General features: G+C 47.7%; 3 protein-coding genes, 5 non-coding genes and 1 pseudogene across 12 annotated transcripts; 4 read left to right on the top strand and 5 right to left on the bottom strand.

Moving 5' to 3' along the window:
- Positions 1-6838: 6838 nt before the first annotated feature.
- ZNF282 (zinc finger protein 282) lies at positions 6839-27540 on the top strand. Of its 3 annotated transcripts, none has more exons than XM_073238265.1 (8): positions 6839-7111; positions 8773-9192; positions 15127-15253; positions 15786-15905; positions 17693-17812; positions 19219-19332; positions 20407-20520; positions 25192-27540. In XM_073238265.1, exons 1-8 carry the CDS (start codon positions 6947-6949, stop codon positions 25944-25946), a joined length of 1935 nt encoding a protein of 644 aa, XP_073094366.1. In that variant the 5' UTR covers positions 6839-6946; the 3' UTR covers positions 25947-27540. The 3 variants fall into 3 exon arrangements, with proteins under 3 accessions (XP_073094366.1, XP_036855159.1, XP_073094365.1); XM_073238264.1 differs by having other exon boundaries at positions 6842-7111; positions 17699-17812; XM_036999264.2 differs by lacking the exon at positions 17693-17812 and having other exon boundaries at positions 6841-7111.
- Positions 27541-35090: 7550 nt separating this feature from the next.
- On the top strand, positions 35091-51262 carry ZNF212 (zinc finger protein 212). Of its 2 annotated transcripts, none has more exons than XM_036999266.2 (5): positions 35091-35321; positions 46731-47120; positions 47250-47376; positions 48437-48526; positions 49293-51262. In XM_036999266.2, the coding sequence occupies exons 1-5, from the start codon at positions 35106-35108 to the stop codon at positions 50150-50152; spliced, it is 1683 nt and encodes a 560-aa protein (XP_036855161.2). In that variant the 5' UTR covers positions 35091-35105; the 3' UTR covers positions 50153-51262. The 2 variants fall into 2 exon arrangements, with proteins under 2 accessions (XP_036855161.2, XP_036855160.2); XM_036999265.2 differs by having other exon boundaries at positions 49290-51262.
- Positions 51263-56294: 5032 nt separating this feature from the next.
- ZNF783 (zinc finger protein 783) lies at positions 56295-72638 on the top strand. 2 transcript variants are annotated; one of them, XM_036999452.2, is made up of 7 exons: positions 56295-56482; positions 59050-59448; positions 59533-59659; positions 59820-59948; positions 65476-65604; positions 66674-66784; positions 67743-72638. In XM_036999452.2, exons 1-7 carry the CDS (start codon positions 56459-56461, stop codon positions 68573-68575), a joined length of 1752 nt encoding a protein of 583 aa, XP_036855347.1. In that variant the 5' UTR covers positions 56295-56458; the 3' UTR covers positions 68576-72638. The 2 variants fall into 2 exon arrangements, with proteins under 2 accessions (XP_036855347.1, XP_073094364.1); XM_073238263.1 differs by lacking the exon at positions 56295-56482 and adding an exon at positions 56639-56989.
- LOC108402028 (HAUS augmin-like complex subunit 8) lies at positions 68839-122148 on the bottom strand (annotated as a pseudogene).
- On the top strand, positions 86435-86506 carry TRNAC-GCA (transfer RNA cysteine (anticodon GCA)). The gene has a single exon. It is a non-coding gene; the product is annotated as a tRNA-Cys (tRNA).
- TRNAC-GCA (transfer RNA cysteine (anticodon GCA)) lies at positions 103553-103624 on the bottom strand. Its single transcript has one exon. It is a non-coding gene; the product is annotated as a tRNA-Cys (tRNA).
- Positions 111329-111400, bottom strand: TRNAC-GCA (transfer RNA cysteine (anticodon GCA)). Its single transcript has one exon. It is a non-coding gene; the product is annotated as a tRNA-Cys (tRNA).
- On the bottom strand, positions 117305-117376 carry TRNAC-GCA (transfer RNA cysteine (anticodon GCA)). The gene has a single exon. It is a non-coding gene; the product is annotated as a tRNA-Cys (tRNA).
- Positions 121862-121934, bottom strand: TRNAC-GCA (transfer RNA cysteine (anticodon GCA)). The gene has a single exon. It is a non-coding gene; the product is annotated as a tRNA-Cys (tRNA).
- Positions 122149-133589: the final 11441 nt, after the last annotated feature.

Raw genomic sequence — 133589 nt, 5'->3', positions numbered from 1 at the left:
AGACTCTTACAGACGAGGAGCTCTGTTATCAGATGTGTGTTTTCTGTGTGCTTGGATGCCTTTGACCCTGTTCCCTTCACTATAAAGAAGCAGTCACTTCTCACAGGTTTTATACACGGAGGACATCTTTTGACTTGGGGAAGGGTCAGCTTTTACAAGCAAAACACCCACAAGTCAGGCCAACCTGGTGGGTGGGGATGGGAGTGCACAGGGCCTTAACATAGGGACACAGGTTAGTACAGCTTGACGGTTTAGGGCATGGACTCTGGGTCAGACAGATTCAAGTCCTGGCATCATTAGGAATAACAACCAATACATTATGTAACCATCATGAGCCTAGTTCGTTATCTGTAAAATAGGGAGAATGTACTTAAGTCTCAGAGGTGTTAGGGCTTAGGGGGAAAGTTGTGTAAAGTGCTTAGCACAGAGCCACCAGGTGTCAATATGGCAGCCATCAGGGAAGATACAGGACCAACCAGGGGGAGGGTCATAAAGCCAGGCTGAACTTGAAGCGGCAAGTGGCAAGAACTGAGGCTGCTGTGCAGAAGTGCACGGTCACTTGAGATCCCAACCTTTGTGTGCCATCGCCGCTTCTAGTCAGCCTGTTCTTCCACTCTGTCTTTTCTGTACTGGCTCCCACATATTTCTGTGTCCATGACACCCCATGGGGTTTCTGATTCTCCTGGTGTTTTCTAGGTTCACATTCTAAGGTGTAGGGTCTTGCCCAGCTCCTCTTTCTACACCTGGCCGAGTTTCCAGCCCACCCTTGGGTTACATGCTCATCTTGGTTCAGCCAGCTAGTCAGGAGGAAAGGGCCTATGGTCCCAGCAATGTGTGAGCCTGGTAGATTCACTCGGGAACAGGCAAGTGGCACAGTTTAACATTCCTAGTAGTACCAGGATAAGAGGAAATCTCTGTTTCGCCTGTATCAGGGTTCCTTAAAAGACTTCTACTTCAGTAGCACTGTGATAGCCCAGAGCTTATTGTTCCTTGCACAAAAATGATCTTGCAAAAGGAGTCGATAGTCACTTTCTAGCACATTGTTCCTCCCTTCCTGGTCCTGCTCCAGTTCCTGTTTAAATGTGTAACTCTGGCCATATTCACACACACACACACACACTGACTTTCATCAACTTGGTCAAATTGCCTCTTCAAAACAAAAAAGTTTTTCACTCCTAAGTCAACCACCCCCTAAAGAAAGCCGATAAATGCAGGCCAATCAGAAGCTGCACAGGCAGTGTGCCACAGTACCCAGAAACGGCCAGCTGGTATTTAAGACATTTGATAGAGCCTCACTGGGCTATATGGCTTTGTGTTCATTTATTAGCAAAGCTGGTATTTACTGTAAAATCTTAAAGCCAGTCTTAAAAATTAAGCTTCTGAGAGCAGAGGCCTTGTCTTATTTTGTTTCCCTCATGGTGCTACATGCTGCCGGGGATATGGATGCTCCATGAATAGTTGTACAGAGGGAAGACCACCTGGGTAGGGGGTTAAAAACAATTCTGGTCTGAGCTTGACATTCACTACCTACTTGTAAGGGAGCAAGCCACTTAATTTGTGTACATTTCATTTTCCTAAATCTAATGTGCAGTTTGGACACCACAGTTAAATGTAAGGTCCCTTTCAACTCTAAAATCATTAAATTTAAGATTTTACATCCAGGTTCCTGTTTTCCTTGCCTGGTTTCCCCCCAGATGCTGCCCTATTGAGTAATTTGACACAGCAAAATAAAACGTTGGGAAGGTATGATGCATTATTGCAGAATAGAGACTCTCATTCTAACCATATTATAATTACTCCAAAGCCACACAAATTGACAAAATTCTAGCAAAACTATAAAATTTGGTTTTAAATACCCAGTATGCATTTTGCATTTTTTAATCATAGGAAAATTAAAAAACACAACAAAATAACAATGGTTGTTCTAGGGTACTGGGATCATTCAGTGGTTATTTTTCCCTGCACATTTTGTATATAGTATTTTTAATGCTTTTATAAGAATTAGGATTATTGTAATGAGAAAGATACCGTATCAGGAGGCCAGAGTTTTAATCTTACTTTGGTTTTCTCATTTGTAGTGTGAGGGTGATAATCGACTTTACCAAGTTTACACTTATGAAGCTCACATGCAGAAAGGTCTTAAAAAGTGTCTTGAAACATATTGCAGGTGTAAGAAGATAATGTTGATATGCTACATACAGGAGAATTACTTGTTGACCAGTGAAAAACTTTCCTGGATTTTGCTGGTGCTTCTCTTCATTCGGGACTGGGCAGTGGTCATTCCTTCACCTCCAGGCTGAAGCCTGTGCTGGGGAGAGGGTGGCCCGAGGCTGCAGTTTGGAGAGCAGGAGAACAGAAGTGTGTGTGGGCAGAGACCGAAGACAAGGTTTGATGCAGAAAACATGAGGTTGCCCCATATGTGTTCGCTTCCACCAGCAACTTATGCAAGATAACCAGTTTTATGTATATGAGGAGTTACAAGAATTAAGAAAGCAGGCACATTACTGGAATGTGCAGGTTAAACAGAATTCCAAATTAAGGAAGTACATAATGCTATGTATATCAAGTCAGTTCTTGGCTCTGAGTTGATAGTTTTTGAAAATTGTGTAAGAAAAACAACATCTACAAGCTAAGCTCAGAGTAAACAGCAGGATAAAAACAATGAGCAAGAATAATTATATCAATATATTTCTCTTGTTTACCAGTACATAATAATTCAGGATGTTCGTTTCCCCAGGGTGGTCTTGTGGGGCTAAGGCAAGGATGTGAGAAATAGCAGGGGGATTCTGTTACCCTGGCTGGTTCTTGACTAAGCATTAGAATAACCTGGGGAACTTAAAAAATATTCCAGGGCCTACCCTGGCGTGATTTCATTTACCTGGGTTGCAGTCCAGGTGTTTTGTTTTTTAGCATTACTCCCAAGTGATTCTAATGTGCCCAAAAGTTTAGAAGATTATATTTAGAAGGAGAAAGTGAATTACTGGACTGGAAATGACCAGTTAGCCTGCATTCCTGGAGCAGGGAGCTGTGGGTTAGAGATTAATACAGGGTTTTTGAATCCACAATGGGAAGGCATAATTTGATTCTTGAGGAAGGGCTCAGAAGGAAGTGAGACTATGGAAATGGTTGTTGGAAAGTTGACTGAGCTCAGTGGTTAAGGCAGAAGCTCCAAAGGTAGCGGCAAAAGCAGCGGTCATTTCAGCAGGGCCACTGCACATTCTGCCCCGAGACCTGGAATATAGAACCCTGGCAGGCACCGGATGAGCACAGGTGGGAACGGTACCAGCACCTGTACTGCAGACCTCTGTAGCCTCTAGCGTGGTGAGATCAGCACCTCCCTGTAAGAGCAGTTTGCTGAAGAACAAAAGGGACCTTGGTGACATCATTACCAGCTCAGATTTGACAATAATACATGGTTTAAACTTATTTGCTGCATTTAGAAAACCCAGCATTATTCGGCATGAACACTCGACTTTATTTTGAATTTGACTATTTTCAGTAATCAGATCTACAGTTACAAGGAGAAGGGTTGCTCACTGAGAAGATTCAGGAGAACACAACTGCAATTATGACCAACATAAAACATGTCTTCTGCATAAAGGGTTTCTGAGCCCTAGGTGCCTGTTGCACTTCAGCTATCGAGTAGCTTGCTCACTTAGTCACCCAAGCAATTGCATATTCATTGAGACTGAAGAAAGTACCATAGAGTCATTAGGAACCGAAGAGAAGCCAATGAACTTCACTTATCTACTGTGCCAAGACTTGTAAGGAAGGTGATGAAATGCCTGTTTGGAGTAGGCTGAGAAAAAACTTGAGGTAAAAGTAGTCTTTTCTCCAAACTTTCTGAAAAGCAGAAATTTTCAGAAATTAGGGCAAGGGAAAATGTGTGTATGTTGGGAGGGGCATTTAAGTCTGAATAAAAATGTTGACAAAAGGAGGATCTGAAAATGGCAAGCAAGTTGAAAACTCAGCAAGAGCAAATTGACGTTAAAACTATAATATTTGTGATCACATCAACACTTTTTGCCTCTTCTAAGAAGTCTTGGAGCTTTATTGCCTTACCCCCAGCAGCCCTGTGCTCCATAAAGCCCTGTGTCTGAATTTTAATCACACTGAGGATGTCAGTGACTTTGAAATCTAAGGAGTTAGCCTTCCTTAGAGATTGGCATAACTGGAGACAGTGTCATAAGGTGAAGATAGGAAGTTGTAGCCATGGACATGCCAGTGAGTGAGGGGAGCTTGAGGGTCTGAGGCTGCCGTTATCCCTGTCTCATTGGTTACATAGCAGTCCCTAAGCCTGCATGTTACATTAGGCATGGCAGACACCAAGATAGAAGTGCAGATCTGGTTACCCTCTTCACTTAGCTAAGAGTAAATCCAGAGGCTTTCTTCTTCAAATAAAACTTGTAGTTGTTGAAAGGACATGGGTACACAGGGCACACCAAGAATTCTGAGGAAAAGGTAGACACATGTATTAGGGTTCTCCAGAGAAACAACCAAAAGGATATATAGAGATAGAGGAGATTTATTAAAGGAAATAGCTCATGCAATTATGGAAGCCAAGAAGTCCCATGATCTGCCATCTGCAAGCTGGAGAGCCAGGAAAGCCAGCGAAGTTCAAAGGCCCACAAACCAGGAGCACCGATGAGGAAGGGCAGGAGGAGATGGGTCCCAGCTCAGGGAAAGAGCAATTTGCCCTTCCTCTGCCTTTTTGTTCTATTCATGCCCTCAATGGGTTGGATGGTGCCCACCCTCTTTAGTAAGGGAAATCTTTAATCAGTCTACTGATTCAAGTGCACATTTTTTTTTCCTGGAAATAACTTCACAGACACACAGAGAAATGTTTTACCTCTGATCAGGACATCCTGTGGCCCAGTCAAGTTGATGCATGAAATCAATCATCACAACATGAAAATGTCCTGGCATTTATGACATCCCTTCCCTTTGGCCTCTCCTAGATCCTTTAGTTCAGCATCTATCATTTCAAATGCCCTGCAAGAGCAGTAGCTATGGAATTCCTAGGTGAGGAGATGAAAAGCAGTCAGTTCCCACCAGAGAGATTGAGGAGCCAGCCCTCGGTCCTTCCAAGAAATGTTTATTAACAATGATACTTGACTTTTATAATCCCGTTTATCCCAGTTGCTCATGCTGCTCTCGGTAAGTTAGCTAAGTGAGTAGCTTTGCTCATTCCATGACAGTGAACTGAAACTTGGCCCTGGGCAGCCACCTTCTGACTGTAAGGGGAGAAAGCGTGGATATGGCTGTGTGAGAATCCACCATCTGTGGAGGAGAATTGGGAATTCTGTGGTGTCTTACTGTGTAAATAGGGAAGTGGTTATTACAACTAGCTTAATGCTTAGGAAAGGATGTAGTTTTAACTGCTTTACCCTGAAAAAATAGCTTAAACTCTTGGGCTAACCTAGCTTTTCTTTTCCACCTCTATGAAAGAGGCAAGATGGTTGACAATACATAGGTCAGAATGTTTGCTCTGAAATGTGTCTTGCTGGTGGAAATGAATTTACATGAAGCTGTTAAGACTCAACTTGCCTGGTTTCTCTAATAATAATGGGCATGACAGTTACAATCAGGAGCAAATTGTGGCCAGAAAATAGAGGCAAGGAGGTCATAGACTTTTGGGAACATAATCTTCGCTAGCCTGTAAGCTCCTTGAGGATAGTACTGGGTCCATGAGATACTCATTCTGTATCCTGAAAGAGTGCCTAACACAGAGGACTTGACAATTGTCCTGAAAATCATGCTCTAAGCCCATGTCTCTCTTGGGCCAATAATATCCTTCATTTTTTTAAGTGCAGTGGAACAAACGTGTCCTAGGCTTTGGTGGTTCTGCTACAGGTCTGCCTTTACACGGGGCTATAATAAATCTTGAGATCTCTGTCTTAAGATAAGGCGTAGATAAGAAGACAAGCAGACACTAGTTTGAGGATTATTGCCTTTTAGGGGTAACTACCTTTGTTGAATGCTACTATGTGCTAAGCACTGTTCTCATCTCATTTGATTTTGCAACTGCAGAGTAGGCATTTTCTCCATTTACATATGTAAAGACCGAGTGAAGCTCAGAGAAGTTCAATAAATTGCTCACAGTCACAGCGTGTGTGTGGTGATTTTGGAATTTAAACTCAGGTATATGCAACTGCAAAGCCCACCCTCTGCCTAAACAGTACCTGTCACATAGTAGGTGCTCAGTAAATATTTGTGAAATAAATTTCCCCTTCCTCCCATATTCTCTATCAGCCTTCCCTGGCTTCTCCCTAGTTCCTGCTCTGACTTGGCCTGATGTTTCAATGTGCCGTTGACCTATATATAAAGGTTTTGGAGGAGGCTGCTGATGATACAGCAGCGCACCTTACCTGGGAGGAAGGACGGGCCCTCCTCCGGCTCATTAGCCCTTATCATTTCTCTCATCATCCAGACCAATGCAAAGGCCTGGCACTGTTCCACGTTAATTTAGATTGAGAGCAGGGAGAGAGTTGGTGAAGTCTGCAAGGGAGTGAGGGAGGTGAAAGGGCAGAAAGAGTCTGGAGACACTCTTGCAAAATTTTCAAAAGGGTCAGGCACCATATTCCTTTGGGATGCCCAATACATATTTGCGGAATTAGCAGAAATCAAGCCCTCGGTTCAAGATCCTGCATTTGGGCTGAAGGGAGCTCACCCCAGACGGAGGGGCCCGAGCGAGCGAACCAGCCCAGGGCCACTTCGGGGCGGCGGTGGCCCGGCCCCGGAGTGGCCCCGCCATCCCCGCAGGCGGGCCGGCACTCGCAGGCCATTGGCTGGCGCGCGGGCTGCGGAGGGGCGGGAGCGCCGCCGAAGGGGACTGTTTGCTCCTACGGGCTGTAGATGGAGCTGTCCGGCCCCGGCGAGGGGGAAGGCGCCTGGAAAACGTTCTTCTTCTCCCTGGCCGGCCCGAGCGGGGAACAGCACTCCCAGGATGCAGTTTGTGTCAACACGGCCGCAGCCTCAGCAGCTGGGCATCCAGGGCCTGGGGCTGGACAGCGGGAGCTGGAGCTGGGCCCAGGCGCTGCCCCCGGAGGAGGTCTGCCACCAGGAGCCGGCGCTGCGCGGGGAAATGGCCGAGGGAATGCCGCCCATGCAGGTGGGTGCAGCCCCCGCCCAGCGCCATGGCCGCGCGGGGCCGTGGGGGCGGGGCGCGGGCCGGGCGGCCGCGACACCGAGGCCCCCGGCGGCCCGGGCGGCGGCCCTGGGCAGGCCCGGCCCCGAGCGGCGCCGGAGGAGGCCCGGCCCGCGCGAGCGGCAGGCCCCCGAGGCCGCGTGCGGGCCGGGCGGAGCCGCGCCCGGGGCCTGCGGGGCGGAGGCCCGGACGCGCCGTCCCGGGACCTGGCGGGGCCTGACCGCGCCTCCAGCCCGGCCCGGGCTCGTCTTCGCGCGGGCCGCCCTCGTGGCCCGGCCGGGGCGTGTGCGCACTGGCGCGCCCCATCGGCTTCCACCGGAGCCACTTTGACGCAACGATGTCTTAAATGTCGCGTTGCCATCTTTCACCAGGTATAGCGAGTCATTCGCTTTTCTCCTGCCCCGGTGTGATGGAGGAAAGGGGCCACTGAGAGGGGACTTTGCCTTCTTTCCTGCGCTTGGCAAACTTGGCTGCACGTTAGACTCACCCGAGCAGCTTATAAGACTCCTGAGGCCCAAGCCCCCTCCCAAACCAGCTAAACCAGCCTCTCTGGGCTTGAGAGTAGGCACCAGTCATTTCTTAAAGCCCCACAAGGATCTCCATGTACAGAGGAACTGGAGAGCCAGTGCTCCAGCATTGTGTGCAAACAGGGGAGGAGGGGGGTGCAGACTGAGGCCTGGATAGCTTTCCCAGGAGGAAAGTGGGAGCTGACGGTGGGCCGGACCCTGCAGAGGCCCCCTCTGCTCCTGGCTTGGTTCTCAGCCACCTGACAAGTCAGCCAGGAGTTGCTGTGTTGTGTTTAATCATTTTTCAGCTTTAGGTCTCAAGATCTGAGAGAAGTAGACCGTGCTCCCTGACTTGATAAACTTGTGTTGGCAGCCCTTGTCCCCTTCTGTGGGCCAGGCAGGGGTGAAGCCTAAATGAGCTCAAGTGGATGGCTTTGCTAGAAATACCACCACCTCCTAGGGCCCTGCTCCCCTTTCTCCCATGTCATTGCGTGATTTCCTGGAAGCTGTGGGTGTTCCCCTGTGGCTCTCACATCTGCCCTGAGTTAGGGAAATTGACATGCCTGTCCCTGGCCTGCCCAGGTCACCTCTAAGAGGCAGGTCTTCACTTTGCCCAGCCTGAGGGCCTCTTCAGCAGCAACAGGGAGAACAGAAAATGACAGCCTCCTCCCATCCCACATGGCAAGGAGAGGCAGGTATCAGCCCTGGGTGCTGGCACAGTATGGGGCCAGTTCCCAAGTCACCAGTGAACTGGGACACCTTCTCTTGTTGGTCATAGGGCTTAGCTCCAACCTGCACCCACAGGGCCTCACCTTCTGAGGGGGACAGCAGAATTGGGAGGTGAAGGGAGGCCATGGAGGCAAGGGCTGGGAGGGCTTCTCTTCCCCTTAAGTAAACTCATGACCAGCCTGACTCCTGCAGGCAGGAAATGGGCTGGTTAGCTGGGCGGTTGCTCAAGCTATTCGCAGGGACGTTAGTGAACACTATAGCCTGAGAGGCGGGGGCTCAGCAGAAGCATAAGAATCTATGGCATCTGATTAGATGTCCCTGCACTTAGGCTGCCCTCGTCCATCATGCAGGGTCTCATCCCAGGCTGTCACTTTCTCCCTCTGCACACAGGCTCAAGAATGGGACATGGAGGCCCGGCGACCGATGCCTTTTCAGTTCCCACCTTTCCCAGACAGGGCACCTGTCTTCCCTGACCGCATGATGAGAGAACCCCAGCTGCCCACAGCCGAGATCTCACTCTGGACCGTGGTGGCCGCCATTCAGGCTGTGGAGAGGAAGGTGGATGCCCAGGCCAGCCAGCTGCTAAATCTGGAGGGGCGGACGGGGACCACGGAGAAGAAGCTGGCCGACTGCGAGAAGTCAGCCGTGGAGTTCGGGAATCACATGGAGAGCAAGTGGGCCGTGCTGGGGACCCTGCTGCAGGAGTACGGGCTGCTGCAGAGGCGGCTGGAGAACATGGAGAACCTGCTGAGGAACAGGAACTTCTGGGTCCTGCGGCTGCCCCCGGGCAGCAAGGGGGAGGTCCCCAAGGTACGTGGTGGTCCCAGGGGCAGGGATGGCGGTGAGGACCAGCACCGTGAAGAAAACTCATGGCTGTCAATCTCTCTCACAAACTTCCCTGGCTCCCCGTTGTCTCCTGTAGTGTTGTGTTGAAGCCTGTCTCCGTTTAAATAACCTGGTTCCTATGTTCTACCCCAGTGAGGCTGGCCTCCACCCCTTCCCCACAGAGTGTGCGTGTTTCTGTCTTTACTCTCACTGTACCCAGCTTGCAGGGTGTCTGCAAATTCCTGCAACTCTTCAGGCTTGGGTTTTTCCCTTGGCACCTGCATTTGTCATTGAATATCAGTGTACATGCTCGTCTGAGCTGGTGGGATACAGACCCCAAATCATGCAGACTGGATTCGCAGGACCTTGTGCGGTTTCCTCCTGTGCCTGCTCTCCCCGCGCTCCACAGTGTGCTCCCAGTTGGTGACCCTGCTTTCTAGTCCACTGAGAGATCGGAGTCAAAAGAGACTTCCACGGGCAGTTGGCACATTCGCCCACCGCCTGCCCCAGGCACTCTGCTTTCCTGTTGCTGTGGGCTCGCCGTCCCGCCTCGTCCCCTGCACCAGCATCCCAGTGGGCCTCCCCTTTCTCTGCTTTATCGTGGACCATCCCCACCAGCATGGAGACATCAGCTGTCTCTAACGCAATCCGGTGACACCGGGTATCTCCCTCCAGTTAGGCCTCGCTCCTCTTTAGAACGAACCCCTTCAGTGAGTCATCTGTGTTTGCTGTCTCCAATTCTTTCTTCCCCTTTTTCCCTCCCTCCCTTTTTTAACCTCTTTATTATAGAAAATTCAGACACATAGCAAAAGAGGCAGAAGACTGTGATAAACCCTCACGAACCCATCCTCCGCCTTCAACAGTTATCAATTCTTGGCCAGTCTTGTTTCATATAAATCCCTACCCATGTCCCCCTTCCATTTTATTTTGAAGTGAATCTTAGCAGTCATTTTATTTGTATTTCAGCAAGTAGCTCGAAAAGGTAAGAGCTCTTTTTAGAAAATGATAATCTTGGTGTTATTACTATTACAACGAAAGCTTCAACCTACTCAATTATTTTATCAGTGTTCAGATGTCCAGTTCTTCCCAAGTGTTATCATTCTTTTTCTATCGGTTGGTTTGAATCTGAACTTAAATAAGATCTGTGTATTGTGATTGATGGGTCTTTTAGGCCTTGTTTTAATCTATAGGTTCCTCTTCCATCTCCTTCATTTTTTCTTGCAATTTTTCTGTGGAAGAAACAAGACCATCCATCCTGTTGAGTTTCTTGCCTTCTGGATTCTGCTGCTTCATCCTTCACGGTCTCACTTAACTTGTACCTCTAGTCTCAGTATTCCAGTAAGTTGATAATTGTATCATTCTCCCTGGCACCCATGCCAGTCAGGCTTTTGCCACCACCTGTCCATCCTACTGGTCTTGCCAAAGGCCTAATGAAGCCAGTTGGGGGCAGGTGGTCGTGGTCTTCATCCTCTCTGCCCCGTCAGCAGCATTTCATGCAGGTCCCCGTCCCCTTGAAAGCCCTTTAGTGGCTTCCAGGGCAGCCCTCTAGCCTCTTCCTACCTCACTAGCTGCTCCTTCTCAGTCATCTCTGCTGGTTTCACCTCCTTTTCCCGACTTCATATCCAGAGTTTGGTGTATCCAGAGCTGGGTCTGTCCTCATGATCTCATCCAGTCTCTGAGTTTTAAATGCAGTCTGTGTGCTGTCAATTCCCAGAGGCAGCTCTTTACTCCCATGTCTCTGTGTACCTTGCCCTGACTTCTCAAATGCCAGATGCCCACTCCTAGCTGTTAATTCAGCATCTCCATCTGGATGTCAGTAAATACTTAAGAGTTAAGATGATCAAACTGAATTCCTGATTGTGCCCCTGAAATCTGTTCTACCCAAAGACATCCTTGTCTCTTTTGAAGATAACGCATCCTAGTTGCTCAAGCCAAAAGCCCTAGGGTCATACTAGCCTCCTCTCTTTCTCAACCCTCCTTCCAGTATATCAGCAAATACCTTTTGATTTTTTGTTCAAAATAATGGCCACAGTCTGACCACTGCTCTCCACCCCCATCGCCCCGCCACCATGCGGTAGGAGCCGCCGTCACCTCTCATCGTACTTGCTCTCCTTATCTCCATCCTCATCCTCCATCCCATACAGTCTGTTCTCAGCAGAGCAGCGGTCATCCTTTTATACCTGTGCTTAAAACCCCCACGTGGCTTCTTCTCTTTTTTAACACGAAAGCCCCCTTCTCCGGCTCCACCTTTCTGCCCCATCTCCCCTGTCCCTTGCTGTCCACTCCTTTCCATCACACTACAGAGGCCCACTGCAGGCACTTTCCTGGCTGAGAAGCTCCTTTCCTGCGTACCTGCCTGGTCCCCCCAATGTCCAGTGGGGTCAGCATGGCCTGCCACAGTGACCCAGTACAAAAGAACCATGTCCCTCTGCCGCCAGCAGGCTCTTTGCCCTGTCCCCACTCCCCATTCCTCCAAAGCACCGTGGCATCAAACATCTTTAATATTTACTTCTCTTTTTGTCTTCCTGGTTGATTTTCCCTAACCAGGCTGTAATCTCTGCTTGGTTCACTGCTGTGTCTCTGTGCCTTTAACAGTGATTGGTTTATAGTTGGTGTGCAAAAAATACTGGCCAATTGACTCTCCAGCTGGAGAGCTCATGTGTCCACGTAAGGAACTGGTCCTATACATCATCCTATCTGCTGAGGCAGCCAACCCAGGGACTGCCCACTCGCCATTGGCCTGTTGAGGCCTCACAGAACCAAGCTGTCATAGAGGCTGTGGATGCCCCCCCAAAACCTTTCCTGCCACCGTAGCCCACAGGCCTGTTCTCAGTACGGCTTGGCATATATTGTTGTTGGCAAAGTCAACATCTCTTGCCCTTTTCCCTTATCTGCTCTGCATGTTTTCACTCCGTGCTGGTGCCTGTGTGGCACCGTTGTGTGTTCCACACACTGGATCAGGCATTTGGAGTCTTGAGTTGCAATGACGGGGTGGTTGTGGGGTCTGGAGTCAGAGGACTAGGGTCTGAATCTTGCCTTTGCCACATACTAGTTCTACTGCTGATCAAGTATGTTCTTTCTCTGAGCCTCCTCAATTCCTCTTTCCAAAGACATAAAGTATAAATAAATAATTTAGTGAGTAAATTCCCAGCTGGTTGCACTGAGTTTATGTTCTCATCTGTAAAATGAGGATGATAATACACTTGCATTGTGGAGTGATGAGGATTAATGGATTTCATCAATGGGACAGCACTATATAGCTCAGCATATTAGCTATCCCTTGCTGTGTAACAAATTACCCCAAAACTTACCAGCCTAAAAAAATAATGTGTGTTAAATGACATACAAACCTTCATCGTGTGGACCTTCCTGCAGGACCACTCGAATGTCCTGATGACACGGCAGCTGGCCTTCCCCCAGAATGAGTCCAGGATGGAAGCTGCAATGTCTTTTGTGACCTAGTTTCAGAAGTTGTACAGCATCACTTCTTTATTTACTTGTTAGAAGAAAATCACTAAATCTAGCCCAAACTCAAAGGGAGGAGAATTAGGCTTTACTTTTTGAAGGGACTACAAAAGAATTTAGAGATTTATTTCAAGCAAGCGCCCCCAGCCATACAGTGCCATGAGAATTAGCTGATGCTGCCTGCATTAGCGACAGCTCACTGTGTACGCTTGGCCACGCTAGCACGCTCTGTGTGCTCTGTGCAGACCCAAGGAAGGTGTTGTCTCTCAGATCCTTTGTGTCTCTTGGATCCCCCTGTGTCTGTTAATTGGTTCGTGGGTAGTCTTTTCCATCCAGCTAGACTGTAGGCTCCCTGCTGTCTAGACCACGGCTCAGACTTCTGCAGTATCCTGGCCCAGGGAAGTTTTTACCAAGTGATGTCTGTTTCCACCTCTGAGAATGTGACCCCAGACTTTTGCCCTTCCACGGATCGTGGAAGTGAAGTGAGGCAGGGGAATCGGTCTGTTGGAGAAGATGATGAACTCAGTTTTGGATACATTTAGTTTGAGGTTCGTGAAGTATGATTAAGAGTTGCCACTCAGAAGGCTGTTAAAATGTGAACTTCTGAGGGAGCAAGGGGAGCTGACAAGTGTCCTCTGCAAAGAGGTAACCATCGAGGCTGTGAACAGGGCGGCATTGCTGAGGGAGACGTGAAGAGAGGCAGGGCAGAGCCCTGGGGCCTGGGGAGCAGGAGGAAGCAGGAAGGACAATGTGGGCTGGGTGGGCAAGAAGCAGCAGAGTCATGGAAACCGAGCAGGAGAAGATTCCAGAAAGGTGGTTGGAAAGGCTGGGAGTTAACAAGAAGCCACAGGTGACTTTCCAGCACGTGGCACCTTCATAGACAGAGTCTTAGGGGCTAAAGGATGTGTACATGGTGAGAAAGGAAGCACAGAGTGTGTCTCAGGGTGTTCCCAGTGAAGATGGAGAGAAGAGTTGCTTGAGGTGGCAGAGTTGAGTGGGGGTGTATCTCGGGCTGGGTGACCCCAAAGGGAAAGCCAACAAGGAGGAGAGACTGGAGATGCCAAAGAGGGAAGAGTTTGGCTTGCGTTCCACCGGCAGGAGGTGGAGAGAAATAAAGGGCACGTAGTGGGGCGTTTGGCTTGGCGGGCAGGAGCTGGGCCAAGGCTAGATGGGAGCAAAGGGGAAGGGCCAGTGAGGGTGGGACAGGGAAGAGTTTGCCACCCAGGGAACGGGGAAGGAGGTGTCAACAAGATCAGCAGGAGGCTCCCACAGCAGCCTTGGGCCCAGTGGTATGAACTGACACTGGATTCACCAGCAGAATTTTGTGACTTGTGTCTATCAGCAGGGAATTAAAATGAAGAAAGTGGTCTGTATCGGTTTTCCCAGGTTGGGGATTTGCCCAAGTCTGGTGGAAGGTCCAGGGAATTGGAGGTTCTATTGTTTCTAAAGATGGGAGGTGGCATATGGGTGTGCATGTTGCATCTGTGCAGGCCGCCCTTGGGGTTCGGATCCCTGACATGAGGGCTGATATTTCTAGTTTATGTAAAGGTGCTGGCACTCAGCTGTGCACGGTGGCCCGACACCCAGAGAGCTGTCTTTCTAATGCACAGGTGCTACATAGGCTAGCTTTGGCCTGTAGGTACAGGCACGAAGGCTGATGGATGGGGACTGAGGCCTGGTGGGCTCTGGGGGTTGGATTTCAGAGTGAGAGTGAAAGGCAACCAGTGGATGTGACAGTAGTAGGAGGTACGGCTGTGTGGTCAGAAAGGGAAGTTCAGTTAATAAAGTCATTTTGAACAGTTCCTCCCAAGGTGAGGCCATCCTGGTGAGTGACTGTAATGAGTATAGACAAACTGAAATAACAGCTTTATCCTGCAGACTAGACCGCCTTGGACAACAAGTGGCCAATGTCGGGCGATGGATGACAGCCGGCAGAGGAATGTCCTAGTCTTGGCACCACTATTAGTCACATTCCACAAGATCTATTGACTCCAAGCTGTGTGCTTCTAGATGCTGGCATGTAGCAGTGAACTAAACACATCAAAATCTGGGCGCTTTGACACATGTGGCTTTAGATTTTACATGTTTAGTGACAAACCTGTAACCGTGTATCTAGAGGTGACTTGACCAGAAATACAGGTTCTGTGACAGGGCTTCGCTGCCCTCGGCTCCCTGATGCCCACTCTGAGAACTCACCCTGAGCGCCAAAAGCAGTACCTGAAATGGGAAATGACAGAGGCTGTGGTTAATGCTTAAAAAGTGGGGGGCAGTGTCAGCCAGCCCTGTTGTAGAAGCACAACAAGATCAGGAATAGAGTGGGTGGAAGCCGTTGAAATGGGCTGGGCTGGGTTTGGAGGCCGAGTCGCTGAGCGGAGCAAAGGCCAGGCCACGGGCGGAAGGGGAGGTGGGGGAAGAGCAGCAGGAGGTGCCAGGCTGACACTCTCGTTGGCCCAGGTCCCCGTGACGTTTGTTGACATTGCCGTTTACTTCTCGGAGGACGAGTGGAAGAACTTGGACGAGTGGCAGAAGGAGCTTTACAACAACCTCGTGAAGGAGAACTACAAAACCCTGATGTCCCTGGGTGAGGACCTGCCCTCCTCCACGGGCCGTCTCCGGAGAGGGGAGCAAAGTGCTCATCAGCCCGCGTCCCCACTCGCGGGGCGAGGCAGTTCATGTTACCTAACGGAAACTCCAGAAACCGTTTGCTTGTAATGCTAGAAAGGTAGGATGATTTATAACAGGGTGCAAATGAAAAGCCCAGGAACAGGCCTGTCACTGTAGAATTGACGGCTTCATCACTTCTGCGTCTGGAATGCAGTCACACGGCATCACTGCACCTCTCTGCACACTGCACCCCGACAGCCGTGCAGGCGCTGCGGTTGCGCACCTCGCGGCTTTCAGAGACCAGCTTTTTCTCCACCAGGACTTGGGGAACCTATTGGCTTGTGTTCAAGGTCCCTCATCCGAGATTACCTGACATATATAACATACACCACCTAGGGGGCCCTCAGGTGGGGAGGGGAGCCAGGATGGGGAGAGCTCTGCCATTGTCCTTGATGGGGACCCACCGGTCAACTTCACCCAGTCCTTCCTTCCCTTCCAACTCATTCCAGACACGGAGGGTCCAGTGCCCAAGCCAGATGCTCCCGCTCAGGTTGAGCCCAGGGAAGAGCCTTGTGTGTGGGAGCAGCGTGACGCGGAAGAGAGAGAAATCCTAATGGATCCTGACACAGGTGATGGCAGCTGAAGGGCCCCAGGTCCAGGGCAGGGCAGGGGTGCAGTCCCACTATTCCTGCATGAATTCGGGAGAGGCTTCCCTTGAGTTGCTCTGGGGACCTGTTCTGCCACTGCTGAGATTGGGCAGTTATTACAGGAAGGGGCTCCAGGCCTGAAAGCAAGGCGTGGGTGTTTGTTGGGTCAGAGACGTGCAGCCCTGGGTAGCCAGGTAAGCTGGGCAGACAGGAGAGGAGGGCAGCTTCCCAGGCTACGGTGCCCACAGGGAGAGACCCAGGGGTGGCCGCAGCCCGGGCCCAGGCCACCGGACGAGGGTGGAGGGTCTGCATGGAGCGGTTTTGCTGTGGCCCGTTGCGTCTTACTTGGCTGTGTGTCAGCGTCCTCGCTGGTTCTCACACTGACCCCAGCATCACAGCAGGCCCACCCTTAACGCTTTCTCCTCACTCAAGGAGGAGCCTCAGTCCTGAGGAAGTCCAGGCCTTAGAGCATTGCACCTCTCAGCTTTCCTGGAGATGGGAGGCGCTGGGCTCTGCCTTGGTCTGTCCCTGGTGCCCCAGCGCTCGGGTGAGACCGGAGCCGGCACTGTGTGCTCTGTCCCACCACACAGACTTTCACATCTGTGCCTCTGTCCTTCCTTCCTTTTAAGCGGGGAGCATGGTCACTGACACTTGCCATAGAAGGTAGCTCCAGGCAGCTGCCTCCTTCTAGCCTCTTCTCTTTATTGAGATATAATTCATGTACCATAAATTCACTATTTGTAAGTGTGTAATCATTCAGTGGTCACAAAGCTGTGCAACCATCACCACCACCTTATTCCAGAACATTTCCATCAGAGGAAACCCTGGGCCTGTTAGAAGTCCCTCCCGTTTCCCCCGTCCCCACAGCCCCTGGCCACCGCGGGCTGGCCCTCTCTGCCTCTGGGTTTGTCCTGGGCCGTTCATCTGTGTGGCTCCTGCCCTGTCCTCAAGCACAAGCAGGTGTCTGAGGTCAGCAGCTGTCACAGCTCTTCATGTTTAAGGGACTGTCACCTCACCAGGTGCCCTGAGTCACCACCCATCACTGTGAGATAGACCAGGGACCACTGTGCTCATTTTAGGGGTGGACCGTGCAGACAGAGGTCAGACAGCTCACCCACAGGGTGGGGACAGAATTGAAACCAGAATCTACATCTTCCAATTTGTCGTCTGATCTCTTCCCTGCTACCCGAGCTGTCTCCTGCCAGGGCTAAGCTTCACACCATAGAACATCATAAGAAAGCACCCTGTTATCACATCTTGGGGTTTACATGGAGGACATGTCATTGTCTTTCATGCATAAGGATGACGTGCATTATCCATTCAAGAATGGGGCTGAGTCGCATCTCTTTGCCCAGCGTAACTTCTTGGTAATCGTGTGCGTGTGTGTCTGGTGTGTCTGGGTGAGTGTGTTTGTATCTGGCCAATACTTTCTGACTGAAAGTGAAAAACAGGGACAAGTGACCTCTGCACAGAGGTCAAATTTATGGCCTAGTCCTGATTGACACCCAACCCAGCACAGGGCTCTTTCTGGAACTCTCCCAGCCGTAATCACACCTCATTCTGTGGTGTGGCCTGCCCCCCTGTCCTGAATGTTGATCACCCTCTGCTCCCAGGACCTGCCCTTCAGGATCCCGTCGTCTCCCGTGGGAACCAGAGACCCCTGTGCTCTTCCCTGGGAAGTGCTGTCAGCAGTGCTCCTGACCCCAGGAACATGTGGGTGGTGATTGTTCAGAAACAAGACTCCAAATGACATGATTCTCTATCCCCAGGAGCAGAGCCCCAGGTACCTGCACAGGAGGCACCCTCTCAGGTGAAGCGGGAGGAAGCCCTGTGTGCCCGAGGTCAGCGGGGCCCGGAAGAAAGAGCCATCCCCACCGAGTCCATCACTGGTGAGGGAGCCGCATAGCCCCGGGAGGGGGAGGAAGGGTCCAGCGCAGCCTGCAGGGCCCCGGTGTTGTCTGTGGTGTGCGCCAGGCCTGAGCTGGAAGTGGAAGAACTGGGATCCAGATTGGGCAGAGGGACAGGATTCCCCTATGGGCACGAACGTGGCACGCAGCCCTGCCAGTCCGCCGCACATCCGGGTTGAGCTGGTCCTGTTTCCTTCCTTCGTGATGTCAGTCTGTAACGACTCCCTCCTCCACCCGGAAATCGTACCAGGGCAGCAGAACCGAGTGCGGGGCGTTGTGCGAAGCTCTGTGCGTGGGGACAGACCGGTCCGTAAGCCCTGCTCCTGACCCGGGGGAGCCGGGATAGTTCCTCTTAGATGGCATTCCTTCCGGCTGGACTGTCGGGGCAGATGTGTCTTAGCCAGTCTCTAGAAAACGTGTGTGTGTGTGTGTGTGTGTGTGTGTGTGTGTGTGTGTGTGTGTGTGTGTGTTTGAGAGACAGAAGACAGACAGGCTGGTTGATTTATTTTAAGGAGCTGGCTTCCACAGTTGTGGAGGCTGACAGGTCTGGAATTTGCGGGGTGGTCCCTCTTCTTCAGGAGAAGTCACTCTTCTAGTAAGGCCTTCAGCTGGCGGGATGAGGCCCATCGGTACGGAGGGCCGTCTGCTTTACTCAGTCTCCTGATTTAAATGTCAATCTCATCTTTAAAAAATACCTTCACACAAACATCTAGAATAATATTTGACCAAATATCTGGGTACTGTGGCCCAGCTATAGAAAACTAACCGTCACAAAATGTATTACCATACTGTAGCTCTTTCCTTATTCATAGACTAGGGTTCCACAAACCTCACCCCCCATTAGTCTAAGCCCCACACCCAGAGGTAAGGAGAACAGCCTCAGGTGGAGGGAAGCCCGTCCCCCTCTCATCAGGCATGTTCCCGAAAGCACCACTGGTACTACTGTCAAAGTGTTCTGTAGAGATAAGAAGGTAAATCAGGGTGGACAGACTTCAGAAGAGAGGTGTACGATACATCTTAGAAAAATCCCATTAAAATGCCCAAGATAAAAGGCTCCATGGAAGTGTCCTCCTGAGGAAGACCGCTTTCCCTAGTGGTGCTCAGTACTTGAGCATGAACTTCCCTGGGAAGATTTAAGTTCCTGAAGCACAAAAAGACGCTGGCTGTCACCGTTAACACTGCTCCCCTATCGTATCCACTTATTTGCAGCAGAAGCTCCATTGATTGGAGCTAAGCTGACTTAGACGTGTAATTTATTAGCATCCTTAAATTATACCTGGTTTTAGGGAAAAGAAATAATCGCATGGAGTGAGAGATCCACTCCGAGCTGAAACCTGTGGGCATTTCCCAGTCCCCTGATGCCTTTGCTGCTCTGTTCCCACAAGCAGACTCGCCAGCCTCTGCCCAGGACCTCTTGTCCCGGATTAAACAGGAGGAGAACCCGTGCGTGTGGGATCAGCAGGATCTGTCCGAGAGAGATATTCCAGCGGACCCCAATTCAGGTGAGCAAAATGCCAGAATGAGCACCAAGAACAAGCAGCCGCTCAGCTGACTTCTGTAACCCCCAGGACAGCAATCTGACGGAAGCACTTTTTGTCAAAGGCCAACCAAAGGCTCAGAGACTAAAATGCAGCCTGTTCCTCAGTTAGCAACTTTGTACAGTTTTTGGAATAATAACCATTAGTCAAGTGGATAGGATTTTCCTAAGGATTCATTAAATCGATCATTTATTGTGTCAGCATAGCTGATACTAAAATCACATCAACAATCACAATTTTTGAACAATAAATATAACCAGAAAGGCTTTTAAAAGTTGAGTATATTTCTGTGACAGAAAGAAAGAAATTTACATTTTCTGAAATTTCTCTCAAGCGAATACTAGTTAGAGATCTTCAAGAAACTTCAGGGGAGAATCCAGGCAGATAGGAAAGGTCCACCCGCCAGGGACGCATGCAGTCCAGGGCTGGCGAAGCCCAACGTCACCTGATCTGGTAGTTATGACCCCAAAGTCTCATTCTACCCCCATACCAGGAGAAGATGATCAGATGTAAAATCTAGCATTCCTTGTAGTTCACTGACTACAGCTTCACCACAGAGAAGCTGAGGGGTCCAGTGTGGGGAGGAAGGCTGGCCCCGACAATCCACGGTCTCCACTACAGTTCTTACAACGACTGTTGCTCACCGCTTCTGCCGTTGCTGACTGTTAAGTCCTGCTGCTCGTCCCTCCATCCTGTGGGCCATCAGCCTGACCGGGCTGCCCCTGGCTGTCCTAGACCCACAGGTTGCTCTGGGACTCAGTGACTAAGTCAGAAGGCCTGGGTGCTAATCTTGCTCTGCTGCTGCCTTTGGGACAGGCCTCCTCCACCCTGGCCAACTCAAAATCCAGTGAGGACAAAGGGCGTCCCCCTTAGGCACTTGAGAAGGGGAGGAAGGCCAGTGAATGAACACGGATAGCGAAACAGGCACACACCCTGTGAGCTGGAGCAGGGGCCTTTGCATGTGATGGCTTTCAAACCTCTGACGGGAGGCTCACCCAAAATGAACAGAATCTAAGACTGCCTTCTTTCTGTGAACAGAGTCTCTGATCTCAGCACATGACATTTTGTCGTGGATCAAGCAGGAGGAGCAGCCATACCCATGGGGCCCACGTGACTCGATGGAAGGAGAGCTCGGATTAGCTTCTGGTCCCAGTGAGTAATGTGCCCCCAGGACCCTGGGTACTTAGTCCAGAGGGTTGGCTGCTCAGCCTCAGTTATCCCTCATTAGGTTTCGAAATGTTTGTGGCAGCCTGTCCACAGTCTGTACCAAAGCAGCACCCCCTTTCCTTCTGGCAGCTGGCAGGTATGCTCACTTCCTGGGGCTGTCTTAACAATGTGCGACAAATTGGGAGGCTTAAAACAACAGCAGTGTATTGTCTAACAGTTCTGGCGGCAGAGTCTGGAGCTGAGGTGTTAGCAGGGCCATGCCCTCTCTGAAAGCTGTAGGGGATCCTTCCTTGCCTCCTCCAGCTTCTGGGGCTTGCTGGCAATCCTTGGCTTGTAAGTGCATCACCCTGATCCCCCATCTTCATGTGGCACTCTGTGCGTCTGTCATGTTCTAAGGACATAAGTCATACTGGATCAGGGCACCCTACTCTAGTTACGACCTCATCTTAACTAATCACATCTGGGAAGAGCCTATTACCAAATAAGATCACATTCTGAGGACCTGGGGGTTAAGATCTCAACATATCTTTTAGCGGGGAATATAATTCAGCCTGTAATAGCAGGGAAATAAGAGTGGTCTGAGCCACTGGTGTCTGAGCAGGAGTGGATGGCTCACATACTAGAAAACGATGGCCAGAGTCCCAAGCCATCCCTGAGCTGACATCCTAGAGTAACTGGTAAAGATCCTGAAGTTCAAAGTAGGGGTAAGGGATCTTTCTCTCCTAACAGGTATAGGACCAAAGGTCTCACCTGACTTGGGTCTCTTGGGTCTTTTTTGAAGCTCCACTTCCTGTTGGTGACTGTAGGCATACATTCATGGTGTCAGGCTAGCTCGCCTTGCTAGACCAGTACAGTCACCTCGCCCAGGGCGGCTGGCTTAGGGTCTTCTGGTTGATTGGAGTGTTGAAGAGACAGCTAAACACCGGCTCCTTGTCCCTACTCCTCTGACACCCTCCAAGGGCTCAAAGTCCCTGTAAGAGCGGAGGACGTAGGTTATTTCTGATCTGAAAAGCCATTTAAAGCCCAGGTACGTGGATCCCACTCTGTGAGACAAATTTGGTTCCATCTGGAAGAGGAGAGTGAGGCTGGAGGAAAGGGCAGAGGATGGGCGTGGAACGGTGTACGCCCTTATTTAAAATAGAATTTAAAGTAGTTCTCTTTCTAATCTGTTGGTGGGGTGGGATGAGACAGGAAAAGCCAGGGGACTGACCTTGGGGACAGGAAGAAATTAGAGCAGTCGGTTCCGCTTCCTTCTCTACAGCAGCCAGTCCACCATTTCTGGCCGTGATGGAATAGGTACCAGTTCATGTCAGGAAATTCTGCCTAAACATTTGTCCCTCAGTGCTGCTTCCAGTTTTGTCAGCTGGGAATGTGTGGGGCTGGAGGAGCCCCTGTTTGGGGTCCTGTGTGGCTGTGGGAATAGGTCTAGGAAAGGCTGTGCAGAAATTAGGCGGCTTTATAAATCAGCGACCTTGTGCTTCTTCAGTTTGGATATACTGAGTCATAGGACAGTTCGCCTCAGGTCATTTTATCTCAGGGAAGCCTTTGAACCTTAGTGTATGGGAGGAAATGCCCAGAATTAGGGAGACAGGGCTCTCTGTCTTTCTCCCAAAGGTAGCCACGTTCCACTTGTTAATGTTGGAATGTGAAATTAGAATCTCACCTGTGATTTCTTTGAGGTTTAAAATCCACCTAGTGTTGTGGTTGCCCAGGATAACCAGATGGACTTTATAAGGCATGGCATCAAATATATGGCTGCTGTTCCTGCCAGCCTCCTTCCCTAGCCCTGGGATATGCAGGAGAGCGAGACCTATGTCCTGTTTGGCTCTCACTTCAGACATGAGCTACACATTTGAGGGTCCCCAGACCACCCTCACTTCTGACCTACAAATCCAGGAGTTCCCATTAACTGCTCAGGTTTAGTAATTCATTAGAACAACTCAGGAAAGCACTATACTTACAATTAGTTTTATGAGAGCAAAGGATTCAAATCAGGACCACCTAAAAGGAGGGGGGCCACAGGACCAGGTCTGGGAGGGTCCTGAACAAGCAGCTTCTGCTGGCTGCTCCCGGTGGGGTCAGGAGCGCCACCCTCCCAGCACAGTGGCAGGACAGTACCGAGTGCTGCTTACTACAGGAGCTCACCCGATCCTCTGTGTCCAGAGTTTTGACTGGGATTTCTTTGCATTTGTATGACGGATTGGATCATGAGGTTGACCTCCTTCTCCAGCCCTTGCCTCCTCTCCAGAGGGGCTCAAAGCCCCAACCCTCTAATCATATGGTTGGTCTTGGTGGCACAGCCTGCTCCCACTCTGCGTCATCTTATTGACTGAAACAATCTCGGGGCCCACCATGAGTCACCTCCTTAGCGCAAACCATTTGCGTTACCATAAATAACAAAGGCACTCCTATCACCTGCTGGGAAATTCCAAGGGTTTAAGGCTCCCTCCAAGGAACCAGGGACTAAGGCCTGCCAAATGACCACACATAGGCTGTTCTAAAGCCAGGAAGTGTATGAGATCTAGGGAGAGTGTAGACAAATATTTAGAGACCCCAGGTCCAAGCCTGGAGGAAACTGAGAGGAGCAGGGTGTCACAGAGCTGGAGAAGAAGCCCTCTCAGATGGAGGGGCTGTGTCGGGCCCGATGAGTGGTTGATATGCAGGACAGGAGAGGCCCTCGGATATGGCAGGCTGGAGGATGCTCGTGACCTTGATGAAGGTTGTTTCAGTGGTGTGCCGGGACACATGCCTGATTATAATAGTCTGAAAGAATGATAGGATTGATAAGTCTGAAAAAGAAAGGTTATGGTTACCCTTAAAGAACATTGCTGTGAAAGGAACAGAGATGAGATGAGCTGGTAGCTGGAGCAGAGAACACACAAGGTCAAGGCAGAGTGTTCTTTTAAGTTGGGAGATACTGGGCCATTGTGTGTGGCAGGCTGCTGTCCTTTGCTTTAGGACCCTGATTCAAACTGCCTGAAAGAATGAAGACATTTATTCTTGTACGTAACTAAGGGGCAATTGAGTTTCACTGTCAGCTGATTCAAGGATGCGTCAAGTTCTCAAGGACCCAGGTTCTTTCCACCTCTTTGTTTGGCCACCTTGGTGTGGCTGGAGCGAGATGTCCACGGCTGTTCCAAGCAATCACATTCAGACCCAGAGGAATATGAGTGAGGAAAGTTTTCCAGAAGCCTCCTGGCAAATTCCTTCTCACATTTAATCAGCTAGAACAAGGTCACATGCTTATATCTGTTACTGCTAATCATTGGCTACTGTCCAGTGAGCTCCAAGCAGAAGTTCTTGCATTCGAGGCTGAGGAGGGGTACGACCTGACCCTTCCAGAGAGGGGAAAAGTAGGATACCCTGAGCAGTGAGGTAGGATGCCAGGCTGTGTGTGGAGGGCCGCTTTGGAGATTCGATTTTCTCCAGCCGCCCTCAGCCACTCGAGTGCAGCTACAGAACTGGGTTCCCCAGGCAAGCATGCTGGAGGGGAGTGGGGCAGAGGTGCAGAGGTGTTAAGGACATACTGGTTAACAGCCGCCGTGCTCACCGCAGGAGCAAGGCTGGTCAGGAAAAGGAGAAGGAGGTGCTGGGAGCCGTGCGATGGGTGTACGTGTGGCAGATGTGGCCTGAGAAGTGGCCTCCAGGGAGCAGATGAGTTCTGAGCCGAGGAGAAAACAGGGTGTGGACAAGCCATGGGGACAGAATGCAAGCTTCACCTTCTTCACTGTTCTTCCACCTAAAGCCTGACCCTAAATAGGGGAGGAGGCTCAGCAGGGATAGAGGACTGTGAACTGGGGCCTGGGGAGCTGATGGAGGGTGAGGAAGGAGACTTGGAAACATAGTCGGCAGTCGGAGTAGTTCCTCAGGCAGACGTGGGAGTCCAGGGCCTAAGATCACTGCTCTGATGCTCAGGGCCTGGACTTTGTGTCCTACTGCCCCCAGGGTAGTGCAGAGCAGTGGGCTTGGCCTGGAGACGTGGAGGTGCAAAGAAAAGGCATCCTTGCAGGAGCAAGGACAGCCCTTCCTGGGGAGGCTGGCTTCACAGCCACTTCCACACTGGTTCCAGGAGCCCTGGTCACAAGTGGTCAGGGTCCAAATGGAGTCAGACGCCAGGGTGGGCCTCACAGCAGCCCCGCTGATCTGCTGCTACAGGAGCATGAAGTCCGCTGCTTGATTAGCGAAGCACAACTGCAGGGTGCCGCCAGGTAGTATGGTCCCAGCTCCTGCACTCCATTCCTGCAGGCCTCTAGACAGGCTTTTCACCTTGGATAAGTTCTGGCAAATTCTTTTTCCCCAGTCAAGAGATTCTGCTTAGATAAACTGGCATTGAACATTACAATACCATTAAGTCATCATTTCCGGGGGTTCTGCCTTCCAGTCAGTTCCACAGAGCATGGCCCTTCCCCAGCCCCAGGTCTGGGTGTTCCCCAAGCGAGCTGCGCCACCCGCCCGGCCGCCCTGCCGCTCCGTGGGCGGCCCGGGGCAGGTCAGAGGCTCTGGGAGACCTAGAGTCGCCTGGAACGAGGCCTGTTCAGTCCCTCATTTTCAGAGAAACGGAGGCCCAGAGCCTGTGGAAAGCCACAGAGGAAATGGGTTAAGGACCCAGGCCCCTGGCAGTGCCTGCGTGTCACCTCTCTGTGTCTCCCCTCCCAGGTGACGGCCTGCTGCTGGTGAAGACCCCGGGGGCGGCCCCGCCGCAGCCCCCGCCGCAGGCGCAGCCCCAGCCGCAGCCCGGCCCGCCCAGCCTGCCCCCGGGGCCGGCGCCCGAGGGCGCAGGGGGGCCGCCGAGCCGCGGGGCCGGGGCCGGGGCCGGGCTGCTGGACGACGGCTTCGCGGGGCTGGCGGCGGAGCGCGGCGCGGGCGAGGGCGGCGGGGGCTGCGGCAGCTGCTGCGCGGGCGGCCTCCGGCGGGGCCTCCTGCTGCACGGCGCGCGCAGCAAGCCCTACTCGTGCCCGGAGTGCGGCAAGAGCTTCGGCGTGCGCAAGAGCCTCATTATCCACCACCGCAGCCACACCAAGGAGCGGCCCTACGAGTGCGCCGAGTGCGAGAAGAGCTTCAACTGCCACTCGGGCCTCATCCGCCACCAGATGACACACCGCGGCGAGCGGCCCTACAAGTGCTCCGAGTGCGAGAAGACCTACAGCCGCAAGGAGCACCTGCAGAACCACCAGCGGCTGCACACGGGCGAGCGGCCCTTCCAGTGCGCGCTCTGCGGCAAGAGCTTCATCCGCAAGCAGAACCTGCTCAAGCACCAGCGCATCCACACGGGCGAGCGGCCCTACACGTGCGGCGAGTGCGGCAAGAGTTTCCGCTACAAGGAGTCGCTCAAGGACCACCTGCGTATACACAGTGGTGGCCCCGGGCTTGGTGCCCCGCGACCCCTGCAGGCGCCTCCAGATCGAGACTAGGGCTGGGCTGGGGGAGGGGAGGCCCCGCGACAGGAGCAGGGGTGGGTGCAGGCCTGGGGCGTCCTGAGGACCCCCGATCCTGCCGGAGGGTCTCGGCGCCTTCCCTCCCTCTCCCCGCCACCTGTAGGAAATCGGGAACAGGAATTGCACTCCAGACAGGGTCCCCTGAGGTTGGGCAGGGGTCCCCTAAACCTGTTGGGCCTGAGTGGACAGCCCAGCTCATCTCATAGGGTGGACCTAGGGGCCACCGAGTGGCTTCCCACAGCAAGATGCCAGAGGGACAGTGATGAGGTGAGAGCTTTCGGGCAGCCCCCTCAGACACCTGGTGTGCCCCTTTGGCCACTGTGGTCACAGATCGTGATCAGGGGAAGCAAGCAGAGAGTCTTGGAAGCCTTCTGAAATAAAGAAATAAGGTCCTAAGGTTAGGAGATGCTGCAAAGGAAGCAAAGGTACATGGATGAGATGAGGGATGTGCTAAGGGTAATAACATCTCTGCGATGACGACACTGCCTCCCGTTTGAATAGCGCTTTATACTTTTTTAAACGTGTTTTCTATCCGTTATCTGTTTTCACCCTTAGCCTATCCTCTGAGGTAGGTGGGGTAGGACTTTCCTGCCGGGGCAGCTGAGGAAAAAGACCTAGGTGAGATGGTTCACCCAAGATCACAGGAGAAGAGAGTGGCAGGGCTGGGCGAGGGCTCCTCATCCTGGGCAGTGTCCCCCACCACGCGCACTGCCTACCTCTGGGGTCTGAGCGACGTCTTTGGCCTGGCCGCTCTTGGTCTCTCTCCTCTCTCCTTCCCCTGACCCACCAAAAAGAACCAGAAGCAACGGGGCTGACTCTCGGAGTTCCTGGGACGAGAGCAGACTGGCTACCAAAGGCCCTGGCTTGGGCGTCCGAAAGGCTCTTCCTACGTGGGGTCCTGGGTGGGTGGCCCAGCCTGTTCTTCCCACCTCCAGTTCCTCAATCAGTGGCAGCCCCTTGTCGCTACACAGAAGTGACCCAGCCCTCTGGAGGCAGCTGGTCGGACCTCAGCCTGACGCTTAATTCCAGCTTCCCCAGGGCAGAGGGCTGAGGGAGAGGCCCGTGCTGCAGGGGCAGCCTTCACACAAGTGGGTCTCCCCCCAGGAGGGCTGGGCAAGTGGGTGCTAAAGGCTGGGAGCCTCTGTCTCTCTCCTGCCCTGAGCCTCCCAACTGGTGCTATCTGTTACCTGACCTTGCTCATGGACATGGACACAGACCCAACCTGCCCTAGACCCTGCAGACGCTTTGGGAGGCACCCTGAGGACTCCCTTGTATTGGTGCATCTGCTCTTTGGTCCCGAGGAGCCACATGTTTTGCATGACCAGGCACTGGTGTGGGGTGCTGTGTCCCAAGACCCTTGTTTGTGTCAAGAATGACTTTTCCTGCTCCTCCCATCACAATCCCGCTTCTCTCCCAGCCAAGGGAGTACAGTGGGCAGCCAGCGCCCACACCACGTTTGTGAGTGGTCTGCTTCAGCCTTCCCCTCATCTGCGCCTCTCTGCTTTCCTCAGACTCCTTTTTGCCGTGCAAAGGGAACTCTTGGAATTAAATAAAAGGTGTCCAGATTGCAGTCTGCATGTTCGCAGGGCCAGAGGGTTCTCCAGCATGGCTTCGTGCAGTAAAGCCTCAGTGAACTGGAATCTGGCTAACGGGGATTTTTTCCTTCATTCTACTTTCTGAAGGAAGCAAATCTTAAGAGGAAGAGAGGTGAGAAATTAATCATAGACAAGTTCAATGGCACTTTGTTAGAGCAGAAGGCAACCCTCTAGTCCAATGGTTTGGTTGGGAGGGGACCATATTCTGCTTTTCAAAAGTGTGTGCAGAATATAAATATTTTCATAATCAAAATCATGGAAAATAAGACCAACATATCTTTTTGGCCATTGAGAGTATAAAGGGGAAGAAATCGCTACTGAGACATGGATTTGAAGCTCCTGAACAGTTAGTCTATCCCTTTATCTTACCCTCAGGGAGCTGATTCCCAAAGAGGTTTAATGTTTGAGCCAGTGTGAGGGGCAGGACTGTCTCGTTCCTGTGTGCTGGTCCGGCGGGTCCCACTGCCCCAAGTGCCCCTCAGCTTTACCACGAGGCACCCCGGCCTCCACAGTGACCATGGGAGTGTCCTACGGTGAGCTCCACCCCCAGAGCTGATCCAAGGTGGTGACCCTCGGGGTGGACCTTCCCCAGGCAGCCGGGACCCTCAGTGTGGACCCTGGAGTCCACCTCCTGAAGCAGGTCAGGGAACAGGGGGCCTGCTTTAGGGGTGGATTTTTATTTTTCTTCTGATTTGTGTTAATTAAAATTAACTAATTTAAAAATAATGCATGTAGTAAAAATTCAAATGGTAAAGACACAATGAAGAGTAGAACTCTTTGCCTCCGTCCACTGCTGTTGCAAGGCATCTACGAGCAAGAGCTGCTCGTGTCCTTCCAGAACTGGAGAAGTCAGGGCTTGAAGGAAGAGTCGGAGGGAGCAGGGGGTGTAGAGCGGGGAGGCAAGGTGCAGTGAGGGTGAAGCGTGGCAGGGAGGCGGGAGGCTGGATTATAAGGCCGGACCCTGGCCGGGCCACAGCCAGGGTATGAAGGAGTTACAGGTGGTCAGTTGCCAGGTGGGTCATGGCCAGGCCGTGGACGGCCTTGAATACCAAGGCTGTTTCACAGGCTGCCAACTTGCTGGGGGTCTGCCGTGCTACAGGCCTCCTCCTAGCGCCCTTAGAAGCCGAGGGTGCGTAGCTCTAAGAGGTCAGAGGGGATGGAAATGAAGTCCTGAGACAAAGAGCTGAAGCTAAACAGCATTGAAGATGAAGAGCCGGTGAATAGAGGCATCTCACAAATAAGGATTAGGGCACCACAGCTGGCCTTCTGAGATCTGGTGCCCGGATATTGGCTGTAGGCAGAGAGCGAGCAGGAAAAGAGGAAACTCCACCCCACGCTCAGGTCAAACCAGCCTGTGCCTTTCTTGTATGGTATTGGTCCATCCGACTTAGCAGAAAAATGTAAAGCAGTGACCCACCAGGCCCTGACAGCAGAACAGTTTGGGGAAGGCCATGGCTGTTATTCCATCTGCCACTAATGGAGGGAGAGCTCTAAAATAGTCATTCTCAAAAAGGGGTTTTGTGTGTGTGTCAGACTCTCACACTCCTCCCTCCCGGTGAGGGTCCTGTCGTGGGTCCCCCGCCACATGGATCTTCTAGTGAGATGATGGCACTGGGTCTCAACAGGTTGAGAAGCCCTGTTCACACTTCTTTAGACCTATTTAAGGCCCATACCATCCTCAGCACAGTGATCTCTATAGGTTCACTGTCTTCTGTTACAGAAGACTGCCTTTTATTTGTCTCCTGTTCAGGATTCAAGGGAGAGCCTGTATCTGGTCTCAGAAGTCCAAGCCAGGGTTGGTTACCTGGCTGTCGCCGTGCCTGCCATCCCTGTGGGATCAATAGCCTGTAGCTGTAAAGTAGCTTGAGTCCCCAGCCTACATAGGGTGCCCTGCCCTGAATCTCAAGGATCCGGGGTTCGTTTTCCTTCGTTGACTCCTGCGTTCTGGAGTCTCAGGATCACATCTCTCTGCCATGGTGCTGGTCTCAGCTCCGTGTTAGCCCCGTGGTGGAGCTCTCCCTTGGCTTTGCCGAAACCAGATAAGATTCTTCTGTGGAGTAGACGTATTTCGAGGTTACAGAGAGCATCTCATCTCTGCCTAGTGCAGTAGAAGACCTGAAGTATTCTGTTCTTCTCACTTCTTTTTTTTAAGTGAGCTCTGTTCTTAAAAGACCTTGAACCGTCCCTTACACCATCAGGAATGTCTCAAAATTCGCCATCTCCTTTCTCCAATTTGTAGCCTCCCCACCTCTCTAAAGAGATGTTTCCTCCCACTTTCTGAGGTCCCTCACTTCCCCCTCCAGGAGGCCCAGGGAAATCCCCAAGTCCTACTTTACTCTGGAGAGCCATTTACTTTTATCTCTGGTTTTCATCTGCCTTCCAAGCCATACCTTGGGGCCTGCTTTTCTGCAATTAAAATGGCCAATAAAACTTTTCCATTAAAACAAGTCCTCTCCCTAAGAGAAATTCTGCACCAGTTTTTTTTTTTATCAATTAAAGGTGTTTTTAAATAGATTCCACATTTAAAGGATGTGCAGTAAAAAATATTGTCGCCAAGTTCCTCTGCCTGACAATGACTGGCAGACCACAGAGAAACAAGGTTCTGAAAGGAACCTGGAATTATTCAGACTCAGGAACAGTTGAACAACCAATCCTGGACAGAGACAAAAATCTCTCACCTCTGCTGTTTGCTGGGGTCATTCTTTTAAACCAAACTTACTCCGAAAAATGGGGCGCAAGACTATTCCTGATTCGTGTATTTAAAGCCTCACCAGAGGGGAAATTAACTTGCTCCAGCTCCTGTTAGAAGAATGCCAGGGAAGAGTTTAGATCATATGCCCATCCCTGGCTCAATTACTGTGGCCAGGAGCTAAGGTGCTGGGGTCGGGCCAGCTTGAGCCAGATGGCTGCCCTTCAGTCACTGTTCCCAATCTGGAATTGTCATGGAACAGCATGGCAGCACCCATTTGAATTACATGGCTAGAGCCCGGGAGGAGCTGGCTGTCCCAACGGGAAGGCGGTGCACATATGCTCAGAGGAAGGGGAAGTGCCTGACTGGCAGAGTTAACAGGTGTTCACTTCACACATATGGGCAGTAGGGTGGGGGCAGCTTGAGCCAAGTCATGTCCATTCTAGGGTTCTCACTGACCTGGAGGCCTCGCAGGGCGGGTCGCTCAGGGAGTTATTTATGTAAGAGAGGGAGCACAAAAGCTGTGGTCCCCACCATCTAGAGACTTGCAGGATAGTGAGGGGAACAGTCTAGAAAGGGTCTCAGCTAAGTGGAATAAAGCCATGGTCTTCAAATTTGCTTGAGTACCAAACAGGCCTACACATACGTAACATGCATATATGTAAAACAGTATCTACAACATGCATGTAACACACTACATGTTAATGTGTATGTTATAAATCACGCAATACAACATTTTTAAGGAGTATTAAGCGTTATTTTTAATTTATATTGTTTGTGATTCAAAATATACTTCTGTTACTTAAAATTAGGGTGTGGTGAGATAATATCTGAGGTCACTGCAGCTCAGCATGCTACGTTCATATTCTATGGATGTACAGGTGACAGGATATAGGTACTAAGAGTATTTTCTTGATTGTTCTAATACCAATGGGAATAATTGTGAGCCACATTTAAAAGTTTATGTAAAGGTGTGTCAGGATTGAGTATCATTAGGAAAGGACAAATGGGTGCCTTTTAAGAAATACTGCAAGGTGGCATTTATCTTGGTGAATTCATTACTGTTTGAGACTTGGGCCTTGCCAAACCAAAATGAAAAGTGGCCTGTTACTGAGGGCTTGCTGTATGCCAGGTATATGCTACATAACTGTCTTGCCAATGGGTTTCAGCCCCTGAGCAAGTCACTATGGATTCAATGTGACCAAAGAAAATGACAGTACAAACATTCTTGGGGTAAAAGGGTTTATTATCCACCTTGTTCTCCCGCCCAGAGCACTGGGCCAACCTCTCTATATAGAGTCAATAGCAGTGTATTGCCCACACGTGTGTAGTGAGCTAGTTGACCAGGGCCAGGTGAGAATCCTGACCACAGGAACTTTAATTTTATCCTCACTCCACCCCTCCAGGATTCTTTCCTCTCAATCTATGTGCCCTCAATCCTCTGCAATGGTCCCTGTGCAAGAAAGCTGGAGCATTGTAACCAAATTTCATAATAACAACAGAGGCTTCGACAATATACAAGTAACAAAAATTACAACAAATTATAATAACCCTCAAACCTGAGGAGATCCATTGCCACCAAGTGGTCATCCGGGCTGTATTCAAATCAGTTCTACTCAAAGGAGTTGACCAAGAGGACCATGGGTGGGCCTTACAGTGCCCACCTTCTCCAGCCTCTCCAGGAGAAAGCCTTGCAGACACACAGGCCGATCTTGTTGCTTTATCTCTGTCTCTGCTTCGTCCTCAGCAGCCGGAACCGCCGCTGTGGTCTCAATTGCCACAGCCCTGTCCAATTTCTGTCTGCTCCTGCCTTTTCAAACCAGCCCACATCTGGGTCCTCGTGACCTTCACGGGGCCCTTTAAATCCTTCCTTTGAGAAGGAGACCATGTTGCCTTTTGTGCTTGAGCCTGAGAGTAGAAGCAGAGCATGGAGCGCTCCACAACCTGAGGAGGGGGCTGCACCTCTACTGAAAGAGCCTGCGGTTGCCAAGTCCTGGCTTTCCACCAGCTTTCAACCAGGTGGGGTCTCAACCAAGGAGGGGCCGAGGCCTCTAGCACCAGCAGGGCCTCCACCCCCACCTGTTCATCACACCTCCGCTCCTCCATTTCTGGGGCTGACGGCTCCACTGCGTTTTTCTCTTGCCCCACAGCACCTGGCAGCCTGCGTGCTCGTGCTGCTTCTATTCGTGCCGCTCCTCCTCGGGCCGCTGCTCCTTCTCAGGCTGCTTCCTCTCAGGCCACAGCACTTGGTAGTGATGCCATTTCAGTCAGCTTTCTCTTGGGGTGGACCCCAGCCCTCCACCCCTTCCCAGGACCACATGTCCACAGGGGACACTTGAATGTCTCCCAGTCCACAAGTGCAGCCTGCTGAAACACTCCTTTCATGAGGACAGCCTGTTCTTTTTCCTTGGTCACCAGTGAATCCTGCCAACTATGCCAATTGTCTTGCCAATGGGTTTTGGCCCCAGGCAAGTTCACTATGGATTCAGTGTGACCAAAGAAAACGGCCATGAAACATTCTTGGGGTGAAGTGTTTATTACCTGGCTTGTTCTCCCGGTGGTAGGTCAAGCACTAGTGTCTCAGCCTCCACCCAGAGCACTGAGCTGAGCTCTCTCGTCAACAGCAACGTATTGCCCACATGTGTGTAGTGACCTAGCCATCCAGGGCCAGGTGGGAATCCTGGGCACAGGAACTTTCATTTTATCCACAATAAGCATTTTACTTACACATGTTATTTTGTCAATCCACCCATGGCCCTAGGTTGTGGTGTCCGTATTCTCTGTGGAAAGACATGGAGGCAGAGTGAGCACAAGCCACACCAGTTAGTAAGTGAAGAAACAAAAAACAGTAGCAACCAGAAGCACTTCTTGAGCTCTTAACTTACGACAGGCACTGTTCTAAACACTTGGCTTGAACCTACTCATTTAACCTGCAACACAGCTCTATGAAATATGGGCTCTTATTATTCCCCACAATGATGAGGAAATGGAGGCGCTGAGAAGTTCACGACTTGCCCGAGGTCCACATCAAGTTAGTGGCAGCGCTGGGCTAGGGACCTGGCTGGTCTTGCTCTTAAGTCCTACTTTCTAAATCACTGTGCCTCACCATCTGCAAGAGCCTGAGCAACTTCAGATCAGCGCCTGGTGCCGGCCCCCTCGCACACTGGACATGGATTTAAATTTGACCTAAATATTTTTCCAGAGCTCCAGGCTCAGAGTCAGGGCTGCTGAATCATACTGCCTCTCAAGAGACTGATGCATAGGCCAGGGGTGGACTGGACATTTGCATCAGCCTGTACCACGTGTTGCCTCCAGCAGCTACATGGGAACCTGCATCATCCGAAGGTTGGCTGAGGAACATGGAAGCAGAATAGAGGGTGTGAAATACTATAACTGAACTGTTTAAGGATCTCAGTACATTGTCTTGATAAATCATCTGCCTCCACTATCTTGAGGCGGTCAGCCCTTGGCCATATCGCCATGGCTGACTAGTTTCCTCAGCCTGGCCCATTCTTTCTTTAGATGTATCAGTGATTTAGTCAAGCCCCTGGTTGCCCTGGACATCATACCTTCTTTTGGGGTTCACTTTTCTTATCCTTATTCATCATTCAATCATCTAAAAATATTTATGAGCACTTCTGTGTGCAAGAATGGAGGATAAAATGGAGAGACATTTTAGTGAAAGAAACATACCATGTAAACTAATGGGAAAATGTGGTTATTTCTCACAGTGATAAATACTATGAAAAATTCTGAGCAAGGTAACAAGATTGAGTGTTGGGATGGAAAAGGATGTTGGAATGCAGACAAGTGGACAGGGAATACCTCTCTAAGGAGGTGAAATCTAAACTGAGCTCTGCATGCTAAGGAGCCAATCATGAACATGATTTTCTTTCGATCTTAAGAGTTTATGTTGGGAAAGCACCTCAGGCCTATTATTCGAGGTGAAAGTTCATTGCCTGTCTCTATGGAGACAACTGGCCCAAATTAGGCAAGTCTGTTTGTAAGTCTGGGGAGAGGAAATCCCGGGGCAAAATACCTCTAAAAACTGAAATCAGTCAAAGGGAGAAATAAAGTTTAAAATCCATTTATTGCTCACAAGCTGCAGTCCTGGGCCGTCTCTCTTTCCTACTCCAGAAGCAAAACCAGCCCTCCCCTCACTTCTCCGGTACAGATAAGCCATCCTTGCCCAGGTAATTACCCATTGATAAGGACATGACTTCTCTCCACCCCTGAGGAATGATGCAAATGCACTAAAGCCACACTTCTTTCCATCTCTGAATGCCTGTTGATATGCAGATATACCAAAGCCATGCGAGATATTCTGGAAATGTTACAATTTTACCCACCCTGTTGCAGCAGTGTTTCCTGCTGACCAAACCATAATGCACCTGCTTTCCAAATCAAAATTCCGAACACAAGGTCTAACAGTAGCATGCAGATTAGATTCAACATTTGAAATCAAGACCACCTCAGATTTTCCAAGTGATTACCATAATTAATAGGCTACAGTGAGTTGGCCTGGACACTTGACCCCACACTGTTGATCTGGGAAGTGTGTTCCTGGTTCCTAAAAAGCCAAATTAACAGGTGAACTTCTGGAATAAAACCACTTGCCATTTGGTAATGGCATATCTCTTTCTCCAACCAAATTACATGTTCTTCCTTCAAAGTCTGAATTTTTAAAATCCCTCAAAGAGTGCTGGGTATGTAGAAGACTGACAAAGGCTAGTGGGTTTGCCTGTAATTCTAGAGCTGCACTCACCTCGAAGGGACTGAGTTGGTCTGCGGTTCCGCCCTCTGGCCTGGAGCACCGAACTGCTGTTCGTCCTCCTGCCATATGGGGGCGCGATGGCAATCCCGCGCGGCGAGGACGAGCGGCTGGAGCCGGTCTTGGCTCGTGAGGGCTGCGTTCCCACAATGCACTTTGTATCAACACCGCTGTGGTGGCGCCTGCGAGGAGGAGCCGGGGACGCCTGGGGACCGGCGCGCAGCCCGCGGGGTATCAGGCGGGGCTTGGGCGGTGAGGGGCGACCGGCAGCCATGGCGGAGTCAGCGCCTGCTCGGGTAAGAGTCCGCCTGGCACGGACTTGGGGGCGTGTTCGGGTGGCGGAGCTCCTGGCCGGGGCGGGGCTTGGAGGTCGGGACTCCGGCGCGGCTGGGGGTCCCGGGGCCGCTGCTGGCGAGCACCGACGTTCCCCCGCGACTCCCGGGCTCTGCCCTAACCGCCTGCGGCCCCTTCCGCGCGGGGTCGGAGCCCCAGCGCCACGCGCCATCGCCGAGCAACTTCTCCGAGGCTTGTTTCGTGTTCTTGGCTTTGCGACCGTCCCCACAAGTTTCGTCGCGCCGAGAGACACCCTCTCCGGGCTGGAGAGGCGGTGCGGTTGGGAAGCCCTGGGTCCCCCGCGTTGCCTGTGAGCTCGCCCAGTGTTCCGGGGAGCCGGGACACGCTGCCTATCCGCAGACAACTCGTAATCTGATGTGTTTTGCTCGTTCTTTCTGCCACACTCTTCTACAGACTAATGTACTGGGGTTGCAGCCACAGGTTGAAGTCAGGCTGGCCTTCCTCTCCTTGGGGACAGATGTTACCTCACGGTGTAGTTGCTGGGTTTTGTTTTGTTTAGATGTCCGGTCTCTCCCCTTCTCTCCCAATCACGGACATCCCCATTCAGAGAGTATCAAGACTGGGGTCTTGGGGTGAAGAAAATCCCGGGCATGGAATCAAGAAACCGGATTTCACCCGTAACTCAGCTCTCGGCCATCCAGTTGAGTGATTTCAGGCAACTATGTTGCCTCCGTTTCTTTAATTGTAAATTGAGTGTTGGATTCTAAGTTTTAAGTTGTTAGATGATCTCTCAGGCTCCTTCCAGCTCTCACATTCTCATATTATTCCGAAGAGGTGGTTAATTTGATAATACAAAAGTATTTGCTACGGGAAGGGCAGATGGCATTGAATGGATTTTTAATGCAGTATTTCTTGGTCAAGAAACACTTGAGAATCCATGTGAGATCTTTGTGCGAGTAGAGGCTGAGGAGATCCTGTGGTGAACACTTTACTCTGAAAAGGGTGCACTTTATTCGATTCTTTTTTTTTTTTTTAAGGAGAGCACGGAGACTTTTATTGAGAGATACAATGAGAAGACAGACAGAGCTTCTGGCTTATGCCAGGAGGGGACAAGAGAGCCCAGGGTGGTGCGTTGTCTAGGGGATTTATAGGCAGTTGAGGATTTTGGGGAATTGAGAACTTGGGGTGTGGACCTGTACCACCTGCCCTGCCCTCAAGGTGGGCTGGGTTGTTGTCTGTTTGCTAGAGCTGTAAGTGAAGTCACTGAGATACACTTCCTTATTTGCGCAACACTCAAACACTCCAGGCCAAGTTGCTCCTGGCCTTTTGATCTTTAACTGATCTCACTGAAGATGTCTAGTATCTTTACCCTAGAGAATTAGTGTGACCTTGACTTTGCATAATGCTGAACACAGAGTTTCATAAGGACTTTACATTGTTACATTGCTTTGACCGTAAATATCTTGCCTTGCTTTTCCCGGAGGCCCTCACCCTAGTCTGTCTAAGCCCATGGTCCCTGTCTCATTCCCCCGCCTACAGATAGAGACCCTAGCTGCTGCTAGGGAAAGGGGGCGACGACTGCTCTGGCTGCTTCATGCTGAGAAGGGGTGCAGTAAAGGGTGCAGTTAGGTCTCCATCAGTGGTCAGTGAGAGGGGCCTCGGAAGATGGGCACTTCTATTCCAGGTTCCATTTCTATTACTATTTGTAGTTTTGTAGCTTGTAGGCAAGATAGAACAAATGGCGTTATTAGGTTAAGTAGCAACATCTGGAGTTGGATTTTCCATTCTGGAAGGACAAACTTGATGAGATTAAGAATGCATGGCTGAATATGAGAACTAGAAATAGTAAAACTTTAATTGAAATGATGGGAGAAAACTAACACATCTGGAAAATCATAGCCAGATATTTTGATCAAACTAGAATTCTGGATCTAGTTTATGTCCCAGTGACTAGTATTAGGATTTAGTATGGATAAGGCTGCATTATTGAAACAATACTTTTCTCTAAAATCACTGTCATTTTTATTAGAAGTAACCAGATTAAGAAAATAATTAACACTTGGCTTGATTATTTGCAAAAGTGTAGCAAGAAGAGCAGTTGATTACATAAGCTCTTTTAAATGTGCTTTGCTGGAACTTTTTATAAGGAATTATAGATTGGACTTTTAAAGACCTCAAGGCCAGAAAGCCAAGCCAGACTTGCCATATCAGGTTTTACCTGCAGTACCTGTAGATTTGGGTGAATTCCTCTCTTCTCAAGGTCCCCAAGACATCCTGAGGTTCCTGCCCCTGCCAGGAAGTGACCTTCCTTACTCACCTGGTAAGGCTGCTGGGAACCTTGTAAGCAAGGTACCAGGCCAGTTCTTCCAAGGGGCTTTGTTGGCTATATAAAGTCAACCTTAGTTCCTTAAAGCTGTTCATGTCTGAGTTTATGCATGTGTCTCTCAGGTATGACATTCCAGTCAAAGCCCTGGTAATATAACCTGTGTTTTTAATTGGTCCTCTTACAAGGAAAGCAGATTCTTACTGAGCTTATGCAAATAAACATACTGACATGAAATATAAAAATAGTCACTGAGAGTTTTTAAATTCTGGAGGGATCAGGTAGAGGGAAAGATAAATGTTTCAATTCTGCTTATGAAGATATAGTCATTTACTATTTAATTCTTGACAGGCAAGAACTAAGAGGGGAAGGATTGGAATAGTTAGAGAACAGTGTTTGCAGTTGCAATTGAATTGTAAAGACAAAACAAAATGTACACAGTATTTACCTCATCTGACTTCTTTAAGCTGATACAGTCAAAGGCTTGGCTTTTCTCAAAATCAAATCAGTATTAAAGTTGGGACAAGTTACTAACTTCCAGACTGGTCAGTGTATAGTTAACCTATGTGTCACCAATAGACCTTGTTAAAAGGAAGCCTTAAAAGTCCCCCAAAATACCAAACTACCCTTTAAATAACTTACCATGTGTCATTGTAGAACATATGTAAATTGTTTTTGAACATATTTTCGTCTATAGATGAGGGTTCTGTACCTTTCTTTTGACCCTATGGCCAGGGAGGTGCCCTAGTGAAAACAACTAAAAATGCATACCTGAAATATATGTTAGTAAAGAGCCCAAAGATGACTTCTGAGGCCAACTTTGAGGGCATTTGCTAAACATTTATCTTTGCTGTTTATGACCTTAAGGGACCTGAAAAATAGAAGACAAAACTCCGATGGGGAGTATAAGAGGCTTTCTACCCCAATCTTATATAGAGTTGAGATTTCCAAAGCCCTACATTCCGGGTGAATTGAAAGTAAGCTCTTACCCCTAGGTGATTGCAAAGAAAATTGTGTCAAACCAGAGATGGGTGCAAGGTACCCCTTGAAATTCATGGTGGTCCTTATGTGGGTTTATTGCCTGAGTTTATACTACCTGGATGGCCCAAAAAACTTCAAGCCAAGAATGCAGTTTGAAGTCGAGCCTGCAACTATCAGAAATAAACACACATCTGTTCTGGAGGAAGCTGCATTTAACTGACTTCAAGTAACTCCCATAGATAAAATTCTAAGAAAAATGACTTCACACACACACACAAAAATGACCAAACAATGAAAAACTATGAGGAAAAGCCAGTAAAAAATCAGACTTTCAAAGATTTCAGAATTTCAGATGTTAAAATACCAGAAGGAAAGGAAAATTCTCTCTCTCTCTCTGTCTCTCTGCACTGGAGGTTGAATTTGATGAATAGCTAAGTGGCTGAAAGTAATGTGGGACTGATGCAAGTGCTAACACATAGAAACCCAGTGGATCCTGAGCAGAATGAAAAAAAGACATCTCTACCTAGGCACGTAATAGTGAAAGTACAGAATAAAAGGCAAAGAGAATTCTTAAAAGCAGCCAGAGAAAAAAGACAGCTTACCATCAAATGAACTGCCACATGACTAATGGGGTCCGGCTTCTCAACAGCAACAGTGGAAGACAAACAACAGTAGAATGCTACTGTCGATGGTCTGAAACAAAGTAACTGTGAAACAAAATAACTGTTTTTATGCTCAGCAAAAATACATTCCAAAAACAATTCTGGTTCTTTAGTAATTTCTAGTTCTTTAGTAGACTTCCAAAAACAAGGGCAAGATAAAAACTTTGCACAAATTAAAACTGACAATTTCCTACTAAAACACTCTCCTCAAAGGAAATTCTAAAAGATATACATCAGGGAAAAGGAAAATTATCTCAACTGGAAAGTCTGAAAATGTAAGAAAGTATACCAACCCATAAAAATGGGTAAATAAAAACAAATAATTGACTGAATGAAATTAGTAATCTTGTGGGGTGAAAAAGGCAGAATTCAAATGCATGGCAGCACCGATGTAGAAGTTAGGAAGAGTTGATCAGAATTCAGGTGTTTAAAGGCCTCTGTAGGTATGCCTCCCATAAGTTGTAGGATAATTACTAAAGAACTAGAAATTGGCTATAAACTTACAAATTAGAAAGAGGAATAATAGAATAAGAAAGAAGTCACCTAAGAGAAAGTAAGAAAGAGGATGAAAAGAAAGATGGGATGAACCAAAAAAAATTAATAAAAATAGATAAACAGTTACAATAAATGTAAATGGACTGAATAATCTAGTTAAAAGGCGGAAATTGTCAGGATGGGGGAAAACCCAACTGTACGTTTTCTAAGAGCTACAGCTAAAAGATAAAGCTATAAAAATGGTTGAATATAAAAGGATAGGGAAACATATACCAGGCTGATACTAATCTAAAGAAAGTTGGCTAAACTATATTAATATTGCTAGAGATAGAAGGCTACTACTACTTTTATAATGGTAAAAGACTCAGTTTCACCAGCTTGGATAATGACATTTCTAATCTTACATGCACCTAATTATATAGCTGCAAAATACACAAAACAAAAATCAACAGAACTACAAGGAAAATTTACTGTTGTAGATCTTAACACAATCTTAATACTTGATCAAGGAGAAAAAATTAGGGTATAGTACGTCAAGTAGAACTTCCTAAGATGATGGAAATACTGTGCTCTGTGCTGTTCAATATAATAGTCACTAGTCACATATGGGTATTAAGCACTTGGAATGTAACTCTTATGACTGAGGACTGAATTTTCAAGGTTAATTAATTTAAACAGCTATGTGTTTCTAGTGGCTATTATGTTGAACAATACAAATATAGAAGATATGATTAAGTTTTTGTTCATATATCTATCAGTATATAATACTGATGTATTATTAATGAAAAAAAGAAGACCAAACAAACCCTACTAGAAATGAAAGTGTGTTTTGTCAGCTGATGCTGACTGTAGGCTGGGACATTAGGTAGGGCTGTTGAACAGAGTATCTCCTAGTGACTTGGGATTTCTCAGTGATTCCAGAGTCTGCTTATGATATGCTTCACTTGATATGGAATAGAGCAGAGACAAACTATCCCTGCCAAACCCTCCTTTAACTCCAGATTCATGAGCAAAATAGACATTGTTGTCTTAAGCCACTAATTTTGGGGGATTATTTGTTATACAGGGATCAGTGATTGGAACAGTTACCTAGGGAATATGTTAAAATATTTAAAGATAGTAAAAGTACCTTTAAAAAGGAGTGGCATACTATATATGCTTTGAAATATTTTATCCTAAAAATGTCATTTCTCACATGTATCTGTGGATTTGACAGAGTTCTAGAAAAAATTTCTAAAGATACTTTTATGAAAACTTTTAAGTTTGTAGAATATCAGTAGGCCAAGTAGAGTCAAGATACTCCTCTGAAACAAGGAGCTGGGACTTGTCTTACTAGATATCATTAATTATAAAAAAGCTATTATCATTAAGACTGTAATATTGGTAAAGTGATAGAAAAATTGACCTGTAGGAAGAATAGAGATGCCAGAAACAGACTGATACATATGAAAAATTGATTTATGATAGAGAGCATTACAGATCAGTGGGTAAATTGATTTTTCATTATATATAATATTAGATCTATTGATTTTCCATATGAAAATTGAGCCTTGCACCATATACAAATATCAATTCTAGTATGAGGTAAATACTTAAGTATGAAAAGAAAAACTATAAAGTATTCATAGGACACTACTGTGGAATAGGGATAAAGATATTTTTTTACACGTAAGAACTTTTTATCAAAAGAGAAAGAAAATTTTAAAATGAAGTAAAAATAAGGAAAAGATACTTGCAACACTGATAAAGATTAGTATCCAGAATTTACGGAGAAATTCTACGAGACAATAAGGAAAAGTGAGATAACCCAAAAGATAAATGGATAAAAGACCTGAGCAGGTAAGGTCACTGAAGGAAATTTGAATGGCCTATAAACATTAAAAAAAGATGCTTACCCTTGTTAGTAATCAAGGAAAATGCAGATGGAAAACATGATGACATCATTTTAGACCTACTAGAGGGACTAAAGTTTTAGTCTGATAATAACAAGTGGTGACATAGTTGTGGGATGTCCAGAATGCTTATCTCCTTCTGACAGGAGTGAAATTGGAACAATCACTTTAAATTTGCCATTATCTACATAAGTTCTGGATGTGTCTATACCCTTTGAGCCAACAATTCCCTTCCTAGGACCATACCCTCAGGGAACTTGCCCATATCTACTAGGAGCCATTTGTAATCCTATTCATTGTAACACTGCTTGTAATGACAAAGTGGGGAAACAGAAGTAGTGCAATGGAAAAATAAATTGTGGTACACCTGCAACTAATACAATGTATGTCAACGGTACTTCAGTTTTTTTTTTTTTTTTTTTTTTTTTTTTCAATAAATATATTGGAAAAAATTTTGGAGATTTGAGACACATTGAAGAAACATTTTCTTTCCTCTAGGTTACTTCATTGTAAGAATACAGTATGAAATATACATAAAATACAAAATATGTATTAACAAACTATTTATGTTACTGTTAAGGCTTCTGGTCAATGGTAGACAATAAATAGTTTAGTTTTGCAGGAGTAAAAAATGATAGGTGGATTTTTTTTTTTTTTTTTTTTTTGAGAGGGCATCTCTCATATTTATTGATCAAATGGTTGTTAACAACAATAAAATTCAGTATAGGGGGGTCAATGCTCAATGTACAATCATTAATCCATCTCAAGCCTAATTCTCGTCAGTCTCCAATCTTCTGAAGCATAACGAACAAGTTCTTACATGGTGAACGAATTCTTACATAGTGAATAAATTCTTACATGGTGAACAGTACAAGGGCAGTCATCACAGAAACTTTCGGTTTTGATCATGCATTATGACCTATAAACAATCAGGTCAAATATGAATATTCGTTTGATTTTTGTACTTGATTTATATGTTGATCCCACATTTCTCCTATTATTATTATTATTTTTATTTTTAATAAAATGCTGAAGTGGTAGGTAGATGCAAGATAAAGGTAGAAAACATAGTTTAGTGCTGTAAGAAGGCAAATGTAGATGATCAGATGATCGGGTGTGTGCCTATGGACTAAGTATTAATCCAGGCTAGACAAGGGCAGCAAGACATCCACGGATGCAGAAGATTTCTCTCAAAGCAGGGGGGGTGAGGTTCTGAGCCTCACCTCTGTTGATCCCCAAATTCTCACCTGATGGCCCCCCTGCGACTGTGCCTGTTTTAGGTTGTTCCTCCCTTGAGGAATCTTACCCGTCTCTGGCTAACCAGTCATCTTCCGGGGCCATACAGGGAAATGTAAAGTTGGTAAGTGAGAGAGAAGCCATATTGTTTGCAAAGGTTAGCTTTTTACTTCTTTGCAGATTTATGCCCTGTGGCTTCTATGCCCAGCACTTGTCTCGAGGTATCTTTACCACCTGGAGGAATTATGATACTCGGTAAATTCGATCTGAGGCACGAATTCTATTTAAGGGTTGTAATTAGGAAGGAAGAAGAAAAGCTATAGATGTAGCATATGAAGGAAACATGGGAGTATTGATTATTTCTTTGACATATCTTCTTGTAGAGTAACTTAAGCATGTATAGGTTTTAAACTACCAACTAATTTGCACACACATATTAACATAATAGGAATACGGTGACATAAACAAAGCAAATCTATAATTACCATCCATCTCCAGTGAAGCCAAGAAAACCATTTAGGCACCCAAGGCATTTGTGAAAATTTATCTATGATATGATGGATATTGTCCAACTGTACTTGAACAGTCTGAGAGAAATCAGACAAATTAAAGCAGCCCATTTCTGGGATCTGTTCACATCCCATATGTTCTTTTAACCATAGATAATCTATAGTCATGAGATTTTGGAGTGCTACAACTTGCACCCCTCCCAACTCCTGGTTGAGTTCCAACAGTACAGATCCGGTCAAATTCGTTGTCTCACTGTATGCACATGCCAGCCTAGACATCTCCCTCCTCATTCCTATGGCAAGTCCAGGAGACGGTGGGCTGGATGCAGCCACAACCGCAGCATCGTCCGGATCCCTGTGGAGGATGCCATTTTTTTTGTAAGATAGGTTCCTATAAGTGGGATCACTAGGTTAGAGGGCTTTTAATGACTTTTATGATATTTTCTTCCCTAAAAGTTTGTAGTATTTTTCATTCTTTCCAGGAGTGTTCAGAAGTGCCAGTTTTACCACATCATAATCAGCTCTGAATGTTCCCAATTGCTCTATTTTCTGTTTGCCAGCATGGTGGGTAAAAAGTGGTTCCACTGGGTATATTTACATTCCTTTCTGTTAATGTGGTTGTCTTTTTCTTTTGCTTATTGACCACCTACATTTCCACTTTCACAAATGATAGTTTGCAGTTTAGTTTCGGTGTTATTTATTGTTTCTTTCTACTCCGTATCCTGTTTACAAATATTCTCTCCTTGTTCATTTTTAGACTGTTTATGGTATCTTTTATAACAGTTATCATTTTCTCCTACCATGACATTCTAAGGCCTGTTTATTAAGATGCAATTACATACAGTAAAATTCACTCTTTAGGCATACAATTCAGTGCATTTTGACAAATGTATAACCATCATATTACCAGGAGATAGAGCTTTTCCATCACTCCAGACAGTGCCCTTTTGTAATCAGTCTCCTTCCCTTACTCCAGTCCCTGGCAACTAGTGATCTGTTTTTTCTTCCTATAGCTTTGACTTTCCCGGAGTGTCCTAGAATGTAGCATTTTGTATTTGGCTTCTTTCACTTAGCATAATGCTTTTGGGATTCATTCATGGCTTTATGTCCATAGCATTACATATATCGACAGTTAGTTTGTTCCTTCTTACTGTTGAGTAGTGTTCTGCTGTGTGTTAGTTCGGTGGTATATTAGTTCCTGCTGTAACAAAGTACCACTAACTGGGAGGTTTAAACAAGAGAAGTTTATTGGCTCATGATTCTGGGGGCTGGAAGTCTGAAATCAAGGTGTCCACAGAATTGGTTCTCTCTGAGGGCTGTAAGGGAGAATCTGTGCTGTGCCTCTCTCAGAGCTTCTGGAGGCCCCAGGCATTTTCTTAGCTCCTGGCAACAGAACTCCAACCTCTGCCTCCATCGTCACACGGTTGTCTTCTCCCCGTGTTTGTCTTCACATCCTCTTCTCTCTGGGCATCTGTCTATGTGGGCAAATTTCCCCTATTTTAATAAGATAAGCAAGTCATATAGGATTAGAACCTGCCTTACTGACCTCATTTTAACTTGATTACCTCTATAAAGGCCTGTCCCCAAATAAGATCACTTTCTGAAGGCCTGGGGTTAGGACTTCAACATATCTTTTTGTGGAGATTTAATTCAACCCCTGACATATAAATGCACTATAGTTCATTTATCCATTCACCAGCTGATGAACGTTTGAATTGTTTCCATGAAAATAGCTAATTCAAAATAGAAGAAAAGAAGAAACTTGGTTTAACTACTCTTTTCTACCTTTTACTGTGTGGAAGGGGAGGGGAGTTATTCTGCTGCTTAGACCCCACTTTCCTGTTTGTAAAAAGTGGTAGCAGACAACAAATTGCTGGGCCTTGGAGAGGAGAGAGACTTCCAAAAGCTGGAGACTCAGAACTCAGAGACTTAAGGTTAAAAGCAGAACATGTGAAGAGATGAGTTTATCCAATAGTCTAATATTTTGTTTTGTTTATTTGTATCTATCTTTTACATTAAACTTCCCTTTAACTTTTTTTTGGGGTGGGGGGTGATGTTTAAGCTTTTGACCGATATCTTGGATAATGAACTGAGTTGAATAACTGGTAGGCCATGGCCAAGTTTAAGTGTTCGGTGCTGTGCCAGTTGATTTCATTTTGTCCTGTGTCTCCAGACCTGCACCCCAGCCCCAGCAGTTCTTTCCAAGGTACTTCCTCTTGGTGTCTTGGTGTCATCCTCGTGATTGGAGAAGCAACCTTGAATAAAATGTGCACCATAGGAAAGAATATGGATCTTTGGGGGCTTAGGACTGACTAACACAAACATGCAGTAGGACAATGGTCGGTAATTTTGAGCGTCAATCACAGTGATTTTCCTTCAGAGACAGATCATACAAATGAGAAGCATAAGGAACATGTCAGTAGAGTTAGTCAAATAATTTCAGTAAACATTTATTAAGGATTTAGTAGGGGTTACCATGCTAGCTGCTTGGGTGCAAGGACGAATGAGCTGAGTCTTGTAGATCCTGCTGAAGAATTTTATCTTTATTATTGGGGGCAGCCAAAAGGTTTTCAGCAGGGCTCGCATGATCACCTGTGAAGTCTGGCAGGAATGTGGAGTCAGGAATAGATGTAAATTACATCATTTATTGTAGTATAAAATATTCCAAATAGTCCAAAATGTCAAATAGAAATTGGTTTAAAAAACATACTGAAAAGAAAGGGGGCATTATGATTAACATGTGTAATGTGGGGTGGGCACGGGGAGGGCTGTGCAACACAGAGAAGACAAGTAGTGATCCGACAGCATCTTACTACGCTGGTGGTCAGTGACTGTAATGGGGTTTGTCGGGGGGACTTGGTGGTGGTGGGGAGCCTAGTAAACATAATGTTCCTCATGTAATTGTAGATTAATGATACCCACCAAAAAAAACCATACTGATAAGGGAAAAGTCTTACAGAATATGCTAAGTGTGAAACACAGGTAACAAAACAGCATGTACAGTGTGACTTCAACTTTGCTGGAAAAGAAATGTTAAAAGATGAGAAAAACTGATAAGAAGTACACCAAAATTCTAACAGCATATTTCTGAATAGTGGTATTTTACATAATTTTTTTCTTTCTCTTTACATTAGTACTTCCTTATTACAATTTACACCTATAATTTGTAGTATCAGAATACAAAATAATATGCTTTTAAAAAAAGTAGGAACTGGGTAGCTCTTAAGTGCTCCTGGACCTACTGGACCCCTTGGTTTCTTTTCTTGATGCTTGGGAGTGACGCTGGCTGACCCTGTGCTCACTCTCCATTCAGCACAGGAGGAAGCGCCGCTCCACACCTTTGTCTGCTTCCGCACTGCCTGCACAAGCAACAGGGAAAAGCTCCTATTTGCAGACTACGGAGATCTCACTCTGGACCGTCGTGGCTGCTATTCAGGCCGTGGAGAAGAAGATGGAGTCCCAGGCTGCCCAGCTACAGAATCTGGAGGGGCGGACGGGGACAGCGGAGAAGAAGCTGGCCGACTGCGAGAAGTCGGCCGTGGAGTTCGGGAACCAGCTGGAGGGCAAGTGGGCCGTGCTGGGGACCCTGCTGCAGGAGTACGGGCTGCTGCAGAGGCGGCTGGAGAACATGGAGAACCTGCTGAGGAACAGGAACTTCTGGGTCCTGCGGCTGCCCCCGGGCAGCAAGGGGGAGGCGCCCAAGGTAGTCTGGAGGATTAAGAGTTAGACGAGATGGGGTGCCTGACCCTTTATTATTTAATATGTTGAATTGCTGGCTTTTCCTTCGTGGCTGTGACTGGAGGCACTCATTGTGTAACGTTTGTACTTGCAGGTGACCAGGTCACTTGAAAATGATGGAGTCTGTTTCTCAGAGCAGGAGTGGGAGAATCTGGAGGACTGGCAGAAGGAGCTGTACAGAAATGTGATGAAGAGCAACTATGAGACTCTGGTCTCTCTGAGTAAGTTCCATTCTTATCCCTAGAATTGTCTCTCAGCCATCCACAATTTCTGGCCAAGTAGCCTGAGACCCAGACTGCCCGTGGGATTCTGGTGGGCCCTGGGGCCTCTGCTGGCCTGTGCTGGGCTGAGAAACAGGAGTCTGCTGGTCCTCAAGACAGAAAGGCTTTTGGAAAGGTCTTGGTGTTGTGCATTTTGTATTTCTTCTCTGTGGTCATGTAGTCAGTTCTAGATAATTTTTACTGATAGCTAAGATGTCATCATTTGCATTATAGTATAATACAGCTGGGGTTCCTCATGCTGTTTTTAATACTTAAGACTGTTTGACAAGAAATCCTTTATACCTGGGATGAGGCAGGCAGCACAGGCTGACTAAAGAATTTTTCTTGGCATTTGGCTGGAAGTATAGCCAGTCTTTGTGGGCTCAGTGTTTATTTTGTATTGACTGGAAGTGTTAATAGATACACATTTTGATATGTAAAATGTTAGCTATTACATAATAAATGCATTTTGTTTGGTAGGCAAAATCTTATAAATTTTGTTCACGGAGGAGTGTCAAGATGGCCAGTGTGACTGGAGTAGAGTGGAGGGAGGAGAGGGAAGGAGCAAAGGGGCTGGAGAGGTGGCTGGGGGACGTGGGTTGGGTCAGTGTCTGTAGTGGCTGTTTCCTCACCTGGCACAGCAGGGGATTATGGTGCCTACCTTCCCTTGCAGTGCTTTAGCACGGATGACACTAGGTTCCCTGAAAGGGGGCACCAGGTGGAGACACATGCCAGTGAGGAAGCGGTGGTGTCGGGCAGAGCACAGCAGGCCTGCAGCCTGCCTGCCTGAGCCCCAGTGACTAGTGAGGAGCGCTGAAGGCAGCCGATAGAACACTCGAACTGGCCATCGTCTCCTAATGGTCCCACACAGCTAGGGGAAAGCGACAAGAACTGTACCCTTGAGTCTTTTAAAGTTTTAATATTGACTGCCTGACACTGGTCACCTTGTTCATTGACAAGTGACCAGTGCATAGTAAGCTCTACACTCTCCTGCGCTCACACTGTGCCGTCTCCAACCCAGAGGTCCTTGGCCAGCCAGAAGAAGAAGCAGAGTTGGGTACAGAGATGCTGGGTGACTTGGAGGACGAAGGCCCTGGTGGTATCCACCCAGGTGAGTCATTCTAGAATATTCCATCCCACTCCCTGAAGCCTGTAGTGAGCTTTCTCACTGCTGCACTGTCAAACGATTATCACTAACCTCATCTGGCATTTACTTATCTAGATTTCTTCATGATTTTCATTAGTTCACCTATTATATGTGTGTCTTAACTTCTTACCACTATGTAGAGTCCTTGAGGTTCATGACCATATTATACTTCATGCTCTACAGAGTAGAGTCCATAATAGGCTTTAGTCAAGACCTGCTGGAGATTGAGAATAGGTTTGGTCAAGTCTTCAGGGGCAAAGCTACCTGGGTGAGAGGCAAGAGAGCATTTATAAGCCAGGTAATTTTGGGAGAATATTCAGGAAGAACAGAGCTGGATACATGAGTTTTTAAATTACTGCCTTGTGTGGTTTTTGTCATTCACATTTACTATTTTAACACTCTTGATGTTATGCTGTATTCTGCCATTTTTCACAGGGATTAAATACAAATTTGTGGACAAGCTTGGAGAACTATCAGTTATAACATTCTTCTGTAAGAATAGTATGTCCACATCACCGATCAGTATGCCTTTACCTGAGCGTAGCTTTAGTTTTTCAGGTCTTGGAACCCAGCCAGTCTCATCCTCCTGCAAATTGTCTTAACTGTCTTGATCCTGGGGTGCTTTGATTTTAGCTGTTTTGAAATGCACAGATGTTTGTTTAGATCCTAAGAAACCGAAGAAGGTACTAGAATGTGATCTTTTTGTTGGTCTTCTTTCTCTTGGCAGCAGAAGGGGTTATGATCAAGCAGGAAATACAGTTCACACAGGGAGGCTCTGTGGATCTTCCTGGAGGGTTCTCTGCCATTGCTGAAGAGCAGACTTTGCTGAGCCCAGAGCCGACTGCACTCTGGGATGGGCAGGGCAGTTCTGCCCTCTTGGAATCGGGTCCCAGAGACACTAATCTGGAGGAGGCCATGGAGGCCAGTAGAGACGCCAGCAGCAGCAGGACTCTGGGCAGCCCCCTGGAGCAGAAGCCTAGTAGGCAGATGCCACTGGCTCAGGGACAGGGGCAGGGCCTGCAGCTGCAGAGGGACTCTTCCAGTCCCTGTGAATGTTCAGAGTGTGAGATCAACTTACGCTGTAAGCAGCAGCTGGCCACGCATCTCCGGATGCACTCGGGGTGGGGGTCTTACACAGCCTCAGAGCCCGAGGTGAGCCTTAGACCCAGGCCACGGCTGAAGCCCCAGTCCAGGAAGGCAAAGCTGCATCAGTGTAACGTGTGCATGAAGAGCTTCGGTTGCAGAGTGAGCCTGGTGACCCACCAGCGCTGCCACTTGCAAGAGGGACCCAGTGCTGGTCATCGTGTCCAGGAGAGGTTCTCGCCAAACAGCCTGGTGGCGCTGCCCGGCCACATCCCTTGGAGGAAGAGCCGGAGTTCCCTCATCTGTGGTTACTGTGGCAAGAGCTTCAGCCACCCATCTGACCTGGTGCGGCACCAGCGCATCCACACGGGCGAGCGACCCTACAGCTGCAGCGAGTGCGAGAAGAGCTTCGTCCAGAAGCAGCACCTCCTACAGCACCAGAAGATCCACCAGCGCGAGCGGGGCGGGCCGGCCCCAGAACCTGCAGGGCCCAGTGGTCTGCTTTAAGGCTGCCAGCCCCTCGCCCGGCCGGGGGGCGGAGGGGGCTGGCATTGGTCCCCCCAGAGAGACACTGTGCAGAGTCAGGGACTGACTGCTTCCCAAGGGGAGTCACTTTGACTTGCCTGGCCCGGGCCAGGCCTCTGCCTGCCGTCTTCACCCTGCTGCTGAGTTGGAGTCTCTTTGGCTCCTTCAGGTCTCGGTTTTCCCATATGTGCTGATAGTTGTTGGCTGGGTTGACTGTCTCCCAGGGCCTGGTGACTGGTTCCAGGGCCTGTCCCAGCACTGCAGGTGTTCTGTGGGGTTGAGTCGAGCCAGAGGCATAAGCAGAGCTCTGGCCCTCCATTCCCTCTCCTTTTTTTAGTCTCTGTTAATAACAAGTGGAAAAAGTAATTTAAGTGGATTGCTTACCCTGCTCTGAAGAACCTTTTTTTGGAATTAGATTTTAGTTGATTTAAAAAATATATATAGTCTGACACTTGTTTTTAAGCTTTCCAGTATTGTAGAAGTTGTTCCAAATGCGGGGACAGGGCCTGCCCTCCAGGAGGGAATTGTTCATGGGGCTCTTTCTGCCCACCTGCACTTGGCTAGGCCAGAGATCAGGGCAGAGCACTGGGCTCCCTCTTGGGGGGTCCTTGGCATTCTTAATTGGGGATAACTGAATGAATGTGGCGTGGGCCCCCCAAAGCCACTGCCGAGGATGAAGGGGCCTGTAGAGTTGCTGAGAGTCCAGTGCTGCTTGGGGAGTTGAGGCCCCTCGCGGTGGTGTCCTCCCCTCCCAGCTCAGTCCTGGCTGGCTTCTGCTGCCTCCCGTGTAGAAAGCTACTTTGTTACTTAAGGTTGTTCATCTTGTACCAGTGGTTGTTTGAGTTTGTTCCTATGGTACCACTTGTTTCTTGAGATTGTTTGGATTACACATTTTCCAATTTAGTTTTGGGTTGACTGTTTCAGAGGTAATGGAGAAAAAGCACAAAGATGCTTGCTTCTCAGGGGTGTTGAATACCTGCCTCACTGTTTGGGGAGATGGGAATGGGCTTCTGGGTCCTATGTAAGTGACCGCTTTGATGATTTGCAGTTGCCTAGAATAAAACTTGTTGCTACTAGCAAAAAAAACAAAAACAAAAATCTCATGGTGTATGTTTTTCTCCACTTGTCAAGAATGTCCTGCTGGGGCCAAGGTGGAAGAGATGGCTGACCTGGAGCCATGACAGAGGCTGACAGCACAATCTAACCTGCATTCTTCCATAAACCTAGGGCAGACAAGAAGAGGGCATGTGTGAGAATGCTCAAGGGGGGCCCCATTTGCAGTGGCCCATGGCTTGCTGACAGTCTGGGTGTCGGTTGTTGGAAAGTGGGAGGTAGAGAGCACAGGTAAAACAGGGTGGGTACACTGGCTATGCCAGGTAGCAGTTCGGAATATTGGCTTAGCTGTTTGCGGGTCCACATGGGTCAATCTTCAAATACAATGCTGAGTGGAAAATAGAAGACACTGAATAACATCTGTAACAAAATACTGTTTATACAAATTAAAAATTACACAAGACATTTTGTTAAGAACACAGAAACCAAAAGTTAAACATAAAAGGCATTACAGTTGCCCATGCCTCTGCTGTGAGTGAGATACGGGGATAAAAAGGAACAAATAGATAAAAGTAAACTCAGGTTGCTGTAAGATAAGGAATTGTCTTAGTGTAGAAACAACATCAGGTAAGTTGTCAGGGCAGGTGCTGAGCTTATACGTACAAAAACTTGGAGCTGCGCTCTTCAATTCCTTCTACAGTCTCTTTTGCCCACAAGTTTTTGCAATATAGATACTCCTGTATCCGTCCTTGATTATTACCTCCCAATTCTGCATTGAGTACTTTAATGTGACAGCTGTTTTTCTCCCCACAGTGCACGGGAGAAAAACAGTACAAGGTAGGGTCCTGGTTCTCCAACAAAACTTTTCCTTGAGGCAGGGAAATAATTGTATTAAGCAATTGGACTGCTATTTATGGAACACTCATGTATGAGGCACTGTTTTTAAACTGAACTTAATCCTCACATGACCCTCTGTAAGGGTATGATTCTTACCCCCATTTTACACGAGATGTGGGAAGAAGCTTCTGAGAAGGGAAGCAGACAGAGGTGGCCGTGAAGCCAGACCATCTTGCTTCAGAGCCCTCACACTTGACTGCTGTTGCTACATACCTCGTGTCCAAGCTGAATTCTAAGTCCTTGTTACCCAAAGTGTGGTCTCTGCACCAGCAGCATTGTATTCCCTGGGAGCTTGGTAGAAATGCAGACCTGAGACCCGCTGACCCAGAATCTGGAGATTTGAACAGAGAGGCACTGTACTAAGAAAAAAAATCAACCTCGCCTGTGTCACCTGTCCAGAGAAGGCCTGCTCTGCTAAGTGCTGAGAAGGAAACAGGAAATGGAATTTGTCTGAAGGACAGGAGGGATGATCAGTTGAAAAGATTTAAATCAACACATAAGAACAAAATGCTAAATATTAGTGACGCTGATCTGTCCTATCTTCTCACCTTCCTGTCCTACAGTTAAGGTCCTGATCATCACCCACCTGAGCTATTCAGTACTGTCACCTACTCCTATCACAGCCTTTTTGCTACCAGACTTACTGTCCTGGAACACAAACTGGACATGGGCTTTCCTCAAAGTCTTGTGGTGCACTCAGCTGGCTACTGATGCAGGACTGATTTTAGTAGAGAACTCAAGACTTTGACAACCCGACCTGCTCCGAGTTTCTCACCGTTCACTTTCTGATTTATCTATCCTGCTGCCACATTGGGCTTCCTGTCATTTAGTAAACAAGCCATACTTTCCCACCTCCACATTCAGCTCATGCTTTCCCTCTTCCAGGAATGCCCTCTGGGAACCAAGCACTACTTATTTTTCACCACTCAGTTTACAAGCCCCCTTCTATGCAAGCTTCCCTCCTCCATTTCTTATATTTGAATATATGTAGAACAGCTGTCATCTTGGCATTTTTATAAAGATACATCACTGTTCAAAACATAAGGTCTTTGCTTTAGTTGAGTTTATCTGCTATCAAAATCTGTCTTCCTGTACTGCGCATTGCACAACCCTTTTCTCAATTAGCACAAGATTCCTTTCTGCCTGAGAGTTTGTTCACTCTGAATACCTGAGGTACCCCCATGTGCAAAGTCTATGGGGGGTACAGGCTAAATCAGACAGACATTGCCCTCGGGCTTGCAGGCTGTTAAGGGAATATAATACAAGACAGAAAATTACATGACCTAAGTTAGGCTAAAGGTCTGTAGGAATTCAGAGAACAAGTACATTTAGTTGTGGGATGTTGAGGAAGGCTTTTTGAGAGGTGACTTTTGAACTGGACCTTTAAGGGTGGGAAGAAGGAAGGACATTCTAAATGGAGCAACACCACCAAAATAGGAGACATTATGGGGCATATACAAATCAACACCGATTCATTCAGTTTGGAGGATGAGGTGTGAGAAGTGGGGTATATGATGCTGGAAAGATAGGTTGGGGTCAGGCTAAGGGGTTTGGATTTTACTGAGTTACTAATGGGGAACCGAGTTTTGAGCAAAAGGGTGTCCTGATTCTGCTGTGATTTAGGAATACTAACCTCATAAAAATTACATTATGCTTTTTTTTTTTTTTTGGTTGGGGTTGGGGGAAATTTAGGTTTTTAAGTGAGACTATGAAGAGCCAGTGAGGACCTGACTGGGTGCACATGCAGTGGGAAGAGAAGGAAAGGTGAACAAGATTGCCAAGGTAGAGTCAACAGGTTGTGAAGCCCTTTGAAGGCAGGGACCATGCCTAATTGTAACCAGACTCCACAGCTCTGAGCACTAGGGCTTCCCACGTAGGTGCTCACTTCCGTTGAATGAAAGGTATAATGGGTGTTCACAGAATAAGGACTCCCCTAGTCTGAACTAGGGGAGGCTTCATGGAGGAAGGGGACTTGGCTGTATATCTGGTCTCCATCTACTAATAATTCCCCTTAACACTTCATAATTTTGTGTAGATCCACTTCCTCATCTAAACCACATGCCTGGCTCACAGGGTGAGGGGGCCACAGGAGTTCTGCTGAGCTGCCCCCATCTCTTGGCTGAGGATGTTGTCATGGGGATGCTTGCACTTATGTTGGCCCCACTTTGAGTGATCCTAGGTGGTGGTCTAGTGTCTTTCAATCTCGGACAACCGCACCTTCTGCAGCAGAGGCTGATGACAGACTGTATCAGAGTGACATGCACCTTGGTGGAGGTACCCCTATTCCTCCAGGGTCTGTGCCTCCACTTTGAAAATCCATTGTTTCACCCACAGGTATTCAGGCACTGGAGGAGGTCTGACCCCAAAAAGAATAAACTCACAAGAAACAGACCATTAATTAGGGATGGAGGTAATTTGAATTTTTGTTAGAGCTCCCCCTGGCCTGATACCTATTCATTCAGCAAACCACGTTATGTTGTAAAGTTTTGGGGCTTTTTCGATATAAAGTCAGAGCATAGGGATGGGAGGCAGCTGTGGAGGCCTGATAAGCAGGCTGTGGTTTTCACAGCATGACCACTAGGCCAGTAGGATCAGCATTATCTGGGAACTGGTTAGAAATGCAAATTCTGGTCCGCCCAACCTGCTGCAGCCTCAGACCTAGAAACTCTGAGGCTGGTGCCCAGCAGCCTAGTTTAACAAGCACTCCAGGTGAGTGTGATACACACTTAAGTTTGAGTATCAGTGACTTACAGAAACTTTTCTAAAAAAAAACAGCTGTCAAAATTTATAGCTGTCTTCCCCAACAGAGCTTGTTCTTTTTTCCTATTTATTTTCTAGACTCTATTTGCATTGGGCATTAACTATTACCTTATAAGATCACAACTTAGCAGTATTCTATAATCCTTAATATGTTCGTCTGACCACCCTGATGAGATCCTAAGGACGCTCTTAATTGGCACACATTTGCAAATTGTTAGGTTGGGTTACTCTAAGGATCTCCACGTGAGCAATGCCATACATTGATTTGATTTCTTGTTATCTTAAAGTTACACTTCCTAACCTTGCCCCAAATTCTAGGGGTGCACCTTACATCAAGAAGATAATACTCTATTTTCTGTACTACATTTAACAGACCACACTTACTTTTGCTTGAGTCAAATAAATAGGTAAATAATTTTCTCCTTTACCCACCAAAAGAAAACAACTCCCCCCCCCCCCAAAAAAAAAAAGGAAAGAAAGAAAAGACACACAAAGAAACACTGCAGAGTAATTTCTAATAGGAAGACTTTGTGGGCTTTTGGACAAAGACTAAACTGAATGGGAAATGCAGAAAGGATAGAAAATAAAGCTTAAACTGCATACAACACATTTTACTTTATGTTCATTGATTGTGGTTTTCCAGAGTAAGACTCTTGGGTTACAGATGAGGAAAGTGGGTCCCAGACTGAGTGGTCGACTCAAGAGGCCTCAGGGCTTCTGGGATGGGTTTACTCCCACTGAAAGCCCCGCCTGGATACCGGGTGCAGGTCCCCACTGGGTGGCTGCTGGGCGCGGAAAGGCTGGGCGGCGCGGAGGGCTCTGCAAAGCCTGCCTGAGCCGGGCGCCTGCTCTGCAAGTAAGCCTGGGGAGGGAGTCCCAGGATTCCCAAGGGGGCTTGCGGAGGGAGGAAGGGCCTTTTTTAAATGGAAGTTTTCCTGAAGTCTTTCTAAAAAAGTAGTTTTGAGACCTTTTTTCCACCCCTGGGCATAAAACATACCCAAACCAATACCATTTTGGGCCCTCGGGGTGTTAAGCCGGTTAGTCTACATACCCTTGGGATGCCCTGCCAATGACCGCCCTTCCCCCCGACACAGGCGAACGCCCAAAGTTTTGGGCCGCCCCACCCAGTTCCCCCGTGTGGGACGCCCACCGAGCTGCCCCAGCGCGTGGCCCGCGGCCGCCCCGGCCAGGCCCGAGGGTCGCGTCCCCAGACGAGGGCCCAGCTGGAGGGGCCCGCAGAGCGTTGGCCCCCGGCGTCGACTCCTGCGGCCCAGGCGAGGGGGGCGGTCGCCTCCCCGCGGGGACCCCGCGGCCGCCGGGGCGCACGCGGAAGGCCGCGGGCCGGGGGCGTGCGGTCCTTCGGGCTGCAGGGGGCGCTATGCGAGCCCTCGCGCCCGGCCGCGGGCGCAGCTCTTGTTTAAAGGGCCGGCGGGGCACGTGGCTCGGACGCAGCTCGCGGCCGCCCGGCAGGAGCTCCGAAGCTGGGCGGCACCGCTCCGCCTCCGCCACCACCCGCGCGCCGCGCCGAGCCCGACAGGCCGGCCCGAGGAGAGCCGCCGAGCGAGGGACGCGGCAGCCATGGCCGAAGCGGCGCCCGCCCCGGTAAGCGCCCCGGCGCGCGGACGCCGGACGGGCCGGGCCGCCGCCGCGTGGGCCCGCGAGGGCTCGGCGCGCAAGGCCACCTGGCGCGGCCTCCCGGCCCGCCGTCCCCGCCCAGCCCCGCGCCCGCCGCCCCGGCCCTGCGGGCGGGCTCTCAGGCCGACGACCGGGCGGCCCAAACGGCAGGCAGGCCGGGCGGCGCGGCGGGCGGCCGACGTCGGGGCCCGGGCCGGGCTTCCCGCTGACGCTGTCGGGCCTCGCCTCCGCGTGGGAGGCCGTTTCCCGGCCATTGTCTCCCTGGAGGCCCGGAGGCCGGCAGGGAGGGCAGGGCCCCAGCCCTGTTCGGTTCTGACAGCCCAGGGGTCGGGGGCTCAGGGAAGGGACCTGGCCAGGGCTGCTCACCTAGTCGGGCCGGAGCCCAGGCTGGAATCACACCGCCCTTAAAAGCGACCCAGAATTCTACTTTTATCTAAGAGAAAGGTATATTGTATGCTGTTTATGAGATGGATGGTAGGTGGATTTTGCTTTTGGTTTTAGAGATTAGCAGATTTTAGAATGTTGGCTGGTAATGTGCATTATGTCCAATTCAGAGAAAATAATCCTTTGGCCGTTTTTGACATCCTGGAAAAACTTAAAGCTCAATGAGTGGTTTCTACCGTTAATGAAGTTTTTGAAACCTTGATTTTTCTGGGTGTTTTTTAAGGAGAAACTTCCTCTCTCGCCTTTAATTGATGAGTTGGGTGTGTGCTTCCTTTAGGGTTCCCTGGATCCAGGGGAGAGAAAAGGGGTGGAATGCTGACATTTATGGCCCTGTGCCTTGTGGGGAGCCCCCTACCCAAGGCCTTCTGTAACTGCACAGGAGACATCCTCAGGTCCCACCTAGCCTGGGGCCCTCCCCCAGCACCCTTTCTCACTGGTCCTGTCCACCACCACGTTTCTGTCTGCTGTCTTGCAGCACTTGAGATGTCAAGCTCTCCAGCAGGACAGATTTGCCCTCAGCTCTTTTTAGCCCATCATATTACACTGTTGTGTATTATAACTATTTCTATACAGACTTTTTGCTTGGAGAAGAGCCACATCATTTTTTCTGCATCCTCATTGTACATTTACAGTGACAAGCGTCCAGTAATTGTTCTTGAACGCATGCTATTTAAGTGTTTAGTCATTCGTTCATTCCGTAGGTAACTTGAGCATCTGCTGTGCGTGAGGCACTTTTTCAGAAGCTGGAAACCCAACGCACCGTCCTGGAGCTTATGACTGTAATACAGGCAGACACACAGAATCATCGCAGATGAGTGCTATGAAGGGAGCACCAGTAAGGCCTATTTTAGGTGTGTCAGTCAGGGAAGGTCTCTATGAGTGGGTGTTTGAACTGGATCCTTAAAGATGGAGGGTGCCAGGCACACGGAGTGGTGTGGGCACAGCAGGTGCAGAGGTGGGGAGGAGGGGGCCTAGGACTCCAAGGAGGCCAGGGTGGTGGGAATGTAGTAAATAAGGCCAGAGAGTTGGGCTGGGGCATGATAAGATGTTTGGATTTCATTCTAATTACACTGGGAAGCTATTAAAGAGCTTTAAGCAGGAGACTAGAATAGTCTGTGTTTTTCAAAGATTACCGACTACCCTGTGAAAAATGTATGGGGGGAGAAGGGTGAACTGGGTGGAACTGCAGGGGCATAGGGGCTTGGATGAGGTGACGGTGGTAGAGAAAGAAAAAAGATGGATTCGAGGTAATTTTGGAAGTTAGACATAGAGGGTTTGATGCTGGTTTGCCCGTGAAGGATGAGTGGAGTGGAGAGGCGAGATGTCTGTTCATCCATCTAACGAGGCTTTTATCGAGATGAACTGGGATGGGGCCGTGACATTCACTCAGGAGAGGCCTGTGCCGGGGTGAGCCGAGGCACTTCAGAAGCTCTTTTCCCAGGAGCCTAGATACAGTGGGATGAACGCGGTGAGAGAAAAGGCCACGTGAACCGTTGTATACTGCGTCCCTGAACCAGGGCCGTCCCAGCACCCTTCTCCTCCTCCACATCTTAGCTGTATCTCGGAGCGGGCTCACGCTTATTATTTACCGCATGCTACGCATCGTGCTGTTTTCTACAAAGATTGTGTCCTTAATTCTCACAGTTCCATTGTGTGGGTACTGTTATTAGCTCCATTTTCTGGATGTGGAAGTGAAATTGGAAAGTGTTTAAAAAACCTTGCCCCAAGGAGACAGCCTGTGAAAGGCGGGGTTGCTAGCTGCAACCAGACTGACTGCGGAGCTCATATTCTTGTCCTCTGTGCTTCAAAGCCTGTCCCTTCACCAAGATGGGATGCCACCTGAGATCACAGATGCCTTCTCTCTTGGCCATGTTTTTCCTCCTGTTTTCCACTTGTTAACATCTTAGACCAGACGGTGTCTCCTGTTCCCGAAGCTGTACCCCACCTGCCTGTCACCCACACGGCTGCCTGACTGGCCCTCAGGGTCCCAGATGGTGCTTTACTGGGGCAGGTGCCATTCTGAGATTTCTTTTTGAGGTGACATTTTTGGTTGTATAATTCTGATAACATCTCTCTCTTCCTGTGGACAGGCTCCAGAGAGGGACAAGCAAACAGGGGATGAAAGGCCTTCAACACCTCCATCGCCCCAGCCAGCTGCTGAGAAGAGCTCATACCTCTACTCCACGGAGATCACACTGTGGACAGTGGTGGCTGCCATCCAGGCCTTGGAGAAGAAGGTGGACTCCTGCCTGGCCCGCTTGCTGACTCTAGAGGGGCGGACGGGGACAGCGGAGAAGAAGCTGGCCGACTGCGAGAAGACGGCCGTGGAGTTTGGGAACCAGCTGGAGGGCAAGTGGGCCGTGCTGGGGACCCTGCTGCAGGAGTACGGGCTGCTGCAGAGGCGGCTGGAGAACATGGAGAACCTACTGAGGAACAGGAACTTCTGGATCCTGAGGCTGCCCCCGGGCAGCAAGGGGGAGGCGCCCAAGGTATCCCGGGGCACCTGGGGTGGGACAGCCTGAGGCGCCGTGCCTGTAAGTGTGTGGGTGAGTGTGTGGGACTTGTGGCTCCAGGTGCCCGTGACCTTCGATGATGTGGCCGTGTATTTCTCTGAGCTGGAGTGGGGCAAGCTGGACGAGTGGCAGAAGGAGCTGTACAAGCACGTGATGAGGGGCAACTACGAGACTCTGGTGTCCCTGGGTAAGGCGGCACAGGAGGGCTCTGGTCCTCTGCCCACTGATCAGCCCCCGGCAGTCAGTCTGTACTTTGGCTTCCGTTCCTCTGTGGGGGTGCGCCTCTGTAGACACCTGGGTGGCAGGTGCCCAGTCCTGACCTAGCTCTCTCTCCATTCTGTACACAGATTATGCCATCTCCAAACCAGACATTCTTAGCCGGATGGAGAGGGGAGAGGAGCCTTGTGCCGAAGACCCCTGGGGCCAGGAGGAGGGGAGTGAGGGAGACACAGCAGGGCCAGGGAGGCCAGGCACTGGTAAGTGGGGCAAGTTGGGGCAGCCACTGGGGCAACCCGAAATGTGGCCCTGCTCTCCCAGACTTTCCAGATGTGCTGTGGGGCCAGGAAGGGAGCACAGACCCTTCACCCCAAGTGGGGTGGCTCTGTGCTGGGCTGTCCTGCCCAGGGGCAAGCGCACAGCTTTTGCCTCATAGCCAAAAGGTATCTGCACCTGAAAGAAGGGGGCAGCAGTACCGGCCTCAGTGGTTGCTCTGAGCACCAAGTGAGACGGCAGACATGAGGCACGCGCCTGCTGCTGAGCACACTGAGTGGGGCTTGTCACTAGTGGCGGTACTGGTAGCAGCAGCAGCATTGCTCCCGCCTCTGGGTCCCCGCCCCACCTCTGCCTCTGGACTGTGAATGCAGCTGTTCAGCCTGTAATGTACTGGCTGCCCTCTGTGGGAACTGGCTCTCTCAGAGGAGGGGCAGGGCAGACTTTGTCCTGCTAGCTGGCATGGCACAGGACAAGGGCTCCAAAGTTGACTGCATACCAGAATCTTCTGGGGGGTGGGGGTGGGCGGGTAGGGTTTAAAATAAAATTTTAAAATAAAAGAAAATACAGAACTTGTACAGTGAGCCTCCAAACGATCATCACCTGGGGTCAGCGATGATCATGAGTTTGCCACATTTACTTTATGCATCTGTTTTTTTTCCTTTTTCTAAACATAACCAAAATACCAACGTCACACCCAACAGATGCACACCTAATACCTCATCTTTGTTTTCCCCAGTTGTCTCAAAAATGTTTTCTTAGGGGTTTGAATTCTGATTCTGATAAGCCAAAGTCTATATACTGATTTATAAGAAGTCCTTAAAAAGCCTGGAAAAGTCCCTCCTCTTTCCTTTTAACAGTTTTAATGAGATACAATTAACATGCCATACAATTCATGGACTAAAGTATACAATTCATTGTTTTTACTCTATGAGAGTTTTGTGGCCATTACCACAACCTAATTTTAGAACTTTCTCATCCCACAAAAAAGAAACGAATAGCCATTAGTGGTAACTCCCTGTTCCCTGTACCTGCTCCCTAGCCCTAGGCAACCACCGATCTGCTTTCTGTCTATAGATTTGCCTCCTCTAGACATCTCATATAAATGAAATCTTACTGTGTGGGACCTTTTGTGTCTGCCTTTGTTTGCTGAGCACGTTTTCCAGGTTTACCCATGTTGCGGTATGTGTCAGTACTGCATTCCTTTTCATGGCTGAATAGTATTCCATTGTATGGTTAGACAATACTTTGATTATCCAGTTGTCAGTTGGTGGATCATCCCCACCTCCCCCTTTTTAATGTAATTTATTTATTGACATTATAGCCTCATTTATCTTTTTAAATGCCATTATTTCCCACATTCAGGATTTGGTGTTATATCACACATTTCTTCTGTTCCTCGCATTTCCTATAAACTGTATATCTAGAGGCGTTTTCAGATGCAGTTGTAGTCTTGTTGGCGAGACTGCTGCAGAGGCGGTGCCATGTACTGCCTGCTGTGTCACATCAGGGCAAAGAGATCTGGTCGCCCGCCTTTTCATGGTCATTTGCCCTATTCTTTTATTATCAAGTTCCCCAGTTGGTTTTCACCTGTTGGTTTGATTAGTCATTGAAGATAATTGTCTGGATTCATTACTTCATTAAGGGTTGGAAAATGGTGAGATTCTGTCGTAACTCCTGTGCTGAATAGGTGAAATTCACTTATAAAGAATAATTTCCCTAAATAAACTCTTAGTTGCCTTGGAATACAGCCTGTACAGGAAACACATGATAGACGCTTAATTCTTTCCCTTCATCAGCTTTCATAATGAAGAGTTGCTGCCTTAGAAACCTTCAAAGGTGACCAACACTTGGGTTTCTAAAAATATTAGTATTATTACTTCATAGATTGTTGAATATTTCATATGTGACAGTCCTTGCAACCATTATTTTCATATTAAATTGTCCCATCTTTAGTTCCTGGGAGCCCCTTCAAGTTGGCACGTAAGTCATTTTGATGTGACTTCTGTGGCTTTCAGACACCATAAGATGTTCTAGAATCATCTTGTGTATTTCCTGCCCCAGACCTAGAATAAAAATTTCTCCAAGGAGTTTTAAGTCCTTTTTGTGAGGAATGATATTTAGAGACTTCAAGATGAGTGCTCGTAGTTGCTAAATTTTTGCAATTACTTCTAGACCTTTTCAGAAAATAGGTATTTTTGAAAAGAAAAAAATCATGAGTTCATAATGATGTTTCTAATTTAAATCTAATGTTCTTTGCTTTTCTACTTGTATATCATATTTGTTTTACACAAAAATCTTAAATTCCTAACTATATCAGCATAATTACGTATTTGTATTACCTAATCCTAATATTTCATTATTCTGTAATATCTTATAATTTTGAGATAATGAATCCTATATTACTACTAACAATTAGACTTTTGATTGAAATCTGAGATTTCTTTGCAGCTCTTTTTGTCCTCAAATGAATCCATTCAGGACTTATAGACAACATAAAGCCTTATAAAGTCACTTGAAATAATTATTTTCTATATGTGGTTATATCACCAACTTGATATGCAGTTGACTTCATTTGTTTTCATTTGTGTTTAGATTTTTACAGATGGCTCACTGCATTTCTTGATTTAACTTAACTTCTTAAGTATGTGAGACATGCTATATTTGCCAAGTCAAAATGACTTAGTAGGATACATTCAGCGAAGTCTTATTTCATCCCTGTCCCCCCCATCTCCCTATAGATAACCATTCTTATTAGTTTCTTATTTATACCTCTAGGTTTTTTTTTTAATATTAGTAACACAGAAATGTGTTTGTATTTCCCCATCCCAGCCTTAATACAGTTTGTCCAAGATATCACTTCATATCGGTATGTAGAGAGCTTCTGCATTTTTTGTGTGGATATGGAATGTTCCTTGTGTCATATACCACAGCTCACTTAACCAGTTCCCACTGATGGACATTTGGGGTGTATCCAGTGTGGGATATTTGGCGTATTTGCTGAAATAAATAATACTGTGAGGAGTACTTTGTTCTTAAGTCAGTTCATATTTTTTGCCAATGTATCTTTGGGATAGAGTCCTATAAGCTGGCCTGTTGGGTCAAAGGTAAATGAGCATGTAATTTTTTGACAGTTTATCATCAAATTCCCCTCCGCGGGGGTTGTGTCATCTGCATTCCATCAGCATTGGCCCTCTTTCCCCGTGACCTTACCAACAGAGAATGTGGTATGAAGTCCAGTTTGTCTATTTTTTCTTTTGTTCCCTCCGTCTTTAGTGTCATATCCAAGAAATCATTGCCAAATCCAATGTCTGATGTTTTTATCCTCTGTTTTAAGAGTTTTATATTTTATTTACATGAATATATATTTAAATATGTATGTTTACATTAAATGATGTAAGTCGTTTAGATAATTTAGATCTTCAACTCCTTTGACTCAGGTTTTGTATATGATGTTAGATAAAGGTACAGGATTCTTTTGCATTTGGATACCCTGTTTTCCTAGCACCCCATTTGTTGAAAAAGACTGCTTTCTGTAGTGCGTGGTCTTGCTACCCTTCTCAAACATTATTTGACCGAATAATTTGTTGTTTGTAGCGTATGATGTTCTGTGTGTATTTCTCTGTGGAGTGCTGCGTTACTGGTGTGTTTGTGGGTGGTCCTGTGTTGGGTGTTGTGTGCTTGGAGTGTGTCTGTGTGTTGGGTGGCGTCTTTTGTGTAGTGTGTTGTGTTCGTGGTCGGGAATGTTACGTGGTCTGTGAGTGGCTTTCTGTTTCATGTTTGGTGTGTGATCACGCGCGTCGCGTGATGTGCAACGTATTGTGTTCTCAGTTGCCTGTGTTTTGTGTGTATTCCTATCTGTTTTGCATATTGTGCTGGTGCGTCATCTGTGAGGGTTTATTTCTTGGTTCTATGTTGTATTTATTTATTCTATTTATGATGGTAACACACTGTTTTGATTCCTGTATCTTTGTAGTGAGTTTTAAAATCAGAAAGTCCTTTGTTCTTTTTCACTATTGTTTTGGCTGTTTGGGGTCCCTTCAGATGCCATATGAATTTAGGATGGGTTTTTCTATTTCTGCAAAAAATGTCATTGAGATTTAGATAGTTTAGGTGGGGATTGCAGTGAACCTGCAGATCACTGGCTAGTACTGACATCTTAACAATAGTAAATCTTCCAGTCCATGAACATGGGATCTGTTTCCATCTATTTGTCTTTAATTTCTTTCAGCAATATTTTATAGTTTTCATTGTAAAAGACTTTCACATCCACAATTATATTTATTGGTAAGCATTTAATTCTTTCTGATACTATTGTAAATGAAATTATTTTTGTAATTTCCTTTTCAACTGATTCATTATTAGTCTATAGAAATACAACTGATTTTTGTAGGTCGACTTTTATCCTGCTAATTTGCTGAATACATGTACTCTAACAATATTTTGTGGAATCTTTATGACTTTATACATACATGATCATATCATCTGCAAACGGATAATTTTACTTCTTTCTTTCCAATTTGGATGCCTTTGTTTATCTTTCTTACCTAATTGCTGTGGCTAGAACTTCTAGTACTTTGTTGAATAGAAATGGTAAAAGTGGACATCCTTGCCTCATTTCTAATCTTAGGGGAAAAGATTTCGGTCTTTCACCATTGAATATGATATTCACTGTGGGTTTTTCATATATGGCTTTTATTTTGTTGAGGTAGTTCTATGCCTCATTTGTTGAGTGGTTTTATAATGAAAGGGTGTTGAATTTTGTCAGATGCTCTTTCTGTACCAGTTGAGATGTGCATGGGTCTTTCCCCTCCATTCTGTTAATGTGGTGTATTCCATCGATCCGGTTTTATATGCTGAACCATCCTTGTATTCAAGGAGTAAACTCCACTTGGTCAGGTTGTTGAATCCTTCTAATATGCTGCTGATTTAGGTTTGCTAGTATTTTGTTGAGGATGCGTCCATGTTCATAAGGGACATTGGTCTGTAATTTCTTGTGGTGTCTGTCTGGCTATGGCAAGTGTAGTTTTAATGGTACCTCTCATTATGAATGTGGTTGAGTATCTTTTTACTTGTTTATGAGCCATTTTAATTTCTTACTCTGCGAACTCTTTGTTCCTCTCTTTTGCCCTAAGAAGCTTTTAAAAAAATGCATCCTTCCTAGGCCCACCCAGAACTACTGATGAGAGCCTTCAGGGGATCATTCTACAGCAGCCTGGGGATTGGGAGCCCTGCTGTGGTGCTCTCGGTCAGGGTTCCTGAAACGCCAGGTCGGGGCCCTGCTGTGTCGTGACCTATTGGGAACCATGAGATAAGTTTGTGTGCTCCACCGTTTCCTTCTGGCCTAGCCTAGAATCTAGTCACTAGCGGTCAGTGAAGTCCACTTAATTATCACATCCTGTGTTTGACCGGAGGCCTCATGTCCCAGTGACTGCACTTAGCCATTCCCCAGAGGCTCCTGGCCCCCTGGGGGCCTCTGTGTTGTCTTCAGTGCCACTGGCTTGTGTTCCCCAGACCTCCCTCTAAATCCAGAGTCCATCTGCAGCCCGGTCAGCCCTGCCCAGGAGGAGCCAAAAGAAGGCCAGGCCCCTGAGCACCAGCAAGACCCAGAAGCAAGAATCACCCTGCCTGCAACAAGCACTGGTGAGTGAGGCCACCGGTGGTGGTGTGAACGGAGTCCCAACAGCCGTACGGGCAGGTGGTCCTGAGGACAGGGCTGAGGCGCGAGGCTGGGAGAGGAGGCTGGGACTGGGCTTGGCTGAGCTGGAACGGGGCCCCTGAGACAGGCCTTAGAGGAAGGGGACATTTTGGCTGCAAACAAAGGGCATTTTCAGCAGGAGAAAATGGTCAGAGTGAAGGTGTGGGTTTGTCAGGCATGTTGGGGGGCTGGGCGCACCAGTCTGGCTGGACTGAGGGGCAGGGTGCACCAGGGCAGGTGTTGGTCCTCTCCACTTCTTACGATGACGTTAACCAGGCAGTACGTCATATGCCCTGCACAGGGCTGGCCTGAGCATTCCGCAGGAGATGTCCTCTTTCTGAAGGCCTAAGAGGGGCTTTTTGGCTTCTGCCACCCCGTCCAATGATCAGTGTCTACTTCTGTTTAAAGGAAATTTCTGTCCATCCTTTCACAAAAATGGAGTGTAACTAGGAGGACATTTAGCATGAGGTGTGGCAGTTAATCCACAGCCTTGTTTTCCATTTCCAGACTGTGTATTTGCTGAGTCGGCCTCTCCTGTCCCCATCCCTCCTTCCTGCTGGCCTGCCTGGCTTTTCAGTTTTTGGGTGGCCTTCTCTCCAGTTATTTCTGTGCATCTTCCCCCAAATATGAGCTCCTGGGGCTGGAGGGGGCACCCATTCCCTTCCCTGCGTCCCTCTTTCCTCACCAGTATGTAAGGAGAGATAGGACCCTCCTGTCATCCCAGGGGCTTGCTGTGCCCCAAGAGCCCCCACTAACTCTCTGTCCTTGTGAGGCACATCAGGGTGACAGATGCCAAGGGACAAGTCATCGGCACTGGTCCGAATGGGATTTTGGGGTGTGGCCTGCCCAGCTCTCCCCTCGCCTCTGAAGGTCCTAGACTCTAGAGCCCTGGAGCTGCCTCCGCCTTGCAGGCCCTGCATGTGGGGGGAAGGAGGGGGGTCCTGCTCAGCGGTGGCTCTGCCCGCTGCAGGAGCCTGGTGTCGGGAGAGGCCCTCACGGGGTTCTCTCTCGCAGGGCCCCCAGCCAGCACCAGCACTTCATCCTCAGTTAAACAGGAGGAGGAATCTTCAGATGGGGAGTCACTGACCTCTGCTCCCAGGGGCATTCTGACCGTCATGGAGCCCGGTGAGTGATGGGAGGAGGCCCCGTGGCCACACACAGCCTCAGGGGAGCTTCTCAGTAATAAGCACAGGGAAAGGTTTGCTGTCCCCTCTGAGCAGACTGTGCGGCCGCTGGGGGCTGGAGGTCAGAGACGAGACACCTAGGGAGACAGGAGGTGACCAGCTGTTGAGGGATTGGGAAGCACGTGGTGCTCGAGGCAGGGCAGGGCGGCAGGCCCTCCCTCCCCGGCATCAGGGTCCCGCGTGCTGCGGCTGAGACCCCTGTCACTGCCCCAGCCCCGCCTCGGCTTCTTTGCCTCAGTTCCACCTCAAAGTCAAGTGTGACCCACACTGAACCAGCCCAGAAGCCCAGGCCTTGGGCCTCCCGTCTGTCACCCAGGAGCAAAGTGCGGGCGGGTGGTAGACGCTCAGTGTGGATATGTTGCGCGGATGTCAGCTCGGAGCATGGGGAAGCCACCCGCCTCCTCCCTGCCTGCAGCCTCTTCCTTGTTTGGAAGCAGGCAGGGCCCGCAGGGCTCACTGTCATTCACAGTTCAGGACTAAGGTCATCAGAACCCTCAGGGCTCCTGCATGGCCTGTGTATCTCAGGGTCCAGGTCTCTGCCTCTCTTTGTCTGCCATTCACTTTCCCATGCACCCGCCTCCCACTCCACCTGACCCCTGACCTCCTGCTCCCGGGCTTCTGGTGTTGCAGCTTTGTTCTTTCCTGATGTCCTTAGCTTGGCCACCAGGAACGGGCCGCCAGAGCCTCTGAGCCACACGATGGCAAACAGACTAGATGGCCTAGGTGCAGGGCCTGCTTAGCAGGCGAGTGAGCAGCACCCTGCCCCATGCTGTGAGCATCTGGAGGGGAAAGGACTCAGTGAAGGCGGGTGCTGGGCCAGGATGCCGCGACTGGGTTGCGTAGCCCCTTGAGGCCGGGGCGGCCTGCTTGAGGTCGTCAGTGGAGGTTCCTTTTGCCAGGTGGCGGTGGTGTGGTCATCAAGACGGAAGCACGGTCTGAGGATGAGGTGATGCCCGAGAGGCTCTTCCTGGGGGAGCCGCCAAGCCAGACGGTGCGTGGGATCCCCAGAGGACCCCGGAGGAGGACTGGGGGCCCCAGCCGGCTTCACGTCCCGGGGGCGCCCAGGGTTCGAGCTGGGGACCCGCGGCCACCAGGGGGGGAGCCGCCCCGCGTCCTCCCTCGCCGGCAGGAGCGCACCTTCCCCTGCCCCGACTGCGGGCAGAGCTTCCGCTTGAAGATCAACCTGACCATCCACCAGCGGACCCACATGGAGGAGGAGCACCGGGAGGCCCAGGGCAGCGCGGCCTCTGCATGGGGGGAGGCCCACTCCACTCTGGAGCCGGGGGAGGTGGTCGTGCCAGGCCCTGTCATCCGCTGGCTCCCTGAGGAGCCCGTGGGCCACCGCTCCCTGCCAGGTCGTTCCTTCATGGGGCGGAGGCCAGCGGCCACCAAGGTGTACCACTGCAGCGAGTGCCTGCGCTTCTTCCAGCAGCGCAAGAGCCTGCTGCTGCACCAGCGCCTGCACACGGGCAGCGGCCAGGGCTGGCCTGCGTGTCCCTACTGCGGCAAGGCCTTCCGCCGGCCCTCAGACCTCTTCCGGCACCAGCGCATCCACACGGGCGAGCGGCCCTACCAGTGCCCCCAGTGTGGCCGGGCCTTCAACCGGAACCACCACCTGGCTGTGCACATGCAGACTCATGCCCGTGGCCAGGCGGGCCCCCACTTTCCCACTCCCTCTGCCCGCCTGGGGACTCTGGCTCTGCCGCGGTCCAGCCACACTGAGGAGGGCTGAGCAGGCAGGAGCCTGCGGGGCACCTCCAGCCTCCCTGGGGCACCCCTGGCAAGACCTTCTCTCCACCTGTGGGGCCTTTCCCCTTGGGCCTGACGCTGGCTCCTCGTGCTGGGATGGCTTCAGAGATGATTTTCTCTCATTTAAATGGGAAGCAGCGGCCTTTTTGGTGAGAGTGTATGTGCAACCAGATGCCTCAATTTCCTGTTTCCTAAGTTTGTCGCTCTTTGCTGCCTTTTCTACATTCCTGACTTTGAAAGGATTCTTTAAGGCCTACGGGATGCCAAGTTTTGGTGGGGGCCTTGGGCAGGCACCATGGACAGGCAGGACGAGCAGACATCCTGGTCCTTCCAGTACAAGGTGAGAGGGCCGCTGAGGGCATGAAAGTCTTCACCTGCTGTCGGCATGAGAAGCAGCAGAGTGGATGGAGACAGCCTGAAAAAGAGGCTCTGGAAATCCGAGTTTTCTATTTTAGTTTGAGATTTTGTTTCCTTACGGAGTTTTGTAAGTGTTGTATGTGGTTGTAAAGGGGACCAAGAGCTCCTGGGGAGCAGGAATTACCTGCCACCTCCTTGTGTGGGGGAGGCAGAAGGACTGTGCCACTCAGCCCGGCTGTTGATAGAGATGCTTTGGCTGCTGCCCTGGAAGCCAGGTGTCTTCCCAGGTGTGTGTTTCCAGGCCCAGAGTGATGTCCTTCCCCCGGTGGGGATTCACACCTGTGATGGACTGTGGTCATCAGTTGTGGGGGGAGCCGAATCTCAGAGTGGATGACACGTCCCCCAAGGTCTGTGTTCGTGGGTGTGCACGCCTCATGGACTGGACCCCAGTGACACCTGGAGGTGGGTGGTGGGCCGTGTGCAGAGAGAGCCCGGGAAGCTCCTCCCCCAGAACAAGATCCTGGTCTGGGTGGGGCTGGCCAGCTAAGCTGCTCCCCTGAGGCGACTGGGTCTGATTTGCCCCCAAGAACGTGGGACTCAGGCAAGGCCAGGCCAGGAGATCTGGGTGAGTCTGTTAACCACCTCCAGCCTCAGGTTCCTTGTTTGCCAAAGGGACTGATTCCCCAGTGCACCCTACTCACCCCAGGCTGTCAGGGCCGTTGTAGATTCAGAGGCAGCAAGACAATAGGAAGCCTGCCTTTGCCCTTTCAAGCTCAGGGCCCCCTTTCTCGTTCATGTCCATCTCCGGCTCTTTCCCCTGTCAAGAATCCTTGAGGAAGGACCTTTACTTTCTGGAGTGAGTGGAAGATCCCTGGTGCAGAGTGAGGCAAGACCTTCACGTTGGGCTGTATCCCCCAGGAGCCCTTTGTGTTTCAATGGAACAAATTAGTACCCAAGTGGTGGGGTTAAAAACCCATTTGAAGTTCGGCAATGGCATCAGGCCTCATGGAGAAGTCTTGATGGCAGCTAGCATCTTGTGCCTCTTCAGTCACACCCCTGTGGGTGCTACCTATGGGACAGCCCTCGGTTTGGGTGATTTTGAAGCTGGAGTGTTGGGTCCTCAGCTATTTTGATTGTTGTCTTATTGTTAGGCACTGTGTGGAGTGGCCAGCATTCAGGCCTTCTTCCAGATGCCTGGGTCTCTGGTTGTGCCACTTCCTGTTGTCCCTCAACCCTCACACCTCCCCTGAAGTTATGAACAGAGATGCGAGCAGGTGGGAACATTGCCAACCCCTCTGGGGTGAGAGTGAGTGACAGGTCAGTGACTGCTCAGCCAAGCTCCGCTGGGCTTGGAAGAAGAGATGCCAGCCTCTGCTGCTGTGCATTCTACCTGTCTGTGCTGGCACCCCCAGTCCTCACCAGGGGCCCAGAGTCAGGGCCGGACTGTTAGCAAGTGCCCAGACAGGATGTGGTGCAAGTGTAGCTGCTCAGAGCTCCCCCCCAGCTGCCGGAGCTAGGCGCGTGTTTCCTGGGGATGCCGCAGGGCCCAGTTCCGAGGTCTCTCTAATGGTAAATGTCCTTTGTAAATACAGGCATTCGAACAAGCACAATCCCCGAGTAATCTCAAGGTACAGGCATGCTTTCTTTCCAACCATTTAACCCCGGCTAGGCCTTGTGGGTTTACCTGGCACTTAACAAGTGTTCAAAGAACGTTCTTTTTTTTTTTTAACTGTCAGTTTTATTTTTTAAGTATCAAGTGAGATTATCATACACAAATAGCTATGCTGCTAAACTGAGTGTCTGAAGTGCTTGAGTTTCCAGAATCTGACATACACACACGATGGCACACTGGTGCCCTGAAGAGGGGCAAAGGATGTGTCTTCTTCCGTGGTTTGCAGGAAGCTCCCCACTTGGGTTGGGGGGACACAGCCTGCACGTGGATTCGTGGTGCATGTGGCTCCTCGGTGCAGGAGGGAAGTGGGCCTCCAGCCTCTCCTGAAGCTTCCCTGCCACACCTTGATTGAAATACCACTGGCTGGGAAATGTAGGGCCCTGGGCCTCTGCCCAGACCTCCTGGTGGATTAAGGCTGCCTCTTTACTTGCCTCGGCGGAGAGTTCCAACACCTGGCAGAGCACCTTTGGAGCTCCAGATCCTTCTTTTGGGCCGCTTCCAGCAGGTCTAGGGCTTTCCTGTTTTCTTCTGAGCTGCTGATCCTAGTTGCCCAGCAGATGGCGTGTGGTTGTCAGTAGCCGCTGCAAATCGTGTAAGAACTGCGGCCCGTCTCCACCCGGGTGGACTGATCTCACAGGAAGTTTGTGCCTTGTGGTGTCCAGGGCCATTGCACATGTCCTGTCCTGCTCCTTAAAGGGTTCAGCCACGGCCTCGTAGGGCGAGAGCATCTCAATCTGTGAGTCCAGGACGCCCGCCAGGTCCCGCGTCCTCCGACAGAGGAGAAGTCCGTGCTTCCGCTTGTGGGCCTTTCTCTGCGGCTTCTCCCTTCACATCATTCATAAGTCCCTTTCTGCCTTTTTGAAGAAGCCAGGCCATTCTCCATCTTCACAGTGAGCAGAGTCAGGAGCAACGTTTGGGATTCTGTCATTTCCATTGATTCAGACAGATCTGGGCTCCTTTTGCAGGAGGCAGAAAGTGACGATGACGACTGTTTTCTTTGACATCCTTTTTTCTAATTGTGGAGGCTTTCTGACCGTGCTTTTGTCATTAATGGCTGAGAGGTCCAGGTCAGGCGGAGCAGTGCCATGCCCTTCCAGCAGCGTCGACTGCAGGACGCCTCTGCCGGCTCCACTGCTATCAGTGCTCTTCTCAAGCAGGCTGGCTTTCCTTCCAACTTCAGGCACCTTCCCACAGGTCTCCAACGCGTCTGTCGCAGGAAATTTGAGGCACAGGATAAACTTAAGGAGTTCTGACAGGGAATCGTGTCTATACAGGATGAACTAATTTTGCCAAAAAGGATACCCTTACATGCCTGTAGCTCATGACTCAGACATCACTACTGTTAACATGTTGGTATTTCCCTCCTTTCTTTTCATGTACATGAAATTGAAAGATGATCTTCCTTTTAAAAACTCTTATGTTATCTATTTAATCAGCCCCTCAGATGTGGGCAATGCTGGACTGAGGCCGGCTTTCTCACATGGGTACCTGGTGTTGCCCGTTCAACCAACAGGAGCCCCTTTCAGCCAGCAGGGGATTGATTGTCTTCTGTCCCACACCACTAGATTTTCAAAGCTGTTTAATTTACCAGCTTCACAGAGTGTAATCTAGGGCTTCCACACTGCAGCAAATGGGTTTTGCTTTCTCGCTTTTTTGCCTGTGGAAGTTGGGATACAAGAAAGCAATATACCAGCAGCCTTAAAATGAATCAGGCATGGCGATGAAAATCAGTGAGTGCCCCCAAGGGCTTCGGTCTCTCAAATTCCCCCTGATCTCTTCCCCCTCTGTGCTCCCTCAAAGAACGTTCTTAATGCCGAAACAACTCAATGGAGGCCGCGTGTCTTCGGAGTGGAGCGGAACGGTGCTCCGGAGCCTGGGAAGCAGGAGCGTGGTCTGGCCCTTAGTCTCACCCTCTTTTGTAAAACAAAGGTGGGGCCCTGGTGTTGAAGGCACCAAAGAACTCTGACGGCGGCGGCTCCCTTCCCTCATCGGTGCTCAATAAATATGTGGGACTCCGTGCGTGCGTGAGACCTGGTTCCTGCCACGCGGGCTGCTGGGCACATGCCCACAGCCCGGGGCGCTCCCACCGGCCCTCCCGGGATGGCCGCCCCCTCCTGGCGCTCTGGCCGAGTCCACCCCCCCACCCCCCGTGCCCGGAGCAAGGCTGCCCGAGACCCGGGGACAGACTGCGGAGAGGCCGGGGTGGGGCATCCCTCCCGGAGGCTGCCCTGGCCCCGCTGGGGTGGGTCGGCTCAGCCTGGTGGAGGCACGAGGGCGGGAGGCGCTAGGGGAGCTGCCAGAGGTCAGCGATAAAGTCACTTCTCCTTTCTTGGCCTGTTCGCTGTCCGTGGACGTAACCGCAAGACTTCCGGGCTCCCGCCAGCCCGACGCCGGCTGGACCGGGCTCTGTGGTCTGTTCGTGGAGGGCGAGTGGTGAACGGCCTCGCCCCAGAGACACCCCAGGGCTCCCGTTCCTGGACGCGTCCTCGAGCCCAGCCCCCGACCTGGCCGTCCGCTGGAGACTGTCACCCCACTGCCACCTGTTTTCCAGGCGAAGACCAGTGCTCTTGTCTGGGGGAGGTTATTTTCACTCCAGCCCGGGTCCGGGCTTCCTGTTGTGAAGCAATCGCACCCTTGGCTGGGAGGGTCCCCAAAAACCTCTAGACCAGAAAACTCTGGCTCCTGTCAGGACGCGTTTGGGTACCTGTTCGCTTCTTTCCCAAATCCCCCTGAAAGTTCCCACTGCTGCCGGGAGGGATTCTGCCTCATAGAGAACTTTGGGTTAGGCTCAGATTTGACCGTCAAGATGAGGTTTCCTGTGTCTCTGAAGGTCGAGTTGTCACCTGGTAGAAATAGCTTTGAAATGGTTTTAGATACATTCCGGATGTCAGACTTGTGACAGGGCATGGCAGGGAGATAAAACCTAAGTTCACCCCTACTCTGAAGTTCAGGCCCTTCTCCAGGCCACACCTTACACTGGTCAGAGGCTAGACCCAGAGACCGGTGAGCTATGCTGGGGGAGAAGGAAGCAGGGGCAGCTGTGTGATGACCAGTACCTAGTGTGTGGGGCACTTTGCTAAGGGCTTTTCTGGGGGACGTGTGGGGGGCTCGGCTGCACAGAATTGGAGTAATCACAGTCTGTGGTTCATACCCCATGCCGAGCATTGGCCCACGGCCTTTGTGGTGGTTACGTGATTCAGCCTGTGCCACTGTGGTGCCCGGCGCTTTTCCACAGCTGCAGGGCCCTTCATCCTCGCCACTGCCCCAAAGCGCACAGACTCAGCACGGGACGGGCACTGGGCCACGTTCTGGTGGAGTTCCCTTCCTGGGAGTGTTGCCATCAGACCTCAGCTGCTCCACTGAGGCATTCCTGAATTTCTTATTTCTTTACTTCTAGTACTATATGATACATTCTCCCCATCCTGGGGAGGATATTCTTTGAAATATTTCCTTTTTCTGATTTCTCTGAAATGCTAGCTTTCAACTTTCTCTGGTTCCGTTTCCTGTCAGCTAGGACCTGGCCTCCTTGTGGGGAGGCCACCCTGGGGGCCATCAACAAAGCACCTGGGGACCGGGCCCTGGCTTCTCAGGCGGGCCAGGTCACATGCCAGTGAATGTTGGGGTGGAAGGGCCTAGAAGGCCACCAAAAGCCAGATCAACAGGGCCTGCTTGGAAGGGCCCTCAGCTTCATAGCAGAGGGAGGCCGCATGGCTGCCGGAGCCTGACCTCTCGGCTCCTCCTGTGGGTCACGAGACCTGTCAGAACAAAGTGTGACACAGCAGAGGTGTCTGCTGTGGCAGAGGAAGCAGGGTGGTTGGGAGGGGCATGGCTGTGCCTGCTGCTCCAGAATGACCTCTGAGGGTGAGGACTGGCTCAAGCAGGGGAAATCATAGAAGATATGTGTGTACCTAGGAGAGGGAACGAGAACCCAGCAACCCGAATCCCGAATCTTTGTAGCCCCTGGCCCCTGCCTTTACCTGAAGGGGTTGCTTGGAGATGAGCTGGAATTTGCCCAGTGGTTTGGCCAGCAACGCCCCTGGTTTGGGGGTGGGGGCAGAAGAGACAGGAGCTGGTTTTTGCTGTTCTCTGAAATGGCTTTGATGGTGGCGCAGGTGACCTATGTTCCATGTGACCACCACTCCTGAAGATGTGGCCATGCATTTCTCAGGGCAGGGGAGGGGCAGCCTGGAAGATTGGCAGAAGGAGATCTGCAGGCACCCTGAGAGGAGACCCATGAGACACGAGCTCCCTGGGTAAGAGGCTGGCCCTGGGGGCTTCCAGGCCCTACGTCCTCGGTTTTATTCCCTTACTGAATCACATGAGCCTCCTGGACCTGAGAGCCGGAAGCACTTGGAGGTCATTTGATCAGCTCTCTGTCTTCAGGCAGGTAGAAGGTAGCCTTAGTTGCCATTTTTAGGTATTAGGAAATGAAGTCCAGGGAGGTTGAATGACCTGCCTGGGGTCTCATAGAGACCGATATGAATTGGCATCAGCCACTCTGTACTGCCCTTTGTGGTGTGGCACCAAATGCAACTCTTATGCTCACATCTTCTCTAATTTGCCAGCCCATTTATTTCTGGTGGGCTGGGGCCTCCCCTAATTTATATTTGTATCCCCAGAACTCACTGAGGTGTATTCTGCACACTTAAAAAACTCACTGAATGAAGGATTTATTGTGGTCATACTTTTAAGGGTGCGCCAGGTTCAGAAAATGAGGTCCAGTCCCAGAATGTGAAGTTCTTCGGGCTGCGGATAAAGAGCAAGTGTGTGCACGCATGTGTGCTGTGTAAGATGTGATTTTTAGATGTCGGTTTTTGTAGCCACCCTACTCCCATTCCATCCCAGCTTGAGCACCTGAATTCTCCCCAAGCTTTGAGCAGGTAAGCAGTTGGCTTTTTGTCCACTCTCCTCTCAGCAGCCTGAGACCAGAACAAAGCATCTTACTTCCCTTCGGACACAAAGGGTCCTCCTCTAGAAGAGGATCCCAGGGTGGTGCGCCTCAGGGGAGGCAGGGGAGCACACGGGAGGGCGGGCAGCAGGAGGCATGTGCTGCAGAGTGGACAAAGCCCCCATCTGAGAGCTGACTTCCAGGGGTGGCTGACTCGCCCTCCTGGGCCCCAGTTTCTCCATCTGTCAAATGAGATGGCTGGACTAGATGACTTTGGGCCCCTCCTGTCTCTCTTGGATTCCACCTCTTTCCCTGTGAGAGCACCTGGGCAGGAGCCTTCCTCCGGCCTTGTCACCCACCCTGCAGCCTGGGGAGCATGGGAGGCGCTCCTCCCCCAAACTTGGAGCTGTCCTCCGTCTGTCTGGGAGGCCACCCCCTGGTAGCCATCCCTCCCTTTGCCTCCTGCAGAGGTGAGCCCCATTGCTGCCCTTATGGCAGACCAGGCGCCTTTTCCTCCCTCCCAGACTGCACCGCACCAGGCCAGAGCTGCGGACCCCAGTGGAGAGGGGAGGTGGGCAGCCACAGCCTGCCTAATGCGGGACGAGAGCCCAGGAGCCTGTTCCCTCAAGCAGAGGCTGGGCCCCGTCTCCCCCCTCCCCTAGTAAGGGCAGCCTGGTGCCAGAAGTCCGCGTTTGGACAAACAGAAGCCGAGGATGGTGGAGTGAGCTGCTGGGAGTCACAGAGGCAACGGTCAGGGCCAGACCCAGGTGTGCCCGGGGACTACTGGTGCCCCTTCCCACAACACCCTTTGGGACCACCACTGTGGCCTGTGGCTGCTCTGGGAGCTTTGGAAAGAGCAGAGGACAGACCGGGTGCCCTGGCCCCGAGACAGGGAAAGCTGCTGCAGACAGGCTGGAGTGTGGCCTCCTCCAGAGACCGTCCCTGACCCAGATCTGTGCCCGGGACCCTCAGCACCCGCCCCCTCCAACCCTCCTTGCCCCATGCTCCTGTTTCTGCTCTCTTCTGGGCTTCGGACTCCTCACCAGAAGGGATGGGGTATTTCTGGGAAGTCCCCAGCACCTAAGGCAGTGCCTGGCACATACCTGGGTAATAAATAAGGAGTGATTATTAATGGATAAGGAGCCAAATGGGAGCTCAGTTTTCTTTATCTTTCAAATAATAGCACTGACTCTGATAGGCAGTTTTCAAAGTTTCTTTTAAAGGCAAGGAACCCTTTATTTGAATCACAGCTGGGAACCTAACACGGCAATGTAGGACCACTCAGGCTGAAGCAGGGGACAGGAGCCCTGGAGGCCTGTTCTCGCAGAACACAAGGATCCTGCCAAGACACCTGTCCCTTTCTTTCTAGACTCAAATAATTTATTGGAGGAGAAATGCTCACCCTTGAAGAAGGTTTTCTAAGTAAAGTAAGTCGCAGTGAGCTCAGAGCTAGAAAGAAGGTGGGTATTGGCCAGGGTACTGAGCGGCTGGCCTGTAGGCCTGATGCTCAAAGCAGCGTTTGTAGACTCCTGCGGGCAGTCCAGCAGCTGACAGAGGAGTAGTAGAAGCAGTGAGAGGCTCCTGGCGTCGCCATCCGTCCCTGGGAGTGCTGTAAGGAGGGGCCTGGGGGGCTTCCTCCCCCGTGGGGCAGGGCGCCCGGCCACCAGGGCTGCAGCAGCTCCCAGGGAGATGCAGAGCAGGTGGGGCCGAACCAAGGGGCCCCTGCCAGGGGCCCCCACCCTGGCTCAGCTCTGCCAGGAAGTTGGGTTGCCCTCCTGGTGGGGTCCAGTGAGCGCTGGGGGTGCAGGGATGAAGCCCTTGGGGGACCTGGGGTCTGCCCTGTGGGACGGGAGTCCCTCTGGCTTCAGCATCCCCTTGCTCACGTCCCACCCTCTGTAAGCTTTTCTAGACTCTCAGGAGATGCTTCCTTCTTCGCCCCAGGACTTGGCCCCAGAGTGCTCCGCACCTTCTGCCGCACGCCTGTGGACCCCAGACAGTGAGTGCGAGGCTGCTTCATTTACTTGGGGCTTCCTCAGGTGGGCCTCTCCCACCCGAATCCTGGGGAAGGTGTAGACATGGCTTCTCCTTCAGAAGCTCTGAGTGGCGTGTGGGCATCGAAGTTTCCACATGTTCCTCTGGGGATTCTGGTGCAGGTCCACATTTGAGACCTGAGGCTGGGAGCCCTTCAAACAGTCCTGTACCCAGCCTCTAACCTTTGAAGGTGTTTGCTTTTTGCTCTGCAAATGCATTCTCACAAGAATACCTTCTCACCAAGCAAAGGAAAGGGTGCAGGTGAAGCAGAGGGGCCTCTCTGCTGGCCAGTGCTGACCCCAGCTCCCCAGGGCTCCCGCTGCTGTCACTCTGGCATGTGGCCTTTCAGGCTCCTTTCTGGGGCATTTGCACTTGTAAGTACTGTGGGAAATACAGGGCTTAGGGGACACAAAGACCGTACTGCGCATCTTGTTCTGCAGCTTCCTATTTTCACTTAACAATCTGTCTTAAGGACCTTTTCCTGTTGGCACATTTTGATTTACGTCCCTCTCGGGGAGCCTGGGCTAGCCGCATGGGAGGAACTTGGTTTCCAGGGGCCTGATTAGTCATGGAGCACCCGCTGGTACATGGCAGCCAGCACGGTGGCCTGGCTGGCTGGCCCTCCGGTGTGACTGTGTCAGCGGTGCCTCTGTGCTCCCCAGAAAGGGACAGGCTGTGCTCCTGTACTCCTAGGGACAGAACCTGGCTCTGTGCTGTGGGGTGTGGATAGCTGTGAGATATGGGTGGCCTGGAATGTTCTCCCTTCATTCATTTAACAGGAATTGTGCCTATACTGTGTGAAGCCTGGGGCAGGAAGGAGGAGCAGTCATTATCCTTAGGGCTTGGTGGTGTCACTTAGCTCCTGAAGGACACTTACCCAAGGTCACTGTATTATGTAGGATATGTGATTAGCTGCTGTAACAGAGACTAAAGAAACAGGAAAAAATAAAGTAACAGAAAAGTAGGTCCAACAAGGTAGTGGTGACTGGTTGCTCTCCCCTGACGGGGCTCACGATGTCAGAGGCCCAGGCTGCCTCCACCTTGTGACTCCACCTTTCCTTGTCACCCTGGTTCAAGATGACTCGCCACCATGCCCACAGATCAAGAAGGAAGCAGAAAGGGGAAGGGGATGCTCTTTCCCTTTAAGGACAGCACGTTTGTTTACTTCTTATTTAATAAACACATATTTAGTGAAAGAGTATCTTGTCGTGACCCTCCTTAGCCCAGAACAGCTCAGGAGACACGGGCCCATGCAAGAGATTTTATTACCTGAAAGAGAAAACGGCTGCCCCCAGAGAGAGGGAGCAGCAGCTCGTGAATGAAGAAGTGTGTTTTTAAGGAGTAGGGGTAGGGGGTGTTCTGCGTTGGTGATTGGTTCTTAGGAGGTGGGCAACCATCTGGTCAGTGCTTATTGGATCTTAAGGGGTGGGGGTCCTAGCACACCAGAATTTGCCTTCATTTCCATCTTTTTCTTTTCTTAATTGGGCCTCTGGGTATAGAATCTCATTCTGTAGCTACTTCCTGCTGGAAGGGGGCACAGATTCTGGGGTTAGTGAGGCCATTGCTGTAGAGTTGGGGAAGGGGGGCATCCCGAGATGATTCCTGATGTCATCTAACTGGTTTCATTATTTTTCATGAGAAGGCCTTGATAGCCCTGGAGGAGTAACTGGTTGACAATATGGTTAGAGATTTTCAAAATTTGATTTTGAATGAATTTTTGGAATAGGTTAATGAAGCAGGGAAGGAAAAGGAGAATAATAACAATAAAGGTAATAGGGGCTAGAAGGGGCAGGGGCCAATTGGAGGGGTAAGGGAACGGATTGTTAGGGGAGTTTTCTAGGAGTTTGGAAGCTTGTTCACAGAGGTGTTTTGCGCCATCCCGGATGAGACCAGATTTGTTGGTGTAGAAACAGCAGTGTTCTCGGAGTAGGGCACATATGCCGCCTTATGCAGCTGTAAGGAGGTCCTGTTTGGGTTGTAGAGTAGATTACTGGAGGGTTTGTAGTCTGCGGAGTTGAAGGTGTAAGTGGTTCCATTGGGATGGAGGAGAATCGTGAAGAATGCATTTTTGAGGTCAAGGACGGAAAAGTAAGTAGCAGAGGGGGATAGTGGATAATAAAGTATAGGGGTTAGGGGCTACTGGATGGATTGGAATAACAGCTGCACTGATGATTCTTAAATCTTGACCTAGCCTATAAGAGCCATTAGTTTTTTTGATAGCCAGTATCAGGGTGTTCTAAGGGGAATTGGCTGGTCTCAAAAGGCCCTTTCGTAGAAGGGGTATTGAGATTGTGAGGGGACAGAGGTAGGGTCTTTGAGTGTGATGGTTACGGATGGGCAGGTGGTGGTAGAGGAGGTGGAGGGGTCCCAGACTGTGGGGTGTATTTGGCAAGGGGGTAAGGGAAACGGGGAGGGAGGTGGGTCTGGAGTGATTTGGAGAGCAAGTAGAAAAGGGATCGAAGGCGAGTCGGGGTTGAGGCAGGGGCCAAAGGTAAAGGTTATAAGAGCCCCTAGCTTGGATAAAAGGTCTCTTCCCATAAGGGGAACCGGACAACAGGGAATCACTAAAGAGGAATGAGGGAGAGTAATGCCTCTAAAGATGCAGTGAAGCGTGGGAGTTTGTAAAGGTTGATAAGCTGTGCCCTCTACCCGACTATAGAGGACTGTGAGAGGGAGGTAGGTCCCCAAAACTCCTTCAGGACTGAGTGGGTGGCCCTGGTGTCCAAAAGGAAAGAGATGGGCCTACCCACTACCACACTGGTTACCCTGGGCTCCTGTGCAGTGATGGTAGTGGTCAGGTGGGGGAGTCCCAGGCCCCCTCAGTCATCAGTTGCCAGACCCAGAAGGTCTATGTATGGAGCGTTAGAGCTGGGTGGCCTGGCACCTCTCGGTGTGCGAGGACAGTCAACTGCCCAGTGTCCCTCCTGATGGCACTTAGGGCATGGACCGGGGGGCTTCCGGGGATTTGGGCAGGCTCTGGCCCAATGACCTGTTTGACCACATTTGAAGCAGGGACCAGGAGGTTCTCCTGGCTGCTTCCTAGGAGGTGAGGAAACCCGAGCACCAGTGGTTGGGGTAGGTTGAAAGGCCTTAGACAGCATTTGATATTTTTGCTTACGGACCTTTTCATCTCTTCCATTATATACTTTGAAGGCCACTGCCAGGACTTCTGCCTGAGGAGTTAAGGGTCCCTTCTCTAGACGTCTAAGTTTAGCCTTAATGTCGGGGACACTCTGGATGAAGAAGTAGGTCATTAATAATTGTCTCCCATCTGGGGTCTCAGAGTCTAGGTTTGTATATTGTAAAAGAGCTTTGGTGAGGTGGTCTAGGAACACAGAGGGATTCTCATTTTTATCCAGAATAACCTCTTGGAGTTTTTCATAGTTAATGGCCTTATTGGCTGACTTCCTGAGACCCACCATGAGGCAGGTGATGGATTGATCTCGACTGGAGACTCCCCTGCCATATTATAGTCCCATTAGGGTCTCAGTCAGGAACCGCCTCAGCACCAGTTGGATGAGCTGGAGTAGTTTGGTGAACCTCATCGGCATGAGTTCTAGCCTGTTCCCAGACTCGCCTACGCTCCTCAGGCAAGAGTGTGTTGGGTAGGATCATGGGAATATCATGAAAGGTAAGATCATATGGCTGAGTTAGGTACTGGAACTCTTTTATGTAAGTAGCTGGGTTGGAGGTGAAAGAGCCTAATCTTTTCTGTTTGAGAGGTCGGAGAGAGAGAAAGGGACATGGACCTGGACGACGCCCTCTGGTAGGCTACTTCCCGTAGTGGGGCTAGGATCTGGGTTCAAGAGTGAGTGACTGGAGGGCTTGACATGGGACTGGGTGAGGGAAGGGGAACTGGTTGTGGAGGAGGAGGAGGTGCTGCAGCTCCTGTAACGGCACTAGGGGAGCTGGGAGGGCTGGGATTTTGATCTTGCAGAGAAGGAGGTTGGGGCGGGAGAGGAACTGGTGGTTGAGGGGGAGCTGTAGGGGTTTGAGATCAGTAGGGAGGAGATTCATCAGCAGAGTCAAAGTCAGAGGATGTGGTGGGAATTAGTGGGTGGTGGGGTGAAGTTTTTTAGAGTGAAGAGATGTTTAGGATTGCAAGGGAGACAGAGAGAGAGCTTGGTTCAGAGGGAGGAGAAAGCCTGTGTATATGGGATCTCTTTCCATTTGCCCATATGCTCACAGAAGTTATACAAGTCGCAGAGAATTTTAGGATCTAAAGAGCCATTGGGAGGCCATTTAGACTGATTGTCCAAGGGATATTGTGGCCAGATCTCATTACAGTAGCGAATAACTTAAAAGGTTTGAGGTCTGGAGTGAAGGTGGAGGGGCTTTAGATTATTGAGTAAGCACCCTAGCGGTGAATCTGCGGGAATGGAGTGCCCAGATCCCATGGTGAGAATGAGACCGTTCAGAAGTCATTGAGGCATCCCAGAGCAATTGAGAAAGTTGCAGAGAAGACCAGACACAGTTAGGGGGTCGTCGCCACCTGTAACTGAGGGGTCGAGGCATAAATGCCGAGGAGGCTCAGTACCTGGTACCAGGAGTTTACGAGTAGATACGTAGATAAAGGGAGACTGGGCCTCAGTGAATGAGGATTCTCACCATGGGGAGGCAGAGAAGGATCGACTATGGAGATCAACCGTGACTCTGAAAGTCATGGTTGGGGGTGCCCCTGTCCCGGAGGAGCCCTTGGGGGTGCCGGACACTCTAACGGTCACTTCCCAGGTTCCAAAGGGACATTTAAGTCGACCATGAAGGGGAGACTCACCAAATTGAAGGCCGGTGCTGGGCGAGAAGACGAGCGACTGGGGAAGTGGACAGTGAGCCTGTGGAGGAGGATCCGGTAATGAGGGTTCCCAGAGCAGCTCAGGTTCCCGGAGGAAGAACAAAGTCAATGGGAGAGCCTCATCCGAAGTCACGGCACCATTGAAAGGGTATCTCGCCACGACCCTCCTTACCCAGAACGACTCAGGAGACACAGGCCCGTGCAAGACATTTTATTATCTGAAAGAGAAAATGGCTGTCCCCAGAGAGAGGGAACAGCAGCTGGTGGGTGATTGGATCTTAAGGGTTGGGCGACCATCTGGTCGGTGGTGATTGGATCTTAACTGGGGGGCGACCATCTGGTCGGTGGTGATTGGATCTTAAGTGGGGGGCGACCATCTGTTCGGTGGTGACTGGGTCTTAAGGGGTGGGGGTCTTAGTGCACCAGAATTTGCCTTCATTTAGTACTTATCACGTATGTTCCCAGTATTGACCCATTGAAGCCTCATTACAACTTTTTGTTTCTTCATGTTATAGATAAAAAAACCAAGGCACAAAATTGTCAAATTTCATGCAGCTGAAGGAGGCAGAGCCTTTCCCATCCCGTTGGTCAGAACCAGCCTCGCAGACACATGTACTTGTAGGGGAGGCCCAGATGCGTGGTTTTATTCTAGGTGGCTACATGCCCAGCAAAAACTCAAATGTTCTGTCACTAGAAGGAGGATGGCAGAGGATCACAGTCAGCCTTCAGCCCAGCTTCCAGCCTGTCATTTGCAGACCAAGCTCCCAGCTCTACTGACAACCTGCCCTGGACTTCCAGCTACCTCACACATCTGTGTCCTCAGAAATCCCCACTATCTACAGAAAATAGAAAATGTGATTAATACAGGCTTCCAGAATCTGGATCTTAGAGCAGCTTCAGTCCGCACTGTCTGAGCCTCTGTGGGACGCCCTGAGATTATAGCAGAGGAAGCCAAGAGCGAGATGGCCAACAGTGACCTCTGTACTGGGTGAATGAGGTCAAGGTGCTGAGGGACCGGGATGGAGGATGCAGAGATCACCAAGCCTGGGAGAGTGGAGGGGCAGATGCCCAAGTCCTCAGGCCCGTGTGGCTGCAGGACAGCCAGGAGGTAGGGAGGGGGCTAGGCAAGCAGTGGCTTTAACTTAAAAAAAAAAAAAAACGAGAAGGTCAGGGAGATGGGAGGGAGGGGTAGCTGCTCAGCCCCCAGAGTGAAAGTGTAGATCACAGACTGGCCAACCACTCCACGGGCTGGAGTGAATCGGTGGTGCACTGCTCAGTGTCCTGGGGAAGGAGGTGGGTGGACAGGGAGCAGTAACACCCCTTCCAGTGTGAGCGCACAGTCTCCATGTGGGGTGGGGCTGCCAGGCTGTGGAGGGCTGGCTAGGGGGCCAGGGTGGGCCACCCAGACTAGCTGCATGTCCCACCCTCTGCTTTCTCTCTCCAAGTGAAGCCCTAGTCCCTTAAAACAGTGCCCACCACCCCAGGAGGCCGCTGATCTGCTCTCTGTCTCCAGAGGCGAGTTTGTGTTTTCTAGAATTCTGTGTAAGTAGAATCATGCTGTATGTTCTGTTTTATTTTTTTGGTCTGGCTTCCACTTGAGATAATTATTTGAGAGCTGCCTTTATTGTTGGGTATAACAATAGTTCATTCGGTTTTGTTGACGAGAAGCACCCCATTGTATGCCTGCACCACAGTCTGTTTATCCTCTCACCTGGTGACGTGAGTGGTTTTCAGTTTCTGACTTTAACAGAAAAAGGGGCTGTGAACCTTTGTGCCCAAGTACAGGACTGTCTGCCTTCATCTGTCCCAGGTATATCTGTAGCAGTGGAATGGCTGGATCACTGGATCATTGGCTGGTGTATGTGTCACTTTTTAAGAAACTGCCGACCTTTTTCTAAAGTGGCCACCTTACGCTCGCCCAGCTCTGCGCGAATGCTCGAGATGCTCCGCATCCTCGTGGTTGGTCTTCTGAACGTGGTGCAGTAGTATCTCACTGTGGTTCTGAATTGTATTTCCCTATTGAGAATGACGCTGAGTATGTTTTTATGAGCTTTTTGCCATCATATTTCTTCTGTGATGAAGTGTCTGTTAAGACCTCTTGCCCTTTTCTTCATTTGGGTCATTTTCTTATGATTGCCTTTGGAGAGTTCCTTATGTCTGTGATAGAGCAAGTCCTGTAACACGTTTGTATGGCTGGCAAATACTCTCTCCCAGTCTGTGACTTGGCTTTTGAGTCTCTCAACACTGTCTTTCAAAAAACAGTTGTTCTTAATTTTGATGAAGTCCAGTATATCAGTTTCTCAGAAACTAGTTTTCTTTAAAGGTTGGAAATATGACCTAACAATAAAAACTTCATGAAATTCCCTATGTAAAAGCCTAAGTATTTCTGTCTTATGGTATGGCAATGTAAAAATTGCCAGTTTTCCCTCCCATAACCCAGGGGTGACAGCACCCTTTGAACCTTTTGTGGAACAAAGGGGTAGAGGCCCCGGATCCCTCACCTCCCACAGCCACTGCCCACCACTGACCGGCCAGAACTCACTTCCTCAGGTTCAGAAGGGCGCAGCCCTGCACTGCTTAGAACCCACATTTCTTTCTTTCCTGAATAACTTATGCTTTTGGCTATTTTTACCTATGGCTTCTTTCATGATAACCACAATTAACTAAACCAATGTCAAAGAACTGTCCCTCGTGCCTCCCCAGGCGCCTCGGTGGTCGCCCTTCCCACAGGCTGTCAGCACAGCGTCTTCTCTCTGACCCTTTCTCCTTCCGCAGGGGCCAGGCCTCAGCAGAGGCTCTCCTCCCCTGGGCTGGTGCCAGCTCCTCCTACATCCTAGTCCCCAGGTCTGGGGCACACAGTGTGGGCTGCGTCAGCCTCTCAGGCCCATTCCTAGCACAGACCCTCACACAGGTCTGCATCCCAAAGGGGGCTGCGAGGGGATGGCAGCAGGGAGACAGTGGTGTCTGGCGTGGAACAGGGGCCAGCTGGAGGCCTCACAGCCAGACTTCTGCCAGGGGCAGGCGCCCACTAGGCTGGGCTCTCCTGGGTTCGCCTGGCGAGAGAGTGGTCACATTCGAGCACTGCTGGACCCCAGGACATCCAGCCAGCAACCAGGCCCAGGGCTGTCTGCTGTGCTGGATGGCTGCTGTGTCCACCCCACTGCCAGCTGGAACTAAAAATATCGACCCCTTGGGTCAATGGAGGGCGGCTGTGGCCAATTCCAGCTTGTCTCAGTGGCCTTGAGAAAGGAGAACTCAGTAAGTACAAAATCGCTTGGGTGCTAAGGAAATTTAGCCCAACCAGCCCAGGGGCCTATCACCCTTATCAGTATTTCTAAACAGAAGAGCTGCTTCCCCGAAGCCCTGGGAGCAGCATAGGCCTCCTGGAGTCAGCTTCTGTGCGCAGGCAGGGGAGAGGCTGGCCCTGGGACGGCCGGATGGGGCCCCTGTGGGCTTCTTAGAGGGCAGCCCCTCCGCTGGCCGCCTCCCATCCGTGCTGCTCCCACCGAACCCCCTGCGCGGTCCTGGAGCCCACTCTCCATGCCCTGGGGCTCACAAGCAAGCGGTCACGGGGCCCCTCCTCCCCAAATCAGGTTTCTCCTTGAGAGCGAATCCGGAGCTGGTTCGCCTTCTTCCTCTGCTATATTTCACAGGTTGAGTGGGTGCAGGGAGGCCTGAGGGAAGGAAGCGAATGACAGAAAGGGAGAAAGGGGTTCATCTGTGTTCCAGGGAGTGCTGTCCTGGCCAGTTCTTCTGTCCCTGCAGAGACCCCTCTGCTCCTCAGCCCCCAGTGCAGGAAGAGGGGAGGTGACCAGGGTTTTCCTGGGGTGGGAAAGCTGTGACTGCCACTGCAGCTCAGATGACAGGGTGGCATATGTCAGTGGAATTGGAAAAGGAGGAAGAAAAATGGAAGGAGGATGGACCTGGAGCACAGAGGCTGGTCAGGAGGTGTGTGTAAGTGTACCAGGGAGTGAGCGGTGACAGTGAAGAGCTGGGCCATCATGGAGCAGGCTGCCTGCTCCTGGGAACTCAAGTATAATAGGCCAGAAACTGCTGTCACTGCACAGTCCAAGGGGTGCAATTAAATGCATTAAGCAGGCTTGGGGGTATAGCTCAGGGGTAGAGCATTTGACTGCAGATCAAGAGGTCCCCGGTTCAAATCTGGGTGCCCCCTCAGAGAAGTTGCTTTTGGTTGTGAATTAGTAAATTGAGGGGACAAAAGATTGCTCATGGCCCATGTTGGCAGGTACCTCAGTCCCCACGTTGACTGTGTTGTATTCCAGGGCACCAGCCAAGTTCTGTTCTGGTGGTTGTGAGGGTTAACTGAGGTCACTGCTAGTCACACTGTGTCACAGACTTCCCTTCAAAGTGGTTTAGAGGCCTGCCTGCATCAGCAGGAGCCCAGGCATAAGTCCTAATGTTTGGACCCGATCCAATCCAAATGTTTCGAAGGGTGATGATGTCACCTTTCTTGTGACATCAGTGTCAGGCCTCTCTGAGCTCTGGGCATGTCTGACCCACCTTTCTATCATTGTTCTTGTTCCTCCCTTGGCCTGAAAGCCTCCCCAGCTTCTTCCTCTGGCAGTCCAGCCACCCCTTGTCCATCTCCTCCAGGAAGCCCCTCCTGACTCCCAGAGAAGGTTCTCAGTCTCTGTTCCCTCAGCTCTCTGCTGGGGCTTCTGCCACCTGTGGAAACACTTGGTTTATGGGTAGGTCTCCTATTTGGACCAAGACTCTGAAGAACAAGGACAATGTTTTATTAGTCTCTGTGTCCTGTGCATGGATGACAGGGCCTGGCACCTAACGTGCTTCATGAGTGTTTATTGAGTGAATGAATGAGTGACAAACAGTGAGCACCCTCAGAGGGGTCTTGGAGTGTGGAGGTGGCTCTCCCTGGGCACAGTGGGAGGTTACTAAGGACCTGGAACCAACGGCTGTTGTCCTGCTAGCCATGGGCTGGTCTGGGGAGAAGGACTAGTACAGGTCAAATCACCCCTCCAGGTGTGAAGGCTGGCGTCATTATGACCTGAGGAAGAGGAGGGCCGGGGAGGGGGCAATGGCAGAGTGAGCCGTGGGGGAGGGGACTCGTTGCCCCCCCCCAGCATATGCAGGAGAAGCAGCACCGCCAGCGGCCCTCCAGAGCGCAGGGCCGGGGCTCAGAGGGTGCTGAGTGAGAAAGCACCTGGGGCTTGGGGCGTGTGCTCACATGAATGGAATACACTCTTTTCTGTGATAAAGATTTACGGTCTAGATCAGACCAGTTCCAAGACTCTTCCCTGACTCTCACCCAGACACTGGGGTCCTGCCTCACCAGAGGCTGATGAAGTTGGCCCAGCCCACTCCCCACAGAGGGGGGTGCTGGCCCTTCAGGGCTAGTGTGGGTACTTCACTTTCTCTTAAAGTGTCATTTTCTCAACCTTGCTGTCATCTCCAGGAAAAAAAGCCATCTCTTTGTTCCTGCTGTTACCACATGTGTAGTATGAATACACGTCTTCCTGCTTCTTGGCATGACTGTGAGGATTCCAGAACCACTGTGAAAATAAAGCGTCAGCCAGCTGCCTGGGAATCTCTCAGGGAGCTGCCTCTACTGCAGACTCAGACCGCTTGGGTCTCCCTTCTCCCTCCTTCCTTGCCTACTGCTTTTTCCATTAAGAAAAATCTGGAGGAGCCAAGATGGTGGCGTGAGTAGAGCAGCGGAAATCTCCTCCCAAAACCATACAAATTTTTGAAAATATAACAAATACAACTACTACTAAAAGAGAGACCAGTGGATACAGTACAACAGCCAGGCTACATCTACACCTGCGAGAACCCAGAGCCTCATGAAGGGAGTAAGCTACAAGCCACAGCCTGGCGGGACCCAAGCACACCCCTCACCCCAGCTCCCTGGTGGGAGGAAAGGAGTCAGAGCAGGGAGGGAGTGGGAGCCCGGAACTGCTAAATACCCAGCCCTACTCATCTGCACCAGGAGCGCAGGCACACACACAATGTGTGGTGTGCTGGATACTAGGGAAATGGAACAGTAAAACCTGTGAGCAGGTCCCCACAGCTGGTGCCCCTGGGACAAAAGAAAAGTGAGTGCTTTTTGAAAGTCTTAAAGGGACAGGAGCCTCACAGCTGGACAGAAGCGTCCCAGCACACTCAGCCCAGCAGCTGGGAATCCTGGGGAACTCGAGGCACCCTAACCCTCTGGGTCGCAGCGCAGCTCTAAAGCCCCTCGCAGCAATAAACAGCCTGCCAGTCATTCCCCCAGCCGGCATGGCCCCCGACACAGCGGCTCAGTAGCCTGAGAGCAGTGGCGGCCAAGCGTGCCCGCGGTGGCGGTGGAGCAGCCTAGAAGGGCCATGTCCCCAGCAGCTGCCCAGGCCAGACCCAAAGGCCACTTCCAGTGCGAAGCTGCCTGGCGCAAGCAGAAGAAACCAGGGCAAGGCGTGAAGGGGCACTACTCTTGCACAAGAGCACACCCAGCATGCCTGCCGCTCCCCGCAGGGCTCTGGGCTACCCTAATGGCGACCCACCCATGGCATCTTAGGGGATTAACCTGGAGGCTGCTCCAGTAGTGCGGGTAACTGAAACAGGCAGCGGAGGAGAGCAAGGTGACCAGCAAACAGGGAAGGACTTTGTTCTCCCAGCTGACACATGTGCTACCTGCCTACAGCTACCGCTATCACCATGAGAAGGCAGAAGAATCTGGTCCAGTCCAGAATTACCCAGACAAGCCCCGAGAGAGGGCCTGGGGAGATAGATTTAACCAATTTTCCTGAAAAAGAATTCAAAATAAAGGTCATAACCATGCTGATGGACCTGCAGAGAAATATGCAAGAGCTAATGGAGCAAGTAAGGAGGGAGAATACAGAAATAAACAATCTCTGGAAGGACTTAAGAACAGACTGGATGAGGTGCCAGAGGCCGAAAATGGAATAGAAATCAGAGAACAGGAAAACAGAGAAGCTAAGGCAGAGAGAGGTAAAAGGATCTCCAGGAATGAAAGAATATTAAGAGAACTGTGTGACTAATCCAAATGGAACAATATCCGCAATATAGGGGTACCAGAAGAAGAGACAGAAAAAGGGATAGAAAGTGTATTCGAAGAAATAATTGCTGAAAACATCCCCAAACTGGGGGAGGAAATAGTCTCTCAGACCATGGAGGCCCACATAATTTCCAACACAAGGAACCCAAGGAGGACAACATTAAGACATATAATAACTAAAATGGCAAAGATCAAAGACAAGGACAGAGTATTAAAGGCAGCCAGAGAGAGAAAAAGGTCACCTACAAAGGAAAACCCATCAGGCTATCATCAGACGTCTCAACAGAAACCTTACAGGCCAGACGAGAATGGCATGATATATTTAATGCAATGAAACAGAAGGGCCTTGAACCAAGAACACTGTATCCAGTATGAACATCATTTAAATATGAAGGAGGGATTAAACAATTCCCAGACAAGCAAAAGTTGAGGGAATTTGCCTCCCACAAACCACCTCTACAGGGTATTTTAGAGGGACTGCTCTAGATGAAAGCACTCCTAAGGCTAAATAGATGTCAACAGAGAAAATAAAAACAGAGAAAATAAAAGACCAACTAAATACTAACTAAAGGCAAAAAATTAAATCAACTACTCACAAAAGCAGTCAAAGGAAACACAAAAGAGCACAGAATAAAACACCTAACATTTAAAGAATGGAGGAGGAGGAATAAGGGAGAGAAATAAAGAATCATCAGACAGTGTATATAACAGCTCAATAAGCGAGTTAAGTTAGACAGTAAGATAGTAAAGAAGCTACCCTTGAACCTACGGTAACCACGAATCTAAAGCCTGCAATAGCAATAAGTACATATCTTTCAATAATCACCCTAAATGTAAATGGGCTGAATGCACCAATCAAAAGACACAGAGTAACAGAATGAATAAAAAAGCAAGACCCATCTATATGCTGCTTACAAGAGACTCACCTCAAACCCAAAGACATACACAGACTATAAAAGACAAGGGATGGAAAAAGACATTTCATGCAAACAATAGGGTGAAAAAAGCAGGTGTTGCAGTACTTGTATCAGACAAAATAGACTTCAAAACAAAGAAAGTAAAAAGAGATAAAGAAGGACATTACATAATGATAAAGGGGTCAGTCCAACATGAGGAAATAACCATTATTAATATATATGCACCCAATACAGGAGCACCAGCATATGTGAAACAAATACTAACAGAATTAAAGGAGGAAATAGAATGCAATGCATTCATTCTAGGAGACTTCAACACACCACTCACTCCAAAGGACAGATCCACCAGACAGAAAATAAGTAAGGACACAGAGGCACTGAACAACACACTAGAACAGAGGGACTTAACAGACATCTGCAGAACTCTACACCCAAAAGCAGCAGGATACACATTTTTCTCAAGGGCACATGGAACATTTTCCAGAATAGACCGCATACTAGGCCACAAAAAGAGCCTCAGTAAATTCAAAAAGATTGAAATTCTACCAACCAAATTCTCAGACCACAAAGGCATAAAACTAGAAATAAATTGTACAAAGAAAACAAAAAGGCTGACAAACACATGGAGGCTTAACAATATACTTCTAAATAATCAATGGATCAATGACCAAATTAAAATAGAGATCAAGCAATATATGGAGACAAATGACAATGACAGCATAAAGCCCCAACTTCTGTGGGACGCAGTGAAGGCACTTCTAAGAGGAAAGTATATAGCAATCGAGGCCTACTTAAGGAAGAACAATCCCAAACGAATAGTCTAAAGTCACAATTATTGAAACTGGAAAAAGAAGAGCAAATGAGGCCCAAAGTCAGCAGAAGGAGGGACATAATAAAGATCAGAGAATAAATAAATAAAATTGAGAATAATAAAACAATAGAAAAAGGTCAATGAAACCAAGAGCTGGTTCTTTCAAAAAATAAACAAAATAGATAAGCCCCTAGCCAGACTTATTAAGAGAAAAAGAGAATCTATATACATCAACAGAATCAGAAATGAAAAAGGAAAAATGACGACGGACCCCACATATATATACAAAGAATTATTAGAGAGTACTATGAAAACCTATATGCTAACAAGCTGGAAAACCTAGGAGAAATGGACAACTTCCTAGAAAAATACAACCTTCCAAGACTGACCAAGGAAGAAACAGAAAATCTAAACAGACCAATTACCAGAAAAGAAATTGAATCGGTAATCAAAAAAATACGCAAGAGCAAAACCCCTGGGCCAGGTGGATTTACTTTGGAATTTTATCAGACATACAGAGAAGACATAATACCCATTCTCCTTAAAGTTTTCCCAAAAAATAGAAGAGGAGGGAATACTCCCAAACTCATTCTATGAAACCAGCATCCCTCTAATACCAAAACCAGGCAAAGATCCCACCAAAAAAGAAAATTACAGACCAATATCCCTGATGAACATAGATGCAAAAATACTCAACAAAATATTATCAAACCAAATCCAAAAATACATCAAGAGGATCATACACCATAATCAAGTGGGATTCATCCCAGGATACAAGGATGGTACAACATTAAAAAATCCATCAACATCATCCACCACATCATCAAAAAGGACAGAAATCACACGATCATTTCCATAGATGGTGAGAAAGCATTCAACAAAATTCAACATCCATTCATGATAAAAACTCTCAACAAAATGGGTACACAGAGCAAGTACCTCAACATAATAAAGGCCATATATGACAAACCCACAGCCAACATCATACTTAACAGTGAGAACTTGAAAGCTTTTCCTCTAAGATCAGGAACAAGACAGCGATGCCCACTCTCCCCACTGTTATTTGACATAGTACTGGAGGTCCTAGCCACGGCAATTAGACAAAACAAAGAAATACAAGGAATACAGATTGGTAAAGAAGAAGTCAAACTGTCACTATTTGCAGATGACATGATATTGTACATAAAAAACCCTAAAGACTCCACTCCAAAACTACTAGAACTGATACCAGAATACAGCAAAGTTGCAGGATACAAAATTAATACACAGAAATCTGTTGCTTTCCTATACACTAACAATGAACTAACAGAAAGAGAAATCAGGAAAACAATTCCATTCCCAATTGCATCAAAAAGAATAAAATACCTAGGAATAAACCTAACCAAGGAAGTGAAAGACCTATACCCTGAAAACTACAAGATACGCTTAAGAGAAATTAAAGAGGACGCTAACAAATGGAGACTCATTCCATACTCTTGGCTAGGAAGCATTAATATTGTCAAAATAGCCATCCTGCCTAAAGCAATCTACAGATTCAATGCAATGCCTATCAAAATACCAACAGCATTCTTCAATGAACTGGAACAAATAGTTTTAAAATTCATATGGAACCACAAAAGACCCCAAATAGCCAAAGCAATCCTGAGAAGGAAGAATAAAGCAGGGGGAATCTCACTCCCCAACTTCAAGCTCTACTAGAAAGCCACAGTAATCAAGACAATTTGGTACTGGCACAAGAACAGAGCCACAGAGCAGTGGAACATAATAGAGAGTCGAGATATTAATCCAAACATATATGGGCAATTAATATATGATAAAGGAGCCATGGACATACGATGGGGAAATGACAGCCTCTTCAACAACTGGTGTTGGCAAAACTGGACAGCTACATGTAAGAGAATGAAACTGGATCACTGTCTAACCCCATACACAAAAGTAAATTTGAAATGGATCAAAGACCTGAATGTAAGTCGTGAAACCATAAAACTCTTAGAAAAAAACATAGGCAAAAATCTCTTGGACATAAACATGAGCGACTTCTTCATGAACATATCTCCCCAGGCAAGGAAAACAAAAGCAAAAATGGACAAGTGGGACTATATCAAGCTGAATAGCTTCTGTACAACAAAGGACACCATCAATAGAACAAAAGGCATCCTACAGTATGGGAGATACACATGTATCCAATAAAGGGTTGACATCCAAAATAAATAAAGAGCTTACGCACCTCAACAAACAAAAAGCAAATGAGCCGATTAAAAAATGGGCAGAGTTGCTGAACAGACAGTTCTCCAAAGAAGAAATTCAGATGGCCAACAGACACATGACAAGATGCTCCACATCACTAAGTCATCAGAGAAATGCAAATTGAAACCACATGAGATATCACCTCACACCAGTAAGGATCACCACCATCAAAAAGACAAACAACAACAAATGTTGGCGAGGCTGTGGAGAAAGGGGAACCCTCCTACACTGCTGGTGGGAATGTAAACTAGTTCAACCATTGTGGAAAGCAGTATGGAGGTTCCTCAAAAAGCTCAAAATAGAAATACCATTTGACCCAGGAATCCCACTCCTAGGAATTTACCCTAAGAATGCAGCAGCCCAGTTTGAAAACACCTATGTTTATTGCAGCACTATTTTCAATAGCCAAGAAATGGAAGCAACCTAAGTGTCCATTAGTAGATGAATGGATAAAGAAGATGTGGTACATATACATAATGGAATATTATTCAGCCATGAGAAGAAAACAAATCCTACCATTTGCAACAACATGGATGGAGCTAGAGGGTATTATGCTCAGTGAAATAAGCCAGGCGGAGAAAGACAAGTACCAAATGATTTCACTCATATGTGGAGTATAAGAACAAAGGAAAAACTGAAGGAACAAAACAGAATCACAGAACCCAAGAATGGACTAATAGTTACCAAAGGGAAAGGGACTGGGGAGGATGGGTGGGAAGGGAGGGATAAGGGCGGGGGAAAAAGAAAGAGGGCCTTACGATTAGCATGTATAGTGCAGTGGGGGGCACAGGGAGGGCTGTGCAACACAGAGAAGACAAGTAGTGATTCTACAGCATCTTACTACACAGATGGACAGTGACTGTGATGGGGTTTGTGGTGGGGACTTGGTGATGGGGGGAGCCTAGTAAACATAATGTGCCTCATGTAATTGTCGAGTAATGATACCAAAAGAAAAAAAGAAAAAAAAATCATGGGTCCATATTTCCTTAGTGAAAATGCCTTGAAGTAGAACCTACTTTATATAATAATTTTTTAAATTCAGATAATATATTTGAGAAATATAAATGAGTATAAAGAATCATGCAGAGGAATCTCTACATTCTTTAATGAGCAGTGTAATTTGAAACAATCTTTCCTATAAAAACAAACAAAAAAGCTGCGAAGATATTTCAAACATCTCATTAAAAGCATCAAAGAGCTGACTAGTTAGACAGGAAATACTAGGTGGAGATCTGGAAAGGATGGGAAGCAGAAAGCTAGAGCCCCCCAGTAGAGGCTGCTTCGGTCCTGAGCACACTTTTCATCCAGAAGAGGCGAGCCGAGAGGCGAGGCAGGACTTCGGGAAGCCTCTCAGGACTAAGGGGATAAAAGTCAGAATGCCGGGCCCACCTGAAAAGGGAACCTGGTAAAGCAGCTACTGCAAGAATTGGTGGCTGGTCTTCATGACATCTGAATGGCCCAAAAAGCCCAAACCTTGCAATTATATTAAGGTGTCCTGACTGCTGGAGCCCCTCAGACCTGTAAAAAGCAAATAAAGGAAGATATTATCATCCCCACCTGGCCTCAGATTATCTGAAAATAAATTTTGAAATACAACATCCAACACATAGTCAAGGATAACTATGTACACACACACACACACACACACACACGCACACACACGCACACGCACACACACGCACATGCACGCACACACACACGCACACACACGCACACGCACACGCACACACACACACACGCACATCAATGAAAATCAGAAACAACAGACTTTTCACATTAGAACTGCCAGAAACACACTGTAAAATAACAGTGCTTGCTGTGCTCAAGGAGATACAAGACAAGCTTGAAAATGCCCTTAGGAGTAACTAAGAAGATTTGTAAAGCGAACAACAGAAATTTAGTATCTAAAAATCAGTAACTAAAATTAAAAACTCATTGAATATGTGTTATGTTCTACTCAATGAATAGCTGCAGCCAAAGAAAATAATCAGTGAATTAGAACAGTGGGAAGAAAACCTACCTATTATAAAGCATGGAGAGACAAAGTGTGGCAAACAGAGAATAGAGAATAATAAATATAGAGGATACAATAAGGGGTAATATATATTTAACTGGAGTCCCTGGAAGAAGAAATGAGAGAGCATGAAGTAAATGCAATATTTGAGGACACAATGGCTGAGACTACTTCACAGCTAAGGAAAGGCATCACTCCTTACTTTCAAGAACCTCAATGAATTTCAAACATAATAAACAAAATTAAATCCATACATACAGTAACTGTAGTACAATTACCGAAAACCAGAGACAAGGAACTCTTAGAAGCCTCATGAAAAAGATGACATATTACTTTCAATGGTTAGATTGAAGTAACTGAGTTCTCAGCACCGAAAACTGGACGGTTCCACCGACATGCTGTACCTGTTACCACCAGATCCTGTGCTCAGGCAAACTGCCCTCCATGAGTGAAGGTAGAATAAAGATGGTTTCAGACAAGCAAAAACTGAAAGAATTCATCAACAGCAGGCATGCACTAAAGGAAATTCTAAAGGGCATATTCTAAGCAGCAGAGAAATTATCTGGATGGAAGGATGGAGGTGTAGGAAGGAAGGAAGGGCCAGAGAAATAGCAAATATCTGAATCAATTGAAGTGAACATTGGTTGTATAAAGCAGTAATAATAATGAGATGAAAACAACTTACGGAATAATGTAAAAACAAAAACCACACGTAAGTTGAAAGGGACGTATATGGAGTTAGTGTTCTAAGATGCTTGCAGTACCAGAAATGAGGGTAAGTTATTGGCTAACTACAGACTTTGAGAAGTAGCTATGTATATAGAGGTTCTAGTATACCACTACAATATAGCATTTACATTTTTCAAACCAGCAGGGGGAAATAATGACATTATAAAAATCTCAATCAAACAAGAAAAGGAAAAGAGAAAAACATAAGTAATACATACTGAAAGCACAAAATGTGGAGATTTGAATACAAATACATCCATAATTACATTAAAAGTAAATAGATTAAATGCCCCAGGTTAAAAGACAAAGATTATCATATCATATCAAATATAAATTATATTCTATTTACAAAGGGTACATCCAAAAAAGGGAGACAGAAAGGTTGAAAGTAAAAGAATGGAAAAAATATGTGATTTGCAGAACATTAACAAAAAGAAAGCAGGTATATATCTTACTATCAGACAAAATAGATTTTAAGACATGAAGTATTTCTGGAGATAAAAAGAACAATTATTAATAATAAAAGGCTGAATTTATCAGGAAGATATAAGAGTTCCTAATTTTTATACTTCTAATAAACCAGCTTCAAAATATATAAGGCAAAAACTTGATAGAATAACAAAGAAAAATAAACAAATCTAGAATTAGAGAATTTTTTTCATACATTTCTCATTAATTAATATAAGGAAACAAAAATATCATGAATAATTTAGAATTTTTTGTTTCTTTTCTATACCCCCCCTTACTGAGGTATAATTTACAAATAAAATGGTCACATGTTTAAAATGCACAATGTGATGATATGATATACCTATACACTAGAAATGATTACCATAATCAGGTTAATAACATGCCATCACCTCACACGGCATTACCACTTCTTCTTTTTCAGTGAAAATGCTTAAGATCTATTCTCACAGCAACTTTCAAATATATAATACAGTTTCATTAACTATATTCACCACACTATAGATTAGATCTCTGGAACTTACTCAGTTATCTTATAATTGAAAGTCAGTACCCTGTAACCAACATCTCCCCATCTCCCCCACACTTCAGCCCCTCGCAACCGCCATTCTACTGTTTCTATGAGTGAGTGACTTTTTTCTTTAAAGTTCCACATGTGACTCCACACAATATCTGCCTTTTTTTGTCTGGCTCATTAGTATAATGCCTTCCGGGATCATCCGCGTTGTCCAAGAAGGCAGGGTTTCTTGCTTCTAAGGGCTGAATCATATTCCATTGTGTGTGTGTGGAGCTCATATTTTCTTTATTCTTTCATCCTCTGAGGAACACTAAATCAGCATTTAGAGAAATACTTGTACTTTGAGCAATATGCTGGAAAAGAAGAATAAAAATAAACTAAGAATCCATCTCAAGAAATTAGGAAAAAAACTGCAAAAAAAAAAAACACTATGAGAAAAAAGGAAATAAGAGTAAGAGACAAAATTCATGGAATATGTGTTTGAATTCATGGAATGTGTTTGAAAACAAACATACAATAGAGAGGATTAACAAAGTCAAACATTGGTTTTTTAAGAGAAAAATAAGATTGATAAACCTCTGATAAAACTGATTTAAAAATAAGAAAGCAGAAAAAAATAACCAATATCAGAAATCAAAAAGGAAAACTGCAGATTCTTTATTCTTTTTGTTCCCTTATCATTTCTTTGATTATATTTTTGAGTTTTGTTTGTTTTGTTTTGTTTTTTAAAATGTGTTCTTAATATACAATCCTATGTCGATTTCAAATGTACATCACAGTGGTTCAACAGTCCCATGATCAACTTATATTGTGATTGGGAATTATTGTGCCCCTTTATCCCCCTCCCCCACCTCACACCCGCTCCAACTCCTCCCCCTTGGTAACTACCAAGCACTTCTCAGTACTTATGAATCTACTGCGGTTTTGTTCCTTCTGTCTTACTTTGTTTTTATATTCCATAAATAAGTGAAATATGGTATGTGTCTTTCTCCGCCTGGCTCATTCCACTGAACATAATACCCTCTAGATCCATCCATGTTGTTGCAAACGGTAGGATTTCTTTCCTTTTTATGGCTGAATAATATTCCATGTGTATAGGTAACACATCTTTGTCCATTCATCTATTGATGGACACTGAGGTTGATTCCATAACTTAGCTATTGCAAACAGTGCAGCAATAAACATAGGGGTGCATGTATCTTTTCAATTCAGGGATTTTGTTTTCTTTGGGTAAATTCCTAGGAGTAGAATTACTGGGTCAGATGGTATCACTATTTTTAGTTTTTTTTGAGGAACCTCCATACTGCTTTCCACAGTGGTTGCACCAATCTGCATTCCCACCAACAGTGTAGGAGCATTCCCATTTCTCTGCATACTTGCCAGCATTTGTTCTTTCTTGCCTTTTGGATAGTGGCCATCCTAACTAGTATGAGGTGATATCTTATTGTGGTTTTAATTTGCATTTCCCTGATGATTAGTGATGTGGAGCATCTTTTCATGTATTTTCATTTGTATTTTTCTTTGGAGAAGTATCTGTTCAGATTCTCTACCCATTTTTTAATTGGGGTTATTTGTTTTTTGGGTTTTGAGGTATATGAGTTATTTGAGGTATATGAGTTATAATTTGGATGTCAACCCCTTATTGGATATGTCATTTATGAATATATTCTCCCATACCGTAGGGTGTCTTTTTGTTCTGCTGATGGTGTCCTTTGCTATACAGAAGCTTTTTAGTGTAATGTAGTTCCACTTGTTCACTTTTTATTTTGTTTCCCTTGCACAAGGAGATGAGTCCAGGAAAAATTGCTCATGCTTCTGTTCAAGAGAATTTTGCCTGTGTTTTCCTCTAAGAGTTTTATGGTTTCATGACTCACATCCAGGTCTTTGATCCATTTCGAGTTTACTTTTGTGTATGGAGTTAGACAGTAATCCAGTTTCATTCTCTTACATGGAGTTGTCCAATTTTGCCAGCACCAGTTGTTGAAGAGGCTGTCATTTCCCCATTGTATATCCATGGCTCCTTTATCATATATTAATTGGCCATATATGTGTGGGTTTATATCTGGGCTCTCTATTCTGTTCCATTGATCTATGGGTCTGTTCTTGTGCCAGTACCAAATTGTCCTGATTACTGTGGCTTTGTAGTAGAGCTTTAAGTCAGGGAGAATAATCCCTCCAGCTGTGTTCTTTTTTTCTCAGGATTGCTTTGGCTATTTGGTGTCTTTTGTGGTTCCATATGAATTTTAGAACTATTTGTTCTAGTTCATTGAAGAATGCTGTTGGTAATTTGATAAGGATTGCATTGAATCTGTAGATTGCTTTAGGCAGCATGGTCGTTTTGACAATATTACTTCTTCCTATCCATGAGCATGGGATGTATTTCCATTTATTGGTGTCTTCCTTAATGTCTCTCATGAGTATGTTATAGTTTACAGAGTATAGGTCTTTCACCTCCTTGGTTAGGTTAATTCCTAGATAGTTTATCCTTTTTGATGCAACTGTAAGTGGAATTGTTTTCCTGATTTCTCTTTCTGCTAGTTCATTGTTAGCATACAGGAATGCAACAGATTTCTGTGTATTAATTTTATATCCTGCAACCTAGCTGAATTCAGTTATTAGTTCTAGTAGTTTTTTGTTGGATTCTTTAGGGTTTCCTAAGTATAATATCATGTTATCTGTAAATAGTGACAGCTATTCTTCTTCCTTACCCATATGGATGCCTTTTATCTCTTTGTGTTGGTTGATTGCCATGGCAGGGACCTCCAGTACTATGTTGAATGAAAGTAGTGAGAGTGGGCATCCTTGTCTTGTTCCTGATCTTAGAGGAAAAGCTTTCAGCTTTTCACTATTAAGTATGATGTTGGCTATAGGTTTGTCATATATGGCCTTTATTATGTTGAGGTATGTACCCTCTATAACCATTTTGTTGGGAGTTTTTATCATGAATGGATGTTGAATTTTGTCAAATGCTTTTTCAGCATCTATTGAGATGATCGTGTGGTTTTTATCTTGGTTTTTATCGATGTGGTGGATGATGTTGACTGATTTATGAATATTGTACCATCCTTGCATCCCTGGAATAAATCCCACTTGGTTATGATGGATAATCTTTTTGATGTATTTTGGAATTCAGCTTACTAATATTTTATTGAGTATTTTTGCATCTATGTTCATCAGGGATATTGGTCTGTAATTTTCTTTTATTGTGGTGTCTTTGTCTAGTCTTTATATTAGAGTGATGCTGGCCTCATAGGGTGAGTTTGGAAGTATTCCCTCCTCTTCTACTTTTTGTAATACTTTAAGAAGGATGGGTATTAGCTCTTCTTTAAATGTTTGGTAGAATTTGGCTTTCAAGTCATCTGGACCTGCTGTTTTGTTTTGGGGGAGTTTTTGATCACCAATTTGGTATCATTGCTGTGAGTGGGTCTGTTCAGTTTTCTGTTTCTTCCTGGGTCAATCTTAGAAAGCTGTGTTTTTCTAGAAAGTGTTCCATTTCTTCTAGGTTGTCCAATTTAGTGGTGTATAATTTTTCTTAGTATTTTCTAATAATTATTTGTAGTTTTGTGGTATCTATTGTGATTATTCCTTGTTTTTGATTCTGTTTGTGTGTGTAGATTCTTTTTTTTTTCTTGATAAGTTGGATAGGGGTTTATCTATTATTTATTTTCTCAAAGAACCAGCTTCTGGTTTCATTGATTTTTTTCTATTGTTTATTTCTTCTCTGTTTTATTGTTTCTGTCCTTATCTTTATTATGTTCCTCCTTCTACTAACTTTGGGCGTCATTTGTTCTTCTTTTTCTAGTTTCTTTAACTGTGATTTTAGACTATTTATTTGGGATTGTTGTTTCTTGAGGTAAACCTTGAGTAAGAACTGCCTTTGTGTCTTCCCACAGATTTTGGGCTGTTGTGTTTTAGTTTTCATTTGTCTCCATGTACTGCTTGATTTCTGTTTTAATTTGTTTATTGATCCATTGATTATTTAGAAGCATGTTATTTAACCTCCATGTGTTTGCAGGCTTCTTTGTTTTCTTTTTGTAACGTATTTCTAGTTTCACACTATTGTGGTCTGAAAAGTTGCTTGATACAATTTCAATCTTTTAAAATTTATTGAGGCTCTTCTTGTGGCCTAGAATGCGATCTGTTCTGGAGAACGTTCCATGTGCACTTGAGAAGAATGTGATTCCTGCTGCTTTTGGATGGAGTGTTCTGTGGATGTCTGTTAAGACCCTCTGAGCTAATGTATTGTTCAATGCCTCTGTTTCCTTATTTATTTTCTGTATGGTTGATCCATCTATTGGTGTGAGTGTTGTGTTAAAGTCTAAAATGAATGTGCTGCAATCTATTTCCCCCTGTAATTCTGTTAGTATTTGTTTTACATATGTAGGTGCTCCTGTGTTGGGTACATAGATGTTTATAATGGTTATATCCTCTTGTTGGATTGATCCTTTTATCATTATGTAATGTCTTTTTCTGCTCCTACTTTTTTTGTTTTGAAATCAATTTTGTTTGATATAAGCACTGCTACTCTTGCTCTTTTCTCCCTGTTATTTGCATGGAATATCTTTTTCCATCCCTTCAATTTTTAAGTCTTTGGGTCTGAAATTAGTCTCCTGTAGGCAGCATATAGATGGGTCTTATTTCCTTATCCATCCTGTCACTCTATGTTTTTGATTGGTGCATTTAGTCCATTTACATTTAAGGTGATTATTGACAGATATGTACTTATTGCCATTTTATTCATTGTTTTCTGGCTGTTTTTTATAGATCCTCTCTGTTCCTTTCTTCCTCTCATATACTCTTCTCTTGTTATTGATGGTTTTCTTTAGTGTTGTAATTGAATTTCTTATTTATTTGTGTGTGTGCATGTGTGTGTGTGCATGTGTGTGTGTGTGTATTTATCGAAGGCTTTTGTTTTGCAGCTACCAAATAGTCACAAAACAAGGATAGATTCCTTACTATATAATAGTCTATCTTAAATTGCTGATTACTCTATTTCAAACACAATCTAAAGGTACCTATTTTTTTCCTTCTTCCCTCACATTTTTTGCATTAGATGTCATAATTTGCACTTTTTGTGTATCCCTTGACTGATTTTGTGTGGAGTTGATTTTGTATTTTTTGTTTTGTTTTAATTTCATACTTGTTTGGTAATTAGTTGGTTTACTACCTTTATTGTGAGTTTATTTTCACTGGTGACAGCTAGTTAGCCTTAGGGTCATTTCCATCTACAGGAATCTATTTCATATCCTGTAGGGCTGGCTTAGTGGTAGAAGATTCCTTCAACTTTTGTCTATCTATAATTCACCATGATAACAGGGTGGAGGAGAAAAATATGATTATCTTAATAGATGCAAAAAGAAAGGTGGTTTCATAAAATTCCACATCAATCCATGATTAAAAATTTTTTTAAGTCTGAAATAGAAAAGAAAATCCTTAATTTGATAAAAACCATTTACAAAAAGTATAGCCACAACATGTACTTAATGGTGAAGAGTTAAAGTGAATCATTTTCATTTGAAAATGAAATCATTTGAAATCAGAATGAGACAAGATATCTACTCTCAACATCTTTATTCAACATTATATTTGAGGTCCTAGCCAGTACAATAAGGTAAGAAAAAGAAAATATGTATAAGGACTGGAAAGGAAGAAATAAAACTTAAAAATCTCTCAGATGTTAATGAGTATTTAGCAAGACCACTGTCATATACCCTACATGCCCTTACCCCTTTTGCTTGGCAAAACCATAACTTTTAAAATGATACACTAGACTTTTCTGAATACAAATTTTAAAGTCTAAAGTTAGTCAGTATTTTTATCCTGTTTCCAAATTACATGAATACATTTTAACTCTTATTACCCCATTCCTTATATATTATTGTTAACAGGTATTTTACATCTATCTTCCAAAAAAGCTTTATAAGTTAGACATTAGTATTATGTTATATGGTCAACAATTTTTAGATTTACTTACATATCTTATTTCTTTGTTGAACATTCCTTCTTATATCTCAGACCTCCCATCTGGGATCATTTTTCTTTTCTCAAAAGTATACATGTAAAATTCTCTTTAATGAGGGTCTGTTGGTAGTGAACTCTCTCAGCTTTTGTCTGTTCTTGAAAAATAGTTTTACTTGGAGTAGAATTCATAGCTGACTATTATTTCCTCTCAACATATTGAATGTTTCATTGCTCTGTATTCTGGCTTCCTTTGCAACTGTGGAGAAGTCAGCCAGTAGTCCTACTATTGTTCCTTTGTAGGTGGTCCCAGATTTCTCTCTGGCGACCTTCAAAAGATAAAGTCTCCATCCTTAGCCACGAGGTCAAGTACACATTGGAGAGCACAGGGACCAGGTGAGGAGAAAGTGAAAACCCAGAGGAGGGGACAAACACATCCCTGAGCAGAGCTTCCCTGCCCTGGGGTGAGATTCAGCAAGAGGAAAGGAGATTGGAACCCTTTACCACCTTCAGCAACTAAAATGCCAGGGGGCACCCAGATTTGAACTGGGGACCTCTTGATCTGCAGTCAAATGCTCTACCCCTGAGCTATACCCCCTGCTATGCCAGCAAGCTCCTATTAACATCCTTTCCTGTGCAGCCACACCCAGAGCTTCCACCCCAGATGCCCCTGCAACATGGGTTGGCTGAGCTGCCAGACCTGCTTTATTGGTAAATCATGTCCCTGCGTTAGAAGAAACAACAGGTTCCCCCCTCCCACTGCGCGGCAGCCTCTCTGCCTTCAGTGCCTGGATGAGGATCGTAAACTGGGGAGCATTCCCTGATAGCTGGAAGGATCTACAGTGATATTTATACTGTGGTTTTATGCTGAGCACCTGAAAATGGAGTTAAAATGCCCAATGGCCTGGCTAAGCCTTCAACACCTCAGAGAAAGGACAGCATTGACTGGATACAGGCCAGAGGTCACCACACAAGGCCACACTCTGGGATGCAAGCTGATCCCTTTCTCGTTGCCCCAAATCTCCATATATTCAATCCCTAAGTGCTGGGTGAGACGAGCCATCTGAAGGAATGATCGAAGAAATTGTTTCTAGGCTCCGAGTCCGCCTATCTGTGCTCTGCTCTCTCTGGAAACCACCTTCTCCTTTGCGAGGTGGCTTCCTGCTGGGTCCTGCCAACAGGGCCCTGAGAGGGCGCCTGGCCTGCGACGGGAGCAGGAGGCCCTCGTTCCTTCCTGGCTGCTCGGTTCCCGTGGCGTCGCCGGGCAGCGCCCGTCCACCGTCCAGCGCAGTAGCGAAGTGATCGCCGCCTGCCGTTTGGGGCTCACAGGGTCAGCTTTGTCACGACTCTTCAGGGACACCAGCGCCTTCTTAGAGATCTGCGTCCCGCGGCCCCCAGAGGCGCTCCCCGGTGAGACTGACGAGGTTCACGCTCTCCGCTGGTTCCCGGTCTGGGCGGGAGCTTCCAGGCACCCCCTCCGTGAGGCTCTAGGCCCCCCTTTGCCTTTCCAGGTCTCGAATTCCCGTTGTTAAGGGTTGAATGGCGTCTCCCCAAACGATGTGTTGAAGGCCAGCCCCCAGTAGCTCAGAATGTGATCTTACTTGGATGAGTTCATCAAATATAATGAGTTAAGATGAGGGGGCCCTTAATGAGTACGACTGTCCTCATAAGAAGAGGGGAGAGGCCCACAGAGAGATACGGCCACGTGGGGCTGGAGGCCAAGGCTGGAGTGGTGCATCCACAGGCCAGAGAATGCCAGAGACTGCCACAAACACCAGGTGCCAGGAAGAGGCGAGGCAGGGCCTTCCCCGGGGGCCTCCTGAGAGAGCGGCGCCCAGCCAACACCTCTGTTTCAGACTCTGGCCTCCAGGACTGTGGGACAGACATTCCTGGACTTGGTTACAGCAGCTCTAGGAAACTGATGCACTAGATAACAATTACTTATATTAATTTTTTTTGTTTTGTTTTTGCGGTTTTTGTCTCTGGACTGAACCCTGCACCTTACTGAAATTGGGACCACTGAGCCCCAGAAAACAGTCCCTCAAAGAGGGTACTGGGGTTGGAGTTGGTCTTGACCTTGCCCCTCATGGCTGTGCGGGGTGCCTGACTGGCCTGCGCTCTCTCTTAGGCTCTGCCAAGCTCCTGCCCTGGGGAGACTAGAGTCCGGTGCAGCCTCTACAGGCCTTAATTCAGCTCAAGATGGAAAAGAGAACCGTGAGAGGGGGGCACCTGAACTTCAACCAGGGGCCTCTTGATATGCAGTCAAATGCTCTACCACCGAGCTACACCCCCCTTCTCTTGGAACAGGGTGTAACTAATAAACTTCTTTACACTTCCACACATATGCACAGGCTGCTCCTGACTTAGCAGCGCTGTTAGTCCTAGTCAACTGTAAATGCACCCCTTATACCATAACTGTCCTCCTTTCCCCAAAAGGCACATCACTTCTTGGCACAAGCTTGGAAGGCCCCTGACGATGCCATCTGAGACAGCAGAGTGTGTACTTGGCCTGGTGTGCGGGCAGGAGATGGAGCCCAGAGGTAAACTCCTGCCTACTGGGCAACAGCTGGAGGGTTCATTGCCAGCTTCCCAGTTGAAGTCACCTTCAAATAACCTACAGTGCGGAGCCACCATGCCCTCTCCCACCTCGCCTCCAAATTCCACATCTGTTTGAGGTACTTGAACTTCTGAAGTTTTGTTTTAGCTCTGTCTGGTGTATCACTGCTCACTTGTCCTTCAGGAGTACACCGTGTGGAAATGCCATTCCCCTTCACCAACTCTTAACTAACTCTAAGTTAAACCTCAACTTACCCTAAGTTTTCAGAAGGGAGTGAAAAATGATGCTTTTTCTTGTCTTAATTAATTTTCATTTCCCTGATTCCTAGCAAAGTTGAGCATCTTTTCATACATTTGCTGCTCACAAAAATAACCTTTACTGGGAATTGCTTATCCTTTCTGTTTTTGTCTATTTTCCTGTTGGATTAACTATTTTTTTCTGATGGCTCTATAGGAATTCTTACTTTGAAAAATAATTTAAAACATTCAAATTGTGGTTAAAAAACACATAATATAAAATTTATCATCTTAGCCATTTTTAAGTGTACAGTTCAATAGTGCTAAGTATATTCACATTGTTGCATGCAAATTGTAACAGATTTCCACAACTTTTTCATCTCATTTGTATTCTGGTACAAATCCACTCTCCATCATGTGTGTGGCAAAAATTCAGAGTCTCCTGCTTAAGGAATTTTTTTTTAATAAAAAAATTTTGGGGAGGCTATTATTAATGTACAATTACATGAGTAATATTATAGTTACTAGACTCTCCCTATTATCAAGTCCCCACCACATACCCCATTACAGTCACTGTCCATCAGCATAGTAAGATGCTGTAGAATCACTGCTTGTCTTCTTGGTATATATATACTTCTTGGTATATATCCCTGTATCCCCGCCCCCACCCCCACTACATTATGTGTGCTAATCGTAATGCCCCTTTTCCCCCTCATCCTTCCCTTCCCACACATCCTCCCCAGTCCCTTTCCCTTTGGTAACCATTAGTCCATTCTTGGGTTCTGTGGGTCTGCTGCTGTTTTGTTCCCTCAGTTTTTGCTTTGTTCTAATACTCCACAGATGAGTGAAATCATTTGGTACTTGTCTTTATCTGCCTGGCTTATTTCACTGAGCATAATACCCTCTAGCTTCACCCATGTTGTTGCAAATGGTAGGATTTGTTTTCTTCTCATGGCTGAATAGTATTCCATTGTGTATATGTACCACATCTTCTTTATCCATTCATCTACTGATGGACACTAAGATTGCTTCCATTTTTTGGCTATTGTAAATAGTGCTGCAATAAACATAGGAGTGCATATGTCTTTTTGAAACTGGGCTGCTGCATTCTTAGGGTAAATTCCTAGGAGTGGGATTCCTGGGTCAAATGGTATTTCTATTTTCAGTTTTTTGAGGAACCTCCATACTGCTTTCCACAATGGTTGAACTAATTTACATTCCCACCAGCAGTGTAGGAGGGTTCCCCTTTCTCAGCATCCTTGCCAGCATTTGCTGCTGTTCATCTTTTGAATGGTGGCCATCCTAACTGGTGTGAGGTGATATCTTATTGTGGTTTTAATTTGCATTTCTCTGATGATTAGCGATGTGGAGCATCTTCTCATGTGCCTGTTGGCCGTCTGAATGTCTTCTTTGGACAAGTGTCTATTCAGCTCCGCTGCCCATTTTGTAATTGGCTTATTTGCTTTTTGTTTGTTGAGGTGTGTGAGCTCTTTATTTAATTTGGATGTCAACCCCCTGCTTAAGGAATTTTTTGTCATATAAAATTTAAAGTATGACATTATCAAATTTATCTTTTATAGTTTGTGATTTGGGGGCAGTGTTTAAGAAATCCTTCCCTGGGTTTACGTATATGTTAATATTTATATGTAATAGACTGATCATTTGTGTCTTCCCTTTCCCAAATTCACATGTTGAAACCAATCCCTAATGTGATGGTATTTGGAGGTGAGGCCTTTGGGAGGTGATTAGATCATGAGGCCAGAGGCTTCATGAATGTGATTTGTGCCCTTATAAAAGAGGCCCCAGAGAGCTCTCTTGTCCCTTCTGCCACATGAGGACACAGCCAGAAGATGGCTATGAACCAGGAAATGGGTTTTCACCAGACGCCTAATGTGCCAACACCTTGATCTTGGACTTCCCAACCTCCAGAACTGTGAAAAGCGAATTTCTATTGTTTATAAGCCACCCAGCCTATGGAATTCTGTTATAGCACTCCACACGGACTAAGACAATATTCTTTTATATATTCTTCTCAAAGTTTGAGTTTGTATTTAGGTTTTTGATCCATTTAGAATTTTTAAAAAATTGAGGTAGTGATCTTCTCTGATTCTTTTGTTAGGAGCCAATTTTCCCGAACCATTCATTGTATAGTCCACTCTTTCCATATGGTAACACCATTTAAGTCATGCTTCCCCTTGAGCAACACTGTCCAATAGAAATAGAATGCAAGCCACAAATTAATTTTATAGTTTCTAGTAGCCACATTAAAAAAGAAAAAGAAATTGTTGAAAATAATTTTAATGATATATTTTATTTAATCCAAAACATCTAAAATACTGTCATGACACCATGTAAAATTAATAATGAAATAGTTTGTGAAATAGTTTGCATTCTTATTTTTGGTATTTATTAAAAAATCTGATTTGATCGCAAAGGACATTTCCATGTTTTCTGTCCATGCAGAACCCTTTGAACACCCTTGTTGTGTGGGGGGAATTTCTTTCCTTACAAGCCCAGCACCCTTGAAAAAGGAGCTCAAAAACTGTTCTCCAGGCTACTTTGAGTTTCTGGAGTAGGTCCAGGTTTCAATAAGATGCACCTGTGTAATGCTGGGAGCGGGACGAGGAAGGTACACGGAGAGCCCATTTCGCTCGTCATCGTCCAGCTGTCAGGGCTTGTGTGTGTGGTCTGGCTGCGGCGCACATGTTGGCTGCTGGTGGGAACAGACGCTGGCCCCCAGGGTGGGTGGTGTGAGCGGGTGGCGGTCGTTCCTTCATCAGGCCAGGGCAGTTCTGCAGCTTGGCCTGGGGGCTTTGTCCTGGGAGCTGAGCCTGGAGACTCATTTTCCACCACTCCTGCCTAGTGAGAGGTATTTTTTTAATAAACTTTTATGGCTTAATCCAGATGTGTTGCTGGCACCTAAGGACCGTGTGGACACAGCAGGCTAAATCCTGAAGCGCCTGCTGCTCCACACTGAAGACCGCTGGGGAAATTGTCTCCAAGCCATGGTTTCCCAGCTCTCTGTGCTAGAGGATCAGCTTTATTTTTACTGCCTTAAACTCTGTCATGGCTCAATACTAGGACATCAGACTTTCAGATTTTGAGACTCCCCATGACACCATTGCTGGCCGGTGTCCGATGGTTGTAGAGCTTCTAAGCACTGACAGAGAGCTCATGGATGGCCCCAGCTCAGAGATGGCTGGCGCTGTGAGTAGCACCAGGCTGAAGGACGTGGTGACCAGGGATTCCTCTGGAGCCTGGGGGTGACTCTAACACTCGGTTAGGTCAGTTACGTGAGTCCTCTGTAGACTGTCTTTTCGAACTGGCAGAATAATCATACTCCACCAGTTAGAGCTGCATTTAGCTGCTGTAGTAATGGACAAGTCGTGAGGGTGGCTATTGCGCTGAGGGCTGCAGCCTTATTCACTGCGTTCCTGCATTTCTAAGTAAAGGAAAGGAAGTTCCTGGGGGAATTCACAGTCACGAACAAGGACCTCTCCCTGCACAGCTTTACATTGTTATAGGGGAGCTGAGAAGGCCTGGGGAGCACCTGCTGGACTGTAACAAGGGGAGTTTCCTGCTCAAGGAAACGGCCGTGTTAGAAAACCCTCCTTTTAATGACTAACTCAGACCTACTGACACAGGCACTGGATAAATCGTTGATGGGGCCTTCAGAATCACCTGGATTTGTGCCTCCTCAAAGGTATAAACAAGCTCAAGGTCTACCTCTCATAGAGGGTGTATGGAGGTGAGCAAACTAGGGCTGTCCTGGCCACCCCAGGGTGTCTTTAGGGAACCCGTATCCTTTTATCTCTCTGATCAGCCTTCCTTAAAATGTGGGTCCTATCCTCAAGGTTGACTCAGAGTCCAAGTTGGCATCTGGCCCTCCAGTCATCACATCTGTGCTCCAACTAGTAAGCAGGAGGAAAGGCCAATAAGGGAATGTGTCATGTTTGTCCTTCTCTTAAGTTTTCCCAAAAGTCTTTTCCAATGACTGTTTTTGTCTCTCCTAGCCAAAGAGAGGGGAGTCTTTTAGCTGGGAACATAACTGCTCAATACAAAATCAGGGTTCTATTACCAAGTGTCTTGCCTGTGGGCAAGTTCACTCTGATAGCCTTATCCCCGGTATCCATCTATAACAGTGGGGGTCCTGGGAAAACCACTCAAGGTCGCCGTGAATCAGTGAGGCTTCCGCTCCTGTGTTTACCAGAGTCAGGACACATTGATTCACTGGGACCAATTACTTGACATTTCAACATGTAGCCTCTGGTCCTCTCTGCCGCCTCATAGCCCCAGAGCACTGGGAGGAGCTCTTTATATAGAGTCAATAGTAGCTCACTGCAAACACGTGTGCAAGCTTGTGCCTAGGAGCATTGCACATGTGCAGTGGAAAAGTATCTCAGGGTCAGATGAGGCTCCTGGCCATGGGAACATCCATTTTCCCTACATCAAGGAAGAGGGAAGAATGTGTATTGGATAGTTAATTGGTGAGTTCTGCCCCCTCCACACACACGTATGTGTATGTAGCATGGTTTCTACTTTATTTTTGCAAAGGGACAAAATATGGCCAATATCTAGGGTCACTATAACTTGATAGCCTAGGGTTGCATAACTCCAAAATACAATAAAATTGATCAAGTTGTATAATACACACCTGTGTGACTATACGTGGCTGCCCTGGCAGGAGCCATCCTCTCTCCAGTGTTCCTTCTAGAAAGACCTAGCATATGAATAACCGCTGTTTTTCAGAGATAATGAAATGTTTTACTGGGTTGATGAATTGGGAAGTTTTCACTTCTGTTTGATTACCAGGAAGCTCAGAGGAAAGTTATATATTTAGCAGTAATAACTTCTCCTAACCTGGGATCTTGGGAATAATTATTTACCTCCTCTCCTACTAAATATTCAATCCTTGCCTTTTTTTTTCCTTCCATTTTAAAAATTGTGGTAAAATACACATAGTGTAAAATGTATCCTTTTAACCATGTTTAAGTGTACCGTTCAGTGCTATTAAGTGCACTCATAAGGTTCTGTAACCATCACCACCATCATCTCCAGAACTTTTTCGTCTTCCCAGACTGAAGCTCTGTCCCCATTAATCAATAACTCGCCCTTCCCGCTGCCAGCAGGCCCTGGCCACCACCATTCTGTTTTCTGTGTCTGATTTTGACTACCCCATGTAATTCTGTCCCTACCTTTTTATACTTGTTTGACTGGTCGGACTTTTATTGTGTCCTTTATTGCAAGGTGTCTCGGATGCCATTTTTTTGAAGCAAGCTTGGTATAAACAAATAAAATCAGGGTGGTAATTAGGCACACGGTAGACATACTTACCCCTCCAGGAAGGAAGTATGGCTGAGGAGGTAAAAATGAAACACATAAGAAATACATTCCTCACAAGAGGAATGCTTCCGTCTTTACTTCTCGTTGGAAGTTGTGATGCCACGTAGCTGGGCCTAGCAGATAATGAAGAGCTATGCTTCTACTGGAGTAAAAATGGTAGCATTTTAGGGGGCACCTGGATTTGAACCAGGGACCTCTTGATCTGCAGTCAAATGCTCTACCCCTGAGCTACACCCCCAGCTTCTACTTGTTTTCTACAAGGTGCTCTATGACTGCAGGCTTTCCCAAAACGTGCCCTTACCCTGTCAGCCTGAGCTGCTTCCCTGGGCACCTACTTCCACATTGCCAGAAGGTGCTCCCCTTCTTCAGTCTGTGCACCTATGCCCACCTAAACATCCCTCTCCCAGAGCACTTCTCACACCCTCCCTACTGTAATACCCCCTCCCTAATAATATACTATTATTATTATAACTACTGGGTACAGGAAAAATTCTACCCTTTCTCTTAATATCTAAGGTGCTTTATTTCTTCTTTCTTTTCTCCATCTCCCACTCTCTGTTTCGGTTTCCTTTCCCTGGGTGGACCAAGGCCTAGGAACTATCAGAGGCTCTCAGAGGCTTGACCTCAAAGCTGCAGCTCTTGGGGAAGAGGAGCCGGCAAGGATAAAGCAGATGTCAGCAGAGCTGGAGGGCTGGGACTGGGCGCTCTGCCTCATTGCTCTGGAACTCAGAGACCCCTGCCTTCGAGTGGTACATTTCCTAATGTTGAGCCTTTCTTTTTGAGTCTTTCTTGGTTATGTTGTACTAAACTATTGGATAAGATTTTCTGCTATGGGGATAATTCCGAAGTGATATTGGCCTTCCCGGACAGAGGAGGATGGTTCTCTGGTCCAGGGAGTCTGAGTAGCTGCACCCTTGGCGAGACCTCCAAGCAAGCTCTCAAGGGCCATTGGAGGGGATCACAGACTGGCCAAGCTTCTGAGACTACAGACACGTCCAAATGAGGCACTTTATGTGGCAGGCTGCCTTTCGTTAAAAAAAAAAAGATTGTGAGCATAACTTTTCAAAGAACATGAACACACAGCTTTGCCTGCTCCTCAGATGATTTCCCTGGGACTGATCCCCAAAGTGGGCTCTCGGGCTCCAAGGACATGGCTCAGCCCTGTGGCTCACAGCAGCCATTCTCAGTAGCAGCTCAGCCCCCGGACTCCTCTGCGGCCCCCTTCGCTTCCCTCCCATGTGGTCCTGCCTGGCACAGTCCTCCCCAGCCCCTCCCCAGAGAGGCGCCCCCAAGTTCTGAGCTGGCACAGCCTCGGGGTGGTCAGCAAGGTGGGGCGCTTGGCTCCCAGCCTGGCAGCACCAGGCCCCTGAATTTGTAGAGGCCCCCAGATTCAACTTCCCTGCTCAGTGCTCAGTGAGGGGCGCCTCATAGGCCAGAAGGCCCGGGCGGCCGGGGAAACCGCTTGGCCTCGGAAGGCTGCTTAGCGGCGCTGCGAGCAGAGCAGGTGGAGTCCGCTGCGCGTGACGGTGTTTTCTCGGGCCACGGACAGTTTCTGTGAATCACTCCACTTCCAAACATTGCGCCTCCTCTCAGGCCAGAAGGCTCACGTCCGCCGCACTGGGGACCCGCGGGCGCCCCCCACCCCCCGCACGCCTGCGGGGCCACGGGTCCTGCCTCGCGTCCGCGGAGCCCTCGCGCCGTGCCCTCCATCTCCTGTCTGCGCTGCAGTCCGAGCACATCCCAGTCCACAGTTTGTTTCTGCTCAGCTCGGTCTCTATTTGCGGCCGCACCCTGCCGGGTGGCAGAAGTTTAATGACTTCACCCCGGCTGCCCCGCAGTGTCCCGGGGCTGCACCCGCGCCCCGGGGGCCTCTCAGCCTCAGCGCTGCGCGCGCGGGAGCCTCCGGTCCTCCCGTCGCCTTGACCACGTCGTTTGCGCGGGGACCGTCGATCTCAGGCTGGTCCCAGCGGCATCTCTCCTGGCTCCCTGGCACAGCGCGGACGCCCGGGCCGCGCTCCCAAGTGCTCTCCCTCCCTGGGACGGCGTCGGCTGCTCGGGGGCCACTGTCTGCTCCCTGGATCCCCCAACACCAAGACTGTTGGAATTCGAAAGCTGAGCACTGACCATTTGCATTCTACGGAGTCATCTCTTTCCTGTGGTGGTTAAGGCACAGGACCTACCGGGCTGGATGGGGGAAGGGGCAAACAGCAGCCAGAGGGCAGGAAACATTGGGTACCATCTCCATCAGGACCTGCCTCACCTGAACTGTAGGAAGCCCCAGCTTCCTAAGTGGCCTCCCCACCTCCCCTCCACGACCCCATCACTCTCCTTGCTTCCAAGACAGCTCTTCCAGGAGCCTTACCACCTCGGCACCGACTGCATTCTAGGAATCATCCCCTTTCGTCTCCGCATCAGCCCTCTCAGACAGGTGTGATTACTAGCCCCGATTTACAGAGGAAGAAACTGACACTGACAGAAATCCAGTAACCCAGTCTAACTCCAGAACTAAAACCTGTGACCACATTGCAAGAATTCTTTCTAATACACAGATTAAATCAGTTCTCTGTCTGCATGGCAGTGCTAGGTAAAACATGGGCCAATTCCTTACTGTCTGATTTCCCTTCTAAAATATCCAGGAGATAGCAGCTCGTCCCCCACGGCTTTAGGCTGTTAGATTCTGATACAGTTCATCAGGGCCTAGCTCACGCTTGCTGGTGTACCAGTCTAAAGAAGTCACTCGGAGCACCGCTTCTGGTCCCCTTCTGCTGATGGCCACCCCTCCCCAAGCATGCTGATCCTAGTTTCACTTTTATGGGATTTCAGGAGTATTATCATCCCAAATATAAATAAAAGTGGGAGGGCCCTAGGAAACGCTGGAGGTAAGGGTAGGCACTTGCACCTAATCTTGGGGCAAGATGAGCCATTAAGCCAATCCCTGAGGCCGGAGCCCCCCTGGCCTGACAGAAGAGCTCGTGTTCACCCAGGTGCCCATACACGTGTCTCCCAGCCCTGCGGTGTTAGTGACGCTGCTGATGAGCCAGAATCCGTAGTGATGGGTTCCGGGTGTGCTTCTTTGTTTCTCTCTGCCTTTCAGCAAAGTGCCTTTTGGAAACGTCAGCCCATCTCCATGGTGCTAAGAGGACTTAGGAAAGAAAGGATTGCCCTCACATGGCAATATTCAGTTTCTTAATGTAAGATACAAAGCAAGCCAGAAAATGATTGGAGTGTTTTTTAATTGATGAACATATTTTCTTTCTATTGTATTTAAAAATATTTATCTATAGGAGAGGCGTTTTTTAACTTTTTTAAGGAGAAATCTCAAAATACACAAAACTAGTGGTATCCATCATCCATTGTATTGGTCATGGTTCTCCAGAGAAAAAGAACCAATTATATAAATAAATGAACACATCTATACACACACACACATATTGATCATTTTATATAACTGATTATATATATAAAATGTTATATAACCAATTATATACTATAATATATAAATTATAAGCAATCAGTTCATGTGACTGTGGAGGCCGAGATGTCCTATGATCTGCCATCTGCAAACTACATCCCAGGAAAGTGGTGGTGCGGTTCCACTGTGAGCCCGAGGGCCCGACTACCCGAGAGCTGCCCGTGTGAGCTCTGGGGGAGGCAGAAGCCCAGTGTCCGGCTCAGTCAGGGGCGTGTGCTCTCCCTTCCTCTGTCCTGTGGTCCTGTGTAGGCCATAGAACTGGAAGATTCCCATCAACACTTGAGGGGGCATTGTGTGTTCCTCAGATATTACCGATTCAACCGCTAATCTTTTCTGGAAATTCCCTCACAAACACACCCAAAACTAATGTTTAACCAAATGTCTGTGTGCCCTATGACCCAGGCAGATTGGCACATAAAATCAACCATTGTATCTAGCTTTAACAATTTTCGACGTGGCCGTGCTTATAACATCTAGAGGCTTGACCGGATTCAGGGTCAGGTTGTCGGCGAGAGGATGTGGCTGAAAGTGCTGTGCCCTTCCTCTGGGTGGGAGAGCTCCTCCCGTCCGCTCGCTTCTCTTTTTGTGACATTAAGACAAGCTGGTGTGTTGAGTTTCGTCACTCTCACGATCAATCCCCCACCAGACACTCATCTCACAGTTCAGCAGGCATCCGTGACACTTGCTTACACCCAGGACTTCATTAAGTGTTTCACATGGTTTTATTCTAATTCTCTATTAGCTCAAATTCTTTTACATGGAGACTTGCCTTTATCAGTTATTTGGTTCTGTTGGATTATAGTTGAAAGAGGAGGCGTGGAACAAATGCTTACTTTTTCACTTTTATTTATGAGCTTTCAGAATGACGAGGTGATGCAGTAGCAACCTCCAAATACAGTGGGGGCCTTTAAAAAATATATCATAATGAATTAATAGATTTTTTAAATGCATGTTTTGTGTGTATCCATCAGTTGCACTCATTATTCTTTTTGATTCTCAGATTGTCTGACTTGGCTAGTGGGAGTCTGTTCAGTTTGGCTTCTATGTCCACTTAACATGACTCTGGTAGCGTTTGAGTGGTTCCTTGTTTTCCGTATGGCATGAGTGTGTATGGGGGGGAGGGGGCATGTGTGCATTTGCACAAGGAAAATGAACTTGCCAGGCTAGGTGGGCCGCCTTTCAAGTAGGCATCACACCCAGTCACAGAGGTTGCCTGGCACCTCTCTGCAGGGTGCAGGGAGGTGGGCATCGATGGAGCAGTGCTGGCTGGAGCCTCCCAGGACGGGAAGGGTAGGTCCAGGCTGTGGAGGAGGCTGCCTCCCAGCACAGCACCGAGTCTTGGCGAGGACTCCTGCAGAACCACAAGTGCCAGGGCTCGGACCCTGGGACTGGGGCCCCACAGGAGCCGCTTGCCTGGAAACGGCCTGAGCAGAGCTGGGAGGAGTGGCGTCTGCCGCAGACTGCCCACAGGCGAGGTTCTGGCAAAACGCAGCAGAGCAGGGGAGGGCGTCCAAACGGACCCATGCGGGACCCCCACCAGTCTTGGTGGGTGAGACCTCATTTCATTATTCTTAAATTTCAAATTGTATTTTTAAAAGATAAATGCTGAGCTCCCAGAATTCCAATGATAAGTGCTCAAAAGGTACAAAACAGGGTGCAGCTGGGAGCAACTGTCCCTTAGTGGGTGATAGGAAGAATCGGCTGTGGGGCAGCCAGACAGTGGAATCTTATTTGGCTGAAAAGAAATGAGCTATTGAGCCACGAAAAGACATGGAGGAACCCTAAATGCATGTTGCTAAGTGAGAAAAGCCAATCTGACAAGCTCACAAATGTATAACATGCTGGAAAAGGCAACTAAATGACATTCTAGAAAAGGCAACACTGTGGAGACGTAAGGAGACCAGTGGCTGTTAGGAGCTGGTGGGGGTGGTGAACAGGTGAGCGCAGAGGATTTTAGGATGGTGACAATACTCTGTATGACGCTGTAATGACAGGCACATGTCATTGTGCATTTGTCCAAACCACAGAATGTGCAGAACTAAGACCAAGAGCTCCTGTGGACTATGGACTTGGGGTGATAATGGCATGTTATTGGGGGATCCTAGTCTGTAACACAGGTGCTACTCTGGTGGGGGATGTTGATGAGGGGGTGCTGTGTACATGTGCGGGCAACGGGTATATGGGAAACCTGCACCTTCCTCTCAATTTTGCTGTGAACCTACAACTAAAAAAAAAAATTCTTGTGAGTAATAAATACATTCTAAGGATAAAATGGGGAGGAGCGGGGGTGGGGGGCGGAAGTATGGTGTGAAAGTCTTCCTTCCACACATCTAACATGCCTCCATGATCAGGCCCTGGAGGAACCCCTCATTAGCGGTGCCCTAGGCGTTCTTCCAGTGTCTGTACATGTGAGCAACTAATGCACAGGTGCGCGTGGGCTTTTTTATAAGCATAGTAGCCTATGCATGTACTGCACTGGCTCGCTTCACCCAGTTTAATGTAGGTGAGGGTGAGGTAGCCTGTATGTGCTCACAGCCGTTTCTCACCAAGGAGAGGAGGGCCTATGACCCGTGGGGACAGACAAGGGCAACTCTCTCCCACACTGTTTATGAGGAGAGGACATAGGGCCTGGCTGGTCTATAGCAGGAGAGGGAAAATTGGGATAACTACAGGGGGCATCCGGATTTGAACCAGGGACCTCTTGATCTGCAGTCAAATGCTCTACCCCTGAGCTATACCCCCTTCCTTACAAAGAAAGGGCCCTCCATAGGACTTTTCAGTTGGGTAACCACACCACGACACCTGTGATAATTAGGGAATTGTGTGTATTGAGCATTTATAATGTGCTAAACTATTCGAAGAGTTTTTTCTATGTATAATTTTAAAAATCATCGTGGGAGTACTGTCACCACCACCATCCTCATCGTGCATGGCAATAACACAGGGAACTAAGCAACTTGCCCCATGTCATGGCTCAGCTGCTCTGTGAGGATGGGTCTGCAGGGCCTGGCTGCCGCGAAGTGTCCTCCCTGCACTGTGACAACCAGCAGGCCCTCTCCTCCTGCCTGCCTGCTGTGCTGTCTTTTTATAATGGGGTTGCCCAGAGAAGCAGAAGGGACTTAACACAGTACCTTGAGAGGACCCAACAGAAGCTTCTGGAAGTCAGAGTGCTTGAACTCAGATTTTCTAAATTTCTGAATCAATTAGCTTTTGTACGAGGAATGCTGTCACATGGCACAGAATTGAAAAAGTATGAAATAGCATACAGAGAAAAATGAAGACTCTGTTCCATCCCTGTCACCCGGCCACCACGTAAACTGTGCACTGGTTTCTTATTGCGTGTACACTTTCAATAGGGAAAATTTTCCTTTAGAGCCCCAGGGTTAATTTAATTTTAATTGATTAGAGTGCTCATGACTGTATACAAATATGTACACAAAACTAGATATAAATGCCTTGTAATTACAATTTAATACACTATTAAGACAAAACAATTTTGGAAATCAACACAAACAAATTCAGTAACATTCAAAGTAAGAGCAAGTCAGATGAGATTGTTTTGCTAAAACAGGCTCTTTGTAACGTGCTGGCGAAGCTGTCTGTGCCTGAAGACCAGCTGGCCCCAACTCTCCCCTGAAACCGCCTCTCCCAGCACACCCAGGATGGCAGGTCACGGCTCGGACGCCTCTCTTGGAGGCTGAAGTCCACTTGTTCTTCTTTCATCATAGGTATTCTAGCGCGCTGTGGTGACAAATTAGTCATAAACACAGGTGCCCTCCAAGACTGGGTGCCTAGATCTCCAGATGGCCATCCAAACAAGTCAGAGTAGGCCTGTATCTAAAAGGGTAAGATTGTGATTGAAATACAAATAGAAGCCTTTAAAGATTCTTGGGTGAACTGAAGAGCCACTGAGAAACTCCCATTTAGCTGTGCCTCTTGTGCCGCCCACCTGCAAAGAGCCTCAGGGGCCGCCTGTGCACATCCACGCTGCCGAACAAGAGTCGGGACCAGGACTCATAAGTTCTGATTTCTCTCCAGAACCTACACCTCGGGCCTCGCCGTGGGCTGCGCCCTCTCCCCGCTCTCCTCCTCCTCGTCCAACCTCCCGACCAGCCAGGCTGATGAGCCTTTCTGAGTAAAGCATCCATCCTGAAGAGTATTAGTTGGTAAGTTGGTGATAACCGAGTCCAGGCATTACCAAGTCTTTATAAGGAGGGACACATAAGTCTGCCGTTGGGGTCAGTCCTGCTTTGGCATCTGTTGTCTGGACATTCAATTCATGGAATCACAGTGAACCTTCTGGAAGTTCATTTCGTCAAATGTGAAACACCTGACATCATTGTGAATTTTGTTATAAATTCCATTTAGGAATTCAACATTGTAGATGGAACTCTTCTTTTTTGCAGTAAAATAATACAAGAACGCAATTTTTAAGGCACGGCATTGTGATACAGTGTTCTTAGCAAGGAAGTCTTCAGTACGTTCTAAGAAAGCTAAATGTCCTTGGAACTGGTTGTGATGCAGACACAACTAACCAGCGCATCTGAACAAACTGTGAATCTACCTATTAATATAGAAACTGGATTTGTGCTTTTCATTGTGATACATATGCAAATAAACTACTTTTGTGCCAGAGCTGATTTAATACAAGAAAAGATTTCATTATGGCAGTTTGTGTGAGAAAGTACAAATAGCTAATAAAAGAACTATTTGTAGATCTACAATATAATCAGTTTCTTAAAACATATTGCTCTCTAATACCACAAAGATGTTACAATTGTTTGAGCCTTTGAAGATCTTCATAAATTAACCTAAGTGTACTACAATGGTATTGATATTAAAGATTTTTTTGTAAAAAAAAGACACCAAATTGTTGTTGCATTTTGCACAAATCTATTGGAAATATTTAATCAAAATTTTCAACAAAGCTTCTTAGGGAGTTGCAGTAAATGAAAAATTTGTGAACAGGAAGACACTGATATGTATTCTTGCAAAAGAAAGAGAAAAACTGAATAAAACAGAGTTCAAATGGTGTACAAGATTTAATTTTGAAATTCTAAAATCGCACTTGCAATATTGTAAAAGATCTTTGGCTGGAGCTTGTTTAAGCTGTATAAATTTACATCCTGTACTTGAAAGGAATGAAATTTTAAAAGTTTTTGATTTTGCAGCATCTAAATTAGGTGAAATGGTCAAAAGAATCATACTCATTTGAGGGGCTTTGTCTTATAAATATTTTTGTGGAGATGTTTGTCTTATAAATATTATGTGGAAGAAATGTACTTTGAATGGTAGCAAAAAGACAATACCCATGAAAACTTTGTGACTAAAATATTTGCATGTTGCAATATGAAAAGAAAGAACTGGGACTACTTTTCAGTTAGCATACTTGGCTTTGAGCTCACCAGTTACCTCAGCACCTGTATCACAAGTATTTTCAGTAAACACACTGTGGTCTGCAGAGGAAAGTCAGTTGAAGCTGGCCATCTCCGGGGTGGAAATCCGTGGGCTTCCTACACCTTCCCAGAGCCGTCCGTCTTCCCGGGTCTTGTCCTGCCCTGCGAGACCTCTTTGCTCCCGACTAACACCTCTCATACTGGTGAGGAAGGTGGGGTGATGGCAGCGCTGGAACCAGACCGTCTGACTCCTCCAGCGGCTCTTTCCCTCCACCCCTCACTGGGGAGCAAGAGCAACCTCCCTGTACCCTGACCAGCCTACCCACAGCCACCCATCCCCGCCAAAGTGCGGCAAGCCAGCGAGCTTCCCAGCTCTGGGGCTGGCGCCCACCATGCACAGGTGGCCGGCGGGACTGACAGGTGCCTTAAGAGGAAACTGCACCCCAGACTTTAAAGACTTAGCTGAAGAATCCCCACAAACGTGAAGTATCTCATTTATACATTTTTATATTGATTACATGTTGAAATGATAATGTTTTGAATATATTGGGTTAAAAAATTAATTAGTTCTACTGATTTCTTATTATTTTTATTAAAAAAATTTTATGAAGGTATCATTGATATACACTCTTATGGAGGTTTCACAAGAAAAACAATGTGGTTATTACATTCACCCTTATTATCGAGTCCCCCCCCATACCCCATTGCAGTCACTGCCCATCAGTGTAGTAAGGTGCCACAGAGTCCCTATTTGTCTTCTCTAAGCTACACTGTCTTCCCCGTGACCCCACACACACCAACCAATCATGATACCCCTCAATCCCCTTCTCCCTCCCTCCCCACCCACTCTCCTCAGCCCCTGATAACTGCTAGTCCCTTCTTGCAGTCTGTGAGTCTGCTGCTATTTTGTTCCTTCAGTTTTGCTTTGTTGTTACACTCCACAAATGAGGGAAATCATTTGGCACTTGTCTTTCTCGGCCTGACTTATTTCACTGAGCATAATACCCTCTAGCTCCATCCATGTTGTTGCAAATGGTAGGATTCGTTTCTTTCTTATAGCTGAGTAGTATTCCATTGTGTATATGTACCACCTCTTAATCTATTCATTTACTAATGGACACTTTATTGCTTTATTTTTATTAAAAATTTCTCCCAGTTTTATTGGGATATAATTGACATATGACAGTGTATCAGTTCAAAGTGTACAACATAATGATTTGATATTTGTATTTGTTGAGAAATGATCACCACAGTCTTGTTTACATCGATGACCACACATAGTTAACCATCTTTCACTTGTGCTGAGAACTTTCGAGATCGACTCTCTTAGCTACTTTCAAATATACAATCTGCTACTGTTGGCTGTAGTCACCAGGCTGTACTGTGCACCCCAGGACTTGTAACTGGAAGTCTGTAGACACCCTACAACCCAAACCCCACTTCCTTTTTACTTTAAATATTTTATGTGTTTACTAACAAATGTCAATTTAGATCTGTAGCTTGCATTCTGTTTCTGGGGAGAACTCTGGTGGAGACCTTGGCCTTGGGGCAAGGCTGACCTAGCTGGCGGGTGTTGACCGTGACCCCAGGACCTGCAGTCCCTCGGCTGGGGCAGCAGATTTCACCAGGCAGAGGAGCCTTCGTGTTTGCCTTGGGCCCTGACATCTGGGATCCTGCTCTCTGCGCTCTGGGCAGAGGTACAAAGGGCAGTGGCGTATGTCGTCAGTCCTCGTCGCAGCCACCTTCACGCGGCTGTACTGCGATGGGCACGCGATCTGAGATTTCTCTTCAGCCAAGATGGGGTCCGGCAACTCCAAAACAGACTGTTGGCAGGGGGCACCCGGATTTGAACCGGGGGACCTCTTGATCTGCAGTCAAATGCTCTGCCCTTGAGCTATACCCCCAACCTTCCTAGAGGTTTCTCACTCAAACCTTTATAGTCACAAAATCATCGCAGCCTCCGCACCACCACTTCGGGGAGCTACCATCACTCCGACTGGGCTTTCTGCTCAGAACTCCCACCTGCCTCCTCCCCCAGGTCTGGTCCACCGATCTGGTCATGGCCTCCCGCCCAGAGCCGGAGGGGCTGAGGCAGCGGACGCCCAGGGCCCCTCTCATCGCCCAGGCCTGGCCACCAGCAGCTCTTTGTCCTCGCCAACCCCCGGGTCTGGGAGCCCAGCCCACATCATTTATTCTCGGCCCATCATCTTTACCTGCCCTTTACCATCCTTTTCTCTTTTTGCCCTACTTTTATGTGCCACCTGTCTCCCTCTGTCACTGTTCTCTGAAGCCATGACCCTCCTCCCACCTGCTCCCCTCTAACCACCACCACCTCCTTTGTCTCTCACCTACACAAAGGATTCTCTTTTTTCAAGCCAAATCCTTACCTGAGATGGAAAGGGAAGGGCAGACCATTTATTTCAAAAACTAAAATAAGTGACAGAAGCTTAGAAAACTATGAAAATAACAGGAGCAACGTTGGAAGACATGACCCGGTAAATATTAGAATGTCTGCTAAAACACAAGATTGAGAACAGTGCCAGGTCAGAACACCTCAAGTCCAGACCTGGGAATCATCACCGTGTGTACATGATGTATATATGAGGTGCATAGAATAGTGTACATTGTTATATACAAGTGTAACACAAGATAACCACAAATGTATACCAGGAAGTCATGTTCACAGCAACACTGTAATACAGGTGCTGTGATCACTAAGCCCATTTTACAGACGAGGAAGCTGAGGTGCCCGGATATTACCTACATTGTCCACAGAGAAATGACCAGCAAGCAGGGCTGCCACCTCAAGCAGTCTGGCAGGAGAGCGCACACACTTAACCCCAGTGTTTCACTGTGTGACAGTCACAGCACTCATAAACTTATTGGAGAAAGGAAAGGTTATTCACATAAATTATACTGGGAGAATTTAGTTGTCCATTTGGGAAAAATAACACAGCAACTCAATTTCTTTTTGTATATCAAAATAAAGTCCAAGTAGATTAAAGCATTATGTATAAATACCAAACATAAATAAAAGCATAGGAGAATATAAATGAATATCTAACTGATTTTTGAACAGCAAGGAAGGCATTTCAATGGAAGAAATCCCAACAGAAAATACCAACAGATTTGGCTACCTAAGCATTAAGAGCTTAGGTATATGAACAAAATCGAAAGCTTAAAAGCCGGTTTGGAAAATATTTCTATCACCTATGACAGACAAAATATTACAAAGTAATATCCTTAATATGTGAAGAGCCCACATATAACAACAAAGGCCGTCAAGGATGTGTTCAATCTCAGCAAATCAGAACAAATAAACCAAAGAAATACAAATTAAAACAACATTAGAACATTTTCACCTATCAAGTCAGAAAAAACTAAAATAATAATTGTCATGTTAGTACTGTAAATTAGGACTGTAAATTGGTACAATCATTCTTGAGATTGAAGGGCCATATAAAACAAGAGACTAGTTATAACAATTTTCTTTAACCTTGTAGTTATTCTATTTCAATGAATCCAACCTTAGAAAAAGCCTGCAATATGAACAAATGTTGGCTCAAAGATATGTAAGTGCTCTTAAGGGTTATTTAAAATATTTAAACAAATAGAAACTCACATGCCTAGTGTTAGAGTGGTAGTGTTAGAGCAAAGAATGGTAGCTCCCCGTGATCAAAAGCTATGTAACCATTTAAAATGTTTAATATAATTAACAAGAAAATGTGCATTACATGTTAAGTTATGGTTCTCAGTTCTGACTAGGTATTAGAATGACGCAGAGAGGTTTGAAAACGCTAATGCAGGGAGGGGGTGAGGATGGGTCAGTTGAAGCAAAATATTTAGAGTCACAAGGTCATTGATATTTTTTTTTAATTAGGGGATTCTAGTGTGCAGCCATGGTTGGAAATCACTGTCTTAAACAACTGAGAGCATTACCTCAAATATAAAATAAACAGAGACAAAACAGCTGAAAGGAAATATTTTGAAATCTTAACAGCTCTTATCTCCATGGTGAAATTTTAGTGATTATTTCTTCAACTTTTCTGTATTTTCAGTAATGTATTATTTTCATAAACTACTTAGAAATTTTAAAAAAAGGACCAGGAAAAAGCACCTCTGAATTCAAATGGGGATCTTTTGAGAGCCACACCCAACAAAAAAACAGTCCTCTCTGGTGGGTCTCCTTCCTCTCCCAGTCACGCCCAGGACTCCATGCGCTGTCCAGCTCTTCCGTCCATGACCTTCTGGGAAGCAGACCTCCCTGCAGGGCAGCCCAGCTTGCTGGCATCACAGCTCCTCTCCGCATGCACTTAAACATCATGTCAGCTCCCTGGCATAAAGGAGAGGACTAAAAAACAAATAGGGGGATCATAGGTGCCTTTTAAACTTTCTTCTTTATGCTCTAAATTTTCTGCAATAAAATGTATTACTTTGAAAATCAGAAAAGGCAATAAATATTACAAATTTAAGCTTATTCCCATCTACTAATTGCAAGCAATACCATTTCCGACTGACATGATTAATAAATAATTGCTTTAAGACAAAAGGAATCAATGGAAGACTTATTGGGGAAATATGTATTATAACTTACATGTAAACTCATTTAAGCTTTTATAGGAGTAACTATTTCCATTTTGTAGACAAGGACACAGCCTCAGAAAGTTTCCAAGAAATTCTATTTCAGGACCTCTAGGTCCAAGTTCAGGGCTGTTTCCACAATTCCACACTTCTTCTGTCCTTTCGTGGTAAAGGTTGGGTAACTAGAAGAACATGAGGGTTGAATCATTGGGGATTTATAGGATTTACTGTCTCATTTCCTCCATATTAGGATGTGTGTCAATCTAAGATATTAATAAGGGTTCAAGGCTCAGTTTTGTGAAGTATTTACTATGTTGGGGACATTGCAAGTCCATCTTCCCATTCAATCCTCCCAAGAGCCCTCTGAAGTAGGTACAATTATTATCTCCTATGAAGTAGCTAAGATTTACCCTCTTTTTGTAGATAAAGAAACAGACTAGAGAGGCTGAGTAACCTTCATTCAGTCCTTCAACAAACAGTGAAAGCATCCACTGCCTTCCAGATTCTAGTCTAGCACTGAGGGCTCAGCAGTAATCAAGGTAAACAAACAAGGGCCCCGCCCACATGGAGTTTATATTCCCAGAGGGGCAGGGTGACCAACAGGAAAACAAATAAATGAACAAGATCATTGGAGATAATGAAAACACTGGAGGGAAATAAAGCAAGGTGATGTGATGGATGATGACAGGGGTAACATGGGGTGGTAAGGAAAGGGATCATTTGAGCTGAAGTCTGGCTGATAAGAAGCCAGTGTGCAAAAATTTGAATGCAGAGCCTTCTAGGCTGTAGAGTGACTGCCAAGGTCCTAAGGTGGGAACTATCTTGGCAGGGTCAAGGAGCCAGAACAATGCCAGTGTGGCTGGGGCAAAGGGACAGAGAAGGACAGGGATTCAGGCAGAGGTCAGGGAGGCGGGGCTGGGTCAGATTATACAGGGCCTTGTAAATCACGGTCAGAGGCGCATTTTTTTCATGTGCCACCTAAGGAAGGGTGGGGCCAGAACTGAATGAAGATCTGTCTCCTCCCACGTACAGGGGCCACTGCCTCTGAGACCTTCCTGATGGGCTCTCTGTGGTGGACTCCACATACTATCTCCCATCTCTGGCCTGTCAATTGAGCCAGGCTTCTGGTGTCAGTCTGTAAGTCCCTTTGGCCATGCATTTAAGTTGTTAGTGTTCATCTGGTCAGCCTGGTGTCTGCCTCCGTGGAGGCCCTCATGAGAGTGACACAGTCACTAGTACTTCAGTTATAAATTGTGATGGGTGCTGTGAGCCCATAAAACAGGGCAAGGTGACCTCAGTCTGCAGGATTCCGGACAGCTTCTCTGTGCAGCAACATTTCCACAACACTTTGCAGGAGGAAGGGAAGTCAGATGGAGATGAGTGGCCCAGGAGGATGGGGCAGTATGGTGGAGGCCTGACCTCCCAGAGGGGAAGGCCAGCAAGGGAGCCAGACTGGGGGAGACACCCTCTTGTGGGTTGGTGTTCTCCTATACTCATGTCCTTCCAGGAACCACAGAATATGGCATTATTTGGGAATAGTCATTTCAGATGCAGTTAATTAAAAGTAATAATGGATTAGGGTGGATCCTTGATCCAATCTGACTGTTATCCTAACACACACACACACACACACACACACACATGCATGGAAAATGCTTAAGTGCTGATGGAGGCTGACATTGGTGTGATTTCCCTGAGAGCCTCCAGTAAGAACCAGCCTTGGTGACACCTTGATGTTGGGTTTCTGCCAATGAATTTCTGTTATGTGTAGCCCCCCAGTTTGTGGTACTTAATTCAGCAGCCCTAGGAAACTAATTCACAGCCCAAGATAGGGGTGGGGAGGCAGACAGGGGTGGTGGGCCTTGCTGGGCTTTGGATGTCACCCCAAGAGTAACGGGAGACACTACTCCGAGGGTTATCAAGCCAGAGAGGACCACGGTCAAATCTGCAAGTTCAAAGGATTCCTCTGGCATGTTCCCAAAGCATTCAAATCCCTTGAGAGTCGGGCATGTGCCACCGTTCCGCTGCCGCTGCCGCCTGATTGTCACTCACGCCGTACCACATGCTGTTCCTTAAATGCCAGGTGATTCTCAACTTCCCCCTGCAAGCGACCCCTTCCCGGTGCACCCTACTTCCTTTAGAGCGCAAGTGTACACTGGCGGCCGTGCTGGATAACGGCTTGGCAGTATGTATCAAAAGCCTTTTAAAAGTCCATACGCTTTGCCACGGTTATTCCACCTCTTGGAAATAACTAGACAAATACTTGAAAATTTATCGAGAAACAAACAGTCGCGCCCATCGTCAGAGCCCTTCTCAAGGTCCACCTCCGCAGGGTGTACACACACCTGCCACGCTTAATCGACTTGGGCTTGAGAAAAGTGGGTAAAATGAAACGCTGCCCGGGAGAGGGTCTACAAGCTACCGCGGGGTATACTCGGGGCGCCCGCGTCCCCAGGGTTTCCTCGGGGCCCGGCGCGGCCGGGCGCTGAGCCTTCGGGAGGCGCACGCTCAGCCCGGCTGAGCTCTGCCGAGCGCGGAGGCCTGGCCTTTGTGTTTGCGCCAGGCGGCTCCTGCCCAAAGCTCGGGCCCCACAAGCCGAGGGGACTGGGCCGCGCGGGACCGGCGCGCGCGCCCAGAGCAGAAAGGAAGGGCTGGTCTGGAGGGTGGGCAGCAGGCGGGCCGGGACAGCCCGGCAGGAAAGGCCGCGCTCGGCAGAGGCCGGGGCGGGCCGCCCTCCGCGTCCGCGCGGCAAACCCGCGATCCGGCTGCAGCCCTTTCCCGGGCGCGCGAGGCGACCCCGAGCCACCACCGAGAGGCCCGCGTTCCTAGAGCGGCCGCGGGCGGCCAGGTGCGGCGCGGCGGCCTCCGGGCCTCGGCTCCGGCCGGCAGGGGGCAGCACGCCGGGCCGCGGCCCCACGTGGCGTGGGCGCGGGAGCCAGGCCGAGGCCCGGAGGCCTGCCAGGGGGCGCGCTCGGCGGCTGCGGCGGCGTGGGAAGCTGGGTTCGGGCCCAGGAATTTTTTAAATTGCAAAATGCATGCACATTTCTTTAAAATACACATACAGAAATCTGTAGAAACAAAGTTTTACGATTAAAAAAATAAAACGGTGTTTCTTATTAAGCCTTGGCTCCATGATGTCGCTGCCGCTCTTACAGCGCCCAGGTGAGACAGACACTGCATGGCCCCACTTCACAGGTGCTGATTCGGGGCCCGACCTGCGAGGGAGGGGATGAAGTTTCAGACAGGAAGGCATGGAGCTGCGAGGCCGGCGAGGGGGGCAGAGGACGGGACACGGCCCTTCCCGGGCCCCCGGGACGGTTCTCTGCGGGACTCAAGGAAAGTCCTCAAGGGTTGGGGGGCCTAGGATTGGGAGAGGACGCTTCCCAGGGGTCCCGACGCCTCTCTGGTGTTATCTGTATGTGCCGCCGCTTAGAGAGCAGGGAGGCACAGCAGAGCCAGGTCGTTCAAAAGCCTCGGAGTCGCTGCTGGCCTGTGCAAGCAGGAGTGACAATCCGACAGCTCACAGCCAGCCAAGGAAGGGTGGGAGGGCTCCCTGGATGCCAGGGAGATGCCAACGGCTCCACTCCCTGTAATCTGGCTCTGCTGCCTGCCCGCCCTTGGACTTCTTAGGAGAGGGCTGGATGACCTTCCTTCAAATGTAGGGCACCCCAGAGGGTTTACGACCGCGGTAAGAGGATTTGGCAGTGCCCTGGGGATTCTACCTAATATTTGGGCCAAGATAGCGAAGGGAATAATAAAATACACTTTTATCTTCTAAAGGTTTTGGATTAGCTTTAAGGAAGGAATCATCTGCATCCCAATGGGGCAGAGATTCGGGGTTTTACCAGGGTTTCTTTCTGCCCATTGTCACCTGTGGCTTATTGACCCAATCATTTAGCTTTTATTGCGTACCTCACATGGGCCAGACCTGGCACCAGATGCTAGAACAGGCACGGAAAGAGGCGGCAGCCCCCTTGAGAATATCGAACACACACGCAGCCCAGCGCTTGCTCTAGGCGCAAAGCCCAGAAAGGCCCCGAGAAGGGATACACCCAAAGCTGCCCACAGCCCTGTTGTGTGGCCAAGGGTCCTGCAGGGCTGTAACTTGCGCCCGGATCTTCTCTTCCTTCTACAGTGTAGGCGTTTGCTGTAAAAATAACCTCAGGGATCCTTGTAGCTTCTGGCAAGGCTCTTCTGGACATCTGTGCTGCTATTTCCCTGCTTTCCAGGGATTCTTGGTGGGTGTCAGCTCACTAGATTTCCCTGGTGAGTTATGGGGGTTCACCATTGTGTGGTAAGAACATCACCTAGGAATGTAGAGGTTACAGAGAATAGAAATGCATATACCCTAAAAGGAAGAAATTAATTTAAGAAATCCTGTGCTCTATCAGAGAATTAAGTAAGCATGGATTGTGTCACTGGATAAATTACACAAACTCATTGGACTGAGACTGAGAAAAGCTGAATTTAGGAAGAAGGGCTGTCAGAGCCCCCTCCAGGGCCACCCCAGGGCCAGGGGAGGGCGGAACAGGTGGGCTTCCCTGCCTCCAGCTTGCCTTCAGCCCTAGCACTCTGCCCCCAATTATTTTACATGTTTACCTTCTGAAAGTGGCTTTATTTAAACAAGGGATTCTGGAGCTAAAAGCAAAGGCATGAAAACACTGATTGATGGATGAAGCACAGAAAATTTGATCATTATAAGTTTGATGAAGATTTCGTATCCTGAATCAGAACACCATTCTAAATATAGATTTAGTGTCTACAGAGAAGGGGTGAACTCTCAAGTAATCCACTTAATTTCACAGGCATGGAGATGGTTAAAAGTCCTTATATGGAGTGGTAAATAAAATGATTTATTCTGTTACATTTATGGAGGAGACTTGATACCTTCTTTTGGAGAAATAAAGGGCTCATTAAGTTCTAAGTTTTATTGTTTAGAATTCAGAAATTCATTTTACAGTTAGAAAGAAAACAATGCTATTTTCATTTGGGAGAAAATGGATTTAAATTAAATTCAGAAATTGTTATGTGATTATCACATACTAATGAGAGTTCATCGTTTTGGTAAAATGAACACCCGAGCATGTTTGTATGCAATTTATGCTTCTTCCAAGGCTCAGAAGAGCTGGCACAGATTCGGGCAAGAAAAACGTGTCTATTTCTTCTCAATATGTCTACTGTTTGAATTAAATATACTAGAGATTGGCCTAATTTGGTCTGGATATTGACTCAGTTTTTAGCAGTACTTGGAAACATTTGAGGTTTAATTTTTCCAAACTTATTTCAAGATGTATTGCAAAACTTAGGCTTGATAAGCCATCAATTAATTCAAGATAAACTAAGGAAACTACAGAGTTCAAGTGGGAAAGGAATAGTAATAATTTTAGTTGGACATTCGTTATTAAATTGTTCAGGGGGTAACTATGCAAACTGACTATGTTTACTTTTGGACAGTTAATGTTGATTTTCAGTGATGGCAATCAATCCAAGTAAGATAATACAAACATAAAATTTTTATCTTAGATTTTAGAATTTGTATAAATAATTTACCTGCAGAAAATTTGATCATGGGACCATGTGGTTCTTGCATCAGACCTTCAGCAGAAGAGTGGCAAAAGTCATGTTTCATTTTTCATTTTCTTAATTGAATTTAGCTTATATCCAATCAGCTGCAACCCTTTGAGGGCACCACTTTAGCATTTATGTATCCTATAAATAAAGAACTGACTGAATGTAGTTCTGAAAAAGGTTGTATACTTATTAGACTATGCTGATTCTGAAAGGAAACAGTGCGTCATCCTGCTCTTCAGTAATCAAAATTATTAGTGATGATAAATTTTCATTGGTACATTTTATCACTGAAATTCAACTTTCCATTACCCTAGCTGACAGACAGTAGTGATGCGCCTATCTTTATCATAGTTGAGTTATTTTGAGACAAGAAGTAGTGTGAGCCTGGCCATCAGAAAGAGAGAGAGAGAGAGAGAGAGAGAGAGAGTGTGTGTGTGTGTGTGTGTGTCATTAGGGAGCTGGTGCATTCTCCCTGTAATACTCCCCCTCACCCAACTCCTTCTGACAGTTAACAATTGGCTTCGTGGGTCCTCACCTCAGGAACAAACAGACAAGGAGCCCCTTGCTCACTTCCCAAATTCTCTAAGTAAGAGAGGGGCTCAGTTTAAAATGGGCTGGCTTGGTTGCCCTACCCACCAGAGATGCCCAGCTATCCCACCCTCGCCAGGTGAGCTGGCCTTGGTCCCAGGGTGGCTGTGCTTGGCTGGCCGACCAGAGAGCTCTCTACTCTCTGCCCTGTACGGAACTTACACACAGTGTCCACGGGACAGTCAGAGCTGCAAATCAGGGAGAAATAGTACCGTTTTGCCTTTTTATTAAGGATCCACATTGACGAAACCAGGAGGCAGTATATAACAGCAGTTAACAGCACATGCTTTGGGCCCCACACATTTAGATTTAAATTCTGGCCATGTCATGTTGGCCTGATTGCTTAACCTCCCAGAACTTCATCTGTAAAAGGGGATACGAATACTGATTTCACAGATTGCCACAAGATGAAATGAAAGTGTTTACTTAGCACAGTGCCTAGGACATGTTAAGACCCAATCAGTCATGCTGATTATTATTATCCCTACTAAGCTCAAGGCTAGGTCTGATTGCTGACTGAAAATTTTCATATAAGGCCACTATCAGTAGGACCAGGGTTTTTTTCTTTTTCTTTCTTTCCTCTTCCTTCTTTTCTCTCTTCCTCCCCACACACTTCCTTCCTTTCTTTTCTTTTTAAAAAATTATTTTAGCCTGGAGTTACCTTTTATAGAAAATAGAAATAAAAGAGTTAAGTTCTATTATGTTTTAACTAAAAATACTCACTTCAAGGAACCCAACTAGAAGTGGCAAATGCAGAATGGATTTTTTAAAAATGTGAACCTAGGAGTTCCCACTCTGCTTGGGAAGCAGTGAGGCTTCCAGAGCTGGAGGACAGGCCGTGGCCTGACTCACCGTCGCCCTGGCAACAGCAGGGCCTGGAGGCCTCTGCCCCTGATCTCTTAATCTGAGGATCCTCCACAGCAGTGCCTTGGGAAAGGTCTCCCATAGACACCTGGCTGAAGCTATCCTCACCAGCAGGAGGCACCCAAGAAAGATGGAGGTGTGGCTCTTTCTGCAAGGATGGCTCCTTAAAGTCTCCATGATGGCCCCAGCTTCCCAGGCCCTCAAAGGCTCTGTCCCCAGAACTGGGCTGCAGAGTCTCCAGCAGATGCTAAGTGCTGGCAAGGCAGTGGATGGTTTCCTAATCCTTCTGCTTTACCATGGAGCTCAGTACAATGCTTTGCACACAAGTGGTGCTTAATGAACACCTGGGGATATATGATAAGGAGCCCTGCTGAGGCACCAGACCCAGGCCTGCCCCACTGGCTGCCCCTCCGCCTGAGCGAGGAGCCCGCAGACAGCACTGCTCCTCTCCATTTTAATTTCCCCATTTGTTAAAGGATAGACTCCACAGTAGGCCTTTTTTGCCTCTAACATTCTTTTTTTCCTTAGTGCATTCATAATTTTGGCAAACATGGCACAGAGCATGTTCTGCTTGATACGTTGTTTCCCCAAATTTGTCTTAAATTTAAAAATCTGAGGGTAAAATGGGATAATTTGGAAGAGATGCTGGCTTTCTCTTTTACAATAACCATTCAGATCCCAGGAAGAACTACGTGGCCAAGCACAGAGCTTTGGAGTAAAAAGATGAATCCAAACCTTGGCTCTACCACTTCACTGCTGGGGGACTTTGGGCCCTACTGAAGCTCCTCATGCTTCAAAGGAGTATAATGATGCAGATGCAGTTATGTATCAAAGTTTTCAAAGGTATGAAGCCTTCAATAAATGACAACTATTCCTTCTGGTACACAGTTCCAGGGGGCCTATGGGAGCCAGCGATGGAGGAGTTTTGACGGTTTAGCACCCTATTAAGGGCACTCTCGAAAAGCACAACGAAAGAGTACCAGATACCTAGGAAGTTGGGGTACTGCCCACTGTAGACTCCGGCTTGTGGCTGAAAGGTGTTTCCACCTCGTCCACACCAACATCACAGCCACGATGCAGTTGCTTCTGTTGTTCAATTTGAACTTCTTTACACCAAAGTAATTTTCTGCTTCTGCCTCGAGGGAAAATTTCCTTCTCAGAGATTCACTCTTTCAGCCTGTAACACTAGCCTAGCCCACTGCCCTACCAGAACTTCCGTTTTTACTAGGCTGTCAATACCTATAAGCTAATAATAAAATTAGCATACTTTTATTGAAATGTAGTGTATACCAACATCTTTGCTTTGTGTTTATTCTGTTAGTGAAGCCTCAGAACAGTGGGACCTTTACTGGTCCCACTGAAAAGATGAGGAAATTGATGTTGGGTCAGTTAACTTGTTGAAGGCTACACTATCAAGTTAAATCCCCATTGTCTGACTCCAGGGTGTCTACACGTTAGGGCTGTGCTCTAATAGATGTTGGCCTCTGACTCTAGGGAGATTATGGAGGGTGAGAATTATGATGGTGTGGGGGGTCAGGACAAGAGGGGGGACGATTTGGAGTCCAGGCGCTGGGCCCCTTGGAGGAAGGGGCACAAAGAGGCTTTAGAGCCAAGAAAGGGGAGGCAGAGCCCCAGAGAGCTGCTGCCAGCCCAGCTCCGCGAAGTACCTGTCCTGCCTACATGTAATCCCTTACAAGCACCTTTCCACTGAGCCCATGGGTGCTCTGAGGATGGCCTGGTAACTGCGTACAAGTTACGCCCCCAGCCCTGATGTGGATTCCACCACGAACCACCGCAGTCGCCTCTCAAGTCTAAACATCTCCAGCTCTTTGGTCCTCAGGTTCCAGGCCTAGTAAAGATCCTCCATCACATATTTCCAAAACACCTCTGCTAATATCCCTTCCAAGTGCCAAATATCCTGGTGTTCAAAAGAATCATTTCCTGTCACCCCTTCA

This window comes from Manis javanica, chromosome 6 (assembly GCF_040802235.1).
Source record: "Manis javanica isolate MJ-LG chromosome 6, MJ_LKY, whole genome shotgun sequence".
Classification (NCBI taxonomy): Eukaryota; Metazoa; Chordata; class Mammalia; order Pholidota; family Manidae; genus Manis; species Manis javanica.
The sequence above is the reverse complement of the archived record's forward strand: the minus strand, read 5'-3'. Positions and strand labels throughout refer to the sequence as shown.

What these genes read in the sequence shown, in the direction of transcription:
- ZNF783 (XM_036999452.2), top strand. Translation starts at nt 56,459, where the DNA reads ATGGCCGAAGCGGCGCCCGCCCCG. An exon ending in GCAAGGGGGAGGCGCCCAAG is followed by an intron (nt 59,449 to 59,532) that starts GTATCCCGGGGC and finishes TTGTGGCTCCAG; the next exon opens with GTGCCCGTGACCTTCGATGA. An exon ending in TCTGACCGTCATGGAGCCCG is followed by an intron (nt 66,785 to 67,742) that starts GTGAGTGATGGG and finishes TCCTTTTGCCAG; the next exon opens with GTGGCGGTGGTGTGGTCATC.
- ZNF282 (XM_073238265.1), top strand. Translation starts at nt 6,947, where the DNA reads ATGCAGTTTGTGTCAACACGGCCGCAGCCTCAGCAGCTGGGCATCCAG. An exon ending in CCTAATGGATCCTGACACAG is followed by an intron (nt 15,906 to 17,692) that starts GTGATGGCAGCT and finishes CTCTATCCCCAG; the next exon opens with GAGCAGAGCCCCAGGTACCT. An exon ending in TCCAGCGGACCCCAATTCAG is followed by an intron (nt 19,333 to 20,406) that starts GTGAGCAAAATG and finishes TTCTGTGAACAG; the next exon opens with AGTCTCTGATCTCAGCACAT.
- ZNF212 (XM_036999265.2), top strand. Translation starts at nt 35,106, where the DNA reads ATGGCAATCCCGCGCGGCGAGGACGAGCGGCTGGAGCCGGTCTTGGCT. An exon ending in CGGAGTCAGCGCCTGCTCGG is followed by an intron (nt 35,322 to 46,730) that starts GTAAGAGTCCGC and finishes CTCTCCATTCAG; the next exon opens with CACAGGAGGAAGCGCCGCTC. An exon ending in CCCTGGTGGTATCCACCCAG is followed by an intron (nt 48,527 to 49,289) that starts GTGAGTCATTCT and finishes TTCTCTTGGCAG; the next exon opens with CAGAAGGGGTTATGATCAAG.